Genomic DNA, 144,179 nt, shown 5'->3' on the forward strand with positions numbered 1-144,179 from the left:
GGTACGTTTAAGAATCGGAATGATCGGTGAATTACAGACATTGGAGTCGGTCTCTACGACCACTCCTTGGGCAATGAGCTCTTCAATGATTTTCAGTAAAGCCACTACAGCATCGGGTGGTAACTTGTATTGTCTGATTCTCGGTAAAACAACACCTGCCTTGAGTGTAACGCGGTATGGGGTGATATGCATGCAACCTACATCAGTTGGGCCTTTTGCCCACAAGTAATCTGGCACATTTTTCAATCTGACATCGAATTCTCGCAAAACATAATGACCCTTGAAATCCCGTAGAAAGAGTCTAACTCCCTCCGGGGAACAGCAGATTATAGCTCCTAGAGCCTTCAATGTTTTAATTCCTAACAGATTTTCCGGACATGATTTTGTAAGTAACAAGTCTGTAACACGTGATAATGGACCCACAGCCAGGGGGACTGGTTCTGATACCTCATTTACAATAGGCTGTCCTGAAAAACCAAGGGAAACATTCTGTGAGCCTGAGAGGGGTGCCCCTGGGACTTCATCATGGCTGATCGTAGTGCGACTTGCCCCTGTGTCAATTAAAAACTTTCTGTCTTTTCCCAATACGTGACTGTGTACATAAGGACCTTCTTGATCTACAGGAATTTCAATAAGAGGCAAGCCACCTTCCCTCTCTAGGCTGTTTCATGTATATCGGTGGTGATCTGGGTATGCGGACTGGGCATACTGGTACATCTGTTGCGAAACTTGCTGAGACGCGGCAATCGGCTGTAGCTGTGGTACCGCTACTGTCTGTGCTGGAGGTGAAGAAGCATGCATAGGCTGTGTATTCTGTGTATTCTGTGAAGACTGATGCTGGTTATGGTCTTGTCTAGGCGGATGCGGTCTTTCTTTAGTTTTACCTGTTGCTATATTATGTTTCAGGACTGGGCATTCATGTACGTAATGACCTGGCTGCTTACAGTAATTGCATGTCCCTTTAACGGGAGCTGTAGTGTGACTTGTCTGGGTCCCACCCTTTCTCTGACCGTCGGCTGGGACCGTCTGAGCTACTAACATTTTCATCTTCGTGTCTTTCATGCGTTTCTGTTCCTGATCTTGTTCTTCTCTAATTCTGTTTTGATGATATTGGAGCATCTGTAACATCTGGGATGGTGTATTTGCCTGCCAAGTACTTTCAACTTTGTACACTCGGTTTTTAACTAATGGTAGGGAATTCTCGACTAGTTTTGATACAAAAAGGTGCGGATATGACTCGCTACTTGGTTTGAGGCCACTATTGATAATGAAACATTTCTCGAATCTTGAATAGAAGTCACTAGTATCTTCATCATGTTTCTGTTTACAGGACGAGATCGCGTCCCAATCTTACTTTCTAGTTGTCAATAATCTTGGCAGTACCTGTACTATCAAACCGGGTAATGCTTTAGTCTTATCCCCAAGGCCTACCCCTGGGATACGTTTATTTTCTTCCTCTTCTATTTCTGCCCATGCAATCTTTGTGTCTCCCACCTCCCATTCCTTTTCCTTTAGTTTCTCGTAGATGCCCGTGGGCAACAGTACTTTTAACATTTTCATGATATCATCATATGTGTAATCCCCCATCAGTAACATGTCTTTAAGCTCTCTGTGAAAACCTGCGGGATCTTTATCATGACACGGTACTAGTTTCTTCATTTCTAACAGTTCTAACTTGGTCAGAGGCGTGTGTACATATACACGTTTCAAAAGGTGATCCGTACCCATAACAGGGTGTACTTCTCGTAAGGGGTTCTGACTTTCAATGCCACCCCCGCATTGCATGTGATACGTTTTTCTTTCTGGAGGCGGGGCGGGAACATATTCGGAGCTTATAAAAGTGTCATATCTACGGCGTTGTTCTAGAATTATTTGAATTAATTTGGTACTTAAGCCTCTCCATCTATCCATGAGTAGTGCTTCTAGTGTTTCGTGTAGGGGACCTGGATCAGAATGATGGTTTCTGTATTTGATGAGGAGGTGCTGAATCATGTATACACCTGCTAATTTCTGCTCGTCTGGGGGGAGGTTCAGAAATGTCTGTGCTACTGTGTCATCATTATATATGTCTGTATTTTCGGCCCATGATACGGCTGATCGGGCTAGTTCTTGTTCATCCATAGAATTGAGCACGTGGTAACCAACTCGATCTCGAAGCCTTTTATCAGTTTCCTGGAACTGATGTTCAGCAGAATTCGGGTTTGTCAAGGCAGAGAAAAAAACTCTCTTGCTTTCTGGACGGATGCCTTTCCTAAGGTAATTTCCCTTACCTACATATGCTATAATATCTGCAGCTCTTTCTGGTTCTTCAAGTTCTTCTTCCTCCTCGGAGGAAGCTTTTCCTTTCTCTTTTTGGTGTACTGCTAGCACTGCTTTCCTAATTTTCCTGTACATAGTGGCTATGCAAGTCCCCTTATCATGTTTTCCTTCAGCTATATTTTGACCCCACTTGTTCAATGCATCTAATTCACTCTGATCTGTTCCAGGCCTATCTCGTTCTCTTATTAGACAGTTTATGAAAAATCGTAGTATCTGTGCTTGAATGTCAACTTTCTGTTTCTCCATGGCCTCCTTAATACTGTCAGGGTCTTTCCCTGTCTGAACAAACTCATATATTCTATCCAGACGATCCTTCATTCCTACATAACATAGCAAGATATCAGTAGCAGATCTTAACCGTAGTGATGCCAATATCATTAGATCGTCTTTTCCGGGTACTGGATCGTATCTGCAAACTGAAAGGTTTTCTTTAAATGCGTCAAAGCGGGGTGACCTGAACGTGAGAGGACTCTGCATATCCCTGAAATTTAATCTGTGTGTCAATGGCGGGGTCCGAGGACCCGCGGTTGCACCTCCTGAAGCGGAGGCTTGTGCAGTATCTCCCTGTGGAGTCGGTATCTGAACTTGAATTTGTCGTTTAGTTAGATCAGGTAAACGTGGTTTCGGTAGGTCTATTTTGGGTGCGGGAAGTGGCGGGGCTGGCGGAACGGGGGAGGTCTGTTGCGGTACTGGCGGAACATGATCTGGGGGCGGGGTGCCCCCGTCCCCGTCAGTAGGCAAGGTGCGAACAGGCAGATTGGTGTAAGCCGGTGCTACATCCTCTAGATAAGAATTTAGGAATATATCTTTAGTAGTCTTATGCATTACTTTAGTTGGGATCAATGGTGGCGGTAAGTTTTTCGGTATTTCTGATAGGGCCTCAGGTGTACCCTCGGCCGCAAGATACATACCGTTTACAAGATTATGTCGTGCGCGGTCTATCTGTTCAGTTTTTACTCGGATCCCCTCGGTAACTAGTTCGTTTTCTTGGGCTTTCTCTGATTCTTTAAGTCTGTCTTCTCTACGGAGTGCTCTTTCAGCACGTTTATGTGATTCTTTACGCCAAAATTCTATGGCGTCTTTCTGAGATTGTCTGGCTTTCTTTTTCCATAGTGCTTCCTCTACCTTCATGATGCACTCGGCATCCCATGTTCCGTTAACGGGCCATCTGTGTCTTTCGTCTAGGTGTTTAGTATAGTCAGTCCATAAGTCTAGATACAATATGGCGTCTATGCCGTGCTTATGGTACATAAAGTTACCTGGAGTGTCCCTAGGGGGGGATAGGAATTTCTTCCTCTAGTATCCCTTTCCTAGTTCCTATCTGCTTTAACTTGTTGAAAAATGGCATTTTGCTTACTTAGTACTGAATGCTCAATCCTTAGTTTACTTAATACTGGGTACAGCTAATTGTACAAGAAACACAATAATTCACATTAAAAACGGTCACATTCACATTCATACCACGACATTAATCACATGAAAAGACATTTGAGACATAGATGACTACCCCCTATACTGGATGTACTGCTAAACAGTACAGATACACTGGTGTAACAGTGCAGAAATTCAGAAATTCAGAATACTAGATATACTGCTAAACAGTACAGATACACTGCCTAAAAACAGTGCAGACCGGACTTGTGTACCCAAACCCGTCTAGATACGTCCCAGCAATGGTACTCACCGGGAAGCACGGAAACAGAAGGCCTCGGAAAACTCGACTGGACTCGATTCGACACTTCGGAAAACTTCGGAAAACTTCGGAAAATTTCGGAAACCTGGTGGGCCTCTTGACACCTCGGACCTTGCTTCTTTCGGCTAGGCTCTGGTCGGGATCCTCCGCACTCCTCACCGCCTCGTCTGGGCACTGATCGCAGTCTTCGTCACCTCCGTGGGTCAGAGGGAGATGCAGGAAATCCTGCCGGTACGCGTAGTTTCCATCTAACTGATGGCAGGGGACATAGCTTGCAACGCACCAACCGGCGCGTGAGGTGGGGGAGGGGTCCCTGTTCGGGCGCCAAAATGACGTAAATAATTAATTTACTCTCTTAATTTCTATGCAGGTAAGTACTTAATCAATAATAACTCAATCGGAAAGAAAGAAAACAGAGTCCGTGGTGTTAGAGTTCTTAGGGGTTTTATTCCTCAAAAAGGAATGGTCTAGACCAGGATATCATGTTCTGACCACCACAGGGGTGTCAGAAGGGATAGAGCGCTCTTTTATTACATTACATAGCTTATATACTTAATTCATGTCATAGGAAACAGTTTTAATGGGCGTAACAGCTGAGAGAAGACAAGATAACAGTATACACGTGTTACAAGTACGTGATCAGAAGGCGTGAACTAGAGGTGTGTGCTAGAAACGTCACAGGTAGGTGTCACAAAGGGGTGGCACTAACAGAAATGTTGCAATGTCAGCAGAAATCGGAAGCTTGGATGCGCGCGCAGCTGCATGACGTGTGATTGACGTGAAGCTGGAGGGTGCAGGGGGCTTGACATTTGTACCGACGGAAAGAGACAGAAGTCTGGCATGTCAGATCAACTTGTGCTTCTATCATATCTGATATCTGGTGTTTAGGAACTAAGCTATCTGGGCGGAAAGGTCTCGAGGGCAGAAGCTATTCTATACTGACTGTGAGTGCGTGCATAAGCGCCTGAGTGTCTGTATGAGAAGCGTGGGGGCATGGGCCTTCCATGGGAGCATGGCAACAAGGGCTATGAATTACTTGAATTAGTTGCATAGAGACAGGTCGGCCCTTTGGCTCTGCAGCTGAGGGGAATGTTTACTGAAGCTAGCAGGCAGGAATGTATTTTCGGGGAGCGGAACAGATAACTCGAAGGTTATAGTCAATCTTGGCAGACAGCAGGCTGAGCTGAGCGCGAGGGGCCGCGCTGAAAGTAAGTCAGAGTTCACGGGTACAGAGGCAGCCTGGGCAGAGGCCCTTGGAGTCAGAAGCCAGAAAAGAGGCTCGGTGGCAGAAATTCAGGGCCTACTCAGCTAGAGCTGAAAAACGAAGAAGTATACTACAAAAAGACGTTGGCATAGCATACTTAGGAACGGGCTATCCAACCCATTCAGGGTGGGTCTGAAAGAGGACATGTTGACGTTGGACGCAAATGTATTTGCGTCTTCATAGCTGGTACAGGAGGGAAGTTACATGCACTTTGACTCGTACATGGTGACGGTGGGGTACGCGCTAGGGAACACAACTTGACCATAAAATTTACATTTCCTCACCTGGAGGTAAGGTCTCGGCATTTGCTGTTTTCGGCGGTGGCGAACAGATCTACGTCTGGAGTTCCCCACCTTGCGAAGACCTCTCTTAGTACTTCGTCGTTTATGACCCACTCGTGGTTTTCCTGGACCAGTCTGCTCAGTGAGTCTGCCTGAACATTCTGCACACCTGGCAGATGGGTAGCCGTTATCGTCAGTCCTCTGCCAGTGCCAGATCGTCTGCGCCTCCTGCGACAGAGTGCGTGATCTCGAGCCCCACTGCTTGTTGAGGTAATACATCGTGGTGGTATTGTCCGTCTGTACAAGCAGAGAGTTGGTCTGGAAGGACGGAAGAAAGGCCTTCAGTGCCAAGTGAACAGCTCTGAGTTCCAGGAAACTGATGTGATACGTGGCCTCCATCGGTGACCACGTTCCTTGAATCTGTAGGTTCCCGGAATGCGCTCCCCATCCCAGGAGAGAAGCATCCGTCACGACAGTCTGCGTGGGAATGTCCTTGTGGAAGGGGACCCCTCTGAGGAGATTCTCCGCTGAACACCACCACTTCAGAGACTGAAGAGCATGCAGAGACAGTCATATCTTGTCGTCCCAAGATCCTTTCCTCTAATCCCACTGGTCTTCCAAGCACTCCTGCAGCGGTCTCATGTGTAGCCGTGCGTGTGGTGTCAGGAAGATACAAAAGGCCATTGATCCCAGTAGAGAAGACACCGTACTCACTGTTGTAGATTGAGTTGTCATAAGAGCCTGAGCCTTCCGAAGGAGTGATAATCGTCGCTCTTCCGAAGGAGACACGCTTGCTGACAGCGTATTGATGGAGGCTCCCAAGTACAGTATGCATTGGACCGGAGTCGGGTCCGACTTGGACATGTTGATGTGCAACCCCAGCTTGTTCAAGAGAACGCACGTCTTCTGGAAGTGTGCTCGCGTTTCCGAGACGGAGGATGCCTTGATCAACCAACCGTCCAGGTACGGGTAGACAAACACCTTGTTCTTCTGTAGGTGTTGTGCTACCACCGCCATGCACTTCGAGAACGTTCTCGGCGCAGACTTTAGTCCGAATGGGAGTACTGTGTATTGATAATGATTGGCGCCGACTTGGAACCGCAGGAACTTCCTGTGTTTGTGTGCAATGGGCACATGGAAGTATGCATCCTGTAGGTCTATAGAACATAGCCAGTCTCCCTGTTGCAACTGAGGATAAATCTGATGCAACAACAGCATGCAAAACTTTCCCCTGCGAATCCATCTGTTCGCCTGTCGCAAGTCCAGAATGGGCCTGAACTCGTTCTTGCCCTTCTTGCGAACCAGGAAGAACCAGGAGTACAGATCTCTTCCTCTCTGAGACAGAGGTACGTCTTCTATCGCCCTTTTCCTTAACAGGATATCTGCCTCCGCCTGAAGCTCGTGCAGCAGAAACTGCGAGCGGACCGGTGGAATTGCTGGATGCGGGCTGGTGAACCAAAGACTGTATCCATTGCAAACAATATTCAGCACCCACTTGTCCTGAGTAATTTTTCTCCACTCTGCCAGAAAAAATGGAATGCTTCCCCCTACCGGAGTGTGTAACAGATCCGGGGGAAGTAAGTGCTCAGGGCCTAGACCCGGCCGGGCCTTTGGTCGCTGGAGCCGACTGTCCCGAAGGTTGGCCCCGTCCTCTGCCCTGCCCACCGAACCGCCGTTGGAATGGGCGGTACGATTTCTTCGCTTCTTTGGGCTTCTCCAGGCCCACAGCCGTGAGCGTTTCGGCCTCCGCCTTCATGCGGGCCATTTCGTCATCCGCATGCTTCCCAAAAAGGGTCTCGCCAGAGAAAGGAAGGTTGGCTACCCTTTGCTGAGTGTCCGGTTTTAATGACGTAAGGCGGAGCCAGGCGTGACGTCGCTGATTAACCCCATGGCAAAAACCATGTGCCGCTAATAGGGATGAGTCTGCTGCAGCGCTGATACTCTGATTCGCTACCAGCATCCCTTCATTCAGCACTTCCTGGAAGTCTTCATGCTTCTCGCGAGGCAAGTGTTCCTCAAACTGCTGGAGGGAGTCCCAGAGGGCGTGGTCGTAGCGTCCCAACAAAGCCGTGGCACTCGCAGCCTTCATAGAGGTCGCCCATGTTCCACATACTTTCCTTCCAGCTGAATCCATCCATCTAGAATCTTTATCCGGGGGAACCGTGGATGACGGGGCGGTGGCATGTTGTTTGCGGGCCGCCGTCACAATTACAGAATCCGGAGAAGGTTCCGCCCTTAGAAAGGCCGGGTCCGAATCGGGAGCACGGTATTTTTTCAGCAATCTCGATGGGGCCACCTTCGTCACTGCAGGGGTGAGGAAAAGGTCCATGGCCGGTTCCTCCAGGCCCGGCAGTGGACGAGACAGGTGTTTCTGGTGCAGTGTCTCGAAAATGACGGATGTCTTAGGCGTGGGCACAGTTAAAGATATGCCCAATTTTGCAGCGCCTCTCAAAAGAACATCATGGAACGCCACCAGGTCATCAATCGGAGACACCCTCGTGTCCGGTGATCCAGACAAGGTCGGAGAGTAGTCCCTGGTCCCTGAGGACCTCGTGCAAGAGCAAGATCTGTGCCTCCTATGGCGGTGTCTCGACCGCGTGGACGACCTTTGGCGCGAGCGCTCCCTCCTCCTGGAGCGAGTGCGTGATCTCCCTACCCGTGGACGTTCCACAGGTTTCCGTGGGGGCGTCTTCCTCGGTTCCTCCTGGGGTCGAGGTTTCGGAGTCCCCTTAGGAGGTGTCGGCAGAGGTGGTAATGACGTCGACCTCGGCGGAGGGACCGGAGGTATCACTGACCGAGGGGCAGGCCCATGCGGTGGAAGTGGTGGTAGTGGTCGGCCTGGCGGAAGTGGAGGGTTGGTCGGAGGGTCCTCCTTAGGTACAGGAGGTGGGGGCGACCTAGGCAGAGTTGGTGTGTACACCACCGAGTACACCGAGCCCGGTGACTCCTTCGGCGAAGGGGACTGTGACCCAGTCCCTTCAGCAGGCGATCGCTTCCTCTTGCGGCCTCCACTAGATCCAGCCTGACTTCTGGCGCCAGAACTCCTCTTGCGCAGCTTAGGAGAGGTGGAGCGACTCCTAGACGCCGACCTCTTCCTTCTCGACGTCGAGCGTCGCTTTTCCGGCGTCGAACGCCGCCTCCGCGACTCCGGTGTCGAACGCCGCCTCCGCGACGTTGATCTCTTCCTCCACGACGTCGAACGCAGCCTCCGCGATGTCGACCGTTCCATTCGACGGCGCGCGCAGATTCCTCCTTCTCGAGGTCCTCGACGTCGAGGAGCCCCTCGACGCCGACCGTTGTCTCGACGGCGATCGGCGGCGTCGCCTCAACGGCGAGCTCCGATCCTTGCCGCTCCGTCTTCGACGACGATAGGTCGACTCCGACGTTGACGATGACTATGAAGATGCCGTCGACGGTGGTTTCGACGGCAGCCTATCCAGGCCCTTCGACGTCGAATCTTCACGCCGTCTCGACCTGGAGCCCCGGGGAGATGGGGAACACACCGTTGTCATCCCTCTCGACGTCGTCGATGCAATCGACGCCGACGGAGACCGGGACCGTTTGCTGGCCTTCCTGCCTCTGGTGAGCCCCCAGAGGCAGAGGGAACCTTCCCAGCCTGCCCAGACCCACCTGCAGCCTGAAGTCGTCTTTCTTCAAGGCCTTGAAGCCTAATCTTCAGCCTGTCCCTCAGGGTCCTTGCTGAAAACTGCTGGCAGATGTCACAGTCTTCAGGGACATGTGTGTCAGGGAGACAGACGATGCAGACGTTGTGTGGATCACTCTTGGCCTTCCTTCCACATGCTGGGCATTTGTCGAAAAGACCAGGCATTTTAGAGCCCTAAGAAGCCTGAACCAACACACAGGAGAGAAGAGAAGCACCAAGAAAGATCTACTCAAACACTTTTATACAAAAAAGTGACAAAAATCCAATAAACCCTTGAAACCAGGGAGAGCTCAATGCGAGGGTCCTGTTAGCAGGAGCCGAAAAAAAGAACTGAAAGTAAGAGGGACCTGCTATGCATTCTGGGATACTGGGAGAAAGTTCTGGAAAGTTCTCTTAAAGGCACAGTATCCTATTTAAGCCACATAATGGCAGCCTATGGGGCTTGTCTGTCCATGCCTTCCTCTCTATCATTCCAGAGTCTTTTACTGGTGGAGGCAAGTTTCTCTATGGTAGAAACTGGGCAGGCTGTGTTGTGTGTGGTGTTGTTTGGTGGAATTTCTAGTTGAAGTACTGGACAGTGTAGCCTGTGGATATAGGCTGCATTATTTGTCTTTAAATTCTCTCAAGTGTCTTTGCAGTTCCTGCATGATTTGACAACTTAAGAGATTATTTTTGATTGCCTGGGTCCACGCACATGGGCGGGACTATTCACTAGATTATGACTATACACAGAGATCCCCTACTACTGAAGGTATTAGTATAAATGTATACGTCCCAAGGATCAGTACTATGGGTATCTGGAAGTTCGCCCTCTTTAAATTCCTCTTCAGAGGACGTAGTGTCTTGTCCTTGAAGAGGATCTGGAGGCTGAGGCGCTGAAGCAGGAACCTCAGGTTGAGGTAAGGGATCAGGAACCACTTCAGGTAGAGGAGGATTTGCTGGAACAACCTGTTGTGGGGGAAACCTCTGTCTGTAGTCCGCCAGCATGGCTTGCAGATCCTGTATGAGAGTAGGAGGTAGGTGGCTCATCTCACTCTGGCGAGACTCAATGATAAGCTCTATGGTGTGGAACCATAATGTCCTCCTGATAATATTGTTCCTGGTAACCATCATCATCATCATCTTGACACTTGACGTGGAGCTCAGAAGGATGGCGAGCTATCCCAAACGGTCCCTCATCCTCTTCGCCCTCATAATCATCATCATCCTGCACATTTGTTTCTATGAGATGTGAAGGAGTAAGCGGGGAAATCTTGCTATACTCCTGAATCTGAAAGGTTTTGAGCTGATAACACCTAGATGAAACATACATTGATGAGTAGGAGCGACTGTAAAAACTGGTGCCGTAGACTGAACAGGTAAGCACACCATCGACTGAGTAGGCGTCGACGGGCTCCTCGACGACGGGCTCTTCGTTGACTGAGCTGCAGGGGTCATCGTCGATGGGACGGTCGACGGTGACATCGTCGACAGGGCAGTAGCCAACTTAAGCTTAGTCAACGATTAATCCTTCGTCGACGGTGGAGGCTTCGTCGACGGTACCATTATGGACGTCGAGAGTGACTTAGTCGATGAGGTCTTCATAGACGATTCCTTAACGACTGTCTTCTTGGAAAGGATAGTAATTCTCGTAGACAGTATAGGAGAAGTTATAGACATCGTAAAGACTGTAGCCGTCGATGAAGAAGCCAAATTAACAGACTTTGAAAGGCACAGTTTTTGTAGACCCCTTCTTAGACTCCTTGAGACTTGAGAGCAGAGGATGGAGGAGACAGCGTTGACCCAGAGGAAATATATGGAGACCTCTGTGAAAGGTAAATGTATGTGTCTTGTAAAACGCACTGCTGCCCTGAGGCGTCGTGGCGCTGTAGACCGCTGGGGAACCCATCCTGGCTATCCCTGTGAGATGGTCCCTTCTGGGTATCTCCAAGGTGAAACCAGGCATCCCTGGCGAATGTGGGGGGCCGTTGTAGAGATGAGGCAAGCTAATGCCCAGAGTTGCCGAGTGTGATCCCTGGTTAGAGTAGGCACAGAGGCGAGAATTATCGAGTCCGCTGACCCTGGTCCACGACCCAGCCGCGTCTGGAATTGAACCCTGGTCCCGGGCGGTTCTCTGCTTCCAGGTCTGCCGCCTCTAACCAGTGAGCCACACCACTCCTCAGAAATAGAGTGGGAAGATTTATGGTGTTTTCTTCCCTCACTTGAAGAGCTGTCCTGGGTTCTAGCTCTCCTGCTGGAAGTTGAGGCTCTGTCATCCTCCTCAGCCGAAGAGGATTTGAGCCACAACAGCACTCTTGCTTCCCTATCCCTAAGAGTCTTAATAGGGAAGGTATGGCAGATTTTGCAATCCTATGCCTCATGTTTAGGATAGAGGCAGTAGATTCAGTCCTTATGCTGATCATCAACATGGACCCTCTTCTTCTCACAAGTTCTGCAGGGCTTGAATAAAGCTTTTTTGTCAGACATCATGGAGTTGAAGTGAAGAAAACTGAGTGGCGCTTAGGGAGTCTCCCTTCCACACGACGTGCGTTGAAAATTTGAGGAGAACTGGCTCTGGTGAGAGTGTTCTAGAGGGTGCTGATAGCGGATTGGTTGGAGCGGACTTTTGGTTCTTTTACCATAATGAGGTAGATCGGCAAATTAGATTTAGGCCTCAGACCTTTTTCTTTGGGTCTACTACTATTATTTACCTTTGGAAATACTTTTGTAATTTACAGTGGGACTCCCACCTTGGCGACGGGGAATGATTCAGGCATGTGAATCTATGAAAGATATCCCAATACTGGATAACTAATATTATTCACCAGTGTTAGACCAGGCATCTTTTTGCGCGAGTTCCCCTTTCTGCTTCTGACCATCTGTTTTTGTCTGTGTGTTGCATTTAGTTTTTGCTTGTTTTAGGAACTTTTCCAATGCTGACCAGTGCTAAAGTGCAAGTGCTCTCTGTATAATTTGTATTGGTGATTGGTTTATCCACAATTGGCATAATTGATTTACTAATAGGTCCCTAGTAAAGTGCACCAGATGTGCCCAGGGCGTGTACATCAAATGCTACTAGTTGGTCAGTAGCACTGATCGTGCCACCCACAAGAGTAGCCCTGCAAACATGTCTCAGACCTTGTTTGTCATTATCTCCTCCGTAGGGTAACATGGGGATTACCTTGAAATATATTTTAAGTGTAATTCCCCACTGGAAACAGATAGAGGTTTGGGGTCTCTAAACTCACAATTTAAAAATGCATCTTTTGGAGAAGCTGTTTTTTAAATTGTGTGTTTGAAAATGCTACTTTTAGAAAGTGTAAACACAATACAACATTAGTTGGCTGTGAGATTCAAAATCATCTTTACTTGTGCATGAGGTACATCTTACTCAATAAACAGGACCTCAAATTACTTTAGTAGTATTTGAAAAAACTTTTCAAACTTTCACAATTAGTGCAATGAAAGAAAAGAAAATCCACATTCAATTCAATGGATGTTCAGTGAACAATGTGTGAAAAATCATGAGCAATTTTAGCAAGCTTATGTATTTATTCTGTCTACACCAATCCTAAACTTGTAAAACAAGAGCAATACTTTCACAGAAAACGCTCTTGGTGCTCGGACATTAAGAGGGTCCAGATGCATCTATTCAGGGCTTGCAAATAATTGCTTTTGAACAAATACATTTTAAACAGCCATATTGATACTCATTGAACTGGGGTCCCTCATTGATCCTGGTCTACATGTTTCGAACTAAGATGTCTTTGCGTGTTCTCTTCAGGACAAAGGTTTGTTGAGTTCTATAAGGGTAAGGGGAAAGACTTTTAACCTAAGTGATCAGCACATTCCAGTTTCTTTACTATAGCAGGATCATAGATTTACCTATAGGGCACGAAAATTGCCAAGGACTCAAATTGAGGTCCATCTTAACTGTAGCTCATTGAATGAATGATCAATCAAATGCCTCGGGTTTGAAACGTTTGTACTGTAAGGGGACACATGGATAAACATCAATGCAATATCAAATAATTGAATAGGCTGCTTGTAGACTACTTATAGAAATGAATGTACCTTGGGTTATTGAGGTTTACACTCGTACACCAAATTAAGAGGGCAAGAGAAGCTTATAAGGATTTTTTGTAATTTTCAGAAAAGAAGGAAAGGAATAAACTTCAATACATTCGTTTTTTTGAGTGAGTTGGGAGTGAAACACAATGTTGGTGATGGTTTGCAATACTTCAGTTTCAAATTTATCTTTGAGTTTCTGGGATTTTTGTGTTTGGCATTAGATTCAGGAGCCCAGTCTGATTCCTTTCTGGAAAAAACAGAATGGACTTAATTTATTTGTTGCTTTTTCAAGCATGTTTTTAAAATCAATGAAAAAGTGAAAAATTTGGAAAAATGCTAGCATTCGGGGCTGGCTGTTTAGGCATGCTAATAATGTTTGATGCACCGTGTTGCCAAGAGACAGTGTAACACTGTCGTTCGTGCAGCTATTGCTATTTATTTGCATCCGCCTTTGACATATAATTCCATTATATATTTGACGTATACATTCCAAGTGTTACATTTTGTTTGACATGTTTCAAGAACGTGCATGAGCTTGACTAAACCTTGCTGATTTTTAAGAAAGGCGCATAGAAACATAACAATGAACTCATACTCCTAAAGCTCCAGGACGGCCAAGGATTAGTGCATTTTTTTCTAAAAATATTTTTTCAAACTAGACGTTTCTCTCAGTGGCTGGACTTGCCCAAGAATACTGGGAGAAGTAGTGTATTGTGACCAAAAACTTTCTTAGCATACAATTCATGATTCTTTTGACTTGGCAGAAGCTCAAGATGTTTGTTTTAACATGTTCTTTGTACAGTGAGGCATTGTTTTGAATTTTCAAAACTTTATAAACACAAAGTGTATTATGTAGTGTATAAAAACTTTATACACTCTGATAACCTGAAATTGACCACAGACCGGGAAGCAGTATAATTTTTCAAAAACTTGCAGAGGATGAAGCAATATATTTTAATAACTAATGACCTGGTATAGCCTCCACGGGATGGAATAGATTGGCGAGTAGCGCGCATACCCGTCAACGCCTTGCTACAGGAGAGCCTTGCTCCACCCCTCCCAGGTACGCACAACAACATAATTCTCCTACTTCCGGAGGTCCACAGATGAAGATGACCCCATTCACCTTGCCGCAATTACCCCAGTTTCCCACCCTAGTTTGTTACGCAAGCCAGTAGTTACCGAGACCAGACACTGAACAAGAAACAGGACTCCTATTACAGCCAAAGGAAGACACACCACGACATGGCACGGACACAACATGGAAACGAATAGCTAATCTCACTAAGAATGTACCCTCTCAAGCCCCTGATGGACTGGTTAAATTACAATGTAAATTTATCATAACCGTGCCAATGGACAATACTATGTCACTGTAAGCTATTTTGGAAAACTCAATAAAAATTGTGTAACAAAATAAATAAAATGAAGCAATGTCTTTTGAAGAACTTTAAAGGCACAAGAGAGCAAGTGTGAATTAAAAGGAGAACCTGGGCTTGGCAATCTGTTTGTTTCAGACATTTCAATTCAGACCTCTTGATACCGTATTCAAATACGCCTCTTTGCGCGTTAGCTTGTTGTCAATATCTCCATCTCTGGGATCTGCTTAAACAGCACTTACAACTGTCCAGGGAAATTTTGTTCGCTGGTTGATCATTGGTGCTGTTAGAATTCATGCATCAAAACAACTCTATGTCAGGACCGGAGGCTTCGGATTATGCCTTCTTCCTTAGCTTTATTTTTACCGCAGCAACTCAAAAAACATCACAAACCACATTTCCCATGAACACTTGGGAAATCAAAAAGCCTTAACAGGAATCCTTCTTCTCTGTTAGCACTCCGACCAGCCACCATAGTCCATCTACGCTATTTCCTCTTCCTGAGCTGCTCAGCAGCAAGTTAAGTCACTTTTTTCTTTATCTCCTGTGTTTTGGGGGTTTATGGTGTAATCCTAGTGTTTGCTGATAGCACTTATGTTTTCTATCTCCTTACAGATTGCCTGTTAATCGCTGAACGCTTAAAGCGTGCCTAATGCGATTTTTGCCCAGAGTCTGGTGCAGTGTGGTCCTCCCGCCGCAATGGGGCATACGTCCGTCTCTGTGGGCAGCGCGAGTTTCAAAACTCGGGTCACAGAGTTTTCTGATGAGCGCTGCCTTCAGGGAGTTACCTTGCTCTTGCCACCCGGTGTGACACCCTTAGGAGTCGGTTTTGCCAGACTTCATTCCTGAACGCCCTCTGTGGGTCTGCAGTAAGCGCTTATTCTGCCACCCTGCTGGGTCGGAATTCGCACCAGTTGGACACGGTCTTGGTGGCTTGACCTGTGACTAGAAAGGGCTGGAGTGTCCCCAGTGCTCTGCCCGTCTATCGTGCACCTTTGGTCACCTACATTCGCCTGGGCTACCTTCCAGCTCCATATTTGGTGCCTTTCAAGGCTTTTTATTAGTGCTACTGCATGCGCGCTGCCTGAGGCTTCTGGGTCCCTGCGGAACCCAATTTACCTCAGCAGGGGGAGCACGACCAGTACCAGGAGAAGGACCCTCTAAACTAAATCCACCTGGGATGATGATTTTTATAGGCAGTGGATGATTCGATCTATAAGGCTGTACATCAAGCCATGGTGCCCCTTGAGAAGCTCCTGTCAGCGCGTTTGGATAAAGCTTACGTTAAGTTGGCGGCCCTTATACCTGCCCTTGCTCCCACCCCTGTACCCCCTCCCTCTTCTCCACCTAGCAAGAAGCCCTGTACCGAAGGTTTTGATAAAGATGCATTTGTGCGCTTAAAGAGCACCTTTTTGGCACAGGAGGCCCCTCATCTGGCCCAGTTGCCACCTGCTGAGGGTATTCCACCTACCCCACAGACCACCTCTCCTGATCCTTGACAATGGGGACTCCCCTGACATGGATGAGGAGGCGTCTTCTTCTTGGTCCCAGCTGGGTCCTCTGACATGTTGGACCTGGATGATATTGTCCATTCAAGGTCTTCAGACTGGGTCCCTGGGGACAAGGTGGCCCACAATCGAGCGAGTCGTCTACGTAAGCCCATGGATAAAGATGCTTGCAGCCGCCTCCGGCTTGAATGTCCCTGCCCCACCTTGGAAGGGAAGATTGCGTTGACCCGGACATCGACCCGTAAATGGTGACTATTTTTGCGAAGGTTATTAGGGACCTCAAGATGGATATCGACCGTTCTTGGCACACCTGTCAAGATAAATTGCTAAATGCAGTAGGACCTGTCACCAAGATATTGGACATGGCTGAGGAGGCCAAGGTGTCAGGGGCCCCAATCTCCCTGGAGGTTCTCTTCAATTGGGCGCAGCGTGTGATAGTGTTCATTGGGAACGCAAACTGCGCGCTCTCCTCAGAGAGACGGAGGTCACTCCTTATTAAGATAGACCCCAAGTTGGGTGACCTCGCCTCCTCGGAGGCATGTGCTGTAGCCCAGGGGGACCTGTTTGGGGATCCCTTCGTCCAGGAGATTGGGAAGTTCGTGCAACTTTCACCTCCCTTGACCGGGGCGCAATCCAACATTAGAAAAGTGTTTACCCCTTGGGTTTTTGAGAGGGCCGAATGTGGCAGGGGCTCCGGTCGCGGGCAATTCCAGGATAAAACCTGCTTCAATAACTTCTATCAGATGAGGGGGCAGAAGTTCCGTGGTCGTGGAAGCCACAGAGGCCAGCAATAAGGTGCTGGACGAGGTGAGTGTGCTGCCATCAGCAAGCTTACATAAGGGGGGGGAATGATACAGTTCTTCCCAGCATGGGTTTCCCTCACAAGCGATGCTTGGGTGCTGCAGACGGTCCAGGGCTTCCAGTTGGAGTTTCATGGCCGTCCCTGTCAGCTATATCGCCCTGCCCCATTACTTTCTTGCAGGGCGATGCATGGTTGGTGCGCGACAAAGTTTTCGCCCTCCTCCAAAAAGGGGCGATTTGTTACTGGCTAGAGCATCCAGGTGGGTTTCTCCGCAATCTCTTTTTAGTCAACAAGGTCGAAGGAGGCCAACGTCCGGTCATCAATTTAAAAGACTTCCACGAGTGGCTGGTATACCCCCACTTCAAAATGGAGGGCATCCACCTCCTCCGAGACATTTTGCGTCCGCTCGATTGGAACGTCAGGCTCGACCCGAAGGACGCTTACCGGACGGTGCATATTTTCCCCCCTCATCAGCGTTTTCTGCAGTTCAGGTGGGAAGGGCAGATTTACGAGTTCACCACACTCCCTTTCGATTTATCCTCAGCTCTGTGGTGCTTCGGTAAGGTCCTCCGCCCGGTAGTGGAGTTCCTACGGGCGCAGGGAGTGCAGATGATAGTTTACTTGGACAACATGTTGGTTCTAGACCAGTGCCCCAAACGCCTGTCTACCCAATTGCAGACCGCGGTCAACCTCCTTCAAGGTTTGGCGTTTGTTATAAACGAGAAAAAGTCCCTGCTGGTTACTGTCCAATGCGCAACCTTTTTGGGTTTTAATATTGACTCTGTCTTCCACTCCGAGTCTTCTTGTCAGAAAGATGGCAAAGATCAGAAGCGAGCTACGTCTGACCTGGATGAAACCGCAGATTTCTTTACGACAGTTGGTGTGCTTGGTCGGCCTCATCGATTCAGGTCATATTCCTAGGGCCCTTGCATTATCGGGCCAAGCAGAGCCTGAAGGCGTTATCACCTCAGACAGGGCTTGACGTACTCACAGTTGATTCTGCTAACGGACGAAGTGAGGAACGAGATGCAATGGTGGCCTGGAACAGCCGTGCGATTTTCGGCTTAGCCCTAGATATAATTATCGAGTCAGGCGCCAGTTGATCTGGGTGGGGTGGCCAGGTGCAGAGAGTTTTCCACAGGTGGCGCCTGATCCACTCACGAACAGTCGCTGAACATCAACTGCTTGGAGTTACTACCAGGTTCCTTTGCAGTTCAATGCTGGACGAAGGACAGAGTGCAGTTGTGTGTCCTCCTCAGGATGGACAACGTCTCGGCGGTCCGGTACATCAACCACCTGGGGGGTACCAGGTCCAAGATGCTGACTGACCTAGCCAAGGATTTTGTGCACTTTTGCCTGGACAGCCATGTTTCGGTAACAGCGGAGTACCTGCTGGGGCGCGAGAATTAGGTGGTTAGTTGGCACACCAGTCACTTACTGGATGCCTGTGTTTGGAAACTGGATCCTCTGGTTTTTGCCCTACTGTTGGGGAAGTGGGGCCCCTTCTCAGCAACTCTGTGTCAGGTCTGGATCATCAGTCACCAAGGTTTTTCAGCTGGCGCCTGGATTCTCTGGCGGAAGCGACTGATGCTTTCCTCCAGGACTGGCAGGGCAATGCATTCGCTCCGTTCTCCATGATCACGCGAGTGTCAGCACTGCTGCAACGCCAGCAGACGGAGATGGTCTTGATCACGACATGGTGGAGATCTCAAGTTTGGTTTCCGGTTCTACTGGAACTTCCTTGGGATTTTCCAATCCTTCTCCCCACTCTCGTCACATTCTTCTCAATCCCGACCTTGTTCCCTATCGACTAGTCCTAGAAGAAACGCTGAGATTGATGGCCTGGAAGATCTCCGGCATCGCTGGACGCTCCCAGGCCTTTCGGGAAAAGCGGAAGACTTGATCTCCAAAGAGTGAGCAGATAGCACGACCAGGAGATCTAGATCAGCCTGGCAGCGATGGCGTCGTTGGTGTGTGCGACGGGGTGTTGATCCCGTGGGGGCAGATGTAGTCCATGTCCTTAATTTTTGGGCGAGTTTGGCAGAGGATGGTCTGGCCTATCGGTCAATTAACACCTTCCGTTTAGCGATCTCCGTCGGTCGCATGGTGGTACAGGGCTCCCCTGTCGGCAAACATCCCCTGGTGTGTCTGCTCCTTAGGGGGATTAGTCTTTCGCTTACCCCGGAACAGCTTTGAACCTTTTTCTGTCTTGGCAACCGAATAGGTTTCTCTCTCGTACAGACGTGACAGCCAAGTTGGCAATGTTATGTCTGGTTTCCCGTAAGAACCTTGGACATTTCTGCCAGAGTCTATTCACCGGAAGGGGTATCTTTCACAGTAAGTAGAAGAAGTAAGTCTAATACAAGAGTTATTTCATACCCGGCTTTTCCAGACTCCCCTAAACTGTGTGTTGTGCAGTGCCTCCGTGCCTATGAAGGGATAACTGATGAATCTCACCCTCCAGGCGAAAGACAACTGCTCATTTCGTCATGTAAGCAGTCTTATCCCCGACCATCGCCAGATGGGTGCATTGGGTAATGCAGGAGGCGGGGATCGATAATAAGCTGTTTGGTGCTCCTTAAGCAAGAGGTGCAATAGCCTTTAAAGCTTTTGCCCTAGGGGTGTGACTGGAAAATCGGATGCGTGCGGCAGACTGGTCCTCAGATTCCACCTTTAAGAGGTTTTATTTAAAACCTGTGCTTGAGGTAGCAAGGCTAGTTGTCGACAAGCTTTGAACTGGCATAATCCGAAGCCTCCTGTCCTGACATAGAATGAAAATTTGCCTAGCCTTCATGCTGCTAAGTTTCAATTCTATTAAGGACACGGAGGCGAGGATTATCACGCCCAATGACTTCAGAGAAGTGGACCCTCCCCATATGACTGTAAGTAATCTATTCATGGGCTTCTCTCAGTTTAGACATGAGTTGATGCTGTTACACAATAAACGTTTTCCATGTGATAGGTTACATTGAATTTCGGTTCCGCCTCTGACACTACCTCTTTTGTAGGAAATGACAGTAACAAACAGGATGTTTGAAATACGACAGGATGTGTTTCGCGCAAAAAAAGAGGAAGATGGACTATGGTGGCTGGTCGGAGTGCGGACAGAGAGGAAGGACTCGTGTTAATACTTTGATTTCCCTAGTGTTCAAGGGAAATGTCGTTTGTGATGTTTTTTGCTTTGCTGCTGTACAAATAAAGCGAAGGAAAAAGGCATAATCCTCGCCTCCATGTCCTGAATAGAACTGAAACCTACCAGCACCAAGGCTAGGCAAATTTTCATTATGCTGAATGAATTGTTGTCTCACTCCTTTATTAGTCTTGCCAATGTAGGCATTTTCCTTCTTAACCATTCTGTGTCTCTGCCTGTCTGTATAATACACGTCTTGGGTGGCTGGCAGTCGGGCTCTTCTGCATTCACTTTACACAGTCACACAAAGGGAGAGGAGGTGTGCTTTACATATCCTGATGGCCCATCACTAGGCTGATGAACCTTCCTGAGCTAGAGTGGTGGGAGGAGTTGTCACTGACACCCGAGTAGGGCTGTGTCTTTCCTCAAACAAAGCAGTCTCCACCACCTTGTAGCGTGTCTGGAGCCAGGTCAAGGAAAGGCAAGGTCTTGTGCACTTCAAAGACTATCCTTGGCTTTTTCAAGGGCAGAAAAGGGCATAAGTATTGGACCTCTGACACCCCAAAATCAGAAACCTTCCAGACTGAGGACATTCTGCCAGAAAGAAGATCTAGATGCTGTAGGAGGAACTGCCAGTCTGCCTATTGCTTTGCTGTGCTAGCCTGCTGCTTGCTGCATCTGTTCTGGGAGTGAAAGGACTGGATTTTGCTTTCTACATCTTGCTTCCAAGGACTTTGATAGGCTCTGCTGCTAAGAGTCCTGACTTGCCAAGCAATGCCAAATCCAGTTCCTGGCCCTTGGAAGTGTCACCAGGTGATCTAAAGAGAAAATCCACGCATCGACTCCCAGCACCTGTTTTCTCGACGTATCGCCGCTGCCGGCATCAAAGCGTGGTTCTCGATTGGCGCATTGAACATAGCTTACACCACGTGCCCCAGCTTGCTGTTGCAGCATGTCAGAAAATCCCCACAGCTGGAGTCCAGAGCACCAAATCACCGATGTCCGTTACACCCGCTCAGATTCCAAAGCAGAGCCTGGTCAGCAGCTGTGGAATCGATGCAGCACCTGCCACGCCGCTGTCACATCAAAGCAGTGCGTCTGGATAAAAAAAAATTAAAAATATATATACATAATCCTTGCAAGCAGCTTTGCTGTCCAATTGCAATGGTTGTCCCGACTGAGTCCCTCTGGACTGTTTCCGACTGAGGAGATGCTGGGATGGATTCATCGAAGAGCCAGGTCTTCAGATCCTTCCTGAATTCCTGCAGGGTGGGTGATGAGCAGAGGTGGAGCAAGTTCCAGGACTTGGTTGCCAGGTGACAGAAGGCGATGGATGAGGAACGAAGGTTGGTGGAAGTTCACCTTGTGGGTGAGATAGTCAGGGACTTTGTAGTGAAGGGATTTGTAGGTGTTGGTGATCAGTTTGAACTGGCATGGTTTGCAGATGGGGAGTCAGTGTAGAGCTTTGAGGTAGGTGTGGGTCTGCCTTTGGAGGTAGAGGAGACACCTGGTTACGGAGTTGTGGATGGTCTGGAGTCTGTTTAGTAGTTTACAAGTAATTTCCAAGTAGCAGGAGTTGCCCTTGTCCAAGCTGCTGGTGACAAGGGCCTGGGTGCGTGCGTCTGATGTAAAGGGTGAGCCATTTGAAGATTTTTATGAGCAGGGGGAGGGTAAGAAAGCAGGAGCATAAGACAGCATTGAACTGCTTCCTCATTGAGAGTTTACTTTTGAGCAGGATTCAGAAGTTTCCTGCATTGGCCACCAGGAGTTCCGTTGACCACAGGGAGTTGTTGCTCCTGAAGAAGAGTATTTCTGTTTTGTCTGTGTTGAGTTTGAGGCAGCTATTTTACATCTAGCTTGCAATGCTGGTCATGCACCTCTGGAAGTTGAGTCTAGTATCCGTCAGATCTGAGCAGGGTGAGAGGATGAGAAAAGTGTCATCCGTGTAGAAGCTTATGTTCAAGCCATGGGATTAGACCAGGGTTGCCAGAGGTGCCATGTAAGTGTTAAAAAGGGTTGAGCTTAGAGAGGATTCTTGTGGATAGCCACAGATGTTTTTTTGGTGCGGAGGGAAAAGATGAGAGGTAGACGTGAGGAGGATCAGGGCGGCGGTCTCTTCCCTGTCCCGGAAGGTCCTGATGTTGTCTGAGGCCGCAATTAGGGCGGTCTCTTGTCTTGTTCACCAACCTTTGATTTACAGAGTCTTCCTTCATCATGGAGTTGAACCTGATAATGACTTTCTGACCAGTCCAAAGTACAAAGTGCTCTTCGATTCTTTCTTTACCAGTGCAGAATCAAAGATGCGGACAAAAACATAAGAGGTCCTTGCAGATTGATTCTTAAGGATTTGTGAAGATAGCAGAAATGTTGTGAATGGCTACAACAAATCGCAAAACGAAAACCTGGATGCAGATCACTATCAAGGGAATAGAAGCAAATCAACACTCATAAGTTTGACCAATGTATTAGTAGAAACACAAAAATGTTCTGCCACTCTTTAGTTCTCACAAGACCTCGGTCAAGACACTCATTCATGAAAAGCCTATCCTCTGGAGTGGTGGACGTCAAGGGGTTCAGAAAAAAAGGACATAAATATGTCCTGTAAAGAACCAGAAATTCGATATTCATAGCAACAAATACTGTATTCAGCAGGCGGAGTGATAGATGACCCCTTTGGCCAGTAGAGCCTGCACCTCTTGCAGCAAGAAGGAAAGGTGCTCCTCTGGAAGCTACTCTGATGTGAGAGGTAGGTGTGGTTGATCTGATAGAAAAGAGAAGGCATCATCTTGCTGGACGATCTGGAGGCCACCCTAGGTGAAAACGTTTAATCCGGTCTCAAACAGTGGTGTGTATCAACAAGGGCAAACTGAAGCAGCTGGGAAGCTTGTGGTGCAGAGGTGATATGTATGCTGGCTCTGTGAACCCCATACCCGAAAGGAATGGAAAGATCTGCTGTGGTGGCACAGAGTTGCGGGGGGACTGGTGCTGCCTGTATGCGAAGGCGGTGGAGTAGATAATCCGGAAAGGGACAGAATTGCTGAGGTAACTGAGCGACAGGGGTTGAGAAGCCCAAAGAACGCCCTATGGCCTGCTCTCTTCGAAGAGTTCCAGGGCAGAATCAGCCTTCTCACCAAACAGGTAAGATTCACCGAAAGGCCCATCTATAAGGGATGCCAGCACATACCCAGAGAGCCTTCTAAATCTCATCCATGCATGTCAAAGGAGCACCACACTGTTGCAGGGATTCTCCTCAGGAACAGAACTATGCTTGGGACCACAGAACATGAGCCTGTAGGGACTGAGTCACATACCACGTCAGAATCTATGAGCCCAAGTCCGCCTAGCTATAGTGCCTAACCTTTCCATAGAGACAAGTGATTTGTCTCCTCTCAGGGAACAGTAACAGTAAGAGGTAACAGTAGACACCCTTTAACTCTCTCACTCATTCTTGTCCACAATAAGATAAAAAAAGACATGAAAAAAAATGTATAATATTTATTTAAACTATCGCGCTCTAAGATGCAATAATTGCACTACAATTAGAAAGCAAATACAGGTTGATGATATCAGCATGGTTAATGAAAAATATACCATAAGAAGCCCTGTCATGTTACCTGACAGATTTGCCTAACCCCTACCGTACTACTGAAGCTACGTGGTTATATATTAAAGACCTCTGGGTTTAGTGGCGGACCCCATACCTTAGCAAACATAGGTGGATGCTCTACATCTCAGCTGGTGCAGCACTCTTGTATCTGGACCTTCGCTTTGTGTGTTTTTCCAGAAAAATTTCCTCAGTTAAATGACAAGATATGTATTAAAAAACCAGCGGCTCCATTCCTTTAGTATGTCTAGGTTCTAGTGTCTGACAAGAGAGAACAACATGGGGTAATGTTGTTTGACCTCACCTAGGCTGTTGAGACTAAATCCCAGGAAAATAATGGAATCCAAAAGCGTGCTGGTTACGTGTGCAAATATTATGTGGCACGAAGGCAAGCGCGAATTTAGTACCATGCGCAAAACCAAAGCGGCATGATTAGGCTAGCATAGGGAAAACGACAATGGACCATATGAAAAACAAACAACACTCTTTGGTCAAGATAACAGCTTGAAAAGCACTAAATATAAATGGAGTAGAAAGATAAACTCAAAGCTTGATCCATACAATTATACTTAGAATATTTAAGAAAAAGTTGTTAATTTAGAAAATATAGTCAAATTATGATGCATCAGAGGAATCCATTGTGTGTCCCGCAAATTCAAAGGCCAGGGACTCCATAAAGGGATCAAACTCTGCAAAAGATGATTGGTTAACAGCCCAAGTCACAAGTTCCAAAGAACAGACATGATCCTCGGAACACTCGCCTTCGAGGAAATATGTGCATCGCCACATGGATCACGGAATACAGGCTCTACTAACATAGATGCAGCTTGTCCGGTGACTATCTAAGCACCTATAGCCACCGGGCAAGCTGCATCCGTGTTAGTAGAGCCTGTATTCCGTGATCCATGTGGCGATGCATTATATTCCTCAAAGGCAAGTGCTTCAAATCTTACATTGTGGAGAAGTTAAAAACCTAAGGGGCAGTCCTGAACAGGGGTCGCTAAGGGACGCTTTAGGAGTTCAATGGCCAAGGTAGCAGGTTTCAACTTAACCAGGCAACTATCCAGTTGCCATTCAAAGGTGCACCAGAGGCAGAGGAACATGGGCTGTATGCAGGTAAAGCAGGAAGGAATGTTAAGGCCCAATCAAGATCCAGCTATTGTAGTAAAAATATCCGAAAAATCTGAGGCATGTACTCTCGATAGTGTTGGAGCGGTTGTAGCTCCAGAGGGCTCACAAAAGTAACATCCATTGCGAAGAAGCAGAAATAGGAGGAGTATGCTGCAAATGAGGAATAACGGCAACAGAAATGCTTCGAATATACTAGATACAAATGGAATAAACGAAAGCCGGCATTATTCCAAAGACACTTTGGAAGGAACTGACAAGGCGGGAGTCGACAACTTTAAAAAAAAGTGTGTGAGCCCTGCAGTGCTAGAAACCTTAAAAATTTGGGACACTAATTCCCCAAAATGCAGGGGAGGATTGGTGTTTAACAATTATTATTTTACTAAAAGTTCCAGAAACCTGCAGTTCGAAGGTTTTGCAAGCAGATGTGGTTGCTACCTCTTTTTGAAAACAGTAGTGCTTTGAGTCTGTTTAGATTGTTGAAATCTGCCTTCAAAGTTGAAATTAAAGGCCACAATGAGCCATTTACAACCCCATGCATAGGAGGAGAATAGGATGTTATTGCAACAAGTGACGAGCTGGCAAAACGACAAAATGTAGGGAACTCCCGCTCACATACCGCAACAATCTTTAACACTACACAGTAAATAACTTCCATTTGAAATGACCGTAATAAGTGGAAGAATTGCGGGAACTGGTATTCCTTTGAAATAACAGTCCCAATATGGCACTGAGGCATTACATGGGCCGCAGATTTTAACATGTTTGTAAACGATTTAATGTCTGACAGAAGAGTAGCATTCCTCTCCAGTAAGTAAAACGTCCTTATTGGCACGTTCAAAACGACAGGAGAAGGGAACTGACCACAACACCTGAATGTAGCTGCTTCCGAGGGGTTCATATCTACCAACAGGAAAATGTTTCATGCAAGCTGCAAAAAGAAATGTCGAAGTAGGTAAGGACATAACGCTCTGTATTGACCACACAGCTAAAGTTGAATGGAAGTTGTTCTAACTTCACTAACAGCAGCACTGTGTAAGTTGCATCTTTCATTGCCATTAGTTGTTCTTTGCATGTTAGATTGGGAGGTAAAAATAAGCTACTGGAATTCAGATAGCGCCATGGTACACGCCCATTCTTAAGTGTTTGAAGTGTCCAGGTAAACTGCATAGATCTAAGCGGACTTTGCTGATACAATGTTGACAGATCACTTTGATGAATATCAATAACAGATGATACAATGCTATTCAAATTGTAAATATGAGAAGACAGTGTATTAATACAATTATCAACAACATTAACACTTAATTATAAGTATCTTGGCCAATTTGTCTTAAACGTGCGGCAGCTTCCATTTGGGACAGTTTCCAAATTTCATTATAGGTAGCATAAATACATCTTTTATAAAATAGAGATTTGGGACCGAAAAGATTATCTGACAAATCCATGTCTTTGGACAGAAGAAAAAGATGTTGTTCACAGCAGACAGTGTGGAATGTTCCAACCATTTCTGACATAATTATCCTACTGAATAGGTAGTAACAATATCAGAACGTTGTGACTGAGAGGATCAGTTCTGCTTGATTAGAACCCATGTGTGGAACTGAAAAAATAAGCATGGCAACCATTTGCGTCTTCTGGCCACAGTAACCACCCTTTAAGGCCTGAATGTGTGGAATTGAATGTACCATTCGGCACCATGCTATTGAGTTGTTCTTGGTTGTAGTTTGTCAAACTTTGACAATTGTCAAAGCGGTCAATGGAATAAATTGTTGGTGCATTCATTCCTTTGATGTTTGCCAATCCCAGACACGGATGTCAATCTAGAAAATAATTTGTGTGATAATTAGGCAGGATCGAAATAAGGTTTCCATTATCTTAAACTGCCAAGATTTAATTCCCCAAATTGATTTCAAATCCATTATATTTTTCTAGTAATCATAGCCTTTAAGGGCTAACTTGTTATCAATCAAAGCTATATGTATGAGCTTGGTCTGGATATGGTGATAAGAACTCTTTCGTCATATTTTTTTTCGTTTTTTTTCCTCTCCGGTTCATGGTGAAGTAATGGCGGTCTCAGTCCTATTGATCTGCAGTTACACACAAAAGTATGTTCTACTGGTATCATCTTAAGGGGCCTGCTTGGGGCGTTGCTGCCCCCCTAGGAGATCTCCAACCTTGTGAAATCTTAATTCTTCTTTTTTCTCGTTTGTATTGGGATTCACTGGATACAGATTGGGTGGTTATCCGATGTGGGCCGGGGGGTGGGGATGGGGGGGGGATGGGTACATGGGTTGTTTAAGTTTGCCCTAGTTTGTATTTTGCAGGACATTATTTTACACACTGGCGAGCTGCACAGAAAGATACACTGGGCCACATGCTACTGCGACCACTGGAGGGGGTGCGGGAGGGAGGTTGGGGCACTTGATCTCCGATGCATGACATGGAACGTAAGAGGCCTATCGAATCCCATCAAGGGACGCTAAATGTTGGCCTATTTGGCAAGGCACAAAATCGATTTCGCCCTACTGCAGGAGACCCACTATGCCCCCAAGTCGGATAACCGCTTCGCTGTTAGTTGGAGTAGTAACAGGTTCTTCGCTAGCTATAGCACCTATTCCAAGGGAGTATGTATATTAATTCATAAAGCACTCCCCTTTGCACCCCAGATGGTGATAGGTGATCCCGAAGGACGGTATTTGCTGGTGGCGTGGAGCTTTGAACCAATACGAATACTCATTAATGTCTATGCTCCAAATGTTGATGCCCGGGGTTTCTTCATCGGGATCTCCACACATCACTGGTGCGCCAATTGACTCTCATATTCGGGGGAAGGTGGGGAGATTTTAAACTCTTGCTACAGCCTGATGTTAACACCTCAGGGGTGGGCCACATCACAAAGCCTGCCTCCACAGCAGAACTGGGGTCTCTATTGCACACACACTTAATGATCAATGAAGGGCGACACTGGCAGCCAATGGACAGGGGTAGTTTTTTCTATTCTGCCCCTCACAGCACTTGGCCCCGCATAGACAGATGGCACACAACCCTGACCTCTTAGTTACACTACAAGAAGTGGACCACTTTCCCCAAAACTTGTCAGACCACTCACCAGTGCTGCTGGCATGAACCCTCCCTAATATTGCCCATCCCTCCAGATCTTGCCGCATCCCCACTAAAGCGCTACTGGATACAGTCTTTAAAAGCGAAATGCAGGAGGCAATCGTAGATTATTTCCAGACAAATACTGGTTCTGTCTCCCATTATGCCACCTTATGAGAGGCTTTCAAAGTCTAGATTAGGGGTTTTTGCATAGCTAAGCAGGCTGGCGTCTTACGTACGATTCGCCGAAACCTAGACACAACTAAGTGGGCATTGTGAGATGTGGATGTCCAGGTGCTGGCGGGGGAAACCTCCTCTACGTTGCATTAGCGTGCAAAGCTGCTGAGCAACTTTCAGGAACTTGCGCAAGACTGCATACCTGGGGAAATATGCACGTGCCCGCATACACGGGGAGGACGAGAGACCGGGACGTACCTTGGCCCGACTACTCCTAGGTAGCACAACACGTATATCACCCAACTTCAAATAGCGGACGGTGCACAGGTCACACAAGGTGTGGATATTCTTTCGACCTTTTTGACCTACTACACTCGGCTATACACTACATGCTCACCCCGACTGGCACCACCCTTTTTGATTAGTCGAATGAAATAGCGATGGTATGAATCGAGAGGGGCCAACAACAGTTCTTGGCCTCTCCTATCGGTGCCGATGAGACTGTAGAAGCAACATACGTCCTAGATGGCTACTGTGCGCCTGGCACGGACGGCCTCACTGGCATGTCCTACAAAACGTCGCTAGTCCCAAATCTACAGGAAGTATATGCAGAGGTGCTGGATTCGGGTGTACTGCCCCTTACCATGAGAGAGGAAATTGTAACACTGCTGCTCAAACCGGGCAGACCGCCCAATAGCTGTGCCTCATATAGGCCCTTTTCTCTTTTAAATCAAGATTATAAAAAATTGGCTAAAGTCCTCGCAACCGAGGATATTGCTCATTGCTCATTATTGGCCGGATCATCTCCCCCTTCAATTTGGGTTTGTTCCAAATCTCTGAACTTCGGTGAATCTGCGCACGCTATTGGCAGTTATTAATCAGATTAATCCTTCTCTCCCGGCCGTGTCAATACTGCTAGACGGCGAGAATGCGTTCAACTCCCTGGAGTGGGAATTCCTTCAGGCAGCGCTCAAACTTGGCTTCCTGCAAACCCTTTGTACGTCTTCTCTATACTAATCATGTTTCCCAGCTAAACATAAATGGGGTGTTCTCAGTGAAATTATTGCTATCATGCGGCACAAGGCAGGGGTGCCCACTTTCAACCCTGCCATTCAATATAAGGATGGACCTTTTGGTGCAACATCTTCTGGAGCGGCATCTTCATCAGGGGATCGGATTCCACCGGGGCCTTCTACTGGCCTCCTTATACGCAGATGATATTCTTCGATTCGTCTGGGAACCGGCTTCTAATCTCTCCCCGTTTATACAAGAGGCTGTTTGGTGTATTTTCCGGACTAGTAATCAATTGTACCAAGTCAGAGGTCTTCCCCTTAACAGACGCAACCCTCCTACTTGCGCTGGACTTCCCCGTACGCTGGTCCGAGGATTCCCCCCCCCCGATATCTCGGAGTGTTTTTGCACGTCACAGCCTCGGAGGTCATCCGTCTTAATGGTTACAGCTTAGACCATCTTGCGAGCTAGATAGATTGCTGGATTGCACTTACTCTATCAGGTGCTGGTCAAATTGCAATCATTAAGATGGTGGTTCTGCCCCGATTTTTATATCTGTTCTTAAACATTCCAGTCCCACATATGGTCACCTTTTTTAACACTCTTCGGGGCATGCTAACGTGGCTGGTCTAGGCGGGTGGTCGGGCACAAGTCGGATGGCAGACACTTACGCAGCCCTTTGCACGTGGGGTTTTCTGTGAACCAGACTTTTATTTATACTATTTGGGAGCGCAAACACACTACGCTTATTTTTGGTACTATCCGGATGCACGGCTGCAATTTCTGAGGCCTGAGCACACACAGGCCCGTCCTTATCCTCTGTCCGCTATTTTCCACTGTGGGTTTGCGAGGACCCAGACTGAGATCCATACCTTGCAGACAACATGCTGGGCCTGCGGACGCCTTCACAAATATTTGAAGTCTAACCACTTGCATTTTTCACACTTGTTACTGGAGGATAATCCGTGGATATCCCCTACCACTGAAACTTTAACAAAACAAGCGCTCTCCAGCTGTCTGCTCCAGACCATAGATGACATATTCAGGGGCGGACAAATGAGCTCGGTGGAGGTTCTGACAGAGGTATGTGACATATCCGTACTGGATCGCTTCCTGGTGCACAGGACGCGAGCTGCGATCCGCACTTTGGCTGTTCAACCTCCGAGTTCCTGCAGCTCACCACAATAGTCACATCACCTGACAGCACAAACCTTGTCTCCCGATTAAATCTCTGACAAAATATCAATTACTAAAATATCTACCTACAAAAATATCACAACAAAAATATCGACATGCTATCTCTAACAAGGTAAGTACAAAAATATCGAAAAAAATACATTGATGTCAAAAAGATCGTTATTAACAAATATCGTTTTCTAATTAAAAAAAGTAATATAAATAAAATACTTATAAATGTAATAAACCTAGTTAAAATATGTTATATTTAAAATTAATAAATAATATACATAATTTAATTAAAAAATTAAATATATATATAATACATTACATATAATTCCTTAATAATAACTTAAAAATATTTTAATAACTTATTAATAAATAAAAATATAAATTACAAATACATTTATACACATAAAAAATTATAAATAAAAATTCATAAAAATGTAAAACAAATTTTAAAAAGTAAGTAAATGTTGGATAGCGTAGGGGTAAAAATGACTATTCCCATTCCAGAGAGTGCAACAGTAGGGAAAGTGCTGGATAGCGTAGGGGTAAAAATTACTATTCCAACTCCAATGAGTGCAACAGTAGGGAAAGTGTTGGATAGCGGGAGGTTAAAAATTACTATTCCCACTCCAGAGAGTGCAACAGTAAGGAAAACGTTGGATAGCGGGAGGGTAAAAATTACTATTCCCACTCCAGAGAGTGCAACAGTAGGAAAAGCATTGGATAGCGTAGGGGTAGAAATTATTATTCCCACTCCAGAGAGTGCAACAGTAGGGAAGACGTTGGATAGTGGGAGTGTACAAATTACTATTCCCACTCCAGTGAGGGCACCAGTAGGGGAAGCGTTGGATAGCGTAGGGGTAGAAAGTACTATTCCAACTCTAGAGAGTGCAACAGTAGGGAAAGTGTTGGATAGCGTCAGGGTAAAAATTACTATTCTCACTCCAGAGAGTGCAACAGTAGGGAAAGTGTTGGATAGCGTAGGGGTAAAAATTACTATTCCGACTCCTGAGAGGGCAACAGTAGTGAAAGTGTTGGATAGCGTAGAAGTTAAAAATAACATACTTATAAATAAATTAATATTTTAAAATAATAAAAAAGGAATTATGAAATAAATATAAACTATTTACAAATACCAATACATAATTATTAAAAACATGATTAGCTATCAATATTTAAGTAAAAAATAAATTAAGAATACCAATTAATAATAATTACCAATTAATAATTAATTCATAATATAATTAACAAAACAATTAAAATAAATTACTTAATTACATTTAAATTACTTCCCACCCTATTCCCCTATAAACCTATAACCCACTACAGAACATAATTATCAATCAATTATACCAAGTTAATTACCAATTAATACAAATTAATTAAAATTAATTTATAATTGCTAAAAATGTATAATTAATTTAGTATAATTAAATTACTTCCCACCCTATTCCCCTATAAACCCACAACCCGCTACGGTACTAAAATACAAAATGTACTTAAAATTACATAAATAAAAATTAAATACATAATAGATAATGTACATAAACATCATATAAAAATCGATATTACCAACATCGATATTACTAACATCGATATTACTTACCTTCTATATTTTGTCCCTTCGATACATCGACATTATTGTATGTCGATATTTAAAAATCTATATTTTGTCTGCCTACCCTCCCGACTGCATCATCTTGCACAAACACTATGTCCAGTGGTGGATGGCGGGGGGTGCGGGTGGCTTGGGAGGGAGATCTGGCGCACCCTTTGACTGATAAAAGGTGGAACTATTACTGCGAGCAAACGCGCTATATATCCAATAATTACAAACATAAGCTCTTACATTTGAAAAACATACAAAGAGTATACATCACCCCTGTGCTGCTCGCAAAGATGGACCGCAGTAAGCCGGAAACTTGTCAGTGATGTGCAGCAGCCCATGCTAATTTTACCCATTTGGCATGGAATTGCCCAGGTGTGCTGCCATTTTGGGAGGCGATGTTTGGACATCCTGAACTTATGGTTGAATCGGAGCTTGTTACTCTGCCGCTGTTGGCCCTGCTGGGATATGTTCTCCCACTGGCGGGTTGGGATTAGACGCTTTACAGCATTTGCACTGTTACTGTCCAAGAGACAAGTATCTTTGCATTGGGGCGATACTGCAACCCCGTTGGTGAAAGCCTGGCTGAGGGACCAGATGTACTGCGACACCACCAGTGATATTTCTGCTTCCCTGTTGCCCCCCACCCTAAAAACATTTGGCAGCCCCTTCCCTGTATTTGCAGCTCTACTCTGAACTCACTGACTGATGTGTCCCCTATGGCAAGATATAACTACTGTGACAGTTAGCCATATGTATTACATCCAGCTGTCAAGATTTATTGTTGTATGTACATACAATGTTGTTTAATGTTGTCTTTATTTAATATCCCCCTTTTATTCAGTCACCACCAGTCTACATATGATATGCATGTCTCTAATTGCTAACAACATGCTTTAAATTATTCATGCTGTGGCTGCTGTACTCTTTTGAAAAAATATCAATAAAAACAGCTTATAAAAAAGAAAAGAATAACCAATGGGGCGAGGCCACTGTTTGCGTTCCTTTGTGCCTCCCCCCGATCTTCGTTTATCCCAAGGTAAAATATATGTAGTGCATTTCATGTAAAGGTGCAGTGCTGCCCTTCTCATGCAGAGTTTGCACACTTAGTTCTACGACCTGTGGGCCTCATTTAGGGTTTTGCGGATGGAGTAAAAACACAAAAGGGTGGTGGAGGACCTAAAGTCCATCATCCAGCCTTTACATGGACTTCTCTATATATGGTCATGGCGGTTTCAGTCAATGTAGGAAAAATCTGACAGACAACTGCGTTAAACAGTCTGCCATCAAACTTTTCAAAAGTTTTTATTTTCCCCCAAAACGAATTTAAAGTGTGAATTTGTTTTTGAAAAATAAAAAACCAATGACTCCCACACCATGCAAGCTTTATCCCATGGAATGGTGATCATTTTTCTTTTTTTTATTTAGTATACCTCACTACCAACAAACACTTGAAAGTGAGGGACAGTATAGTAAAAATAAAAAGCCATCAGACCACCCATTTTATATCTGGTGGATGGTCAAGATGGCTTACCTCCAACAGCCCCGACTAACTCTGGCTTTTTTAGGAAGGGTTTCACAGATGGAGTCAATTTTACCCTATTTACTTAAAGCAAACCTGGCAGTCAGCCCACTTCATAAATCGGGCAGGTGGACTGAGAATTTAGCAGAGAGGGTACTCCGTCGCTAACAGCATTGGAGTACCCTCCCTGCTAAACTGTAAATCAGTCAAGCCTTCATAAATGCAAGTCGTTCTTGCCGGCAACTGTCAGGACCACAGCATGCATCAGTTACCTCCACTCCCCTCTGAGAGGAAGACGAACCAGCTACAGGTGCGCGACACTAATGTCTCCAGTCTGTGGGCAACATAGATGGCTCGCAACAGGATCCCAAGTCACTGGAGGTCTACGATACTTCGCAGGCACTCTTTTGGGCACAGGTTGAGTCGGTGGGACTAGAAGTCAAAGGGCCACTGCAGACTTTTCTCAGGTGGTGGTTGTGCAGCTTTTAACACAAAATGTTGGGGCGAGCCCTGTTCAGAGTCTCAGTCCACTCAGGCATACTTCAGAACTGCCACGGCTAGTCACTTTGGTGAGAGAGACAATGCTCCTAACCGGAAGCACTTCAGTACTCCAGAGACTCTCATGGCTCTCTGTCAGGACTTCAGCTCTAGGGTCAGCTGTTCCGGTTCACCCGGGTAGTCAGCTCATCTTGCGGAATTGGCTCATTCCTTCCCTCTTCTCAGGAAGAAAGATTTTCAGGTGCTTCAGAAGGGAGGCAGCTCTTTTTTTAGGTCCGAATCCAGGTGTTGTCCTTTTATCTCTTGTAAGCAGGCTGGCAGCCGACTTTTATAAGGTACAGCAGAGAGGGCAAAAGTATGCTCTAACTGCACTTTCGGAACATGTTTGGGTTGTTCTTTTCAATGCTTTCTTCCAGACTGAGGTTTGTGTAGAGTGATTTTTAATGCAGGAGATTTAACCTACAGGTAAGAGCTCACGCAACAGAGGAATAAAGATGTGTGAGCATTTTGCATCTAATTATCTATAGCCACACTTACTAGCGCACAGGAAGAGATACGAAAGGCTGGCCTCAACTAAAGGACCCTTCACAGTATTAGGGAAAAGGTGTGGCGCAGCGGCCAGGGCAACTGACTCCAAAACCCGGGGGCTCATGGTTCCAAACCCGGTGCCGGTGGCAGATCAGCCCAGCACCATGTGACTCTGGGCAACAGTTTACTTAATCTTCCCAACGGCCCCCAGCGCCTTGACACCCTCAGTTTGCGCTATACAAATACTGTACATTTACTATGAACAGCACTGTAAACAGACTCTGCAGTCCCATCTTTCACTCCCACCTATACCCAATGGCAGTGGTGAGGAAGACTATCAGTACTCCATGCAGCAAAAAGATCTAATTGAATTTCTAAAGAAAGCCTGGACTCCTCTTCCACTATGCTAGTGACTGTTTCCTCCTACCAGCTGCCACTGGATGGGGAAAAACTCACCACCATCTTGTGCACATGAACAGGCCAGAGGCTTCCAAAATGGAACCTATAGACCTCCATTACTCTGGTTAACTCATACACGTTCAATTTGCTCCATGCAGGCCACACATCAATTCCATCATTTTTGGACCACCATGCCACTCTAGACATAGTCCAGCCTTATACAAATCAGAACTGAACTTTACCCGCAAGAGAAGGCTTCAGCCTGTAATGATAGGCAGGACTCCCTCCAGAAGGGTTCACAAGCAAACCCAGACTGGTTGTTGCCTATTTGGGCCTCACCTGTATGATGTTGCTTGAGTTCTATGACACAGTGGGCAAAGGATCCAAGTCTGTTCATACATGTCACACTAAGGGTGTTAATTGCAACAAAAAACAATTTAACAGATGAAGAAAATGTGCAAAAAGCCACGCACTCAAATGCCCAATAGTTGGATCCCCTCCATACCGATCAAGATAGATGATGAAGTACTGCTAACAAGATCATTTAAAAAGAGTACCTGATTCAGGTAGGACAGGGCAGTTAGTGAGGACTTCTCCTCCCTTAGAGAAGATCTCACCAAAAACAAACAAGAGGTCAAAAGTGTGCCCTGGCTGCCCTGTGACGCCAGGTGACAACACTGGAAAACACTTGTGGTCATGGGTGGGCAAGCAGAAATTCCTGAAACAAGAGCTGATAGTCGTCAAAGAACAAAATGTGGCTTTGAAGGTACATAGGAAAAAAAATCGATCTAGACACAATCATGGGCAGATTAGAAGAGTGCCCTGGGGAGCAGAGGGAGAAGGACATTGAGTAATATGTGCATTAGCTTCTCCACCAACTGCTTCCTGAAGAAGAGCACAAAGGTATATAGCACACATCACGCATCAGTAATAGCCACACAAGTGAGAAATGTGTGCATAACTTAGGCTGAATGAGAAGACAATTGGTGCTGCACATTAACAAGGTAATGTCTTTTTCAAGGGCAACAGGGTGTTAATGTTTCAACAACTCTGAGTGGTGATATATCAGAAAAACTTGCCTTCTGCTCACAAGCATGCTTTCACTGATCCAGAGAGATGGCATACAAATGGGGTCATTCATTTCATCTTAAAGGGAATGAACAAATACAGCAACATCTACTTCGCAGAACTGAAGTGTATCATGGGTTGAAGGAAGAGAGTCTAACGGGAGAACAGGTGCACTAGCTGCAGGGTGCTGTAGGGGTCTCAAGGTCTGAGAACCAGATTAAACTCACAGTCAGACACAGGGATCTGAGACATACAGCAGCAATCAGGAAACAAGAAAAGAAGGTACTCCGAGAGACTTAGAGGAAAATGACCACCTATAAAGAAGCTGGAGTTAACAGAGGGTGTCCTCGAACTTGATTAGATGCAGAGGGTGAGATAGGAAGGAGTTAGTATGGATAGGCATTAGTTCATGGGGAATACCTGAAGGGATGCGTGGGCAAAGGTGTTGGGAAAGACTTGATAATCTGATTTAGACACTGTCAAGAAGAGGTGAGGATATGAACTATAAGTGTTTGTTTGACTGCTAGTCATGGTTCAAAAGGTTTAATGTTTTAGAAGGGGTGCATAAAGAGGGTGAGAAGAAATTAAACTAAGTTGAGTGTGGTTAAATACTGGTTCATTGTTATTGTAAATTGGGAAGTCAGAGGTTGATCTGCCAGCACAGGGAGCAGTTTGAAGAAGAGATCAGCATTGTCAGGGAGGAACAGGGAATACTGGGTGGAAACAAAATACAAGAAAGACTATACTCTCAACCAACCGATACAACACAAGGGTCAAAACTGTCAGTTTTATTGCAAACAGCTTTAACATGCCCACCAAAAAAGATTGTGGATTCTTACTATGCTCCCTTGCCTACTCAAGAACGACTGGTACTGGAGGAGGAGCTACGCCGCGAACCAAGATGGCCGCATAAGCTCCCGGCTCCGCCAACCTCCGCCGGCGGCTCGTATATCCTGCCGATTATCCTTTCCTCTCACCGGACCCCCGTATGCATGAAGTTCTCCTGACTCTTGCAGTGTAATCCCGGTCTTCCCAGCTTACCAGGTGGCGAAGTTATATCGAGAACTATTCTTGGCCTACTCCAGGGCTGAAGCCGGGACCTCGATTTCTAGCCCAGCCGGGTTGGAATTAAACATCGGCTGTGGGGTCGGGGCTGCATCCGGTCTCCCGGACTTGGACCATTCTTGGAATTTCGAATGGCATCTCAGTGACCGATTTGAGCGGCGGATATGGTACAGTGCAATAATTGAAGAACGAGAGCCGTGACCGGGGGTCCGACTCCCGGAGACCTATCTGGGCCGGGGTCGACTGGCTTGGCCCCGCGGGCGGCAAAGGTGTCGATTCTGTCTGTTTGGCGAGCGCCCGCTGCTATCATTGGCTTTGTGCGTGCCTAGTGCCTCGGAGTTTGTGTTCGGTGATTGTGTCCTGCTTCGTCTCTATGGGAGAGGAGATGGAGGAGGCGGATGACACAATAACGCTGAGGTCCGTAATGGCCGCCATTGGGGCGCTCCGCTCTCACATTGCCGACATTTACGTTCGGATGTCTGTACCGCTGACCAAGACTTTTTCAGGACCGGTGCACGATGCCCCGACATGCTATCAGCAACCTGTTGTTCCTGTGGAGTCATTTATCTGTCGTTCCGAAAGCCCTGAGCGGAAGCCTGCTTTAGCCCACTTGGATGATCCTGGCTTGGTGGATGGCGCACTTGAGATCATTGCTGGCCTTCCCTTCTCAATCCTTGTTCGACGAAACATCGGTGCTAAAAGTGTTGATCGCCACGACCAGCTCTTCAGTGACTGTCGGAGAAGCTCGCCGTTTTTCCTCATCCTTCCCAGACGGAATTGTGGATGCCGCCATTTTGTATCCTGTTTTCGATTTGATTCCATTGTCTTGTACTGTGTTGAATGCTTCGATCTCCTCATGAAGACTCTGGACTGGGCGGCAAGGACTCTTGGACAAACACGTACTGGTCAGGGTTGAATTTGGTTCTGTCCTACTTTCGATCTGACCCCATTGTCTAGTACTGTATTGAACGCTTTGATTTCCTTATGTAGACTCTGGATCGGGCGGCAAGGACTATTGTAAAGAACGTACTGGGCAGGGTTGATTTTGGCTTCTGGGGTTTGCTGCGTCTTGTGCTCTAAGTCGGGATCGTACCTCATATTGCAACGGGGGTCGGGTGGTTTTGTTACTGTCCCCCCCAGGCTGGGGTGTAATACTTGCTTCGTGCAGTGGTTGGGATGTCCTGGGGGGGTCGCCACTGGCGGAGGGCAAGGGAGACCGGGAGTGTATATGTTCTTCCCCTCCTCCGCTTTTCTTTCCTTCCTTTAGGGTAGTTCCGGGGCGACAGGCACGCTGTTAGTGGGGTAGGCCGTAGCCATTACAGGGGTGCAGGGTGGCTGGTGTTAGGGGGGGTTTTGTTATTTTAGTTTGTTTTGTTCTATGGTCCTTTTCTTTTCTTTCTTCTTCCCAGTGGGTTGGCTGTTTCTCCTTCTGCCATTCCTTGATTCGTGGGGCGTCTACACCAGCCCCTATTTCATTGTTTCTTGAGGGTGGATGTCCGGGAGGGTGATCGCTTGCTAGTAAATATATTTTTTACTCCCAGTCTGTTGCGGGCTCAAGACTGTATTGGTTTGTTCCCTGTTTTCTGACTGCAGTGCGTAGTACACCCCCTCGTCTCTTACTGCGTTCAAGTATGGTGTGACGCCTTTCACAGTAATGCCACTACTGACTCTTCAAAAAAAAAATGAAACCTTTAATATGTTTATTATATTGGTGATGCATTTACTCGTCCGCTGCAAACTCTTCGTAGAGATCGCCAGGATTATTTACAAATGCATGTACTTTGAATTGCTTTGCCACTTTGCGGCCAGCCCCTGTGGTTGTAGGCCGGCGCTTGTACTACTTTGATTGCAAATAGAGGTTTTAAAAAAAAAAACGAACGACTGGTACTGGTTGAGATGGAAAGGTTGCCAAAGCTGTAGGTTTCCTAAGGCTTGCACAGACGTTGTCCAGAAAGTAGTAGCAGAAGAATCCGAGAGAACATTAGCTGTTCGAATCGGTCATGGTGACTACAGCTTGGCCCTAACACAGGATAGATGAAATGCCTAAAGAAAATAACTACAAATGACTGGTAGAAAGGTTTTTATTGGTGGCAACCTTAATGCTGTTATGGAAAATATTAAAGACAAGTTGGCACACAGAGTGGTCAGACAACAGCCTGGTCAGTAAAAACAAAAATTTGTAGCTTCGGCGCCCAGGCGTAAAAACCCCACACAACAGAATATACATTCTACTTTACCTAGCACTGCACATACGTAAGGCTGGACCAGTTATTAGTAATACAACTAATTTTTCCAAGAGTCCTATATTCTCAGAAAGGTCACTCAGCGCTCTCAGATCATTCCTAAACAGATCTATGAACCTGCTGAGAGAATGCCTTTGGTGAAGGAGAGCAGTTACAGAACAGAAGCACCAAAGAGGATATTCAGGACAGTATTTATCAGTATCTGAAGAAGAATGGTAGAGGATAGGTGGGCGAACATACCTTATGGACCAAACCTAAGGTTGTGGTTAGGGGGTACCTTGACATCTGCCTCAGCCAGGCTCATGACATAGAAAATGTGTTTTGGGACTACTATGTTGAATTATACAAAGCGGATGTAATCTTGCAACTTCAGATAATACGTTTTTTTTGTAGTTCTTTACCTGCTAGGTAGTTGTCCGAGTCGTGGTCTGCTCGAGAGCAGCCCCTCCAGCTAGTAGAGATGATCTCAATCACAGTTAACCTCAAACTAAACAAAGCACCACACAACATGACTTCACGCCTCATTTTACACAATATTTTGTCACAGACTAGTTTGTATAACTAATTTCCAAATTCGGGCTCCATGACGCTATCCATGTTAGACCTCTTCATATCAGTCATTCCGAAGGCAAGGACTATTCCTTGTGCACATCATATCAGCTTATATCCCTACTCAACGTAGATGCAAAGTCAATGATAGGCATCCTGGTAGAAATATTAAGGGCACTGTCTCCTGGCTTCAAAGGCCTGGAACATTCCATGTTTAGTCCCAGGATGAACAGTGGGGGGCAACACTAGGCAAGTCAAAAATACCACAGATAATATGGAGAGATCACGAAAGAATGCTCTGACGTTATCTCTGGACAAAGAATGCATTTGATTGCATAAATTGGAGATTCTGGAGTAAAACACTAGAGATGTTTGCTTTTGGCCCCAAGTTCTGCAGCTTAGTGGGTAAGTAAAACCTACAGCCTTAGTTGGGGTGAATGAGAGCTTGTCATTACCAATGCATACCCATAGAGGGGCAAGACCAGGGTAAACCCCCTCAATTTACCCTTATGTAGTAGGAGGTTCAAGATGTCATTAATACCAAAATTGTTTACACCTTTAAAAAACTCCCAATGCCAGCTCCATGTGCAATATTGAAGAATCTTCATATCTCTATCGAAATATTTGTTGGGGAGGAAAAGAAAATAAGGCTGGCTATACTAAATATTTGCAGATACTCAAGTTGAGGGGTCCATGAAGGGCACTGAAAAAAGCACCATGAGGGCTATATTTCTCATCAGTAACATGCACTACTCTGTATTAGAGAAGGTGGCAGAGTCATATCTTTCTTTATTTCTATCCGCAGTCACCCCAGTGCTAGGCAAGCTTGATTTTCTCCAGCAGTAAAACCAGGATAACTGGACGTTTGGAAAGCGAAGGGTTGTAAAAGAAATGAGTATTTTGACAGGGATGGCATTAAGTCATTTAACAATTCAAGAAAGGCAATGGACTCGCAAAGGAAGAATGCTACCACTATTTCCAGATTAAGCATTGGGTCCTACATAATTTCACAAAACCATATGGTAGCCAGCTCTGACAATTTGAAAAATGGATTGTTATTTAAGACGGAGATAGAAAACTTGTTTTAGAGATTTAGATTCCTTATGGGGGTGAGGGAAGGGGAGAAGACATTGGGACAGATAAGATAGAAGAATGAACTAGGCATAAAATGTACAAAGGAGGACAGGAAAACTTAACACAAGGCCTGCACTACACTACAGCTATGGACACATCAACCAAGGAAAGCATTGGTGAATGTTGCTACCTACTGCTATAACAACACAGTTAAATGCATGCTTGGGATTCGCAGAAATCAGGACCTTGCTGATGTAGACATGAGGAAGAAGGCATGTTAGTACAACTATAGTTGAACTGTCTAAAACCAAAGTCACATTGGGAAGCAGAGCTAGATGGGATTTTCGTCAATGAAATACTTAGATTAACCTCCTACGAAGTCCTGGGCTGTCAAATGCACATACACATGCTCTACTTTCTCACCGGGAAAACAACTATAAAAGCAAAGTATTAACCAGTGTGCACGGATATATAATTGCTGACCACACCACACTTCTGACCTGTGAAAATCAGGAAATCATGATATCAGCATTGTGTGGAAAGGCCAGGTTGTCCGATTAGAGACTTTGGCTATATAGGTTGCGAGACTTCGTGGGTATGGAGTAAAGTTCAATGTTGCAAGAGTAAAATAGAGAACTCTTCACAAAAACAAGGGTTACATTCTCAGGGAAGCAGAAAGTGAATAGCGACTCCTGAAGGAGAATTATTAGTAGACCCCTGCATTCAGTGACATGGCGTAGAGCAGTGATGGGAAATCACCCTGCCCATCTCCATGCTGTCCTCTACACCATTATTAGTTGCGACCTAAACAAGGGTAAGAGTGGGGGGCTGGAGTATTACAGTTGTGTTGCTTTCTGCAGTCCGTGAATATAGATAGCTATTGTTACTAAAATTACAATAAAAAGAGGTTATCCATAAAAGTTGATGTTCCCTTCTATTCCTTATATCTGGGCCTACAGAAAGCCAAAGGGCTTATTAATTTAATACCCCAAGAGTCGTCACAAAATACACACATTTAGGGTACTATTAGAGAAACCACACAGCCAAAATTAAATCATAGCCCTGCCTTCTAAAGATACAAGGACTACTCTGCACTACCACTTAAACATTATGCAGAAGGACCCATCCAACACTCATGGCACTGCTTAAATTACAGTAACGATTAAAGACATCTGAATTCCTACCATAAGGACAAGCATCACTTAGCTCTTTATCCCAGTCTTCCCTCTCATATTGAGTGTCATCTTCCAGTTTCACAACAGGTCTGGTTTCCCAGTCCGAGTCCAAAAGATCTTCTTCCGTATCATCATACCTAGAACTCAAAGATGTGCAAGAATGTGTATCTGAATCTGTCTGAAGGTTTCCATCAACACAGGAAGTATTTTCAATCTTTTGTCCCAGGGGAATCTGGCCATCAATGTAGTTGTGGTTTACCAAGTTCACAAACTCTACGAAAAAAAAATTACAATATTTTTGAAAGAAGACCCCACTGCAAACACTTGAATTACATGAACATTCTAAAAAGCAAAATATGCTTGCCTAAAATTAAATGTGATAAGTAGTATGCATCATGGATTAACATCAATGGCTCTCTGAACTAAACAGCACATTGGTCTTATAAGCTGTGTCACATGATAGTCGTCCGTCGACCAAACAGCAAAAAAAGCCAAAAGCCTACATTTATGTACCTGTATTCTCATAGAAGCAATTGTACAGTTGGCCCCAGCAGTAACTCATTTTCAGAACAAGGACCCCCCTCACGCTCATCATGAGAGGGGTTCCAGGTTCATCATACCACAAATGTGTTTTAACCCCTTCCATGCTCATGACGGAACGGTTCCATCATGAGCGTCGGTTGAGCTGTGCTCATGAGGGAACCGTTCCGTCATAAGCCGATAGGCTCATTAGAACCTTCAGCACAGCGCGAAAATTCGTGCAGCGCTGAAGGGGTTAATGAAACCCCAATCCCTTTCTCTGTAGAACCACTGCTTGATAAGGGGTGGACCTTGAAGTAAAAATGTTTGATTAACTGTCAGGATTCCCCAGATAGAGCAGCACTAATCTAACAGTCATCTCCTCCTGTGCATGAGAATACTAGAGGAAGGTCAGAATGAAAGATGCTGATGGATGAATGAAGTTGCAGGGATTCTGCACCTACACAGAACTATGCACAGGAAAACAGGACCTCAGTGTACAGGGGTGTACCAATCTATCACCTTAGTGCCCAAGATCCAAAAACCGACTAGCTATAGTGTCTCATTTGTTCTCCTTTAAAAATCAAGAAGCTTCAACTGATTAGACAACCCAGAACACAACACTGCCAACTCTCTCAGGAATCGGGGTAGCAAGACATACCCTTTCGCTTGCTCACTCGTACTTGTCCACAATAAGAATTGGCAGAGTCACTATAATAGTGTAAAATGTTTATTTTAACTATTGTGCTCTTTAATACAGTATACGATCCACTACCAGCAGCAAAATGCATAAACTTAAAAACAATTAGCATTGTTAAAATTCCATACAGTACAAAGGGGGAAGTCATTATATAAAGACACTGGGAAAAGGACTATAAGGCCTAACCACCCTCCACCGACTGGAAGAAGTTTATTATATAAAGGAAGATCTCTGGGCTTTGATAGCAGAGCGGATACCTTAAAGCCTGGATGTAAGGTTTATATCATAGAGACAGCATAGCTCTTCTCCATGGAAAGGGCTCTCTCCAAGTGTGTATTAAAACAACATGCATTCCTGTAATTTCGTAGCACGAGTATTCAGCATTGCAGCTGTGTGTACCATGCTTTGCCTAGGTGCTAGGACTGACCAGATCATAATAACATGGGGCATAGTTTGTGGACATTTCACATCGTGTTCAGACTAAACTCCAGGAACTTAGCAGAGAATGTGTAAGGCAGACAGTTTCCATGTGAAAGGCATAAATAGAGTCTTGCAAAAATAAAGTCATGAGTACATGCGAAACATCATGGCAGCAAAGCTCATGCTAACTTAGCAATGTCAACAATGACCCTAATTGCCATTTAAACCCTCCCCTTGCTAAGGTCATAGGACATAGACAAGGACAAAAACAGAGTTCAAAAGTCAAGCAGAATTAAAAGTGTTTGAAAAAAACAGATTGAAAAAAATCAATATAGTCTTTGTGAATATTGAAAAAGTGTTGCCTCTGGAGGAAAGTTATTATGAAGGAGGTGGTAAATCTATCAAAGTAAGTGAACTTAAGAATGCAATTTCCTCCAACAGATCATCCCTATCTTTTGTAGAAAAAAGGATGCCATCCAATCAAGTAGGTCGAAGGAACAAAATGTGCTCCTCGTAGTCTGATGCTTCCAAAAGCCTAATTGGGAAACATGTGTGATATTCGACGAAACTCTGATGTAGGAGATTCTGCGCAGCTGCACAGATATCCCATTCAGCCAATACTCCAAGTGCCGCTGCACGCACCATACGGCCATCCCTAGAACAAGCTTGGTCATGAGCCTCTTAGGAACCCATTAACTGGATAAAATCTGGGACTGGACATGACATATTGGAGAAGCATAAATCTATAGCCCAATAGAAGGGGCACTGCAGACAGTAGGCAAATAAAGTAGGCAAAGCGAAAAGTTAATCCATAACTCACGCCAAGCGTTGCTAATGGCAAGCATCCAAAAACCTGTTGCATTAGATCACGGTACAGTTGCAATTGGCCTGGTCTGTGCATTACCACAAGATGAACAGCCATTGCGCCGCAGGAACAGAAGCAGGATTTCACCAGCCAACAACAGTAATAAAGGGAATACGCCAAAGATGCTAGAAAAAATGGAATGAATAAAAGCCAGAATTACTCCAAATATCATCTGAAAAGAAGTCACAAGGCCAGGTCCCACCTATTTAAAAAAATGTGCAAGGCCTTTAGTGTCAGATGCATTGAATATGTGAAGTATTCAGAAGTGACAATCTCGCTAGATGTTCTACCCACCTGTAACTCTAAGGTCTGTCGAGCCGAAGTGAGAGCCACTTCTTGATGGAATAGCGCTTTGAGCCTGCTCAATTTGTTGAAATCTGTTTTCAAAGTCGGAATGGAACGCCAAATGGAACTATCTATACTCCCATGTGGGGGCGGAAAAAGAATATTGCTACAAGTAACAAGCTGTAAAACCGTTACTGAATACGGGATTCCTGCCAATAAACCACAGCCGTCTTGGTTGTTCATAATGCGATAACTGCCGTTAGAAAGCAAGGTAAAAGCGGGAATTATTGACGGGACTGGAGTTCGTTTAAAAAAACATGCAAGATTAGGCGCTGACACATTACAAGCGCCGTGCAACTTAACGTGTTTACAAACCAGGGAATGTCCTACTGTAGAATCGCAGTCCCCCTCTGTTAGGAAAACTCCCTTATCCTCCCGTTGACATCTGAATGTGAAAGGTAGGGACCATAATTCATGGAGAAATGCACTACCCAGGGGTTCAAAATGGCCAATTAGAAAAATGTTGCATGCATGACTTAAATTAAAACAGCAAAAATGTGTCAAAATTTTTTACAGTGGTCAGGCCGAAACAAGTGGTTTGGTACACTGTATCATTTAAAACCAAAATTTGAGTTAGGATCAGGGCGGCACGATGTAATGCTTCAGTTACATTAACCTGCCATTGTTTAGCACCACAAATTGATGTTAACTCAATGGTGTCTTTCCAGTGATCATAAAACTGCGTGGCCAATTGTTGGACAGGCCTCGTGGCAGGCCCGACCCCTCCCCGCATGGCGGGTCTCGGACTACTACTACCCCTGTTCCCCGGACAAGAACGACACCTGCAGCTCGCCGGGTCAACCCCCAGCTCTTCCCAGACGGAACCCAGGCTCGTAACCACAACATTCTCGGCTGAGCAATCTTGGGAGCGATATAACCCAATGAATTAACCAAACAGCGGAGTCCTTTTCCGCTACAGAAAAAGGCAAGGGTTCCATTTGTTCAATATGCAACAGTGTGTATGCAGCATCTTTCATGGACATAAATCTCTGTTTATCAGTCAGATTAAATGGTAAAAACAAAGCAGAATCATTCAAATAATCCCAAGGGACATTTCCCATTTTAAGGGTCTGTAGCATCCATGCAAAACTGCATAACTGATCGAAAGTGATTTTGACCATGGTACAACACAGATACATCACTCTGAACAATATTGATAAAAGAAGAAACAATATTATCGAATGTATAATGAGTGATGAAAGTATATTGATGTTATTGTCGACCACTGCAAAAACTTTCTCTTAATTGTCTTGATCAATTTGGCACAGACGAAGAGCTGCCTCAATTTGCAAAAGTTTCCAAATTTCATTGTAAGCGGCATAAATAAATCTCCTAGATGTAGATGTCCTAGGTCCTAATATAAAAGCAGCCAAATTGATGTTGTTCAACAAGAGCATGAGGTGTCGTTTTACTGATAAGGTAGAATGTTCCAAACATTGTTGGCATAATTTACGAGTATATGGTGACTGAATGTGTAAGGAGAGAACGAGGATCCAATCTAGTCTCTGTGAAACCAGGTGTTACGTATAAAAACACAATTGGCATGCATCTGAATTTGTTTGCCACACCAGCCACCTGGATGAGTCAAATTCAGAGACATTGAAAATCTCAATTCGAAGCAAAGCCTGCAAGGCATCAATAGTATAATTTGTCTGAGTACGCCAATTGTTGTATTCCGCTAAGGACGGAATGGAAGGGATGTTTAAATTTTTTACTGTGGTCAGGCCGAAACAAGTGGTTTGGTACACTGTATCATTTAAAACCAAAATTTGAGTTAGGATCAGGGCGGCACGATGTAATGCTTCAGTTACATTAACCTGCCATTGTTTAGCACCACAAATCGATGTTAACTCAATGGTGTCTTTCCAGTGATCATAAAACTGCGTGGCCAATTTTTGGACAGGCCTCGTGGCAGGCCCGACCCCTCCCTGCATGGCGGGTCTCGGACTACTACTACCCCTGTTCCCCGGACAAGAACGACACCTGCAGCTCGCCGGGTCAACCCCCAGCTCTTCCCAGACGGAACCCAGGCTCGTAACCACAACATTCTCGGCTGGCCCGGGTCCCTTCCCGAACCACCGTCCCCGGCCCAGCCGCCATCTTGAACCCTCCACGACCAGGCCTCGTGTCGACCTCAGCCTCAGGCTCAGGCCCAGCCAGGCCCCGACATCGAGGCACCACCATCCACCCAGGGGGTAACGAGACCACTTGGCGAGTCAATGGGAGAAGGAGTGTCGATGGCTCCCCTCCGCCCGGTTTCGATCGCCCCCGGCCTCCCTGGGCGCTGGCTCCACCCCCCTGCTGGGTGTCTGGACTCCCTCATCCCGGACCCCCGACCTCCAAGTGCGAGGGTCCGGACATCAAAGGGCGCCAGACCTATAACTGGGGTAGCTCCAGAGCAGGAAGGCAGTTGTATCCTGGAGTCGAGAGACACCGAGACAAACTCATCCTAGGAGGCCTGCTGGCGCTGCCGCGGCTCCTCTTCGTGAACCATCTTCGAAGGCCTGTTGGCACTACCGCGGCTCATCCTCGGGAACCATCTTTGAAGGCCTGCTGGCGCTGCCGCGGCTCATCCTCATGAACCATCTTTGAAGGCCTGCTGGCGCTGCCGCGGCTCATCCTCGTGAACCATCTTTGAAGGCCTGCTGGCGCTGCCGCGGCCCATCCTCGTGAACTATCTTTGTAGGCCTGCTGGCGCTGCCGTGGCTCCTCTTCGTCAACCATCCTTGAAGGCCTGCTGGCGCTGCCGCGGCCCCTACTTGCGAACCCTCCAGCTTGAGGATTGAGAGCTATACTCCAGCTACCCCTGTACCGGACCGGTACTGAGACTGTCCCGCTACCCCCTTTCCCCAGAGACTAGAATTGAAGGGATCATCGTATCCTGATCCTACTGTAACGTCACGTTTAACCTGCCTAAGAATACCGATAAAAGTGTACAGAACCTATCTTTGTGTGGGGTCCATCTGTGGGGGGGTGGTTACTTGTCCGTACGATCCAAGGAGAGGGCCCTCGCCAGGAGGCCTCTCCCCCTTGCTCGGCAGACCCTCCGGGTTCCCGTCTAACACCAATTTAGTCCTAAAAGAGTTGGAGTAAATCATCTTAGTGTGGGTCCAAAAAAAATTGGATTGAGATGAAAATTGTAGTTAAAAAAAATAGGATTCTGGATTAGACATATCATAATCTGTAAAATATGTGAACTTATCTCTAAGAGTTTTCGAACTCCCTTGTATGGGAGTAGGACAATGTTCCCAATGAGTGTAATTAAAAAACGGTCTTTAAGTGTTTGTTTTATGCAACAAATTATGCCCATAATGTTGATACCAGAAGAGATAAGCATAATTTGCAGAATTCCCCATTAAAAGCAGCATAATATTATAATTCGGAAAACAATGCATGTACTGCTTGCACATCCCAATCGTCAGAATGTATATCCCCATGTTACCACATCTCCTAATGAGACGCGAAACACACATAGCACCCTGAGCACCTCAGTCGGACCATGATTTTCACAAGCTACTTTATCCCAAACAATGTAAATGTAAATGTAAATGTGTGTGTTTTGTAACGCGCACTGCTACCAGGAGGCGTCCTGGTGCTATAGACTGCTGGGGAACCCGTCCTGGCTTTCCCTGTGAGATGTTTCCTCCTGGGTATCTCCAAGGTGAAACCAGGCATCCCCGGCGTTGGTGGGGGGCCGTTGTGGAGATGAGACAAGCTAATGCCCAGAGTTGCCGAGTGTGATCCCTGGTTAGAGTAGGCACAGAGGCGAGAATTATCGAGTATGCTGAACCTGGTTCACGACCCTGCCGCGTCGGGAATTGAACCTTGGTCCCGGGCCATCCTCTCCTTCCTGGTCTGGTGCCTCTAACCAGTGAGCCACACCACTCCACAAACAATGCCATCTGCAACCGGGAATGCTGAAATGTTCACTAGTGTCTGATCATGTTTCATGATATGGGAAGATGTGTGACGGGCCAGAATTCCATCAACCAAGTTTACATGAGTGCCTCTGGCAAATAATGACCATTGATGAGTAAGAAGAACACTGTCACAAATCCAATCGCCATGAAAAGGAAAATCAGGATAAGCACCAACCAAACGTAGGTCCATGGCGGTACCAGGTAAGTCTTTTTGAACCAAGAAAAAAACCCACTTAATTTAGTCGATGGGACTGCCAAACGGGAAGACGAGGAGGATGAGTCATAAGAGAAGCTAGCATGGTCCCCAAAATAACCACTTGCATCCCTCAATATTAAAGGTGGCTGGTGTTGTTAAGGATTGCTTGGCACTGCCCTCTGGGATTCATCTGTGGGATATGTATACTAGACAGCTGCAGAAAAAGAGGATGGAGGCAGAACAGGCAAAAAGGTCAACAGCAGTTTCTGTCTCACCATCACCGGTACGGGCTGTAGTTGTAGAGGCTGAGATTACCGGATTCAAAGAAATAGAATTGCAGGAAACTGCAGGTGTTACACTATTCAGAATCGGCCAGACGGCGTAACTTGACATAGTCCAGTGAAATGTATCTTTTGTCTCTGTGACCAGGTGAAGGTGGTAAAATTACTGTACGACTACCCTTCAATCCAAGTACTGGAACTGGGGCACGCTAAGAGGAACCAAATTCTTTTTTGTTCTCTAGCTTTTCTCGAACCAGATCTCCAATCTTAGGAAGCCAGGCAGCGACCAGGATCAGCAGTGCTGCATCATTGGAAGAGGATGAATGTTCAGTCGCATAGCTATCACTGGTCTTTTGTAGATCCTGTATCAGAGTAGAGTGATTATCTATGTCAAAGGTTGTGGCAGCCGCCACAACGTCTAGACAATCGATCTGGCACAAACCTTTTAATGCCAAAGAGCATTTTATATGGGATCCGCCCACCCAGCGATCTTCTAGGGAAATTATTGAGTGTATATTGATCATACAAGTGGGCCAGCCAAAGCCTGCCAGGACCTAAGACTCTAGCTGTCAAGGATTGCTTTAAGTCATGATTCATTCACTCCACAATTAAATGGCTCTTAGGCCCGTGTGGAGAAGAAAACTGCACCAGCACCCAGATGGACTTCATCGCGTCCTTGTACGCCTTGGAGGTGAACGCTGGACCTTGGTTAGAATGGAAGGTGCCACAGGCAAACATCCCGACAAAGACATGCAAATCCCAGATGACATTTTGAGCGTCAGAACTGCATTGTGGCCAAATACAAAGAAATCTAGTGCACAAATGAATTGCAACAAATATAAATTTATATGCAGTATAAGAAGATAATGGACAGCAGTGATCAAGATATACACAGCCAAACGGTTGATTAGAAATACATAGATGAGTTTGAGGTGGACTTGTGACCGTAGAGGGTTGAATTTGTTGACAAATGTCACAAGAAAGTACATAACTACGGGTTGGTTTTGTACAAACCATGCCACAATAACGTTGCTGTAGAATCGAGACTGATCAAATCCGCGACGAGGTCGTGGCTTCTGTGCATGTCGGGGTGTCTGTGAAAGCAATTCTGCGGTCCATGTTGCGAATCAGCCGAACCCCAACAGAAGGAATCTTAGCTGTTAGGGAGATATATAATAAGAGTATTTAGAAGGGAAACCCTGAGGATAAGCAGTTCCCTCCCAGAATATCATTATCTATTTTAGTCATTGACCTTGTAACTGCTGCTACAGTACACGTGGCTACTGCAGATTTGGCCGCTTCATCAGCAAAAGAAGTACCAGGAGCATGTGATCCCACACGATGATGGCCAAGAGTATGTATAACTTGCGAGAGGCAGACGTTGTTTAAGGTCTGCCACTCAAACCCAAAGCTTTTTATGCTTAATTGTGCTGCCTTTAGAGCCTTGATAGTTAATTTGAGACCAAAAGAATATGTTGGCATTAAAAGACTGGACACAGTAGTAAGAATCACATACAATAAGAGTATTCACATTAGGACCAGCAAACTCCAAAGCAAGAACAGGAGCATGCAGCTCCGCCAATTGTGCTTTACAGTCCCCAAGCGCTGTAGTATGCACTTTGGAAGACTTACCCATTGACAATGGAGCCAGCAACAATTGCGTAAGCCGCTGAATAAGCATGTTTGGAGCCAGTGGCCGGTAAAGCAGAGTCATCAATATAAATGATACATTCGTACTCACGTAAAAGAAGCAACGACAACGGAGGAGGGTGAACATGTTCATACTGTAAAACTCCTCTTGTCTGTAGGGCAGGGTCAAAGATAAATGTGACATTGGATGATGTCAAAAAAGTAGCCCACTGTATCCAACGGGGATGTAGTGCCTCGGAGTTGGGCACACTTCCCTTAGTCACGGCCTCCAAAGCAAGGAAGGGCGTGACCATAAGAATGCGTTCACCTTGAGCCAGAGAGCGCTCTTTCAGAACAGCTATCTGTACCGCTGTCAAGATTTTTTCAACATTCGAAAAACACATTTCAGTTGCAGTGTACAAATGTTATTTGTAATAGGTACTGTGTCTCCCTCATTAAACATCAAGTAAGTGAAACCCACTGCCCCTGGTACTATACGCATCAGCGGGTTTGTGGTGTTATCACACTGCAACAAGTAGTTAGTTGCAAGCATATCAGATTGCAAAGAAAGTAGGATAGAGGTATGTTATGGAAGTCAGCTGGCAGAAGAATATGTTGGTTGTATCAACACAAAGTGGTTTGAATAGCTGGGCATAATCGGGAATGTATGTCCTCCAGAAATTCAAATATCCCAGCAAAGATTCAAGTTTCTTCAGCGTGGAAGGAGGTTGCAACTGTGCACATTTCTCTAGGAAGTGAGGGGGCTAAACCCTTACCTTCATTATTGAGCTCATAGACCAAAAAGAGCACCGCAAAAGGAGCGATGTGAGATTTTGCAAAATTTAACTTCGCATCATTTTGACGTTTGCCGACTATGGATAGGTCGACTCGGGCAAGATGCGGCTAAAGCTTATCGTCCGTTAGATAAATATCATCAACAGACGAGAACGCCTCTGGATCAATGTCGTGTAACAACGACACAACATGTGCTGCAAATGCCTCGGGCGGTTTGTATACCCCATAGGCAAACACGTACATTTTTCTGATTTCCTACGGCGGTAAATGCGGTCAAGTCACAGAACTCAGGAGCAAGATTATGACTCTAGAAACTATCTGAAATGTTCAGTGTAGTTTTGTATTTTTTATGAGCAAGATTGTTTACCAGCACAGAGCTGTGTGTGTTCTGCACAGTAAAAGTACGGCAATGACTATTCAAATTTCGTTAATTCAATACAATGCAATATGAACCGTCAGGCTTTGATACAGTAAAAAGACAATTCTTCATCGTGATGTAACATGATACAATCACCCCTGGATACTCTAACTGTGTTAGAATGTCACAAACATGAGCTTTAGCTTCACGTCTGATTGGACATTGAAGCTGCGGCATAGATCGTAAAGGTATCTCATGAGCTTGTGAAACCATATCCCAGCCTGCCGGATTAAGGTACACTGCTGAGGCAAGGGCCAAAGCCCAATCAGCTGAGAAAGCCTTTGCTTGTTCCTCAGGGACGGAAAGTGAAAAAATAGGAAGCATCACGTCCTCTCCTCGAGAAGCGGCTAACACCAAGGGTGGAGGCCAATCTGCTGCCGCCAAAAAAATATTGTATGAGGTTAGATTTTTCCAGAAAACTGCTTTGATTGGACGCTGTACATCACCTTCAATTTGGAAAGTAATCTCATTGAGTCTAACCGGGAGGGCAACCCGGGTATCTGCCGACTCTACTGTAATGAATGTATCAGTTGCTGTCGCCTCCCGACAGGGACGCAGAGCCTCCCGCACTATGGTAACCTCCGCCACGCTGTTGAGCAGAGTCACTGCCCACGTCCAGTCAAGGATTTGCGTTCTTACCGTCTGAGGCATATCTTAATCTTAAAGCTGTAACTTTTTTCTTCTGATAAGGGGGTCGAAAACAAGGCAGTTCCTCTTGTTTGGCTTTAACGTCAAACTGTTGAGGTTGATCTAGCCCCTGTTGACTAGTCGGACCTTTGCCACGATCCTGGCACTCTCTTCCACCGACTTGAGTCCGATGTGACCTGTAAAGAACGAGGAGAGCGCTGATCAGGGACCTGAAATCTATCAGAAGTCTTAATTTTTCCCGCAAGTAATAAGTACGCTCAGAAGACTTGGGTGTCGGTGAGCCAGCACGCGACCCTTGCTTCTGTTATTGATGCCCCTATTTTTCAGTTCTTTTTAGGAAAGAACGGGCGTCCGTCTTGATCAGACTGGGCTTTTTGTTGTGTTTGAGATTGCATCCGAGTAAAAGGTTTAACTCCCAGGCTTTTGCGGCCTATGGTTTTTTTAGCCTTTGCAATAATATTGGGTAATTCGCACGGCTTGTCTGCGACAGACTCCAAGCGGTTTACCACTTGAAAGCTCACAGCATCACACTTTACATTAGCAAGGATCATGTCAGCTAACAGTCTCACCCCCAACTAGACAGCCGATTCGGTTCCTTGTTCATCTTGAACACGTTTTAGCACGGACTGGAGTACGGTCAAGGAGCGAGTACCGAATCAAACCGCTGCAAACACCTTGCCCCAGGGGTTCCAATCAGATAATTCGAGAATTAAGTCTGTAGGCAAACTTCTAGTCAAGTGGTATTAGGAAAAACAGCCTCTAGTGTTTTGCGGCCATTGGCCCATCACTGAATTAACCATAAGAGGACTGATGAGCACACCACTAGGTCCAGCGGGTTGTGGTACAATGCCAGGTGGTCCCACCTGAAAGTTCGCGACATGAATTGTATAACAGCCCTATACACATGCATCAGGGATGTATGCAATACGCAGAGCTCTGCAAGCGTTGCAGTAGTCAGAAAACGTGGGTGTGGGGTATGCCCAGCCTAAACTGTCCACGTGGCCCCATCTATCCATCTAAACAGACTGGTGTTATTGGGTGAGGAAGGGCGCCATTAAACCATATTTGGTGTTGACAAGCCGTTAGTGAACCTCAAGAGCCCTATAAGGCTGATAAACTTAAGGAAGGGCCATGGCAGTATATTCGTGAAACAAATTATCTATTCCATCCTTCGCCAGAAAGGTGACCCAAGAATAAAGTACCTCAGAGCGGTAAGCCACATCCACTTCTACAACAAAAATGAGCGCAACACCAGTATTAGGGACTCCATTTTGAGTCAAATAAACTGACTGCAGCCAGATTCAATATTAACCGCAATAATGAATGCCAAAGCACAACAACCTAAAACGTGACAGCGCAAGAACGGGTTAAAAAGAAAGAAGGAACCTTTTAAGATTTCAAGCTTAAAAGAAACTATAATAAACTTCAATATAGGAGGTTACACTGTCACAACTGACTTCGGAAACAGAAGTGAGGAGATTGTGGACAAGCGCAATCACTACTCAAGAGTCTGTCAGATAACCAGACCAAACGTTGGCGGCGCCATGTTGCAGGGATTCTGCACCTACACAGAACTAAGCGCAGGAAAACAGGACCTCAGTGTATTGGGGTGTACCAACCTATCACCTTAGAAATCCCAAAACCACCTAGCTATAGTCTCTCATTCGTTCTCCTCCAAAAATCATGACGCTACAAATGATTGAACAACCCAGAACACAACACTCCCTACTCGCTCAGGAATCGCGGTAGCAAGACATACCCTTTCGCTCGCTCACTCGAACTTGTCCACAAAAAGGATTTGCAGAGTCTCTATAATAGTTTAAAATGTTTATTTTAACTATCGTGCTCTAAAATACAGTATACAAGTCACTACCAGGAGCAAAATGCATAAACTTAAAAAAATTAGCATTGTTAAAATTCCACGTACGAAGGGGGAAGTCATTATATAAAGACAGTGGAAAAAGGACTATAAGGCCTAACCACCCTCCCCTTGACTGGAAGAAATGTATTATATAAAGGAAGCTCTCTGGCCTTTGATAGCAGATCCCAAACCTTAAAGCCTGGATACAAGGTTTACATCATAGAAACAACATAGCTCTTCTCCATGGAAAGGGCTCTCTCCAAGTGTGTGTTACAACAACATGCATTCCCGTAATATCAAAGCACGAGTCTTCAGCACTGCAGCTATGTGTAGAATGTTTGGTCTAGGTGCTAGGGTCTGACGAGAACAGAATAACAAGGGGCATTTTTTATCGACCTTGCACATCGTGATCTGACTAAACTGAATTTCTCATGTGAAAGGCATGAACAGAGTCTTGCAAAAATAAAGTCGCACAGTAACGTGCGCAAAAGCAGCATCATAGCAGCAAAGCTCATGCTAACTTAGCCATGTCAACAATGACCCTAATGGCCCTCAATTGCAGGCCTCTGGCCAACGAAGGGCTGTTAAACGCAGCAGGGAGCACAGACTCCATAGCGGTCATCGACTGGACGCCAGACTGAAAAGGTGGTAGCACCCACACTAGCTTGAGCTACATAACAGGGTCTGGGCACATTGAGACATCAGCACTTAGAGCGCACAAACTACACAAACTACCTGCAAAGCTTTCACAAGCAGAAATGGCCTGGGGCAAGGCTATAGGAAAAGCAGGTTTCTGCTCATCGTACTGGAGGCTTGGCCCTTAACTCAGAAACGCAAGGATCTCCCTCCTCAATTAAACTAGGCACCAAAGTGAGGAGAGTGTTCTCCTTACAATAGGAAAAACAAGAAGGTGCAGGGCACCTTCATGGGGCTTCCTGCCCTGGGACAGAAGCGCAAACAACTTACCTTCTGTAACAATCTTTGTGGTAAAGACTCTATCCAGCTGCAGATTCCTCGCCTTTCGAATATTCCCCAGACTGGATCTGGAAACTTTTCAGCAATGCTTCTGTGTATCGGAAGGTGGCAACTTGCAGCTCCATACGATTTCGATTTATAGTCATAAGCAATGAGTAGAGTAGCAAGCTTACCTCCCCTAAGGCGGTGGAGTAGACAGAAAAGTGCCGAATTTGAAATCCTGTTAAGAATAAACATTCCTGAGGGATGCTTGACCTACTTGTGCATCCGTTCTGCCATCTGTGTTAAAGCAGTAAATTAGTAATTGTATGGATAGACCTCTATGTCGCTGCCTTACAGATATCGCTAAAGGGATATTCTTCATAAGGGCAGCAGTAGCTGCCTCATCCCTGGTAGAGTGAGCTTTGGGCCTCCCAGAAAGGGATTTATGGGCTAGTTGATAGCAGCAGACAATGCAAGAGACAATCCACCTAGAGATTGATTGTTTAGAAGTCGCCAACCCTGTGCGGACTGGGCCATAATTGATGAACAATTGTTGAGCACTACGAATGGCTATAGTCTTGTCCAAATAGAATTTTAATACCCTTTTTACGTGCAGCGAATGGAGACCTCTCCGCTGGAAAAGAAGGGCTTGGAAAAAACATGGGCAAAGGAATGGGTTGACTCACGTTGAAATCTGAGACCACTTTAGGGAGAAACTTGGGATGTGTGCGTAACACTACCGTAGAGGAATGGAACAGTGTGTAAGGTTCACCAGTGCAGAGAGCCTGAATCTCACTAACTCCTTGCTGATGTAATGGCCACTAGGAAAGCAGCTTTCCCTGTGAGATACTGTAAAGAAGCTTTGTGGATGGGCTCAAAGGGAGGAAGCATTAGACGAGACAGTACTACGTTCAGCTCCCATGGAGAGGAAGGGTGTCTAAACGGGAGGGAAAACCATCTTTAACCCTCCTAGGAAGTCCTTAATGACTGGAATTGTAAAGAAATATTTGTGAAGAACATTTCCTATATGCTGTAAGAGCAGAAAGATGGAGTCTTATTGAAGAATATTGAAGGCCAATTTGGCGAGAGAAAATAAATAGGGAAGAATAGCTTCTTCCTGGCAGGAAGTGGAATCAAACTGGTTAGAAGAACACCAAATATAGAATTGCTTACCTTTAAAGGCATAAGCTGTTCGCGCAGGTGGTAGCTTGGCTTCCTTTAGGATGTCCCTACAATCCTGAGGCATACTGAATTATCTCAGGAGCCATATTGCCAAACTCAAGGAGGACAGGCTGGGATGTAGTAGCTGGCCTTTGAACTTCGTGAGGAGGTCCGGTCTACAAAGTAGCCTAAGATGTGGACAGATAGACCAATGAAGGAGGTCCGGGAACCACAGTTCTCTTGACAATTGTAGGGCAATGAGTATCATCTGGGCTGCTGTGGACGCCAGTCTTTGCAGGATTGTCGGTATTAACCGTATTGGAGGAAAAGCGTAAAGAAATTTGTTCGACCAGGCGATAGGGCAGAAATTGTGGATGGCAAAATCTGGAGGCGAAGTTGTGGAATGTTTTGTTTTCTTTTGTGGCGAACAGATCCATATAAGTTGTGCCCCACAGACTGAAAATACTTTCCATAACTTCTTCGTTCAGAACCCACTCGTGGTTATTGTGGAGAACCCTGCTGAGTGAGTCTACCTGGATTTTCTGGTCCTTTGAAGGTGAGCCGCCACCAGTGTTTGATTCTTGGCAAGGAGCCAATGCCAAATCGATTGGGCTTCTTGTGAGAGGTCTGGACCTTGTTCCACCCCGCTTGTCCAGGTAGTACATGGTGGCTATATTGTTTGTTTGAACAAGCAGGTGGTTGGTCGTGAATGATGGGTGAAAAGCCTTGAGAGCCAGGTCTACTGCTTGAAGCTCTAGAAGGTTGATGTAATACTCTTGTTCTCTGGGGGACCAAAGATCCTGTACTTGTAAGTGGTCCATATGTGTTCCCCAGCCGATCAGTGAAGCATCAGTGACTACTGTCTGTGTCGGCGGACGTTCATACCGCACAGTACATTCTTACGGGAGTACCGCCACTGAAGAGATTCCACTGCATGAGTTGATAGTCCTCCCAGTTCCCCGAGAATGGGTTCCACTGGTCCTCTAAACTGTCCTGAAGGAGGCATGTGGAGGCGAGCCTTGGGAGTCAAGAACATAAATGTGGGATTCTTGTAAAGCGCACTGTTGCTCTACCAGAGTGTCCTGGCGCTGTAGACCGCTGGGGAACCCGTCCTGGTTTTCCCTGTGAGATGGTCCCTTTCTGGGTATCTCCAGGGTGAAACCAGGCCTCCCCGGCATCTGTGGGGGGCCGTTGTAGAGATGAGGCAAGCTTAATGCCCAGAGTTACCGAGTGTGTTCCCTGGTTAGAGTAGGCACTGAGGCGAGAATTATCGAGTCGGTTGACCCCTGGTCCTGGACCCTGCCGCGTCGGGAATGGAACCCAGGTCCCGCGCCGTTCTCTGCTTACAGGTCTGCCGCCTCTAACCAGTGAGCTACACCTCTCAACATGCAGGAGGCCATTGAGCCGAGAAGAGAGGAGACTATGCATACTGATGGACGGGTTATCCGCTGAAGGTTGTGACATTTTTGGAGAATGGATAACCCTTGCTCCTCCAAAGGAAACACCTTTTTCTGTAGTGTGTCCATGGTAGTTCTTAAGTAATGTAGAGTCTAAACAGGCGTTGCCGTGGACATTTACATATTGATATGTAGACCCAAGCAGATCGCATGTCCTTAGGAAATGTTCTTGAGCTTCCGAGAATGTGGCTGCTTTCATGAGCTAGCTGTCGAGGTATCTTGTTTCCGAAGATGCGCTGCCACCACAGCCATGAATTTGGAAAATGTCCTGGGCGCGGACTTGAGGCCGAATGGGAGAACCGCATACTGGTAGTGATTGTGTTCCACAACAAACCTGAGGAACTTCTGATGAGACTTTGTTATTGGAATGTGAAAATAGGCGTCGTATTGGTCTATCGCAAAGAGCCAGTCTCCCTTTTGAAGTTGTGGATAAATGTGATGTAAGGCCAACATTCAGAATTTTTCCTTTTTGATCCACTTGTTTGCGATGTGAAGGTCGGGAATCGGCCTGAACTAGAGTCTGCCTTTTTTCTGCACTAGAAAGTATCGGGAGTCGATGGGGGGGCGGAGCTAGCCAGCGTCGATGGCGGACGCGTGAGCTTTCGGCTCCTCGCCTTAGTCCCGGAAAAATCCTGTTAACTTATCCTCAGAAGTGTCCAATCTGCTGTAGCTGGCTCTCCTGCACCCTCCGGCACCCCTAGATTCTGCTGGGTGACTTATAGACTTTGGCTGGCGAGCCCCACCGAGTAGATTGCAGCGAGGTTCCTCGGCGACCCGGCGGCGGCGGACTGGGCCTGACGCCACGGACTATCCTGGGGAGAAGGCCGTGCGACGTCACTTGACGTGCGGCCTCGGAATCTGACTAGGGCGGTGTGGTCTCCGGCCGGACTTACACTTGGCTTTTTCCTTCACCGGAGCGTCCCCCTCTTATATGCTGCTGCCTCATATCGGAACGATTTGCTCTCCCACGCAGTGGGTCCCCAGCGAAGCGGACACCGTGCACCTGATCTACGAGGCGGAACAGTCGCCACTTCGGAGCGATCACGGGGGCAGGTCTACCCTGAGATATCCTGCTGTCCCCGAGTTCCCACGCCGCACCTGAATAGCGGTGCCCGGTGCTGAGTCGTTTGAACTAATATTGCCCAGTGTCAAGTGAGTGAGGGTATTGCCAGAGCGATCGGAGACTGTTGGTCCTCCATAACGGACGCCATCTTGACTGCATCGTGCCTCCAACACAGACCCAGTATTTAGAGGCAGTGGATCGCCGGCTGGTGTGTCTCCCACGCTGCCCTTGCCGACTGGAGACAGCGAGGTACCTATTGGATTTGTGTTCCCCTGCGGCAGGAAAAGAACATGGGGAAAAACGACGCCACTCAGGCGAAGCTCTCCTTTGACCGGCGTCGAACGAAGGGACCCGATACGACAGCCCCGGAGGCGTCCCCGAAGGGGGCCACTGCGACTGCCCCAGCGCCTACAGAGCCCCAGGACATGTTGGCCGCCATGGAAAAGGGCATTCAGGACAGTATCGCGTCTGTGGGCTCTAAAATAGACGCTCTGTCGTACCGCATGGACCGCATGGCTGAGCGAGTAGACAAACATGCGGAGCGCCTGGATATGGCGGAACGTCGACTCACGGAAGCAGAGGAGGCGCAGAACGAATGGGACAAGGACAGGAAGCAATTTGGTAGACTTTTGCAGGTCATCCGTGATAAGACGGAGGATTTGGAGGCGCGCTCACGCAGGTCCAACATCCGTATAACGGGAGTGGCGGAAACGACTCAAACTGGGAAGATGGAGCTCTATGTTGAGAAATTGCTGAAACTACTACTCGGGGAGGAGGCTTTCTCCCCCATGTTCATCGTGGAACGGGCACATTGTACGTTGGGCCCACAACCGCAGCCGGGCGCGCCTCCTCGTCCCATCATCGCGAAGCTCCTCAATTACCGCGACAGGGACATTGCTTTGCGCTTAGCGAGGGACAAGGGTAAGCTCCAACATGAGGGCATGGACATTTCCCTCTACCCGGACTTTACGGCCAAGGTGCAGGAGGAGAGACGACAGTTTGCGCCGTATAAAAAACAACTGCGCACGCTGGGCCTCGACTACGCGATGCTGTACCCTGCCAAGCTTCGCATCAATACAGGTGGGCGATCATATTTCTTCACGGATCCCAAAGAACTTCAAAAATCCCTCAAGGTATGGACACGGGAGCGTAAGGAGGCTCGGCAGAGCCAGGAAGACGACACTGGTTCAGCCTCAAACCTGGAAGAGCAAGACTAGAGGGGCTCTGCTGGAACATTTGGATCTTCCTGCCAAGGGATGGACACGATCCCTCAAAATGGTAGAGCTGCGCCACCCCCCTGGGGGCGGTAAGTCTGGATTACATGGGGGCTGCCTGTACTGTTTGGAGGGGTAGCGACCACACTGCTCAGACCCGTGTTTTATAGGTTGCTGGTGAAAAGATCACTTAGCACTGCTGAGGAGTGAGATTTGGTCAATATAACATTGTTGGGGGTTGGGGGGGGCTGTTTGATGTGCTTTACGATGGACACTGGAACACAAGCGGGGCTGGGATGGAGTGCCGAACTGAACAAATACATTGGGACAGTTGGTGGTGTTTTACTATTCAGGCGCGCTTCTCCCCGGTGCCTTTGGTTGTGCGACTCTCCAGAGAGTTGAGTTTCGAACTGACTAACACTCTGCTACTTTTGGGTTGATGGGGGTAGTTTTTGGGACCTGTCTGCCCTGGTTGGGGGTGGTCGGCTGTGGGTGGGTGGGAGAGCGGGAGGCGGGATCTGGGGCCTGGGCTGTTGGGGGTTTTTGCTTTGGGGTGTTTGAGGGGTTCGTGCTTGATGTGTGTGGACTGCTTTATGGAACTGTACCTGTATGGAAATGCCGGCTGGCTACAATGGGGAAAAGTGTTCTGCTGTGTTATGTTCTCTCCATCCCTTGTGCTAATATGGTTCATAGGCCCTTGCAATGTCTAATGCTGCAATGACTGTTCCCACACGTGCCCCACACACGCTGAAACTGATGACCTGGAATGTTCGGGGCCTGAACGACTTCCGAAAGTTGCGGAAGGTCCTCGGCTACCTACACAGACACCATGTTGACTTGGCCGTGTTGCAGGAAACACACTTGCCTATCAACAGTCGGATGTTGCAATCCAGAGGGCTGGCGGGGAATATACTGGCAGCAGGCTTCACGACGCATGCCCGGGGGGTGTTAACCTGGGCCAATCCCTCTTCACGTTTGAAATTGATCCCGGTACATGCGGACACGGAGGGTAGATATGTCCTAGCTAGATGTGTGGGTAAGGGAATTGACCTGCTGGTAGTTAATGTTTATGGCCCCAATTATGATCACCCTGAATTCTATGCGACCCTGTCCGCCCACTGTAGGTCTCATGCTCAGCCTGGGATGTTGTGGGGGGGGATTTTAATTTTGTGTTTGACCCCTCCAGGGACCGCTCCGCGGGCCCTACTCGACGCCCGGTGGCCTCTGCCACTTATATGAGGGCCGAGTTGACTAAATTAGACCTAGTGGATGTCTGGAGGGACAAACACCCCACGAAAGGCGGCTTTACACACTACTCGGCCTTTCACAACGTGCACACTAGGATAGATTATTGGTTAGCATCTCCTCCGGTCCTTAGTGGTATTAGCGCGTGTGAGGTTCTCCCGCGCACACTCTCGGACCACTCCCCCATTCTGTTACACCTTTCCACAGCCAGGAACGGGATACCGGCCTTCACCTGGAGGTTCCCTCCTTTTGCTCTGCTGGATGATGCCTTTCGAGGTGAACTGGCGGAAGACATAGAACAATATTTCGCAACTAATCTAGACTCGGTTGAAGACTTTTTCACGGTCTGGGAGGCTTTCAAGGTGTTCATTAGAGGAATGGCTATGTCCAAGCACTCCAGTGTGCTACGCTCCATTAGGCGGGAACTTACCGCTTTAGAAACTAAGCTAGCGGAACTAGAGAACCGACAATTGTTGGCTCCTAGCACTGACGATGGCCCGGCGCTCACCCAGTTGATGTCGGAGTATCAAACACTGGCGGATAGAGATATTCTCTATATGGGCAAATACGCCACGGCCCGAGTGTATGGTGAGGGGGGATAGGCCGGGCGCCCTGTTGGCTCGCATGGTTCGGGGCTCTCGGAGGCCTCTGGTTGTTGAGGAACTGAGGACCCCGGAGGGTGATACGGTCGTGGAAGAGGAACAGATACTAGGGACCTTTAGACGCTATTATTCTGAACTTTACCAGTCCAAGACGCAGGGTGTGGAGAGCGAAATGGACGATTATTTGGATCACATTGCCATGCCATTCCTCAAGAATTCGGATAGGGAGTTTTTGATGGCCCCCTTCCATGAGGACGAAATCCTGGAGGCCCTTGCGAGCATGAAGTCAGGGAGTGCGCCGGGTTCCGACGGCCTCACGGTTGGCTTTTATAAAGCCTTCAAAGATATTTTGCTCCCGCACTTGGTCGCCCTCTTTGACACTATCTGCGAGGATGGTGAGATGTCACTCACCATGCGTGAGGCGTTGCTGGTCACTATACCAAAGCCAGGGAAACCTCCGGATCTTTGCAGTTCGTACAGGCCACTTAGTCTGCTGAACGTGGACGCAAAGAATTATGCCAAAGTCCTCGCCATCCGACTGGCTCTATTAGTGCCAGAGCTGGTAGCTCCGGAACAGTCGGGATTTGTCCCATGTAGAAATTTAACCTACAACATACGCACGGTGCTGGGCACGATGCAACATGTCAAGCAGGAGAACCGAGCGCTGGCAATATTCCTAGACATGGAAAAGGCGTTTGACTCGGTTGAGTGGCCTTTCTTGATCAGAGTACTACGGAAGCTGGGCTTGGGCGAACCGTTTCTGCAGAGAATCGGGGCGCTGTACCACCGACCATCGGCCAGACTGCGGTTGGGAGATAGAGTGTCGGAGCCGATCTACATTGGCAGGGGAACTCGACAGGGCTGCCCTCTGTCGCCGTTACTCTATGCCCTGGTGGCGGAACCCCTTGCTTGTGCTATACGAGAGTACCACAGTCTGGAGGGCATAAGCTTTCCCACCTACAAAATAGGGATCTCGACGTACGCTGATGACACTTTGCTGTACGTCCGGAACCCGGAGTCTAATCTGTCCGCGGTACTTAGGGAGGTGGTCCGCTTTGGATCACTCTCGGGTTTGAGGGTGAATTGGGACAAGTCCATCGCTTTCCCTCTCACCCCGGTGACACAACCCTTTGACATGGAGTACCCACTGCAGTGGTCCACCGACTCCGTCCGGTACTTGGGCATCCGCCTGCATACTGATCCCGAGGTCCTGGTTCGGGATAACTACGGCGTAGCATTCAATAAATTGGTAGATGATGTAGACGCCTGGATTAGACTACCGCTATCCCTCTTGGGCAGGATAGCTATAATGAAAATGATAGTGCTGCCCCGATCCCTGTTCCTTTTCCTTAACATACCAGTGGTTCTGTCGAAGTCGTTTTTTAGACAGCTCACACAAGTCATGATCCGACTGGCTTGGGGTGACAAGCAACCACTTGTACGATGGGCGACTCTGACTCTCCCCTGCGAGATGGGGGGTTTGGGAGCTCCGGATCTGGAGCGCTACTATCGAGTTGCGCAAGCTTCTCATCTACACTCATGGGTACACTGTGACGCACGCACGCCGCACCTCATTCTGGAGAGGCTGTTTGCAGACCCGCTCCCCCTGCCTGCCACGATCTGCCTCCCGGCAGATCGTTCAATCGGACGGATGGACTCTCTTAAGGCGACAAACCAAGCATGGCATGCCCTGGCGAGAGCTCGCGGCTGTGATCTCCTGTACTCCCCATTGATGCCCGTAGAATGGGCTCTCTGGCTGGACCCCTTGGGCGAGAAGGGAGTGGTCGAGGCTTACGTGCTCTCGGCATAGTGAAAATGGAGGATTTGTTCTCCGAGGGTACTCTGAAGACCTGGGATCAGCTCACCCCCACAGACTCGGGCCCCTCCTTGCTGCAGAAATTCCAATTTCACAGGCTCCGCTCTGCGTTTCGGGAGGTTCTGGGCTCTTCCATGGAGGAGCCTGAGGAGATCCCTGAACTGACTCGTATCATTAAATCCAAATCACCTGCAAAATTAATTTCACAAGTCAACAGGCTGGGGGTGACGTATCAGCGCTTACAACCCTCTAAAGCTAGAGAAGCCTGGCAGGACGATCTGCAAACCCCATAGATGACGTCATGTGGCGATATTGCTGTTTGAACGGTAGGCACAGGCGGGTGCATTTCAAATTCCTTCAGCGCGTGTACTACACCCCCGAACGATTGCATCGATATGGCATTCGCCCCTCTGCGGAGTGTGAGCGCTGCCGGACATTGGTAGCTGATTTCTTTCATATGGTGTGGCTCTGCCCCGGCGTACAAGCTTTCTGGGGGGAGGTGTTTACGGAACTTGACCAGATTTTGGGGGAGTCGCTGCCGCGTTCTCCGGCACTTGCGCTCCTTGGTTAAAAAAAAAAAAGTATCGGGAGTCGATACCTTGACCGCGTTGGTTCCGTGGGACAGGTTTGATTGCCTTTTTGCAGCACAGGATGTTGACTTCTTCCTGTAAGAGCTTCAGACGAGACACAGACGCCTTCGGAGGGATAGAATGAGGTGAGGCAGTGAACCCGGGACGATAGCCATGTTTGACAATATTCAAGATCCAGGCGTCTGTTGTGATGCTTTTCCACTCTGCCAGATAATTTACAATACTTTCACCTACCAGAGTGGGTAACAGAAGAGGGGCAAGCGAGGATTTATGGTTTTGGTGCAGCTGTTTGTCATCCTCCTTGTTTGTTGGGAGTTACAACCTCTCTGCGGTCTGCACTGTTGGTACGGCTGCTGGTATTGTTTGATTGCCATTGAGGGGTTTGAACCCTCCGAGCGGAGAAACGTTGGCGGTAGGGGAGAAAAAAAACGCTGCTGTTCATTTCATTTATCTAGCCCCACCGCTTACAAGGTATCCATCTTGGTTTTCATAAGTGACATCTCGTTGCCAGCGTGTGAACCGAAAAGACTGGAGCCAGAAAATGGTAATCTCTGCAGGCGTAATTGTGCGTATGGTTTCAGAGACGTTATGGGCAGCCATGCGTGCAGACGTAGGGATATTCCATGGCTGTAGCAATGAGCAGCCAGGAGCGAGGAGTTTGCAGCCGCGCTGATTATTTGTTTGGAGACCACTGCACCCTCTTGCACTATTTCTAGGAAATTTTGTCTATGTTCATTAGGGAGGTGGTCTACAAAGGGCAAGATGGAGTCCCACAAAGAGCGATCAATGTCCTAAGAAGACCATGGCACTAGCTGCTTTCATTGATGTAGCGGCAGTGTTGTGTTGTGGATTTTGCATCCTGAATAATCCATCTTTTTGCTTTCCTTATGGTGGTGGGGGGGGAAGAGATCTTGCCGATGGAGAAGTAGCATGAGACTTTCGTGCAGCCAGAATTTCCATGGAATGAGGAAGAGGAGACCTTAAGAACAGAGAACACTGTTCCGGTGGGCAGTACTTCTTGATGAGCCTTGATGTTTCAGATTTTGCCGCTGCCGGCGTAAGGAACAACTCCATGGCTGGATCAAGCAAGCCTGATACTAGAGGAAATAGCGGTCTAGACGCCGTGCGTTGAAGTGTTTCACAAAATACCAGGCATTGATGGAGTAGGAGTCTCCATAGGAATGTTCAGTTTAGTAGCACCACGAACTAGGACCTCTTGAAAGGTATTAGTGGCATCAATCAGAGAGAACTGAGGTTGGAGGCGAATCGGACAATGTAGGAGAGTAGTATCTAGTATAGGAGGATGTGTCTATGGTGGTGACGGCATTAACGTGATCTGGACCTGCGGTAAGAGTGGTGCCGTGAATGTTGTGATCTAGTGGAAGATCGTGAGTGCCCACAGAGATCGACGGTGCAATCTCGAACGTGATGTTCTAGGAGCCAGTGTGGTCCAAGATGTTGCAAGAAGAACCGCTGCTGGTATTATTGGTGTCACCGTAAGCGGAGGTACTGGAAGCTGAGGCGGAGGAGGAAAAGCCGGAATAGGAGGCCCTGAAAGAACAGGTGCAGGTGATGCAGGAGTGGAAGATCCAGGTATCTCCACCAATGAAGGAGATTTGAAGTGAAAGTCTGATGAGGAGTAGATTCTCCTTCTTTTAGAGGTCTTTCCTCACCTGGACGTCGATGATCACTTAAACGCCGACCACTCGTCGAAAAGCGAGTTCTCAAAGTCGACCAATCACGGCATCAACTTTTAGCTGTCGACGTCGATCTTATATCTCTCGGCGACGGAGAGTCCGTTTCCCTCGACGTCGACACTTGTCTCGACGGCGGTCGAGAGTGTGAAATGGCTCATCGTTCTTCTAGTGGACCTAGACGCTGAGCATCGGCGTATCTTCGAGGTCGAGCCAGTCAATGACTGCGCACATGTTGACACCGTACCTCCTTTCGACGTCAACCGCCTCGACTGCGACATCCTCGAAGGGCGACCTCCTTGACGTCTATCAGGACTGTAAGCATTTTCTGGGTGATAAACGCCTCTCAGCACTCCCACGTCCAAGAAGGGGGGGGTGTGGTAAGAGCACTGGAGGGAGATTTTCTTCCCTTTCGCTCAGAGGTCCCTCTCATTACATGCTGTTTTCTTCTCTCTTCTCTTCCCTGTAGGCGAATCTTTCCCTGCCACGCAGGGTACATCTGGAGAAGGTCTTGCAGATGTTAAGAATTTACAGAAGCTAGGAAGATGAGAGGAAGGCAAACCCAGAATACAGACTTCATGAGAATCTGTTTCTGCTACACCTAAGGCAGCTGTCGAAAAGAGATGGCAATATGAAAACGAAAAAGGCCTTTTTCCTCATAGAAAAACACTTTGCTTCACAGAGGAGGACAAAATACGTTGAGTGAAGCAAAAAGCAATGAAATTTGAAGAGTTAAATTGAAGAAAAAACCAAGGGTACTGTCAGAAGGAGCCGGAAAAAAGAACTGAGGTAACTGCCTCTATCTGTGCATGATGGGATATTGGTGGTCTCTCTGCTCTTAAGGGCACAGTTTTCTTTTTCTATACTTATAATAGCAGCCTATGGGCTACAGGGTCTGGCTCTTATTCATATCTTTCTATTCATAGAAAAAGGCTTTGTAAAGGTTCTTTTTCTGTACTATTACAAAAAAGATATTTTTGGGGGGCATATATTCTCACAGTCCCTTCTATTGCTGTTACAAGATGAAGAACTCTGACCTCTGTGGCCTTTTCCTAGGCTGCATTATGACATTAAGTGACTTTTTCAAGGGCTTCTCAAGAAAGACTAACTCCATGACATAAGAACATATTTGGAGGGGTGCGGCTTGAGGCATCTAGATGGCGGTCGCACTCTAAGAGTGCTCTGGTCCCCTCCGTCATCCGCCTCGAATTCGGTCATCTTCGGCGTACATCCAGACCCCCTACCTGATCGTGGCGCCATCCCCATCTGGTGGCACTCTTTGTTGGCTGTTTTGGTGCAGATCTGCAGTGCCTGTGCCCTCCTGTGGCCCGCGGTCTGTGCCGGCCTGTTGCGGCCTGTGATCGCAGTGGACGCCCACCACATCTGCTCTGCGTGAAGGCTGCAGATCCAAACCGAAACAGTCCAGCCGTGCCTCAACCCCCCCCCCGGCCTGGGATCGGCCGGCACCAAGAAGACAGAGGCAGTAGAGACGGCTTACTGCAGTGAGCGGGAGGCCCAGCTGTCACTCCCGACAGCGGCGAAAGTACGAGCCGCGGGTCCTCCCGCTCCCATCTCCAGCTCCGGTGGTGTGCAGCAGTCTGGGACCCGAGGCGCAGGTCCCCCCGCCCGTCTTTCAGCTTCTTTGGTCTGCGGCCGTCTGGGGCCCGAGCCACGGGTCCCCCCACCCCCGTTACAGGACCCTGTGGTGAGCGGCCATCTGGGGCTTGGCTGCGGCTGTTTGAGGCCGGGCCCCTCCCGTTGGCGGTTGGCGCTGCCAAGAATCGGCTAGGCGCAGTGGCTGGGGGGAGCGGCTCCGGCTGTCCTGGTTTGTGGGAGGAGTCGGCCTAGCAGTGTACAGGGCCTCTGGTGAGTAATCGGCCGGCACCTCCGCCAGCAGGGACACAAAGGAGGAGGAGCAGGCCGTTGAGGGACCCAGTGCGGGAGCCCAGTGAGGCCAGGCGGTGAGTGGGGGGACCGGCTGTCGGCCCGGGCAGAAGAGAGCGGGTGTTGAGGCTCGCCCCCCCCCCCTGTGTCCACTCAGTGTCCCTAACAGGCATGACTGCAGTGTCTGTGGTGTCCTGAGAGAAGGGGCCAGAGGCTAGTCCTGTGGGGGTGCGGGTCCCCCCTCATGGCCTGGGTGTTCCTGCGGCACGGTCTCCGGCTTCTGGGACCAGAGTGGCTACACTACCCAATAGTGCTTTCCCCCCTTTCACCTAATTTCTTCTGGGGGACAGGTAGAGGGCCCTCATGCCCCGGCCTTGTGGACCCTGCCTTCTTGGGGCTCGACAGCAATCAGTGGGTGAGGCCTGACCTCCCTTGGGCAAAGTCGCCCATCTTTTCGGGTGGAAGTCGGTGGGAACACCCCTAGCGCACCGGTCCTGGTCGGACCCCCTCCCAGTATTCACTCGGCACGCCCGGAGGGGCCTGCTGTCCATCAGCCTGACTAAAGGGCCCTACTGCTGTGGTTGTGGTGTCCTAGGAGAGGGGGACCGGGGCTGGCCCTGCGGGGGTGGGATTGCTGGCCCCCCCTCACGACTTGGGCGCACCAGCGGTGATATCTCCAGCTTCTGAGGACAATGTGGCGCAAGACCTAAGAGTGCTTCTCCCCCCTTCCGTCTCACTTTCTCTGGGGGACAGGTACGGGGTCCCCCTGCCCTGGCTGTGAAGAGCCCGTTTTACTTGGGGCCTGACAGCACTCGGTGGGGTGGGTGAGGTCCGACCTCCCTCTGGCACAGTCGGCCATCTTTTCGGGTGTCAGAGGAGGCACTTCCAACGTGCCAGCCCTGGTCAGACCGTCCTCCCCTGACTGGGCCTTTTGAGTGACGCAGACGGTCCAGCCCAAGTGGTACCCATCTAGTGCTTGTGTGTTTTTGTGGATCCGAGGACCCCGCACCGGCCTCCCGTTCCCCTGGGCTTCCTACAGCTGCAGTAACATCGAGACCTACCACAGTCCATGGGGAGAGATAGGGGCCTCAAGCCTGCACCGGCCTCCACGCAGACAAAGACTGACCGGTTTACTTTTTCCGAGCAGGAGCCCTCTGGGGGGCCGCCCCCACCCACCCCTCACCAAGACAGGGATCTTGATACTATCCTCCAGGCCATCAGAGCCTCGCAGACTTCAATTGAGGGGAAGATTGGAGAAATCAAGATTGACGTATCTCTCCTCAGGCAGGACCTTCGCAATGCTACCACGCGTCTCTCGGAGGCTGAAGCCCACCTATCCACGACGGAAGATATCAGACAACTCGAGGAAAAAGTGGCTCACCTTCGCTCACACACTAAGGAGCTCCAAAGGCGTGCTGAGGACGCCGAAAACCGGGCACGTCGCAACAACCTCCGCCTGGTAGGGTTCCCGGAAGGGGTGGAGGCGGGCCAGACCGCCACCTTCATTTAAGACTGGTTTAAGTCATGGGTGCCCGGCGATGCCCTGTCGACCTGGTTTGTGCTGGAGAGGGCCCACAGGTCTCTGGTTCCCAGGCCCCCTTCCGGTGCTGCACCCCGCCCCACCATTCTCAAAGTCCTCAACTTCAAAGACTGCGACGCCATTCTGCGAGCGGCCCGGGCGGCTGGTCCCCTCAAGTTTCCGAATCAGGTCATCATGATATTCCCGGACTACACCAGGGAAGTCCAGGACCTCCAGCGCTCCTATACAGAGGTTAAAAAGAAACTCAGCGCCCTGGGCCTACAGTATCAGCTCCAATTCCCGGCGAACCTTCGGGTCATTTTCCAAAATAAGATGCAATTCTTTGATTCGCCCCAGGCGGCATGGACATGGCTGACAGAGGAACGCCCCCTCCGCCAACTGCGCAAACATCCCCAGAACGCACGGAGTTGCAGCCTGAAGGACAGAGGTCGCCGGGGCACCGACGCCGCACGCAGTCACACAGGGAGCGTCAGCTGCAGGCACCAGCAATCCGATCCTCAAGTGTAGTAGCCCCAGATCCTCAGGACTCCTCCAGCCAGTCGGAATCTCCACCACGCCATAGGCACTGCTCTGCCGAGGGCTTGGCGGGCTCGTCCAGGCCATCGGCCCAGATGGGTTCGGACCTATCCCGCACCCCCACCCTTTAATGACAATGTAGCCCGAATCTGAAATATACCTACCACCAGGGGGGAGGGCGTCACCGGGGATGGGCGCCTGACTGGTGACAAGCCCATCATCCGTTCTTCTGGAGGGGTCCACCACGCAACAAACCTGAGCGTTTTAGTTAGGTTCAGTTCAATGGGGAGGGGGGGGGGGGGGGGGGGGGGGGGGGGGGTCGGTCGACAGATGCTTCCGTTCTTGAAGTATAGGGGAGGTTGGGTTTAGGACAGGGGGTTTTGTTCTTTATGGTTGTTAGGAGCCACGAATGTCTGCTCCCTAGGTTTCTCATTGTTCTGTATTGGTTTGATGCATCACCGTCCACACGGCACCCAGACCTACTTTGGTAGGGGTCAGACTCGCAGGGTCCTTCCCACCAGCGCACTGTCACTCCTGCTCCAGGCTTCACACTTGCAGTTGATTGATTCAGATGCTCCGTCCATCACCACCCCCTTTTGTACCGCTTTTAGCCACCATAAGTGTGGCAGGGTACGCTCAGACGTGAGTCCCTTGCTCAGTTTGCTACTGGATTCAAGCAAGCTGGGCTGAAGACGGCTGGAATGCCAGAAACCGGTCCTCGGAAGCTTGTTTCCGGTCCAGGGAAGACATGGCTTGGAAGTTCGGGCTGGACTGTTCCCATGATGCACAGGGTCAGACTGATTTGCATATAGCCATGTCTGAACTGGGGTGACAGAGTGGGCTAAAGAACGGTGATGGATTAAACCCAGATCTTTTGACGGAGTGCGAGTGTTTGATTGATTCAGATGCTCCGTCCATCACCACCCCCTTTTGTACCATTCACACTTGCTGTTGGCCCTCCGGGGCCTAGTGAGCTTTGATTAGGACTCCCAGCCACCATGACTGACACATCGGATCCGAGAGCTGCCCTCCAGGTCTTATCTTGGAAGGTTAATGGTCTACTGGACCGCCACAAACGGACGGCTGTTCTGCGCTATGCACAGCGTCCTAATGCAGAAGTGCTGCTGCTCCAGGAGACGCACCTGGTGGGTAACCTTTGTACCTTTCTTGCGCGTTATGGCTACGATAGGGTTTGGCACTCGGGCTTTGCTCGAGGATCCCGTGGTGTGGCTGTAATATTGAAACGCACCCTTCCCTTTGTGCTTACACAAGTTCTCCACGACCCACAGGGCACCTCCGTGATAGTTTGTGGTACTCATGGGGGCACTCCCCTTAACCTTGTATCTATGTACTCTCCCCCCTCGATGCTTGCCACAACTCTAAAGCAATCCACGGCTCTGCTCTCTGCCCTTCCTTTGGGGTCCACCATTTTCTGGGGCGATTTCAACGCGGTATCCACCCCGCTTCTCGATTCAACGGGTCCTCCTTCCACCTCCAGACTGGCGCAAGCAAAACAATTAACAAGCTGGCTGATACCCTTGGCCTCTGCGATACATGGCGAATCTGGCATCCTTACACTAAACAGTTCATGCACACCTCTGCCTCCCACCATACGTAGGCACGTATAGATACTATCTTCCTTCCCTCGATAGATTGCTCCGCAATCCAAGATGTCTGCATACCTCTGAGAGGTATCTCCGACCATTCCCCCGTGCTCCTTAGTATAGGGTCTCCCCCTACTAAAGCCCAATCTGGCGGATGAACGCCTCGATCATTCAAGACAAAGGTTTCAAGAAGGGGCAGGTGTTACAGCACAATTTTGTCCCTAAAGCGGGGTCGGTCCCTTTCCCCGGGTACCCTATGTGAGGCGGGTAAGGCCACGATCCGTGGATATGCCATAGGCCATGTCCAGCGACAACGGCAGGTCAATCTGCAGCAGATTACCTCACTAGAGGCACAGGCCCTACACCTCTAGCGTTCTCCATCCACAGATAATGCTGAGCATGAGCGGTGTCTGACGAATATCCGTGCTGAAATCATACACCTCTCCCTGGAGGCCACCAAACTCCTGTGGAGGTCGTCCGTGGCCAGAATTTATGATTGGGGGGATAAAAACGGCGTAATCCTTCACAGGCTAGCCACGTATCCCAGAGCGACCCTTATTATACCGGAAATTCTGGAACACGAAGGGTCGACACACCGATCACCAGTGGCTTTGGCCGGCACATTCGCCGCCTTCTACCGTAGGCTCTACGACAAACAGACCCCAACTCAGTCACTTCGAGAACTGCTGGATGCGGCGGGTACTCTCCTTCCTCAGCTGGACTCTAATGCCTTCGTTGATTTCATTATGTGAGATTTGGCGGTCAAGATCAGCTAAGCTATTGCTCGCACCGCCTCGGGTAAGACTCCTGGCCCGGACGGCCTCCCCCAAGAGTACTATGCAGCATACCGGGAGGTTCTCGTACCCCGCCTGTCAGATCTGTATGCTGAGGCCTTCGAGAATGGCTTCTTCCCACCGAGACTGACATGGCGACCATTGTGGTCCTTTTGAAGTCTCAACTGCCATCTCCCCACTGTGCTGACTAGCACCCCATTTCCCTTATTAATACCCAAGTTAAACTATTTCCTGCAATTCTAGCCCAATGACTGCAGCACTATCTTACCGCATTGGTCCATCCGGACCAATGCAGGATCATGCCCCAGCGAGGCACCAGACATTGCCTCCGGCGGGTACATCTGGCCCTGGCACACCGCCAGATGCTCTCCCTTTGTTTGGCACTCCTTCTCATCGATTTTGAGAAGGCGTTTGACTCCTTGGACTGGTCCCATTTAGAGGATGTACTGGTGGAAATGGGCTTCGGCCGTCAGTTCCGACAGATGGTCGGGATCTTTTACACCCGGGCCCGCATCCTGGTTAATGGGGCTCTATCTGGCGCCTTCCCCATAGAAAGAGGAACGAGACCAGGGCGCCCCCTGTGGACTCTTCTCTTCACCTTGGCAATGGAGCCCCTTGCATCTGTGATTCGGTCTGTGTGTCTCGTTCGGGGATGGGAGTGGCCCGGCTCCGAGGTGGACAAGATTGCCCTTTACGCGGACGATGTTCTGCTCTTCCTAACCGACCCCGCCCAGTCTGGCCCCCAATGTCTTCAGATCCTGAGCTCCTTCGGACAAACCTCTGGTCTCCAAATGAATCCTAACAAGTCGGTCCTGGTCCCGCTCCATCTATCCAAAGAATGCTATGACTGGCAGACCACTTCGACGTCAGTCCTTTAAGTATCTCGGGATCTGGGTCGCTCTTCTCCCCGAATTGGGGTGGTCCCTTAATATTGCCCCGCTCGTGAAGAAAGCCAAGGCGGATCTTCACAAACGGCAAACACTGCCCTTGAACCCCCTGGGGAGGGTCACCTTCTTCAAAATTATGATCCTTCCCAGATTCTTGTATGATCTCCAAAATACCCCCTTCTGTTTTTCACGGGCGTGGTTTCGAGAGCTAGACACTATGGCTGCTAAGTTCCTCTGGGGGGGAGGGAGGACCCGGTTGGCATTTAAGACCTGTCAGATCCCATCATTCGACGGGGGAATGGGGATGACACATTTATAGCTCTACTACTTAGCAACCCGTCTTTTAACTATACACGACTGGTTCAACGGGGGTTGGTCCGACCCAGCCTACAGGCTGGAACTTCATATGCTTGGCCTGTCAAAAATCTAATCTTTACTATACGGGGAACCCATCCCGTCCACTTTGCCCAATGTCTCCCGCTCCGTACTTCTAGCCTGGAGAGCAGCCCTAAGACACACCCAATGGACGCACAAACTCACTCAACTTACACCTCTATGGCACGGCACGTGGCTCCGGGAGGTCAGTGAGCTACATGGATTCCGAACGTGGGATTTTATTGAGATCTCTCAACTTGGGGATATGTGTGGGCTAGCGGCCACATGCGCTCCTTTAAGGACCTCCAGTCCAGATACTCCCTGCATCCGGCACAATTTCATAAATACTTACAATTGCGACACGCCCTCCACATACATATACCTGAGGATACAGGATTCCCGAGTACAGTCCCCCCCGAGGCACAGATCATGCTGGGTGACCTGGAGAGGGGGGGGGGCATCTCCCGCATCTACAAGACTCTGGTCAACAACACCCCGACCTCACTTGACCGACTTAGGGGCCAATGGGAGGAATGGGTGGGCCCTCAGGATGAAGAAGACTGGCATGATGCCCTCATGTCCCCCAAAATGGTTAACACATCAGCTAAACTCCGCTTGATCCAATTATACTATATTCACACGGCCTACTTGACCCCGCTACGCCAACACCGGGCTGGCTGCGTGCACTAGGTGCGGTCAGGACCCGGACGATTTCTATCACATGGCGTGGGTATGCCCTCGATTGGCACAGTTCTGGGGGATGAATCGAGGGTGAATTGTCCGTGGTCCTGGGGTGGGAAGTTCCCCACTTCTCAGGATTACTGACAGGCTAGACGGTTCGAGAAGTTATTTTACAATACTGCCATGGTTGTGGCCAAGAGGGGCATTGCCGCCTCCTGGAAACTTCACACACCACCAAGTTTGGAGACATGGCGAAGGGGGGTGGATTGGTGCGCAGCTCAAGAAACACCTATGTACGAGGTACGAGGATGCCCTAAGAAACATCGGAGGTTGTGGGGCAAATGGCTGGGGGCCATGGAATAACCTGTCCTCTAGACGAGAAGTGTGCGCCTGCAGCTGGGGGCAGGACGGTCATGTGATGTCTGTGTTTCTTTTACTGTACTATGTCAATATTGGTGCTTTCTACTGCTGTGCTGTTGGTGCTGCTCTTTCCAAAAAACAATAAAGTTGTTTATCAAAAAAAAACAAAAAAAAAAAGAACATATTTGGATAAAGTGCTCACACATGGGCGGGACTATTCATCGCTTATGACTATACATGGAAATCCCCTACGAGGGAACTTGTTGATTATGGTTGAATTAAGAGTAGTCCACAGGCGGGTGGGGCTGCTCATTACTCCAGACTCTGGGCGACATAAAAGGGGATAGGGGGAGGTTGAAGTGCCATAGCCTCATACGGTATACATTCTAGCTGCTGCTTCCAAGCTACTATTCTTGAAAGTTAGGGCTTAATCACCCCAACCAAGAAACAGAACATTTGGGGCTATTACATTCAATAAGACCCTGACAATTTCCCACGAATTCTATTCCAGACAACTATGAGTTTCTGCAAAACCCAAAACAGCGGAGGTAGCTATCTTTTTAAAATACTCAAATGGAAGGGGCTCTAGCACAGGTGAGAAAGGGCCTAGTGGGTGGGTTCATACGAGTGCAGTTCTGGGTAGGATCAATTAACTTTACCTTACTTAATGTCTATGCTCCCAAAACACATCAGGATGTTTTCCTTTCAGGGGTTTTGGAGCAGCATCTGGATGGTGCAGTAGGGACAACTTTGGGGAGGGGATTTCAACTTGGTTTAGGATACCCACCTAGACAGTTCCCGGTTAGCCCATTCCCAGCTCGTCATGAGCACACGAGCACCATGGCTCATGACGACCAGAGCTAGTCATGAGCATGGAAGGTGATAAAGGGCAGGATTGGAGTGTTCTCCAAGAAAGTGAAAGAATCTTGGGTGATTTGGGCCTGGATGACTCGTGGCAGGTAGCACATCCACACGATAAGGACTACACCATAAATGTGTACATAGACACAAAACATACATTCCCACTGATTATATGTCTGTCTGCCAAGGGAATTCCACCTACTAATGAATAGAGAGAATTCAGAGATCTCCATCTCTGATCGTGCACACACTCTCACAGAGTGGGAGGCAGATGTAGGGAAGCATGATAGAAGAAGCTGGCGGCTACAACCCACTACTCCGTGATCCAGCCAAAAGAGCTGAAACGGCAAAGTAATATAGGAGTACTTCACAAAAAAGCACACAATTGTTGTGCTACAAAATGCACCTTCTGCTTACTGCTTAGAGAAAATCCACCCCCCCCCCTGTAAAGTTATCTTTATACCCTATATTTTGACTAAGTCTGGGCGGAGAACTCCACTCGGCTTGCGGAGTTTGCGAAGCTTTCCGCACTACGTGTTAAGCGGAGCTCACGGAGTTATGAAAAACTACACTCCAGAGTTTTTTCCCTCGCTTGCGTTCGTCAACGTCAAGTTGTCCAGCGCAAGCGAGGAAAATCAACCGCCCGGCGAAATTTCTCAACGTGGACGGACAGATTCCCATTGCAAGTGGTCGTGTATGCTCATGACTGCTCGTTGAGAAACAGTCCGTTCGCGTTGAGAAAGCTGGCTTTGGAGTAAAAATCTACTCAAGCGTCAGAAAGGCAGCAGCGCCCGCTTGCACTGTGCATGGTGCCATTTGCGATGATTGCACAATGCAGACAAGCACTTGACACTGAAAATCATCACGAGTAGCATTTATCTAATGCACTCCGTCGCTGGCAGAGCTCAATGTAGATCGACTGAGTTTTTTTTGCACTTGGAAGTGAAACTCTGCGAACTCCGCCCAGGTTTAATTTTGACCAACATTACTAGACTAAAATAAAGAAAATACATCATTTTCCTCTAGGTTTGCCAAGTGTCACTTAAGTAAACCACAACCAACTTAATGTAAAGTGCTTTTTCAATCCTACCAAAGTTTGACCAATTCTGGTGGCAGAATGTGCTTGAAAAATACCATTTCCCACTATACTTTCCTAAAGTTTCCAGACACAGAACCCCCAAGCATGCTTGTAACAAGCATTTACAATGCCATAGGTCTCGCAATTACATTGTTTTGAGCTATTGGCATTGAGAATGTTATTGGTTTTTTTTCCCTTCTTAAAGCATTAATCAAGTAATGGTGTTGTAAATGACAATGTCATTGACCCCCTGTTAACCCCGCAAAGCTCCTCATCTTGTGTCCGTAAAGAGATATATAACTACCACATATTTTAATGGAACAATGTGGGTTCCTCCTATTAGGCAGGTGTACTTCACAAAACACAAACCATTTTTTATTTTAATGCACAGGGAAATAAGATTCTTAATGGTGAATAAAGGTACGAATGACTTTGAACTACTGTTACTTGAAGACATATTTTAAACTCAAAGTGATTCGTTTTTTCGGGGGCCATGTAGCAAATCGTGGAGGAGGACCTCACGTCACCCAAAATATACATTGCCAACTTTACTGCATAATTTAGCTTTTGTTTCCCAAAAAAATCTAACTATAGCGCTTCGAGACCAAAGTAATTGAAGAATACACGTTATGCGACTATAACTAAAATCATGTACAGTGCAAATACATTGGCAAACACAGCTATACCTCTTTCAGGCTGCAAAGATCCCTCTTGTGCGTCTCAGGTTTTGACATGTGTACTTGCACAGGACCGGAATGCGTCCGGGAGCCTCCCCAGGCTGGCGGCCCCAGCATGGACTTTCCGCCCCTCTGCCGAGAGGGGGAGAAGTTGTGACTGATATCAGCGAAAGTAGCCGCGGACAGTAAGTGCTTTTGATGCTTCAGTTGGTTGTTCGTCAGTCCGCCTGCGGCAGTGCAATGCGCAACCGCTGGTGGCACTAACCTAGCGCTACATGCCAGTTGAGACAGCTGCAGGGCAAGGGAAAAGCATGAATAATGTACCCACTGCGGCTCACAGTGACAGGACCAGCGCTTCAAAGCAAAGCCCCGCCGGCTCCCACCCCCGCCCCTCCAGGGAACAGGGCGATTCCCTTTGGGATTCCGCAGACTGCAACATGCTTAGATGCTGCGGCGTGGTGAGGGTCCCATGGACCATATGAAGGGAAGGGACGTGTACCCACCACTGTAGTCCGTAATAAAAGACAACCGTATTTGGTCTCCCCCAAAGACTTGTGCAATGCGTGTACGGGTGACAAATAAGGACACGTCAATTGTGAGATAAACACTGTTTTACCACATACCAAAAGACCAGCACAGCGCCTCGCAGCGTTTTTTTTTTTTTTTGGACCAGTTGTGAGCTTTGCTCTTGCCAGACGCGCCAGTGGAATACATCGAGGCGCTACAAGAAAGGGGAGTAACAGACCCCTGAGACGCGGGGGCTTCAAGAGGCACCCAACCCTCGGGTGGGGGGGGATGGGTCGGGGGGTGGTTACGTTCAGCCCAAAACCACTGGATATCTATGAAACTTGACAAATTATGAGGCCCCTGATCCCATTCTGCCAGGAGTGAGGGGGGTTGGGGGTCTGTCCAGGACTTTATTCTACTCGAGGTGTCGCCCTGCGGAACCGACCTGGGTTAGTGTGTGCAGGAGTATCAACAACAGCTTGATACTCTTCTAGTGATTTCACTCAAAGCCTTGCATGTTCATTCATTATCCAATCAAAATCGACCACTGATGTGCTAACTCCCCAGGCCACGTTAGTACCGCACTGGGCCCTCCTGCTCAGTAGAATGCAATCAGCCCTGTATTTGGGATATATGGGCACTTCCCCTGTTGGCCCGGGGTCCTTTTAAACTCTGGTATTATGTGCCCCAGGACCCAGCGGTCCGGCCGCTGTGTGCTTGCACGGCATGACCCGCATACACCATTAAGAAATTTGCGGTGCTGCTTAGTTTTTGAAAGCTGCAACATGAATCTTGTTCTCAGCATGCATAGCAACAACATTTTAGAAGAGTGAAAGGGAGTTTTTAATGATGATAAAAAAAAAAACAGCAACGAGGGCAGCGTCTGAGCGTGACGAGCTCCGAAGTTTGGCCAGACCGCCCTTTCCCCTTTTCTTAAAGCGATGGGTGGGGCGCGTTGTGCCTGCCTACAGCCCTGCCTCCTTTTGGGACGGCCCATCCGGACTGGATCACGGCTTGTTTAGATAACACACCTACTTGGATACGAAAGTGCTTCACGACAGCCGTGAAGCAAACAATTTAGTCCAGATGGGCCGTCCCAAAATGCGAAAGGGCAGCGGCTACAAAACCCCATTTCTAATGGGAGGCCACCGTTTAGCATAAAAGGTGACGCAAGCCTATGGAAATGAGGGGCGGGCTTCAAGCCCTGCCCTGAAATATGCTCACAAAATCTCTCGCCGAGCGAGCACCACTTTGCGCTGCAACGCCAGGCGAGACCTAAAAATGATATTCAGATCTAAGCAAGGAGATAAATATGCAGCAACTTGCACCATTTGTCACTTGTTTCCAAATATGTACGGAGAAAACATACCAACTCACTTGCAGAATGTTTAAAAAAAATCCTTTTAGGTTTTTTTCCAAGTCATGATTCAGAGAAAAAGCTCTATGAAGTCACAAATGTAATACACATTTTTTCTAGAAGTCACCGTGATCTCAATCCAATTTCCATCAATAATATGTTATGAGTTGCATCTATGGTTCAATATGATGTTTTCCCAACAAAAAAAAAAGGACACTTGCAACTCTCTTTTGGCAAGCTTTGTGACAATATACAATTATAAATCCATCCCATTTTGACAAGTTTGTGTTGTTAAATTCACAATTAGCCATTTTTCTTTAAAAGAAATACCAGCCGCACCCACCGTACCTTCGAAATTCTATCAAATTTTGGTCATGTATCTTGCCTCTACTGCCCTCTGAAACTGAAAATGTCTCTCTACTCTAAATGACTCTCCACATGAGTCTATGAGGGGAATAACTAAAGAGACCTTTAGGTCATAATTTGCAAGGTGAGACTAGAAGAGAGGGAATCAAGAGAATTAAGGAAAACTGCCATTATAGCTTGTTGTTCTCTTTTAATAGACTCTGGCCTTCAGGCCGATCTTAATATGGTACAGAATGCTCATCATAGTTTTCTGTTGTCTGGTTTCGGCTGAACACTATTCATATGCTTTTAATAATCAAAATTGCTCTTTTAGGCAGTTCTCGACCAGTCGGTGTGATAATTTTTCGGAAAAAACTACACTTCACTTAGTCCCTTTTTGTGGTTTTTATGCTGTGCCTAGGAATAGATATATTATACCTTTGTTAAAACCAAATTTTGGATAGACGCATCTCATACGTTGCGAAGAACAGATACGTGGTTGGTGGTGGGTGGATGGATTTTAGGCTGCATAGCATTATAAGCAGACAACATTCTTCTGTTCCTCAGCGACCCTCGTACTTCGGCACCTCGATGACTTGAGCTCCATTGTCATATATATCCTCTTTGGTGCATTATGGTCCTGGTAGTTTCAGAAATTAATTTCAGTCTTTCACTGGGCTTTACTCAATGTTCGTGTTACAAATATGCATTCATGAAGACCAGTCATCCAGTAAACAGCCTCAGATGAAAGGCTGAACAGGCCCTCCAAACTGAGAAATCTGCGATAGAGTGCATCGTCCTCTTTCAAATCTCACTTTTATTCATGCACCTTGGACAACGCAACACTGTTTTTTTGAGGTGTAGCAATCTCATGTGGCACCGGGCAGCCATTGATAATGAGCTGGATGTACCCGTGAGAAAGATCGAAGCACGTTGGGGAGGCGCACACTATTCTGTGTTGCTAAAACAGTGTTGCATTGTCCAAGGCGCGAATAAAAGTGCATATTCGAAACACGAATGTTGTGTAAAGCCCATTGAAGTGCTAATACTATGTTCTGATACTACCAGGACCATAATGCACCAACAGGTATATCTATCTACACACACACACACACACCACCCCCCCCTGGAGCTTCACCTACTGGGTTCTGAGAGACTACTAAGACTTCTTTATGGGACATGGTTGTCCTTGACATTGCCGTCATGCACAAGACTTTCGCTTCTCTGCTGGAAGGCAGACCTGAATCTTATTCGGTGCAACTGCTACCGGACATGGCTGACTCTTCTGTGGCAGGGTATATGGCTTCAACATCTTTCAACCCTTAAGTGTTTCACCCAATTGGACTGTATCGGCATTTCATATTTAGGGGACCTATATAAAGGAGAGCATTTGATGTTCTTTCAAGACCGAAAGGATCATTATGGACTAGCTAATTCACAGTTCTTCCGCTTTCTTCAACTGCAGCATGCTCTGTGATTACACATTCCCCTGAACACTCCACTTCCTGAATACAGTGTGCTCAAGGCCAAGATCTTCTAGGGCGGCTGGGGAAAGGAACCATTTCTATGATTTATTGACCCCAAATCATTCATGCCCTCAACTACTCTTCACAGACAGAAATGGGTAGATTGGGATGGTGATCTGGATGTGGACGACTGGAGGAGGCCTGCCTTGTGCCTTGTGAACTAGCAATCTCCTACCCCGGTATGCATATGATTCAAGTAAACTAACTATGCATCCGCTCTCTCCCCCCAACCACCTGCACCGAATATCACCCGATGTCCTGGCCGATTGTATGAGATGCAAGCTTCTCGCTGCCGATTTCTTCCATATGGTCTGGGACTGCCGGTGCTGCGTTCCTTTTGGGGCAGAGTATGTCAGGAGCTTTCAGCGGTTCTTGGGTGCTCCCTTGAATTGCCTCCACGTAATGTCTTGTTGGGGCTGGTGGAAGAACTGGGAGGGCCCTCGTGTCGAGCGAACTTTCATTGAGGTGGCCAAGAGAGATGTGGCCCAAGCATGGAAACAACCAATACCCCCTCGATTCCGTGCTGGTGCAGGGGGTTAGTTAGTGGAATATTCCTACATTAGACCCATGTAGCGAGGCAGCTTATTCTTTCCACTGTCCTAGAAAATAATGTTTCAGTGGTATCTTTTTCAACACATTTGCATGCACAACTATGTCGTATTAGTTTCCCTGAACTGCTTTGTTGATACATCCAGCTTCACAGAACACTGTAACAATGCCCTGAACAGCATGTACTAGCGGTACTAGCCCTCTACGCACTAGGTGCAAAATTAGTGTTATCTTTGTCCACGGGCGACAGCACCATCCACATATCCATAACATCACTAATCTACTGCGCACACGGAGAAGGCTAATTTTTATTATAAATATTAGGCATCCCAATAGATTGGTACAGGAGGCACTTCTGCTTCCAAGGTCCCTGCCGGCTGAGAAATCACCACGCAGGGGTCTGATATTCCACGAGAAGTGTCCAACTCTCTCCCATCAGGCAATGGGGTTGGATCGATTCTTGGCTCTACACTTACACACAATCTAGGTACACTTTGAGTAGGGTCCACATCATAGGATTACCATATTGCATATACGCCTGCATATATTCATTGCTTAAGCACCATGGTAGAAACAGATCTACTGTTTACTCTTTTGGTGCATGTAATCTCCTTCATTTGCTTCTGTCTCCTAATCATTGCAGCACGCGTCTTTTTTGCAAGAATAACGTTAGTTAAAAAAAAACATTATTGAAAACGTCCCATTGTGTGTTCTCCTTATATTTCTCTGACAACAAGTGAGCACAAGTGACTGAGCAAAAGGTTCTGTACTGTTTCCACAATTCCGGAGGAATCAGGGTTGTCATGTTCAGTGGTCGCCAGAAACTGTTTCCTACTTAGTAAGTTAGGGAGGCTTGCAGTGGCACTGGGAGCTAGCTGCTCTATAGGCCAACATATCCTGCGGCTGTGTCCGTAATCAGTCTAGGCACCTAGCCCCAAGTTTGTGCTTTCCAAACAATGCACAGATCCTATGGATTAGTAAGAACTACATGACAATAGATGTGCAGGTAAAACCTATTTATGCTGCACGTGGATGTCCTCATAAGCATGAAAGGGTGGTGAGAAATGAAGTTCCTTCTATGGTTTGTTGATGTAAAGTAATTGATTCTTCTTGCCGAGAATAAGACATGTTTAGGCATGTTTCTCAATGCACTGCTCCTATTTACGATGGTGAATGCACTTGCTGAAAAATCTTAATAAAGTTGGTTATTAAAAAAAAAGTTCAATGTACGCCGGCTATGGTATTTTTACATAAATTAATTCTGGTTAAAGTCACCCTTTTCTTAGAAAATTATTTCTGCAAGTAGATAATGCAACGAAACATTGCATTATAATGTAGGATGGGTATCTATTGCTTTTAATATTACTTTTAGCTTGGTCAAACTGATATTTATATGGGGAATATGGCAGGGAAGGAAATATTGGGGCCTTGCCTTGAATATGAACTTACCAATGTATTTTGCATTTCGTATTTGTTTACATATTGTTTTCATTGTATGAAGTGTGATATTGCTTATCTAGCCAAATACAGTTTTATTTGATTTGATTTATATGTATTAATTTTGTATACTATGTTCATTAGAGGACCGGTTCACCTATCAAACATTTTACAAAGACATCTATGTACAAATGTTCTGTTATTTTCTGGAGATTGCTCATCATTTTGACTAACACACAAATGTTACTCATTCCTTACAAGGAAAGGTATGAGGTAACAAAGAATGTTAGGGGTAGGTATGGTGGGTTTATTTTTCCAACCTTCCTGCAACCAAAGAAGGCAGTTTTTCTTTACCTTTAAAAAAACAACCTTACTAGCAGAATCCTTCATTACATGTGAGGATAACACGATATAAAGATCAATGGTTTCATCACAGGAAGATAACATTAATTGACAGTGACCAGATCAGAGAAAGCTAAGGAATGACTGTGATCTAAATGAAAAATATATACCATGATATAAATGAGTGATTCGGAGCTCTTTAGTTCACTGTAATCTCACTTAAAAAAAAAACATATCTGTTCAGTGATGTAAGCAGCCCAGTAGCTTGAAAGCAAAGAATGTTTTAAAAGTTTTTATGTGCATTTCAGGTGGTATTTTGTACATTCTATTCCTGCTCCAGTAGTTAGTAAAGAAAAAGGATAATTAACAGCTTTCTTTAAATAGTAGGGTATTGAAGAGGTAGGTCTTCTCTGAAGAAAGGAGGCTAAGAGACAAATTGACTTTCATAAAAAGAAGATTGCTTTATTAAATATTAGGAGCCCATGTCCTGACGATCCACTCTCCATTGGCAACCATGGAAAAGGAACATAGAACATGGATCTGTGCACAAAAATACAAACAGTGTGCAAGTTAGCTGACAGCCAGCATGCAAGTGCACAGAACAATTGATATGAAGGAAATACTAAACTTAGTCAGCCAGTACAGATATCCCTAAAAATACATAGTCTTCTGAAAAAGAAGTTATCAGCCTACCTCCTGTACCACAAAGTCCTGCAAACATGCGGGGATAAATGTTCTATGAACGATTAGTGAAAGAGAAACTATATGAGCGTCAGAGTTTATTTGCTGGCATTCGAGATGCAACAGCCATAGTGTGAGAAGCCTATTTCTAGGTTACTTCACTTGGTTCATTTAGTATGCAGGGTGATCAATGGTAATTGGTACCACCCTCTTGTGGGGGGTGTGGTTGAGCAAAATGGTAGTCGTTTTCTTTTGGGTTGGTGATCTCCCAGGATCATATGTGGCTGGGCATTCAGGGAGGAACCAGTTAATCAGTACTTTCTAGCAGGTTAGAAACCTTTTTTTTAACATGGTCTGGCTCTGGTAATCCCAAATTTCTACACTCTATATGTTCAACTTTTTTTGCACCTCACAATTTGTCTGGAAGCTTGCACGTGGCAATCCACAGCAGGGAGGGATGACGAACTACAGAATTTTGGTGCTTCTAGATGGTAGGATCCATTGCTCAGCAGGTTGTTCCTGCATGCCAGGTTTCGGAAGAGCAAGTAATATTAGTTAATAAATGTATTCAGTTTGCTCATGTCTTGAGGCTAACTGCACAAATGATATGGGGTGAATGCATCTGGCACCATAGACATTGCTTTTCATCTTATACTTCTCTCCACCAGTACACCCTTATGATCAGCAGATTGTAGCAAACAGAACACCTGCACCACACCAAGAGTTTTACCCTTTATACACAATTTTTCTAAAATCATCATGCACAAAAAATGCTTCAGGCTTTTCAGGTATTAAGCTTTTCCTACCTCAATAGCCCATTAGGATCAATCTATATTCAGACATTACACTAGGACAGCAGTCTGTATTAGCCAACCCAACATTTTATCATTTCAAATTATATTCACACATCTATATCCTGTCACCATTTGACATATCAGCCATCCTGAAGAAGGTAACAAACTTTCCACACCTAAGTAGACAATGAATGGCATCAACGCCATATTACTGTCTAAGATTGAACAACATCTGGAACCCAAATAATTGAAAAACGTTACACCATATTAGAACAAACCAAAATGGAAATGTTCTTCGGCACATACATCCAAGCAAATTATGTTCCATCAGATCCATAACAGTATATATATTCAATAAACCCATCATTTCTCTTCAAGCATGAATACTATCCAATAAGATTCACGTCTAAATAAAAAGAACAACCACCAAATACAATATCAACAGACCATTTTCACTATGAAAGAGCACCTGTGAGGACTTGTTCAAGCTGAGCCACTATTATGTCAACGGACATAATTTACCATTGAACCACAAAATGAAAGCCAAGCATGCCCTTTCAGCACTTTACTTTGAAGGTAGAGATGGCAGATCATTGCTAGGCTCGATTTGAGAGTGATGTGGGTTGACAGCCCATGGCAATACCACCGAGTAAATCATTGTCCAGTCAGTGCTTTTATTATTAAAAAGGAAAAATACTTTAATGCAAACACAGCTAAATGCTACAAACAAAATTATAAGCAGATACAAAATGTACTATTGACAAAACAGTATGCCAAATAGAGAATACGTTTTCAGTGCAAATACCAAATCGGAACCCCTCCTAGAGAGTGCTTTGCAGAAAAAACAGGCTACAAATCATAACATTTATCATAGAAGCAATTCATTTTATCAATCTAGTCTGCTGGCCTAAATACAACCCTCCTGGATATGGTGAATAGCGTACAGCTGTACAAACCCCCATAGGGGCTTACAGGGAAAGATTCAAATCAATGGATTTTAGGTCTGGTAGCTTCTATATATATTAAACAGAATTCATGAGTATTAAGAATATCAAGATCCACTGGATAGAATAGCGAAGGCGATCTGAAATACGGAGAGCCATATGCTATTCACCATATCCAGGACGGTTGTATTTATGTATGAAAGGATAACGCGGGGCCACTCAGCCGATTTAGACTGTGCATCTGTTTTCGAGCTCGTAATTGTTGCGAAGCGACGGGATTCCTGTGTAGGGGGGTGTGTTTGCATTCTTTTTTGCTCCAGCCCCTTGAAATGGCATTTTGTGTCCTAGTGATCCTTTGTTACAACTAAATAGCGGTGTCTGCTTCTAATAAATCTCAATTTCATTGTCTACTTGTTACTACGCCCCTGATGGTGTACATTCATCGACATGTACATGGCAAAGAGGACTTGTGGCCACTAATCTATGTTCTTTCCAGCAACCTGAAAAAGAAATTTTCAGTGTACACCATACTTTCCGAAACGCGCGTTAGCGCATTTCTGTCTTTTATGTAATGACTATTGATCATTGTGTTAATTATGTTATTGTGGCGCCTCGCGGCTGCCCTGAACGTTGAGCGTGGGTGTTGGTGGGGCTACAGTCCCTTCAAATAGATTGACAGACACCGGTAATCTGGGTAACGCAGGTTTTATTAGCTTAAAGGTTCGTTTTCGGTGTATGGTTTTCCTATAGTAAGGCAGTGCTGTCTCAGCCTCTTCAGAGAGTCTTTGATGGTGTTTCTCCGCTGCTGTTCTCCGCTTGTCCCGGTGGATTCTGGGACTGGTGGTCCTGGCCTTCTCCTCCACGGTGTCGCGACGTCTCCGCCGTGCAGGGAGGAAAGAGAACAGCGTTTTAGCTTACTGGTAGGACCAATAGCACGGGGAAGGGAGTGAGGGATCACACGTGCACAACTCTCCGTCTATGAACTACGGTGCTGGGTAGTGAGGGAGGGGTAGTGCATAGGGTGTGAGTGATGAACTACTTTGGTGGTTTAACCCACTTAAAGCCCGCCCAGCCCGAAAGCCGTGATCGTACCTCTGGTAGCCACACTTCCCTCGAAGTGTGGCTGGGCGAAGCGCCTTCCTGTTGGCCTCCGGGCTTGTCGGTTGCTCCCTTCAGCTTTCCGCTCTCTGTGCTCCTTTCTCTCTCCTCGTCGCTGACCGTCACTTCGGTTCCTCGCCGTCCTCTCTCTGCCGATCTCGTCTCTGCCTCCTGCCTCCGATGTTCCTCCGTCTCCCGACTCTGTTCCGCTCCTCCTTCTCCTTCTCTCCTCCGCTCCCGCTTCTCCTCCTCCGCTCGTCCTCCTCTTCTCCTCGCCAGCCGTCACTCTCTCCTCCGTCACCTCCGAGTGTAAAACACACCTGTGAGGGTTCCTGGGCGGCCTTTACCTGAGCCGAGGGGGCGTGTCCTGTGACGTTGTCTCTGTCCAACTCCGCCCAATTAAAGAAGCAGGACTCTCCAGCATCTTCCGGATCCATGTCGTCCGGTTCTTCCGTGTTTCTCCAGGCCCCTGTATGCTGGTCAAAGAGAGGTGAGACAGGTGAGACAGGTAAGCCTGGCGGACCCGAGTCCTCCCAGTCACAGTTATGTGCGTGTTCTTGATTGTCATGTTGTTGGTTTGTATTGCTTTTTCTTCCTCTGTTCTTTTTTGAATTGTTAATTGTTATTCATTAATTGTAAGAAGTGTGGGTCTTTGGTTATGTGAAAATATTTATCGTATGTATTGATTATATTCGAAGAGATTGAATTAAAATAATTTAAATGATTTTTTGGACAATACATTTTGATAATTAATTGGTCTTTTTATAATTTTGAATGAACTAACAAGTTATATTAGGGAGAAGTTTTTCGTGGTATTTATTGGGATTTCTGCTGGGAGCGGACCTGAATTTTGTCTTTGACAACACACTTGACAGGTCCACCCAGAGGCAGGGACAGTCGGGAGGACCCTCTCTAAGGAAGGACTTCAGACTTTGCGGAAAGTAGGCCTTTAAGACATTTGGAGAACCACGCATCCCACACTCAGGGAATATACCTTTTACTCCCACAAAACATAAGCGAGGCTAGATTACTTCTTAGGCGCACAGGATGTACAATCGAATACTCAGCAAATAGAGATCTCACCTCGTTCGCTCTCAGATCACTCAGCAGTACTCCTATCCCCCTCCATTCACAGCACCTCCCCACGCCACTGGCAGCTGAGGGGCACATTATTACATTGCCCTGAAGTGATCCAACATATCTGAAAGATTGTACAAGATTACCTGGAAACAAACAATTCACCAGAGATTCCAGTGGCTATTCTCTGGGATGCTATCAAGGCAGTTGTTAGGGGAGAATTTATCGCAATTACGGCTTCTGACAATAAGCCTAGTAGAGATAAGCGAGCCCTCCTGACGAAGCAGGTGCAAAAGCTAGAGCACATCCACCAAAGGACAGGTGGCCCACAAGTCTGGCGACAGCTAGATGCTGCCTGCACCCAGCTAAACGCCTTAGATATAGACAGGGCAGAGTACGCAGCGCTTATACTCAGTCACACCTTTTAAGATGGAGGAGATAGATGCAGGAAGCTGCTGGCCTATAGACTGCGGATGCAAAGGCAAGCACAGTGTTGCAAAGTCATCCTGTGTCCTGGGCACCCCCCAACTTTTTGTTGACTGACTCTGCCTAACCAGGCCCAGGGCCAGTGTTATGCTGAAAGAAACACATTAGAATACAGTTAAAACACCAACATACACTAGGGTACAGAATGGTAGGGTACCCCTGTCATTGGCATAACCTCCCCTATAGACCCCTAGTATATAATGAGGGAGGGGGTTTGAAACTACCTAGAAGTCCCCAGTACCTTGGGGCATGGCAGTTTAGAGGCCAGCAGCCTTTTTCTGTGTGTGTGCACTGCTGAAGCCTAAGGTCAGTTTAAAAGCAGCACTGGGTGCCAGGACTGCTTTTAAAAAGTAAATTGTGCCCAGATTCGACTGTGTTTGGGGCACTTAAAAATGGATAACCTACGATGTTTTGGCATATTAGTGACCCCCAGGGTCTCCCCTAGGTATCCCAGGGGTGGGGGGGTCAGGTATTTATAAGGTACACCCTTATACAATGAGTTTTTATATGCCTGGGTAAAGTGAAATTTCACATTTCACTCCCCACATTGTGGTAAAGTGCTGCTTAAATTAGACTTTGATGCTAGGAGCCCTGTAGAGGGAGAATCTGCAATATTTCTACAGATTCAGAACCCCTAAATTATCCCCTAGTTGCACATGGGGTGGGGTCCTGTAGATATAAGGCAAGTACTTATAAAATGTTTTTGTAAGTTTTGGTACTGGAAAAATGCCCCAAGTCATTTTTCCCATTGCAAATCCCCCGTTGCCAAGACTTCCCAGAATGGTATTAATAAATCCAACAATATCATTGTTGAATTTCTCCTAAAGTCTACATACAAGAAGTTATAAGACTCTTGTTTGTAGGTCCAAATTCAGCCTTCCAGTGGTCTGCCCTGATAGGTCAGATTAAGTGGATTAGACAGGCTGCCTGGAAGAGGTGATAGAGGCCCTGTGGTTAACCAGCTCTGCTGGCAGGGCAGTGTGCTGTTCCATAGGAATGCCAGGCCTGGGGGAGGGGTTGTAAACTATGCTCTTTAAAGGGGAGAGCAGGGACCATTGTCATTTACAGCTATGAACTTCCCACCTTAGGCAGATGGTAGAATTAAGGAAGGTATGAGCAGATGCAGGGGAAGAGTCTAATTAAATTTGCCATGTGCTTAGCCAGATCTTACCTCCTTGCTGGAAAACCAGCTATTATGTATTTGGAAGTCTTGATGCACTCCGGGACAAAATAATGCCACACTCTACAGGATGTGGTAATAACTTTGAGGAGTTACCCTGCTCCCATTGGTTAGAAGTGACCTCCTGCATGACCCAGAGAACTTGGAATAAGTATCTGAGAGGGGCAGAGCCCTCCAGATCTGCTGCTTGAAACTGAAGAGAATCAGAAGGGTCTGTGTTAGAACTGGGGGTCTCTAGTTGGCAGAGGTAGATACCACTGTCCAAATAGGGACCCTTGATTCTAGTCAGGGTAAGGAGGAAACCCTCAGAGATAACCCCTGCTCACCCTCTAGGTAGCTTGGCACGAGCAGTCAAGGCTATTCAGGAGGAAATGTGTAAAGTATTTGTACCAACACTCACAGTAACACAGTGAAAACACCACAAATTGACTTCACAACAGTTTAGAAAAATAAAAAGGTATTTATTTTAAACTACACAAGACCAAAACGACAAAAATCCAACATACACAGTTCAGGAATATGGTTTCAAAATAGTTCTTAAGATTGCAAGATAAGTTCTTTAGGTTGCGATGAAATAATCCACAGATGCGTGAAAAGTTCACAGTTGCGTCACGTTTACTCACAGTACCTTTTAGTTGTGACAAAGTTCCAAAAGCAGAAGCTGGTGCGGTGGAAAACAAGCGATGCGTTGCTCCTGAGACCCTGGGGAGGCGATGCGACAGCCCCGCTGCAGCAGCGGGCGTGTTGCGACGAATCCGGTCTGTATGGGGAGGAAGGCTACTTGTAATATTCCAGTGCGTAGGTTCCGTAGGAAGTTTGTTCTCGAAAAGGCACGATGCGACGATCTTTGGAGGTGCTGCGATCTCCGGGGCAACGATGCGCGGACCAGCGGTAATCTTCTCTCTCGCAGCTCCTCGATGCAATGATTTCTGCGACGACACTCGCAGCGACGTGATGCGGTCCTTAAGCAAGCAGTGCGGCGATCTCACCCAGCGACGACAGGCTCTGCGACAACACTCGCAGCAATGTTAGGCTTCCCGCACCGATCGGGTGCGTCCCGCAAACGAAGGATGTGACAGCGGCAACAGGCGCTGCGACGATCTCGACCTTTGTAGCGGCGGGAAACTTCTCGCACTGTCGGGGATGCGCTCCACAGCGAGCGATGCAATACTTTTCAATTGCAAAAAGTCTCTCAAGCTTAGTTTCAAGCTTCCCAGCACAGGTACAACTTCCAGAGGCCCCACAACTGGATCAAGCAGTCTAGGAAGGACAGAACTCTCTCAGCAGAGTTCAGGGAAGTTGGGGGTGAAGTCCTTTTGTTCCTGGAACTTCAGAACAGGGAGCCAGCTCTTCTCAGGCCCTTGGAGATTCCTTCAAGACAGGGGACACAGCACACAGCAAAGTCCTTCCCCTCTCCTTGGCAGCAAAGAAACAGGTCAGTCCAGCAGAGCAACAGCAGGACAGTCTTCCTTCTTCAGATTCAGCTTTCTCCTTGGCAGAGGTTCCTTCTTGTTTCCAGGATGATCTAATTTTCTGTTGTCAGGGGTCCTGTACTTATACCCCTAAAAGTCTGTGCATGTGGGCCCTGAGCCCGGTCTGAACCAGTTCTGGGTGTTTGAGTACTTTGTTTTCCTGGCTTCTCCTTTCCTTTCAGAGTGAGGGGCAGGGTCGTCAGCCGCCCAGCAGGAGGTGGAGCCAGCATTGTGGCAGGCAGGCACAGCCCTATTCAGGCCCAGGTGCTAACTCCTCCCACAACTCATGTTGCAAATGCAGTCATTCAGCCTAGGGCTGACTCAGCCAGCCTCCTGGGGAATCCCCAGCCCCTGTCACTCTCAAACCAGACAGTCAATACACAAACAGGCCAAGGAACACACAAGGGTCAGACAAGAGAACAGCAACTTTCTAAAAGTGCTGTTCTCAAACACAGTATTTAAAAACCACCGTTCCTAAAAGATGTGTTATTAAATTCTGAGTTCAGGGATACTAGACTCTTATGTCCTATCTTGTTCCTATGAGAAGAAATGCTGGTAGCCACTGTAGCCAGCATCCCCCATGTTAATCTATGGAGCAAGATAGCCTTACAATAGTGAAAAACGAAAATGGCTGTAATTCACTACCAGAGCATGTCACCTGCACTAGTACATGCTCTACCTTTCACATACACTGCACCCTGCCCAGGGGGGCACCTTGGGCTTTCCATAGGGGTGGCTAATGTACACAAAAAGGGATGGGTTAGGCCTGGTCAGTGGGGACACTGACCAGGAGGACATGGCAGTTGCTAGACTGCACACAGGCACTGCAGTGGCAGGCCCGAGACACCATTTTAGAGCTACTCATGTGGGTGGCACAATTAGTGCTGCAGGCCCACTAGTAGCATTTGTCATCACCAGCCCTGCCACACCCAGTGCACTTTACTAGGGACTTCATGGTGATACAAATATGCCAATCATGTATGTCCAATCATAATAACAATTTACACAGGGAGCATATGCACTTTAGCACTGATCAGCAGTGGTAAAGTGCCCAGAGTCCTATTGCCAACAGCCACAGGTCAGGAAAAATAAGGGAGGAAGAAGCAAAAAGTTTGGGTATGACCCTACAGGAAGGGCCAGTTCCAACAGTCTGTCTGCGCGTAAGATTTTGAAGAGCATTTCCAAAGGGCAGGACTCTGAGTTTGCGCCTTTTTGCACCATTGGAAACTACAACCCTGTGGATCAAAACTTCTTCCAAAGTACTAAAGAGTGGTTTACAGAGCTCACCTAGACATCCCCACAAAGAATTCCCAGCCTGGAGTACCAGTGGATTTGTAATGGTTTTGTTCAAGTGGATTGCGGAATTTAAGTTTTACACTTTCAAGGACCCTCTTCGAGATTCTAGAACCTTGGATTCTGTGTTCAATACTTTGGTACCCGCAAGCAGAACTTCAGGAAGGAGTTCTAACTGGACCCTGCCTGCTGGGGAAGGTGATACAACACAGTGTTGAGATTCTCCAGAACAATTTCTAAAGGTGTGTCCCAGTCAGAGAAAACAAAACAGCTAAAAGGGGCACTGTTGGTTTCTAAGCACTAGAAAGTGACTAATCTTTAAAAATTCATATCTCTGGTTCTCTGCAGAGGATTGTTTTTGTTTTGGTGTCATTTAAAAGATACAAATATTACTTATTTTTATAAATTGGTGTTGGATTTTTATTCTGTGTTGTGTCTTAATTATTTACTGAAATTGTGTTTTTAAATGCGTTACATACCTGTCTTTAAGGTTAAGGCTGTCTGCTCGCAGCCAAGCTACCAAAGGTTGAGCATAGGAATCATTTTCTAAGACCTATGGTGAGGCCTACCATGTGTTAGTGGCCTTATTGCCAGTGGCAGACCTACATTTGCCCATACCAATAACTCACGTTTCAACACACAGGGATTACCTCAATACTCACCCCAGTGGGAGAAAAGAAAGACACAGACCAGCAAATTGCTGAGATATTTCGTCAGTTCTACTCTGAATACTATACAGCACAATCTCTCCCCCCTGAAGTCCCTATTTAATACCTGTGAAATGTACCGACAGCCAAAATTACTTCTGATCAGGCCGAACCGCTCGATTCCCCTATTAGAATAGGGGTAGTAATAACTGCCATCTCAAAACAAAAGCTGCTTAAATCCCTGGGCCCAGATGGGTTCTCATCCCTTTTCTACAAGACCTTTTGTACCCTCCTGGCCCCCATACTCCCCCGATTGCACAACGCTATAGGAGCCACTTTATCACTACCCTCAACAATGCTAGAGGCATCAGTGGTTGATATACCCAAACCTGGGAAGGATAAGCGCCTGTGTGCTTCCTATAGGCCGATCGCACTTCTATATGTTGATTTTAAACTATTTACTGGGATTCTAGGAGCGCAATCATCTCCCTTCTCCCTGCCTGATCAATCGAGATCAGGCAGAATTTGTACCCAGCCGTCAGTGCACCAACAACACTAGAAGACTGCTCCACATTATCAATCAAATGCCCTGCTATGACACGGAACGCATGCTCCTCTCCACTGATGAAGAGAAAGCGTTCAACAGGGTGCACTGGCCCTACTTACAAGAAGTCTTACAACACTTTGGGCTCCCTGTCAGATTCATAAACTGGGTCTTAAGCAGCTACACAAAGCCAGTAGCATTGGTGCGAGTAAACAGTTGCATATCTACCTCTCTTCCCATTCAAAGAGGTTATGGACAGGGATTCCCTCTTGCTCCTTTATTCTTTGCTCTATATATGGAGGCAATGGCCCAGCCAGCCAGTGAGTATCCCCTCATCAAGGGTATACGCTTTGGAGGAGACGAGCACGCTCTTAGTCTATAGGCAGATGACGTTATAGCAACATTTGAGAATCCTCCAAGTTCCCTCCCAGCCCGCCTGTCCGAACTAGAGAAGTTTTCCCTAGCAGCGGGCTTTAGGATAAACATTCAGAAATTTTTCGCCCTCAACTGGACCTTCAAAGACCCTTTGTCAGAACTACAACAATCTCATCCCTTCCAATGAGCAGCAGAGGTCATCCCATATCTTGGGATAGAGCTTACTGCGTCCATTCAGAGAACTGAGACTACGTTGCTCAACCAAACACGGTTCGCCCTGCGCCGCTGGAGGTCATACACATTGTCCTGGCTAGGCCAGATAGAAGTAGTAAAGATGACAATTTTACCCAAAATACTATTTCCCTCCCAGACTCTCCCACTGGGGCCAACCTCGGAGCTTACTACAGAGAGGTGGAGCGATTTACATGGGCTGACAAGCGACCCCGATTACACAGGAACCTATGCTATAGATTCCCACAGAGGGAGGCCACAGGGTCCCTAACTTAAGAGAATACTACTGGTCGGCCCAGATCAAAATGTTTGTGGAATGGTCGCATTCAGAGTCAGAGAAGTACTGGCTTTTTGTGGACAGGCCAGTGGTATATTCCGTTCCTCCCCAAGAGGGCAAGACCCTTGAGGCGCTACCTCTCATGTGTCATGTGGGCCCCCTTAAGGGCATGGGACACAGTGGCAGAGAAGAGAGCGCAAACAACATTTCCAGCTCCACTAACACCTATAGCAGGCAACCTGGACTTCACCCTTGGCTTAAGTGAAGAGACCTTCACCAAGTGGAACAGGGAGGGCCGCTGATCCAACAGGCACTTCTTTGATGAGGTGGGCCCTCCAACTTTTGAGGACCTTCAACTACAGCAGGAGCTCCCAAAGTCCAAGCGAAATAGATACCAGCAAATCAGACACTGGGTGATGCACCGGAGGTTCGTCCCTGGGCACAACGACATCTAACTACATGAAAAAAGTGGCTTTTAACCAGAAACACAGACTCCCATCTTCTATAGAATTTACTGAAACCACCCCCATCGGTCACTAAATCCCCTGCTCAGAGGAGGTGAGAACTGGAATTGGCTCGCGAACTCACACAAAGGGAATGTGAAGACATCTACTATAGGGTCAGGCACATGGCACACAATGTAGCAGGCATAGAAACTGTTACTAAAATATCCACCTACTAGTACTTTATTACCCCCAGACTCCACAGGGGAAACCCTGCAAGAAATCCTCAGTGCTGGCGAGACTGTGGTTCTCCGGGCACCCTAACACACGTACTGTGAGACTGTCCCAAGCTTGCTAACTACTGAGCAGAAGTGCTATATGACAGATAAGAACTTTGATATACAGATCCCTAGAATCCGAGCTTACACACTTCTGGGCTTGCACATTCCCCTGACAAGTCCCCCAAAATCGCAAATGGGTGTCACACGCATGCTCGGCTCATCTGTGGCCACGCGGTGTGTCAGTCTCCTGCCGACACAACCCTTCCCAAGGCTATATGCAAAGCCTGGTCCTGGGTCGAGGGTTGGTGGGCCAACATCAGTAGAAAGAACGAGAGCTCCGGTGTTCAGATCGATGAGCGCGCAGCCTGAGGGAACAAACTACAGTTCCCATGAGGCAAAGCGGAAGTTCCGCAAATGCATCATGGGAAAGAACCCCGTGACCCGGAAGCAGGAGTAGTTCAAAAGAATCTCTGATGCCGTACACACAGCTGATTACTCTTCGTAAAACACAGCGCACTGCGCTGAAAGCCCCTGTTTGTTCTTCCTGGTACCGGTAAGGGTGCACATGCAACACTATATACGAGACTTTGAAAGTTAGCAGTAAATGCTGAACAAGCACATTTTGTTTTGGAAACTCATTTGGATAACTTTGGCCAGCCGTGGGCTTGGAGTGTATTTTAAACTCAACCTGTCGGTCCATACCAGAAACTATGTTACTGCTGAACTACAAGCACCAGTGGGTGCATTAGGCGTTTAGGAACTTTGTCCACAGGAAATAGACTATTGTGCACAATTCTTATGGCATAAAAAAATATACATATAAATTCCGGTGCAGCGAACCAAAAGAAGTATTTTGGGTGCTTGTGGTTTGTGTATCCTAACGGGGGGTTCAAGAGGCGGCCTTCTGCTCTTCCCCAGTGAAGCAAGCACTGTCAGGCCCGACGGTGTGTACAGTACTGCATATGTAATAATTGTTTATGAACTATCTAATGCTTCTTATGGCTGGAGTGATTACGGCGCCTTCGGTTTTATTACCCTTTTCCCTAGCGCAATTCCCCTTTTCCTGCAAGCCTAAAGATTAAGTTATTGATACAGTCCTTCCTTGGAATACGGACAGTTACTTGTTTTACAGGTACGCAAATCTCTATAAACAGAAAGAAGATTGCCTGCATTAATCTGTACTCACCCGTGTTTTGCTTTACAGATATCCCTCCCTGCAGTCCCCTTCCTTTCCTTCCCCCACTTGATCATGCCACTCATCTGTGCTACTATGGCATTCAGGGTTGAGACTGTCAAGAGGTGGACCCCTTTTTGGCATCAAACCGTTCCTGAGGAATCATCGAGCGGACAATGGGCCCATCAGATGATATTGGCCCTGGGGGCAGCTCTTCAAACCATTCTAGCGCACTGGGGATCCACTAGTCTTCCAAACACCTTGGGTGGCTGCATCATGTATGGAACATCCTGGACATGGAACGCATCTCTCTTATAACGAATAAAGGAGCCTTATTTTCCCACCTTTGAAAGTCATTCCTGTCGATGCTCTTACCGGAATTCAGAGAGCTGACATGCCCCAAATATCTGTGACTTTTAACACTCACGGACCCTCCCACCTGTGGCTATGTGAGAAAAATTGAAATGGTAAAATGAAAGTGAGCTTTCAACTGTTGCCCACTAGACTGTGGGAAAGGAAGCAATTCCTTTTGTTAATATAACCCTCACACACTCTAGTAGCGTCATGCTTCATCATCGGGTTCGTCCTGACTCCTAAAGGTCAGAGTGGGCTCGACCATGTTTCAAGGAGTACTTAGGGAGAAATGGCCAAGGGGTATAAAGATAAAAATACTCCTGCAGATACCGATATCCATTTATTATTACAGCCGCAGGGGATATTAAAATACAAAGAAGTGATGCGGGTCACATGGAGTATTATGGTCCTATGACCCTAGTGCCAACATGTTTCAGTCTGAATAGTTGGCCTTTAAAGGTCCAGAACTCTCTTCAGGGCAAAAAACGCCCTCCCTGGTTATTAAGAATAGAGGGTATATATATATATATATATATATATACACACACACACATACACATACTTTATATAAATACACTATTATATCTCTAAAAGAAGAAGCACCCACATTTGAAGGCCTCACACTGGCGTGACTTTTGTAACCTATTTATGCGCAGGCAGCACACCACCAAACTTCGTAGAGCACAGCTGAAAACTAACAGTTCATAGGACACTAAAGTGAGCACAGAGGTTAGAAGTTCACCACACAATGTTGCTAAACAGTTACTGTGCTTGAGTTTTAGAAGTTTTCCATAGGAACCGTTAGTCGTAGCTATAGACTGTGGTAAAGAGCTGGTAAAGAGTTAGCCTCAGTATTCTACTTCTAGATATAAATATCATTTCTATATGTTTTATAACTATATGATTATCACACTAAATAATAGTGAAATGTCAGAAAAAGAAGACATACTTTTTTTATTAACTTTTATTAAAACAACAATAAATAACTGGAAACGTAACAAAGATAATGTAATAAATAACTAGAAACAACTTTAAAAAAACAATTAAACAAAATGTGATATGGACTCAAATAGAAGTAGGGTAGGTAATCTGCAAAACAAAAATGAAAAAAGGTGTTCGAAATTAAATCGATGTGACTAAATGAGGTCAAACATTACAAGTTAAGGTAATACTTGGCGATATTTTTTTATTTGAACGTCTGCAGTGTGCCTGATACATTCCACCTCTCTTATAGGCTCGCGTTCAAGAGGTGTCTGTACGGAAGTGCCTACTGCGTCAGATATACAGTACGGATCAACAGGTCTTTAAAATGATTCAGAGAGGAGAAAGAATTCGGTGAGAGATCAAGTCATTATGCAGGACAAAATTCTTTGGGGCTTATTTACAAGTCCCTTGCGCCACTTTTGCTTTACTTTTCCCATGTTAAAAGTGACACAAAAGTGGCGCAAGGGGCTTGTAAATAAGCCCTTTTATTTCGAACGCATTTAATCGGAGGCATTGTATATTTAGGCCGCTCTGCCTACCTTGTGTAAACACTGTGACCAGAGTTCACAACTTGAACTCAGCTTTGGGTGTACACGGCAGGTGGGCAGCAGCATCCATAACTTTAAAAGAGAAACGATGTGAGAGAGTGAGAGAGAATGAGAAAAAACGACATTAAAACATGAGAGAGAAAGTTATAGCTGGAGCAGTTAATACTGGAGAAAATCTTAGTAGCTCACCTTTTGCCTTCGTTGTGTGTCCAAGCATGTGCTGGTTCATAGTGCACAATCCAGTTTAGTGATCTGAAAGATAGTATATAGAGTTAGTAATAGCATAATACATACAACTTCACAAGTATATTTTTGGTTTATTTATCTGTACACTCAGGATAATATATTTCATCAACTTCCACTGTAAGGAGCTGTTTTCTTCCAAAGTACTATATCCCATGCACTCCCACTGCATAGCGGGGAGTTCTCAATATTGCATACCTAGACTGTTGCACCCCATTCACTGACTCGCAGAGTCCGGAGGGGAGTGTTTTTTCTTGCGAACTCAGAGGCAGTTTTACAAGCTCCTTACACCACTTTTCCCATGTTAAAAGTGACGCAAGGGGCTTGTAAATCTGTCGCTCAGACTGTTGTAACCTATCTATTCTCACTACTCGGAGGTAATTGTAAATTTCTGCGCTGTGAAGCTGCTGCACACTACCCACTCTCTTCTTTCACAGATGACTTGTTTCGGAAAAAAGCTTCTTTGCCCACCTTGTGCCATTGGCATGATTCAAAGAGGGTGCACCACGTGTCGAAGCAGCTTTCTCAGACATTGTTACGATGGCCTCGCATCATCGATCATCGCAGAATCCACGAACAAAGAGCTTTGGAGGTGTTTTTGGGGGGGGGATGACACCAATTTGTGAAACATAACCTGTAAGATTAAAAAAGAAGATAAGATTGTGCGTCATTTGTTTATGAAAGGAGAGTGGAAGTGAGAGAGTGACTGAAAAGAATATTTGCAGCTCACCTTTCTGTCACTGGTGTGTTTTTCACCACGTGCCGGGACATAATACACCCTGAAGCTCTACATCTAAAAGATAGTAAAAGAAAGATGTTATGATTGGTATTGGTTACTATCTTAATGTGGAGTAGAATTACATTGCCCTTCCACACACCTTCCCTCCAGCATTTAAAAACAACTATTTGTACAGTTTATATACCGGACATTTGACAGATTATAAAAACATTCCTGCTATTGGAAAATAAATATAAAATGCAATAAGATACGGTATATAGGACTGTGTACGCCTAAATCGCTGCGTCACTTTTTTGTATCCAGTGAGCCAGTTGCTGCACCCAATCAACTCCCTCCGATGCGCACCCAGGCCTCACTGCTCACCTTTTTGTGGACAGGACACCTTCTACATCATGCAGTCCCGCTCTGCCACCAAGAACTCTGATATATGGTGCAGAGTCTTGATGTCAGTATGGCTAACTAAATACTTGTGCTCCCATCATCATCGCAGGCTCCTCACCCGGAGTCCTTCCGATACCACTAACTCCGTGACCAAAGAGGCCACTCACGTAGTGGTGGGCCCTTGTATTCGGTGGTTCGGGCCTACATGAGGCATACGAACCAATAGGACGGACCATCACAGCACGTGGGAGGGGAGCAACTCTAAAATGGCATAGAGCACGTGCGCTCAGTCTTTTTAATTTTTTTATTGGTAGGGTCACATGTGTAGTGACGCATGTGCTGCATGGGTGTGGTGTGGGTGTATACCAGCCATGAGGGAGTGCGTGTGTGTTTCGTTCTGACAACTAGACCTAGAATTACGAAATCAGTACAATGGAAATCTGGGCAATGTTTTGTTTTTTGTTTTTCCCTGGTAGTGTAAGTGAAGTGGGCTGGCCTGACGTTTGCCAGTGCTGTGCGAAGCTGTGAACCATGATTCCGGAGCTATGGGCGTGGTTCCATCATGAGCTATATGAGAAAGCAAGCGATTCGGGTGTCCGTTTTGTACTGCTGACGTCAACCGGGTCTTAAACGCAAATGTGTCATCTGTAAAGTTCCACAATATGGTCAACATGGAAGGTACGGGGTATCACTGACTCTATATTCATCCATAGTTGCACACATAAAAGATGGTGGACATGACGCATTTCTGCGATTATGAATGTTTGTTGTAGCGTAGCTGTAGTAATACAGGGCTGTGAAAGGTTTAAGTAGCAGTTTTTAGCACATGAAGGGCAGTTAACATATATATGTGGTTATTCAGGTATACTGTCGAACTTGGTGCTGTAAATCAGTGTTTGAGCCTCGGAGTTGCGTCCTCATCCTGTTATTGTAGAGAAATTACATAATCTACGTGTACTGTAAATATGGTGCTCATGTAAATTGCTGATATACTTTTGGGTTGATTTGCGCTATATAAATATGGTAACAAAATAAAAAATTTAAAGGAGGAATTGCCCACACTTACTGTCAGAGGTAAGATGGTTGTAAACGCCATTTATATCACAATATAATGTGGTAGGGCGCAGGAGCAGCATTTTACGAACATAAGAAATACACAGACAAAGATAGATAGTTGAAGTGTGTATGGGCATGTGTGCTCGATTCCATTTTATTACGTTGCTGTTAACAAGTAGAATAGTAATTATGATATCATACGTAGATATTCAATCGTAAATGGTTTATGATTTCTGCTGTATAAAGGTAAGAGCACTACATGTAAAAAAATACACAGAAGATTCTAATCGTAAAGTGTTCATGAGTTGTGGTGCACTGAAGTAGGGTCGGTTTGTGTGGAACCTGCCATGATGTGTGGTTCAGGCAGACTGCACTGCTAACAATGTCGTTTGCTACTGAATTTTGCTTTAATAAGGCCACGTGGTGGTTATTTATGGTGCACTGAGTTAGTGGTACGTCTGGTAGTCAGCGTGTTGCCTACTGGACTGCATAATCTAATCACGATTGAAATAAAAGATGAAACATGTATGGAATACATTGTCGAAATGTGTATGTTGCAGGGACATTATAGTTCAAGTTGTGACCTGTGCTGTTTGCAGTGTAGACTGCCATCGACTGCCTTTGCAATTGCAGCGTGAATTTTTTTTTTTCAACTAAACCTAGAGCTGATATAAAAGAAGGCTACTAAGGGGATATTGTATAGAGTTTGATATATGTTTTTTTTAGTTTGGTACTGCACTCTGCAAATAATGAATAAAGAGTCAGTTGAATTCTGCCTGAATACGGCCATGTGGCGATGAATTATGGTGCACTGAGTTAGTAGTACCTTTGGGACTGAGCGTGTACGTAACCTGCAATGATGCGTGGTCCGGACAGGCCGCACTGGCGGAAATGTTTTTTGACTACTGAATTTTGCCTTAATAAAGCATCGGGCGATTATTTATGGTGTACTGAGTTAGTGGTACATCTGGTGTTTAGCGTGTGCTCACCGTGCGATGATGCGTGGTCTGAACGGGCTGTACTTAAAGCACTGAACGTTGCATACTAGATTGCATGTACTTTGAGGGGGGCGGGCGGGGACTATCATCAATGGAAATCAATTGTTCTGCAAACTAGGTCTACTGATTTCTCCCCATAACAAATTAAACTATTGCACTTCACGCAGTGCATTGTAACTTTCTCAAAATGGGGATGTAGGTCTGGTGGCGATGTTGCAGATTGGGAGCATTTGGTTTTCCTAACTGATTATAGTCAAGTTGTAAACCCTGCTGAACGCAATGTAGATGTTAGGGTGGACTGCATCATCTGCAATCATGGTTGAAGTGGAAGATAGAACATATATAGAATACATTATTAAAATATGTATATTTCCGGGACATTTAAAAGGGACAGTATGCTCACCGTGATGTAAAACTCTTCACTCTTCTTTGCGATAATTTATGGTGCGCTGAGTTAGTATGATCTTTGGCGTTGAGCTTGTACGTATCCTGCGATAATGCGTAGTTCAGGGGGGCCGAACTGGGAGCAATGATTTTTTTGCCTAGTGAATTCTGCTTTAATAAGGCTACGGAGTGATGACTTGTGGTGCAGCGAGTTAGTGGTACCGAAAGAACTCCGCGTGTGCGTACTCTGCAATGATTCGTGGTTTGGGAGGGAGGGGGGAGGGGGGTTGCGGTAGTATAATAGCTCTTCTCTACTGGAATGCGTCATGTACAATCATCTTTCTACCTGAATGGTGAGGCCTCACAATGTAGATCTAAGGCAGTAGTTATCACTGACCTCAAGAAATTGTTTACGTCGTATCTTAACAAAATCTGAGGACATAAAGTACAATTAACTCTACCTTTAAACAAACCAGGCTAAATTTCATGCTGTTCGTAGTATAGATTGAAGGCAGAAGTATCGACAAAAGATTTTTGTCACTTATTTTAACAAAATCAGTACACATACAGTACAATTGTTTCTACATTAAAAAAGGGTTGAATTCCCTACTCTTGACTTCAAGTTGTAAACCCTGCTGTCAGCAGTATAAATTGAAGGCAGTAGTGGACACAAACATTGAGGAATATTTTTTTGTAACAGTTAACAAAATCTTACAATTGTTTCTTCCTTAAATAAATCGAGAATGATTTTAATGTCTGTAGTGCTTAAGCGCTTCTGGTATTAAGTAGTGAACTCTGTTGATCGCAGTGTACATTTGAAAACAGTACTCAGTACACTCATGGAGGAATGTTTTGTGGCATCCTTTAACAAAATTGTCTCTGCCTTACATAATTCAAGGATAACTTGAATGCTGTCCATAGTGTAGATGAAAAGCTGAATACAAGTTGTGAACCCTGCTGTTCGCAATGTACATCTTAGGTTGCACTGCATTATCTGTAATGTACTCCATACATTGACTGTTGCATACGGGACTCATGAACTGGTATCAAGTGGTGAACTCTGTTGATCGTAGTGTACATTTGAAGGTAGTATTCAGTACAGTCATTGAGGAATGTTTTTTGTCGCATCCTTTAACAAAATTGTCTCTGCCTTATATAAATCAAGGCTAACTTGAATGCTGTCCGTAGTGTAGATGGAAAGCTGAATTCAAGTTGTGGACCCTGTTGTACGCAGTGTAGATTGAAGGCAGTAGTTGACACAGACATTGAGGAATGCTTTTTGTCACTTATTTAAACAAAATCCGAAGACATAGTACAATTGTCTCTGCTTTAAATAAATCGAGACTGAATTCAATGTTTTCTGTAGTGCTGATGCGCAACTGGTATGAAGTTGTCAATTCTACTTGACCGCAGTGTAGATTGAAGGCCATACTCAGCATAGATACCGATGACAAATTTAGATCTAAAGCTGACCTCAAGTTGTGCACCCTGCTGTGCGCAGTGTAGATCAAAGACAGTAGTCGATACAGACATAAGTCCGCGGTGCTGTGGCGCGGAGTTCTCAATGAGCCTGTATCAAGGAGGCATGTGGTCATGGCGGCAGCCACGTGGCAGGGTGCGGATGTTCGCTGTGGGGCAGTCGAGTCTCTTTGCAGAAGTGAACCACGCCCAAGGCGTAGCCTAATTATTTATAGTCTTACTTTGACGTTGTAGACGATGGACCAGCCCACTCCGCTTCTGTTTCAAAGGTGGGGGGGGGGGTTAAACACAGTTACATGACGTAAATATTCACCAGTGTCTGAGATAATATGGTTGCGTCCACTATTCAATACACTATACGTATCAATGGTATATCTACACACAAACGTTTTGGTTCTTTCCTTTATACATACTTGGTTGCCACATCTCTGTACATTGAGCTAGTGTGCTGTTGAGGGGATATATTATTCTGGAAAGGTTCGTTGTCCTGTCTTGCGCTGCCTCTTAGGTAGTAGGTGGAAGAGGTCCTGGGGGGGGGGGGGGGGGGGGGGGGGGAAGAGGGGTGTCGCTGGGTATTGTGATTTTGTTGGGTGTCGGAAGTGTATAATTAGAGCCTCGATCACATATTGCTCTTTAAATATGGGTGTGAGTTGGATGTAATTCACGCAGTACATATTCAACGTTCTTCAAGTAGTTAAATGTTTATGTTAATTTGTTAGTGGTAAGTGGAACTATTGCCTCATTTTTTAGGTAGCATTGCAGATTTGGTTTCTTGTTGAAAATATGGGGAAGTGGTCAACATTATAAGTAGGAATGGTCATTTAAAAAACCTTTCAAAATCACAGAAAAAAAATCATAGGTTTCAGGCAGGTTATAGTTAGGAATTGTCATTTAAAAAACCTTAGATTCATTAAAAAAAACGTAGGTTTTAGGGGTGTTATAGTTAGCTGGGCATTTCACTCATACAAAACCCATTTAAATTCCTCAGTTATAGAATTCGATCTAAAGGACACGTACACCTTTGCTGACTCCTCTGTGACCTGGGCGAGCTGACTCGGGCAGTTCCTTTCCCAGTGGCCGAATGAGATTATTATCAAGGCACAACATGTCATAAACCGTTCATCGCATACAAGCTATGGCTAATCTCACATACACCTGTCCCTGTTTCTTCTTTATGATCTGTTTTACAAGGAGGAGGTGCCCGATTTTATTGGGGGTCCGTCGATATCTGATGAAAGTTCTGGGCCTTGCCGGGTAATCTATCACGAACTAGACAAACTGAAATGTGGGTTTGTCATCATGACTCTGCTTTTTCTTTGTAGTGAAAATATGTATATGGCCAAACTGTAAAACTAGGAATTCTTGCCTGAAGCCTAATATTCAGTATAAAGAGAAGAGGCTGGTTCTGTAAAAACAAGCAGTCTCCTGAGAACCTATATGCTTTCACGTGTCAGAGCGGCGGGAATCGGGGGCTCGGCCTTGGTCTGGCTATCGTCCTTCCTGAGGGACCGCACCCAGGCGGTCCGGTTGGGGGATTTCTCGGCCACCCCACTTAAGGTCACTTGTGGTGTTCCCCAGGGTTCTTCTCTCTCTCCTCTTTTGTTCAATCTTGATATCTATCCTCTAATCTTTGCGCTCCAGCAGCTGGAGGTCACCGTATATAGCTATGCGGATGACCTCCAGCTCATCTTCAACCTATCCTCTTCTCCCCATTCTATTTCCAACTTCCAGACTATTATGATTTTTATTAGGGACTGGATGAACCACAACCATCTGAAGTTGAACCCGGATAAAACCGAGTTGGTTCTCATGGGTGGTTCTTCCAGTCCCTGGAACTCTTTATTTTGGCCCTTTTCTTTTGGCCCCCCTCCCACTCCCTCTCCCTCAGTCAAGACCCTAGGCATCAAAATTAACAATCATCTTACCCTCCACTCACAAATTAGTTCTGTTGTTTCTTCTTGCTTTCTCACTCTTCGCACTATTCACGCTGTTTCTCGTTTCTTTTCTCCCCTGGCACTTAAACTGATCATGTCCGCCCTTGGTGATCTCCCGGCTGGATTACGCCAATGCCCTGCACAACGGCATTCCGGGGTACAGCCTACGGAAGCTCCAACTGGTCCAAAACCAGGCGGCCCGATTAGTGTACGGCCTTTCCCGCTCTCACCACTCAACTCCTTTATTGAAGGCGCCCCACTGGCTGCCTGTCAGGGAGCGATCCCTTTTCAAAACAGGTTGTATGGTCTTCCAGGCGCGCCAGTGCTCAGCTCCCGCCTTCATTGCTTCCTTGATAAGGGAGTATATCCCCGCTAGAGAGCTTCGTTCATCATCCCAATCACTTCTGCAGGTACCCCGCTACAAGCGCAAAAAGTGGGGAGGGGCCAACTTCTCATTCTTGGCACCTTCCTTTTGGAACTCCCTCCCCGACCACCTACGGCTGGCCAAGCACCACCCTCTTTTTCATAAAGACCTTAAAACTTTCTTATTCAATCAGGCCTTCCCTTTGTAAATTGTCCTTATACTTACCCTTTTCTTACCAGTATCTATTGCCTCTCCTCTGCTATTTTAGCCTCCACAGCGCCAAGAAACCGCATGGTGAATGTAGCGCTCTATAAGTATTTTGAATTCAAATTCAAATTCAGATTCTACATGCTGTTGTACTTCTAGGATATCCGTTACTGGTTGCAGCCAATAAATTCGATCCTTGACATCACCTAGAAGACTGTATTTCTGTGGTCCAAAACAGGAAGGACTCGAGGTCTTTGGGTGTTCTCCCTGGCACCGCCGGGTCCATAAAAACCCGGTACCTCACCACGAGAGACCCGCCCCACCTCAACATAACGTTGAAGTGAGCGCGATTCCCGCCATTTACTCTGCTCCATTTTCATTTTTTCTCTAGTATTTTAAATTCATATTGTGCCGAGTCTTTATTTGTAAACAAAACAGGTGATGGACCGAATGTGGATCAATGTCACACATTCACCCCAGTCCAAAGATCTGGGCCCAAATCCATCGTTTTTTTGCACTCCACACCACCCTGGGTTAGACAATGGCGATATGCAAATCAGCTCTGACCCTGTGCCCCATGGGAACAGTCCAGTCCGAACTACAAAAGCCATGTCCTTCCCAGAACGGAATCAAGCATCCGAGGACCGGACCGGTTTCGAGGTAACACCTCTCATCAGCCCGGCTGTACTGGGGTGAATGTAAGACATTGATCTACATTCTGTCCATCAAATTGTTTTTTGAGTCTTTATTTGTGGCAGTTGTCATTTCATTGCTTCAACCGCTGAGAATTGCAGAAGGGGTGTCGGAGAACATCTCCTTGGCTGCCTCCTCCCTCTCACGTAGCAGGTCCGAAGACATCATAGAGAATTATGTATAACTTTGGCTGGTCTCGGTTTGTGATTCTTCACTAATGTGGCCGTTCCGAGGACCAGAGCACGCTCCTCCACCCCAGAACACCCTCGCTGTCCTACCTGGTGCAGTCCGGTAGATATTCCTCGTCATCCGAATCGGGAAAACTCCGGTTGCGACCTATATATACACATATAAATACACACAGATGCACAGCATGTAATATGCTAATTAGGACTGTTGGGAGAAGAAAGCTGCAGAATGGTGCTTGGAACAGCCATGGCTGAAGTAGCTCTGTTCCATTTTTCATACAACTATAGCAGCCTCATATAATGTGTGATACTTTGAAACAAAAGGGCACTTTTTAACCAACAACAAACTTCATCCTCCCTGGGACATCTATTTTTGCTTTTATCATTTAAAGTATGGGCTTGAAAATACTGGCAAGCGTAGAGCTCTTAGCTAAAAAGACAAACACAACAAGATGATGGACAGAGTGCTGAAACATTTCAAACACTCACCCCCAGTCAAGAGATCTGGGTTTAATCCGTTGTTCTTTTGCTCACCATACCACATCAATTTGGAACCAGCAATATGCAAATCAGTCTAAACCTTGCTCCCAATGGGAACAGTCCAGCCCAAACTGCCAGGCCACGTACCTCCTTGGATCGGAAACAAGCAATCTGGGACCAGTTTTGGGATATCACCTCTCATCAGACAGGCTAGCTTGAATCCAGTGGCACAGCAAGCAAGGGACCCACGTCTGGGAATACCTTTGACCACTTAGGGTACACATAGCAAAAAAATAGATGACGGATGCAGTGCTGAGATTTTTCAAACACTCAACCCCAGTAAAGAAATCTGGGTTAAATCCATTATTCTTTTGCACAGCACAACACCCAGGGCACGAGTCGGGGTACCACTTATTTTACAAGGTGGACTTCGTCCACCCTGCTTAACAAAACGCCGTCCATCCTGCTCATCAAAAGCGTGATAATCAGCAGCTCATGACTGACCTTGCTAGGATTTATACATGAACATTACCGTTGGGGCTGATTGGTGCTGGGGAGAAGGAGCGGGTGAAGGCGTCAGTCGGTGCTTGCTTCCGAAAACAAAGGGGTAAAAGGGAGTTAACACTGGATTCCAGCCGCTATCCAATGCATGGATGGACCCCGGATTGCAGTAGCACCCACCATCCCACCCCCGCCTGCCCACTGGCGCTGCCTCATGCCTACCCCTAGTCTTCCGCTGAGAGGCGTTATATTCTGGTCTTCTCCTTCTCTGCTGCTCAGCCTGTGTGCGTGATGTCATTGGAACGTTCGTGTATGCATGGTTTGAATGTGTGATCAGTTTGAGTGAGTGGGGCTGAGCAGCTGGATGCTGCTCCCGGTGGGGCCTTCCTTACTACCAACTGTCTAATAAACCAACTTAAGAATACCTACTATTATTGGATTTACTTATTTTACAATGTACATTTAACATTGTAACAATGGCGACGAGGGAGAAAGAACTACGTGTGCAGGAACTACATTTGAAACATGGAACTACAAAAATGATTGCAAATTAACTGTGGAAAAAGCTTTAAGAAGACAAGCAACGCTTTTGATGCCCCACCGGTGTCATGTTACATCTGGCAGCCATCCATAAAGGTATGTTACAAGCGTTGGACTTTATATGGGTTTTAAAATATTAGATTTATTTTCTGGACCGTCGGACTTTGACATAAAAAAGGAGGAGTTTCAGCCTGAAGCTGTATTTCAAATTGTGGGGCTGGTATGCCTGGAAATCCATTGCCATTTGTAACGTTTGCCTACCGTCATTTCCAACTGTCTTTTTCTTCAGCTGAAGATCTGTTTCCTGGCCGGCTGAATGCTGAATGATGACGCAACAGAATACTGCCACAGTATTGGTGATTCTGTGGAACACGTTGTCATCTATGGACGCGCGTCAGCGTCATGAAGAGTCAAGTTCACGCAGTGTTTATGCGCACGTATGTGCATCATTGGCAACAACTGTCATGGCAGGGTGAAAGAGCGTTGAGATTACGGATGACTTACTGCCTAAGTTCTTTCATTGTGCTCCTGTCTCCTCAGTAACATTGAGCGGATTTTCAAAGTGTTCTTCATGAGAAAGGTACTGTGTTAATAGAAATCTTGACTGAGATTGATTTTGAAACTGCCACAGATTGCTCACCGGAGCGGTTTTCTTCGGAAACTTCCAACATTACGTACTGCATACATTAATTCTGTTCCATCTGCGCCATCTAGTGTCTATTTTTCATTATGGCACGACTACAGGAAAATATTATCCGTTCGATTTGGAGACCGTGGATTCAATTCTTCGAATGTCATTTACCTGCCTTGCTGAAGAAGTGGAGCTGTTTATCGTGACAACGGTGACTACTTTTATTGTTTTAGTTTCTTGTTTTGAATTATTTGCTAATCACATGTGTACTTGTGATATGTTTACGCTTGTTTACAGGTTATGTTCAGAGAGACTGATTTGATTTACTGTTACTACATGAACTGTTTATATGCTGAGATCTTTGTCAATGTGCTCCTTTAGTGTCATTTTAATAGATTAATTTACGTTTACTGAATTTAGCTACTTATGTACTGGAACTTTTTTTCAGGTGCTCATTTGTTTTCTTTAAGTGATGATTTTTAGTGGTCATGTTTTACTACGCAAAGTCGTGGAAGTTTTAGATTTTTCTTTTATAGTAATGAACCACATTTGTGCTCATTTTATTTGAGGAGTTCATTCTTTGTGGTATTGGCTTTAATTTGTTGAGCCATAGGAGTGCGCTATTTGAGTTGGGATGCTCAATTTAATTTATTTCCAGTGATTATTAGTAGGAACGTTTGATTCTGCTATATGTTTTGGAACTACTGTTGGTAGGTGTTGAGATTTATTTTGCTGTATGTTTTTGATGAACCACTTTTCTTAGTGCTCTATTCTAATAGAGGAGTTCACATTTTTACTGTGAGGAGTTGTGCAGGGGCTAAATTTTTTCTTCTAGTGCATTGAACCACTTTTAGTGCTCAAAATGTTTTGAGGTGTTCAATCCTAGTGTGAATTTTCTGAAGATTAGTTTTTCAAGTTTGGATTTTTAGTGTGTATCTTTTGCGGAGCCACATAGGTGCTCATTGTTTGAGGTGCTCCATCTGTTTCAGGTTAAATTATATGAGGCGAGTCCTCAGTTCTGTTCATTCATGATTTATTTTGTTGAACCACGCAAGTGCTCTATTCAGTTAGGAGGTGTTCAGTTTTACAGAGAGCCGCTGGGGAGTCATGTACCTCGTGCGGAATGTTGTAATTTAAGTACATTAACTTGGGGTGTCATGTACCCCATGCACTAGGAGTTATGCGCCTTGTGCTGTGTGTTTTATTTTAAGTGTGTTTCGGGTAGCGTGTGGGGACTTCTGTGTCTTATTTTTGTTATTCTATTGGGGCGCCTTTTTTTCTAGTTTGGTTCCCTGTCTATTGATTTTTGTGACAGTCTGGCCAACTGGCATGATTTGTGACATTTAGGGTTTTGGTTTGTGATGGGGGATGGTGGTTATGTGAGGTCTATTTTGTCAGATTGTTTTGTTACGTGATGTCTTTGCCATTTGTTTTATGCGAGGTGATTTTATGCCTCTTTTCATGATTTGTGCAAGAATTCCTATATTATGCTTTATTGCTATTTCAGAATTTGTATTTGTAGTCATTCATTCATTTGTGTTGACTGCTTATTTGATATCCTGACCTTGTCATCGTCAGGGCATACTGTATTTATTTCCTCTTGCTTTCTTTTCTTTTCTTTGTTTTAAAAGAGGGAGATTTGTTATATTCTGGTCTTCTCCTTCTCTGTTGCTCAGCCTGTGTGCGTGATGTCATTGGAACGTTCGTGTATGCATGGTTTGAATGTGTGATCAGTTTGAGTGAGTGGGGCTGAGCAGCTGGATGCTGCTCTCGGTGGGGCCTTCCTTACTACCAACTATGTCTAATAAACCAACTTAAGAATACCTACTATTATTGGATTTACTTATTTTACAATGTACATTTAACATTGTAACACGAGGCCTTACCTCAGTCTGCCCAATTGCACTGAGGCTGCAAATTGCTCCACAACTGCGACGTCTCCTGTGTTGAATTCACGCGCCACATGCGTAGCTTGCGGCGGATTTAAAAATAATGCAGCACAGGGAGAGGCAGAGGAGGCCCTCTCCAATTTAAAAGACAATTAGGAGAAGGCAAAGTTATCTGTAGTGATCAGTCTTTACACCTAGAAGAAAATAGAGGGCGAGAGAGGGGAGAGCAGGGCTTAGAGCCACAGGACGAGAACTGAAGGGGCATAAAAGAGAAATGGGACATACAGGAGCAAACATTTTGCCAATTGCAGTCGTCTCGTTTGAGAAATGGGCCAATAGGCAATTGTACTACAGAAATATGCAAGTCGGGCAGGAGCAGTGCAAGCTTGATCAACACAAAAGAGATAGGGTAGGTGACATGCGCAGCTGTGCAAGCCACACACACAATTACGGGACGTAATACACAGATAGCAGCTTTGCATCCTTTCTCGTAGACATACAGAAAAAGTGGCATTGCATCCGTCTCTTGCATACCAAGAAAACAGGCAGTAGTGCAAGCTGCTTTGCATCCTTCTCAAGCATTCCTAGAAGACAGGCAGTAGTGCAGTCAGGGGGAAAACAAATATTTTCAAACATTATCTAAAAGGCTGGGTTCATGAAGTGACTGTTGTAAGGAAAAAGAAAATCCTGGAGTCAAATAAATTGGGAAGGAGGCAGGTCATTGATTAAATCATGAAAGTTACAGGTCGCTTCTCTATGCTAAATACTCATTTTGAACTTCCAAAAATGTCAGGTTTGAAGAAAGACCTTCAGGGCATGGAGCTCATGTGAAGCGATGATGGCAACATGGACACGTGTTGCCAAGGAACTAGGGCCTGATCAGCCAATAGGTCTCGCTTTTTGGGCTACGGGTTTTGCCAATGCGGTTTCGGGGGTTAGGTGATTAGAGGAGGGAGGCACCTGAGGGAGAGACCAACACGGAGAAGGGGGGGTTGTTTTCCAGGTTTTGGGGGACCACAAAAAGAAGAGGGTGACAAGGAGGGCGGGGCTGGGGTTGTTTTCAGGGTGGAGAAGTACACAGAGGGGGTAGAGAGTAACACAAAGCATAAAGGGAGTTTGCAGAGGAAGTACACGAGGAAGAAAGCAACACAGAGCATACGGAGCATCTTCCTGGGGGAGAAGCACAGAACGGATAGGGAGGAACAGAGATTATGGGGCAAGGTAGGTGTGATGGGGAAAGAAGCGCACAAGAGGGAGAGAAATATAGTATAAGGGCAGGGGTGAAATGAGCAATACAGGGATTTGCAAAGGAAAGCACACAGGAGAGAGCGCAACACAGTGCAGGGGTGTTCAGGAGGTGAAGAAAGCACATGATGGAGAAAGCAACACAAATCTTTAGAGTAAGATGTGTGGTCAGTACTTGTGTCTCGACTTGACAATCTTGATCAACCCTCCCGTGAAGCATAGGTACTTTACCTTCGTACTACCTGCCGCGATGCCACTTCCTGTGACACCACCTAACTTGGAGAGTCTCTACCCCCCCCCCCACTTCTTTTTTTAGGACTTGAGCCCTGATGACACCCCAATTTGGACGCAGCCATTTCCAAATCAGTCTTTACCCTGCTCCCCATGGGAACAATTCAGCCTGAACTGCCGGGCTTGGCCCACCCTGGACCGAAACAAGCCACCTGGGACCTGTTGCAGGGTATAACACCTCATCAGCCAGGCTAGCTTGAATCCAGTGGCACAGCGAGCTAGGGACCCACGTCTGGCCATACCAATTAAATGAAGCAAATACAACAATACGAAGACAGCACTAGCTTAGAGGGTAACACATGTCATGTTGCCATTTGACAGCTATGTCCAACATCTTTGATTATTACTTCCACATTCTATGACTGCGCTAAAAGGGGCTGGAAAAGAACGCTGCCCCGGTGGGGTGACAGTAAAATTCAGTCTAAGACACACAGTTCATTGAACTTCACAAATACATCAAATATATATTATACAATAACTCCAAACAATTGCCCCTAACTTCACCTATTACTCCGCCCTGCTACTCCAGCCTACCCCCTGACCTTTTTTCGTTGGGTATACCTTGTATCTTGTTTGGAAATTTCAGTCTTGCTGCCACCCCACCTCTCCAACATTATTGTCTGAGATACGCCCTGTAAGTTTGTTCCAGTGCTCACCTAGGGCAAAGGGAACAGCTGAGGTTAGGCATTCACAAAAGGGAGGTGCCATGGGTGAGTTTCGTCCTAAGTAATGTGGAGAACTAAGTACACAAGATATTATTTTACCTGTCTTGTCAATAGATGGCAGGCTACCCAAAGATTATGAAAAAGATGCTCATTATACAATACCGGTTTATTCTGCTTATCATACGTCAGAGGGCAAAAAGGGAAGACTCATTACATTGTAAAGACACAAAGTTACCGAAAAAGCCACAAAACTTCACAACAAGAGTTCCAAGCTATATATAACATGTCCATACTAGTGTACATTTAATTCGTGTGTGAAGTGCGATAAACATAATTCTGTCAAAAATCAATAGAATTTAAACAAAGCCTAAGGACGGGAGCCGAAGAGACCCTGACAACCTGGTCCTCAAAGGACCTGGTGGATAGAATATACTCAATGAGTACAAGGTTCGGAGCCTGGGGAATTATGCTGAAGACTCATAAATGTCCAAAATACCCGCATCCCCTCCTTAAAAATCTAAAAGATGGGGACGCACCGGTGAAAAATAATAACACATGTGTGCGAGGTACACGTTCAATTTCCCCTGTCATGCCGTCTAATGAGTACAGGTCGAACATAACAGGAAGCATTAGAAACCCGGAGGGAACATCTCAGGAGATCAGGGATTGGTCCTGGGTGACAAAAACATTAAACAACAAGTATACCGAATGAAGAAAAGAAAAATGTAACAGGAGAAAGGAGGCCGGTCTCCAGCTCGGAAGAAGTCCGTTCAGTTAACATTGCGTTCTGTTCATGGAACGTCCATGGTTTTAAAGACATGGGGCAGGACCACGAAACATTAACTTTCCTCACTCATCAAGATATCATCCTGCTCCAGGAAACCTGGAACCTGTCTCCAATTTCCATCCCAGGATTCATAGAATTCCACATCCTGGCTGAAAGATTCTCAAGCTTTGGGCACCCAAGAGGGGGTCTTTAAACTTTCGTAACACAAAAACTGGACAACGGAAGAATTGGATACGGGGTCCACATGGGTCCAAGTGACTAAACTAAGTGGTAGACATTCGCCCGAAGAACGTAAGTGGCAACTTTTAGTAATTAACGTCTACATCCATCCCGAAAGGAAAAAGCAGAATGAAAAATATACAATACTTACGAATCTAATAAAAGCAATGCAGAAAAGCCATCAGCATTGCCAAATGGTTATTTCTGGTGACTTCAATTGCAATCTAATAGCCAGTACCCTGCATGAAAGAAAAAGGCAGGATAATCAGGGAGCTAGAATGCTAATGAAAGAACTAGAACCTCTCGGCCTGACAATCCTGAACGGGAAAATGCCGGGCGACATCCCTGCGGCAGTCACATTTCTGAGTGGAAAAGTTTCTTCAACTATTGATTTTGTTATCATTAGCAATAACTTGCTCTCACAAGTCGACACCTTCAAAGTTACATCAAGAGTCGAAAGTGATCATCTTCCTCTTACCGTAAGAATCATCTTCCTCTTACCGTAAGAATGAACATCAAAGTAAAGCTCGCCCAAAATATCAAGTCCATAGCGCAATACCCTGAAAAGTTCAATCTTCAAAAACTTAAATGGCTGGGAGTGGCCCCACAAATTATACAGGAGACAGCTAGGGAATTTCTGGGCACTCAGGTCACGCAAACAGAAGCTGACTGAGTCAAAACCAGGGAACAGCTGGTCGAGTTATTAGTCCAAAGATTCCCAGCCACAAGGGGCTGCACCTCAAGGACAGTTACCAAAAGAGAGCCTTGGTTCAACCACGAGCTAAGAACAAAAAAGAGGGCTTGCAATATGTGCGATCACAATTACGAGCAGTAAAAGCGGGTAGGAAAACAGAAACTGTGCCAACTGAGGAGCACTTACATCAGGAACCTGAGGAGCGCAAAATTAGCGCATAAGAGGGGCATCTGGTCACAATTATTGACAGCAAGCAAAAAGCCCAATAGCAGCGACTTCTGGGGCATTATAAATAAATTGTCATCTGGTCCAATATTACAGCAAGAAGCGGGAATCCGTCAAGAAACGTGGGTTCACCACGTGACAACCTTGTACAGCAACACAGTAACAGGCGCTGCAGACGGGCCTAGAGGGCAGCATCTTGAACAAGAGGTAAAACAAACGGCTCCCGACCCGGATCACGCGGAAGGCAGCGCAGTAAGTTCAAAGGTATTTAACCATGACCTAACCAACGCAAAGGAATTAAGAGGTTTGATTTCAAAACTCAAGACCGAGGGAGCGGCAGGTCCAAATGGCCTTCCAAACGCTATCTTTAAAAGCGATCCAGACTTTTGGTCCTCCCACCTTACCCCCGTCTTCAATGAGATCTATATACGATCCAACGTCCCGGTTTCCTGGAAAGGGAACATTATCCACCCCATATTTAAAAAGGGCGACCATCGCAAACCGGGCAACTACCGATTCATCTCATTGACGACGTGGAGGCCAAGCTTTATGCTTCTTGCCTGTTAGTCCAGCTCCAAGATTGGATGGAGGAGAAGAACAAAATCCCCAAGTTCCAGACGGGTTTCAGGCAAGGGATGGGCACCATAACCAACCTGGCCATTCTAGCACTTTTAATTGAAAAGGTGCAAAAAAATAAATTGCGATTATTCGCATGCTTTGTGGACATCAAATCCGCTTTCGATGGAGTAAACAGGGATCATCTTTGGAAGAAACTCAAGGCCTGGGGTTTGTAAAGTGCAATGCTGAACGCCATAACCACCTTACACTCGGATACCTGGGCCAGAGTTAAGCTGGGCAATGGATATAGCACAACCCCAAGTATCCACACGCAGCGAGGCCTGAAACAAGGATGCGTTCTAGCTCCTACCCTTTTTAACTTCTTTCTTTCAGACATCGCATCACACCTTGAAAAAGCCGATTGCCATCCACCGAACATGGCCAATGAGTCAGTCGCCATTTTACAATACGCAGACGATATTGTTTTGCTGAGCCAAACCCCAATCGGCTTACAGAGATCCATAAACAATCTAGTAACCTACTTGGATCAGGAACAACTTGAGTTAAATAAAGAAAAAACAAAAATAATTTGTTTAGTGGATCATAAAAAAACAAAAATTCAAATGGTCGGCAAACGGGGCAATAGTGGAAGAGCAGCGCTCATTTAAATATCTTGGCGTTATAATTGGGCAAAGTGCCTCTTATAAGGATCATAAACTGGCGCTAAAGCCCAATCATTAATTTACACGTACAGACTTCTACGTAAAAAAATTGACTGCCCGAACTATATTCATCTGCTAAAAATTATGGCCGCACAAATCCAGCCTAGCCCATTGTATGGTTTAGCCACCTGGTGCGGTAAGGAAGCGAACATACTAAAATGAGCTTCAGCCTCTCCCTCTCAGGTCCGTCTAGAATTCGGTCTTCAACACCAAAAATTCCGGGGAATGAGCGGCTTTGTCAAACTCGGTCATAAATTTCGTTCCTCTAACCCAGACACCATGAACAGATTATGCTGGGACGAAATCAGGGACCAGATGAACTCTGAAACACCGATCTCATGGGGCAGCTTCCTGAAAACCTCTTTGGACATGCTGGTACTACAAACTGCATGGGAAAATGGGGATGACAAAGAAAGTTTCAGCAAAGCGGCAAATGTTGCACCAAAAAGGAAATCTTTGCTGTCTGACAAAAAAGAATTCAGCAAGCGCTGGCACGGGTGGACTGTCATCAACTCGTATAAAACCCTAAGGCCGCAAGCTTATTTATCTGCTCATTTCAGCTTGCAGCTAAAAAAAGAGTTTTATAAACTTCAGAATGGGTGTGCACGACTAGAAGGACCTGTATCCAACCTGGAAAAAGCCTTTTCTATCTGAGAACTGTTGACTATGCAGTTATAAATTAGAATCCTTAATCCAATTACTTTGTGCCTGCCCAGCAGTTCTGGTCCAGAGAAGACAGCATTTAAAATTTATTTTTAATGCCCTGAACATTCGCTCAAGCAGGCAAGCGGCAATATGCTGGCTGGAGGGCGCGTCCATCATCTTGGCCTGCCGGGGGGTCAAATATATGACAATGGTCAGAAGACTCTTACACCAAGCTGACGGAGAGCAACTAAATTAAGTTGGAACAAAGTCACCTCCTTACGGTCAATCCATCACAATAATCAAGCAGACAGCATGCTAATCCACGTCCAGTTGCCGGCCGCAAACAGACAGCAAAGACCACCATAGTCTTAAACATTGGGGTAGCACCAATATATTTGTCTCTTTTGAGGCGTCCCTATACTTTTATTCATGCCATTTAATTTTAAACTGTACCCCCCATCGTAGTGTAATGCGCCGCTTATATAGGCAGCCCGTTTTTCCCGCTTTCTATCCAGAATTTTGGGAGCGTTTATACTAAATAAGTTAAAGAATCAACAGGGTTTTAAGCTAGGAGATTGTCTCTGTGAGTAGGAATTTCTGGAAATGAATTTTTAATGAAAAGCAACTGCACCTTTCTTATAATATCGGTATTGAGTGAAAACCAGGTGTATTTTATAAACGTAATGTAACGTAATGTAATTTCTATTATGATTTTTATGTATATTGGGGGGGGGGGGGGAAATTGTAATGATTTTAACTAATCAAACAATATTGTTAAAAAAAACATTTTAAATAGGAATTTCAGACAAAAATAAAATCACACAAATAAAGTATAGAGGATTTCGCAAATTTAAGGGGAACAGAGAACATGTATTCTGTTTCTAGTTAAGTCATTCTCTTTTTTTCTCCTTATCAACAAATGCTGCAAAGATTCCAATTTAAATCAAGCTATTATGAAACACAATTCTGGAAGCTAATATAAAGTCCAAATTGGTTTTCTTTTGAATGCTTTCACATTTTAACATTTATGCGAACCTACCTGGTGCGGGCTTCCACCCGTCAAAATTAGCTTTTTTAATTGGACCTTTTTCAATACCTAGACAGTTATGATCTGGTGCAGCAGTGCTCACCTGCAAAGTAGAAAATTAGTCTTAACAAATAAGCATTTAGGAGTACACCACAATTTTGGCATTAATGAGAGAATGCAATGTTTTACTTCATTCTTCCAAATGTAGACTTGTTTTAAAATTCACACCCATAGCAACCGTAAGTAAAGGACCCACAAGTAAACTCTAAAAACTTTTCAGATCAGTGTGCGACAGCAATGGCTAGTTGCCATGCACAAACCTTTCTAATCTTCCACAGCCAAAAGTGACAGAGGGGCTTCAACATACTTACTGTGTTCTTTAGTGAACACGCGACTTTGTATCTACAACATTGCCATATTTTCCCAAAAGTCTCAAACAAAAGATTCCCGGGTAATCCATCTTCGATAGTTCCTTGTATGTATCATGATAGTATTGAGTTCTCGCTTCTGCATATTTAGAGAACGTACCACCTTCTGCATACAACACCCACCAATCATAATTTAGCACTCTAATGTCGTATGACATTCTCTATAGAAATCCCAAAGCAAAGTTCATACATCTTCAGATCACATAACCACATCATCTTTCTTGAAATGATCTCAAAACATGTTTTCTTTCAGGAGACCAAAAACAACCTTGAAAAGGCATCATTCAAGAAAAGCAATTGGCAAAAAAATCTATTGATGAGATACCATCGAATCCTCTGGCAACCATACTCCGGATTTGGCAAATCCCTAAACCCAAAGCCCAGGTCCAGTCAACACGGGAGACAGGAGATTAAAAGAACGTGCCTTAATGCCAAATATTTATTTTTTGAGCGGCTCTTGTTTTTTTGAGGCAAGTAAAATCTATCAATTAAAATGATACCTGTATTGATAGCGGGCGTTCGTACATATTCACTTCTGCTGTCCTGCACACTTCCACCATGGGGAGCCGCCCGAATTCAACCAAAGGCCCGTTCTCAGCCATTCTCCAACGGCCGGAAATAAACCAATGTTCCGTGAAAATCAGGTGCGACGTGACATCACTAACGTGATGACGGCGCTCCTTCAATATGCCTGGACCAGGGTGGGACTTCCAAGGACGTACCAGGCAGCCACAGAAGGAGAGCAGCGCAGGAATTTATTTTTAATAATTACCGGGCCAGGACTCAGAGAAAAATCGTATAGACCCGGCCTGGTTAAATAAGTGCCGGTGCTATTAAGCACTTTATTTAAAAGCCAATCTCAAGAAAATGTTTCATACAGCAACAAATATATTTTAATGTTGTGAACTCTGACTAACAATAGTTTTCAAACTTTTACGTAAGATGCGCTCATCACAAACATGGTTGAAGCTTTTGGTGCCTCCTGTGTAATTCCGCATTTTTACACGCAAAAAGAAAAGATTTTATTCTTTTAAAGATAGAGGCAAACAGGTTTTCACTTACTGAATTAAATCCTTCACCTCAGTACGAACGTACCCATCTTTGAGTGATCACAATCTACTAAGGCCCCTCGTTCTTCCAATCAAACTATGTGAAGGATCTACACAGCTTATTTACTCAGAAAGGTCTGTCCTGTAAATTGACTCCAATACCTGTCATCTCTGTTAGCAGTAGTCAAAACTCTCTTTTACACTAGTATTGCAAATAAGCACTGTAAAAGATCATATTAGGCTTCTCTACAGATCAAAGAATATTTAAGAAACCATGTTCTCAAGGGATTTAAACCACACATACGTTGACACCAAAATAAATCACCAGTGTGGGATCTTTAGGACATTTTGCACTCTGACTTAGTCCTTCATATACAACACGCCTCTCTTGCTCACCTCCAGTACGAAGTAAGTCGACAAAATGTCTGGCATGTCACAATCTAGCAGTTGACTGTAGAGTACTGCTCAGCCTGTATGCATGGGTTTAGAATGTGGAATGCTTGAATGCTCGAATCTGGTGATGAATGTCAGTAGCTTAACGGGCTGAGCAGAGATCATACTGCTCCTGGTGGGGTTCTCTATTTGATCACTTAAACTGGAATAAAATACTATCTTTCAACCTTACAAACCACGGATACTTGATCTTCTGTATTTTACATCTGGCGACGATTTAGGAAACGGACCTCTGCGTCAATTTACAAGAGACTTTTAAAAAAAACGAAACGATTTAAAAGAACCTGTGCTGCAATCTTCAAGAAAATTAAAGAAAAGCAATTTAGCAACAAAGGAAACCTACTTAAAAGCAGCTCAAGCATACTGGCACCGAGAACCCCACTAGTGACCTCCCACCTGTCGCCCTCTACACCAGACGTGCCAGTCGCTGCTTGGTTTTCAACTCTACTGTCTGCTCGCATTGACTCCTGCCTGTCCTGCAGCCTTGTGAGTGTCCGGTTTAAACAAGCGTTTCATTACCTGACTGGTTTCGAGGACGAGATCCATTTGCAGAGCAGATTGCATAGACATCGGAGATCGGAGAAAGAAGATTTGAACAGGTGATTGGAGGAAGGAGAATCATAGAAAGGGATCGGAGAAAGAAAATTTGAACAGGTGACCTGTGACGGGAGTACAAGAGATTTTTTTCTGTTTTCTTTTCAATCTACACATCTATGTGCCCTTAGTGACTTTATTTGGAAGGAGATTTACAGTCACCTCATCAGCAGTGTATCAGACGTTGCACGTGAGCATTTTTGTTGTTAATTTTTCAACATACTTTAAACTTTATTAATATTAAAAAGTCTCGAGCATATAGATCCTGCTCGCGCTCTTACCGTTATAGATTTGAAGCTTTCAAATTCAGCGCGAGGCACCTTCAGGCATCTAGCTTTCTTTACTTGGCTTCCCACTGTGACGACGTTTTACAGCGTCACTACAGCTGTCCAGCGATTTGAGGAGCATCGTACAGCCATGAGCCACCCGGTTCAACGTAAAAGACGTACCGCCATTTTAAATGTGTGTTTATTCTTCATCCAATGGTAATTGCCTGCAAAATATGTTTCGTGCCAATCGCAATGTTTTTGGTTTTTGGAAAGATTTGTGAAGTCGGCTTTCACTCACTCATAGTTGTGGCTCCTTCCAATTCATCGACTCGTTTCAGGGACCTTGGAACGTTTTATTTTTACCATCCGCAGGTACTGTTTCTCTACGTCCTTTGTAACTGGCTGACATCATACACGGATTTCCTGTTAGGCCGTTTTCTGTGGGAACTTACATCATTGCTGTCTAACAGTGCCACCTAATGGTTATTTTCCATCATTTCAATAAGAAAATGTTATGTTCATGCAATTTGGAGACTGTTAATGCTGATTTTTCTACGATAATGCTTTTCTTCATCATTAGTACAACGATAGCCACGATATCTGCTGTGCCTTCTTTCTTCATTTATTTTTAGTCCAGAATATTAGATTGCGCAGGTACTGTTTCTTTTTATTTTAATCCTGCATATTTTCACACGGAGTTTGTAACAGACGTTATGCCGATTTGCTGTTTCTACTAGTGCTTCAATTCACTACAGTTTGGATTTATTTATTGTGCATATTGAATTTAAATGTTTTACACTGTGCTGTGTGGGTAGTTGCCACACCTATTTACAAATTATTTGCATTTTACATATATACATATTGTGCAGTGTGGGTATCTCCCACGCCTTTCTCTCCAACATGCTTTGAGGGAGATTGTTTAAAATTTCATGTAGGTTTGTTTTCATGTTGCTGCAGCTTTTTCAGTTTTAATTATATTTTACACATATATATATGTTGTGCTGTGTGGGTACCTCCCACGCCTTTCTCTCTAACTTGGTTGAGGGAGATTGTTTAAATTTTAATATGTGCTGTGTGGGTACCTCCCACGCCTTTCTCTTTAACTTGTGTTGAGGGAGATTGTTTAAAATTTCATATGTGCCGTGTGGGTACCTCCCACGCCTGTCTCTCCAACTTGCTTTGAGGGAGAATGCCAAAGTTTCTTGTGGTATCTCCACATATTGCGTGCATGTCTTTCTTGTTTTATGTGCTATGTCCACATTTTGCATGCATGTCTTACTCCTTTTATGTGGTATATCCACATTTTACGTGCATATCTTATTTTGTTTTATGTGGTATGTCCACATCTTATGTGCATGTCTTATTTTTTTATGTGGTTTGTCCACATCTCATGTGCATGTTTCACTTCTGCTTGTGGTACGTCCATATTTTTGCGCATGTTTCACTTTATGTTTTTATCTGTGCAGTTTTAAGCACAATACTAAGTGTCATTTCCTCTATCCTGCCCTTGTTATTCTTTTTCAATATTCAAACTACCTTCACTCTGGTCTGGCCAATCAGTGTTCCCTGGTGGTCTTTAATGTTTCAGCTCTTTGTCTGACATGTTTTCGCCTTATTTACAGATTTCACCCTTTATTTCTTCTATTTCTTTACTTATCTTCTGCGTCTTGCTCACTTAGCTCAACTATTGTCTCCGTAAAAGGGGGAAGAGGGGTTTGTGTGTTGGTTTTTCTTTGTGTTGCTCTGGTGTTTCTCTTTCTCAGTTCATGCTTTGCTTTCACGCTCCTGAGCAGAGATCATACTGCTCCTGGTTGGGTTCTCTATTTGATCACTTAAACTGGAATAAAATACTATCTTTCAACCTTACAAACCTCGGCTACCTGATCTTCCGTATTTTACATTGACCCATACTCGGACGAGAGGTTTAGGAGGAAAAAGTGATACTCTTAGTGAGGCATGTTTACCAGGGGAGTAAGTTCAAATATTAATTAAGAAGCTGCATGTAATATACCCAGAGAGGCCGAGGGGTGCCTGATACTTGCACATAGAGGTTCCTTCATGTTATAATACTAGCAAGAACTGGAAGAAACCACGGAAGCAAAACAGCAAAAACAAATGGTGGCCTCATTTAGGAAAGTCCACTGAGAAAAATAGACAAGGAGACATTAAGGTCTTCAAGCGAGCGAGCTGTGACTAAGCGTCCACCACACTCCCCAGACCGAGGATTCCAGAGGAACACTGGTTTCAATAATTCTATGCTTCATAGCAACCAGACAAAAAATACAGTTACGAAATACAGAACTTAAAGATTCACAGCACGCTTCATGAAAAAGAATGAGCAAGAAAAATTAAATGCAACGAGCAAGATAATATTCTATGTTAGGGCAGGAGGACAGGATTATGCTTCACTTTCTCCACTTTATTTTCTCCAGCTGCCAAAACATATGATACCAGAACTTCAACTAACTATCTTCCCTCATCAAAACTCAGGAAAGGAAACAAAGGTTCAATCCAAGCAACATGCCCATTATAGTCATGTCTCTCACTTTACGGCAGAGGCTGCTCCTACACTAAGGTGGAGGAGCGTCACCCCACTGCTTTTTGTAGTGTAAAAAAAGGAAAAATAAAACAATAATAACTGGACTTTATTATCATTTCATGAATTCCTGCTGAGATTACTTGGTAGGGCGGATCTGCTCTGCACTCAGAGCAGTGAGAGGCGTGGTGGGCACTATGTAAGTATGCATAACTGTTTAGCCGTCCCTCTATGGACGGTCAAACAGACATGCACACTTTGCATGTTCTCCACCCAGGCTGCATTACAGCCTGGGTGGAGAACATGCCCAGGCTCCCATAGATGTGCAGTACATCTAACCTGGGCTTCTATTGTAATTCTATAACACATATTAGCAAGCCCATTATCACTGTTTAGCTGCAGTTTCCTGCTGTTAATACGGCGATAATTTTAACGAGGTTCTTGCTAATATGCCCCACAGTCCAATACGTATTCAGACAGATACTGCCAGGTATTTGTATACAAATAGTCTAAGCCCCTTTATCACACTCGCCTTCTACATTGCCTCAAAGTAAAAGATAGACCACAGCAACTTCATTAAAATGTATTTCAAATCCAAGGATTCACTTTCCCAGGTTGTATAGATATTGATTATAAGTATGTTTTTGTTTATGTTAGTTATGCTTATTGATGTTGCATTCGGAGGAATTATTAGAAATGTGTAGCTACTGTCCAAATGACCAATGGACGAAATAATACTTGAAATTTGATGTGTCTGCTGTCTGTGGAACTGATATGACTAGTTAATATACATGTAAACTGAATAATTTTACAATTTACAAACAGAAATGCCAGAAAACAAATCACTTTTGTATTCAAGTGCTTTATGTGGGGTTTTAGGGTACCGAGTGAAGATATGAAAAATAGTTATTTTACAATCAGTTTGCTAATCCAGAAGTGTTGTTTCTGTATACAAAGTGATGATATTTTAAACATTTAAACATAAAAAAATCCATATACGAAATATTATAAAAAGTAAAAAGAAATAGCTCTGAATGATTGCTGCTCCCAACATAATTGCCATCAGAGTTTATATTGTCTTCATACTTTGCAAGTGTTTTCTCCACTTCTATTTTTTTCATGCAGAGTATCTTTGGTGTACATATACCTCCATTCATTTTGTGCATGTTCACTTCAAGCCACTCATTTGCTGATTTACATCATGAAACATTAATATTTTACTTCAGTGTCTTTTCATTGCGGATGCATTTTTAGGAACTATTTAATGCCAGTCCCTGCCTTGTAAATCCAATCACCAATCATCAAATTTAAGACCAAATGTAAACAGACCTTATCTCCACTATTGTTAGAAATGGTGGTCTCTAGTTGGCAATGGCAGGCGCCACTGTCCAAATGGCGATCCTTGTTCCTAAGTCAGGGCAAGTGGGCTACCCCCTTTGACAACCCCTGCACAACCCTGTGGTAACATAGCACGAGCAGTTAGGCCTATCTTCGAAGCAGTGTGTAAAGCATTTATGACCACGTACAATAAGGCAGCAATGACACCACAAAAGGACACAACTCAGGTGGGTATAGAAAAATAATATCTTTATCTAACAGTTTACCTCAAAACTCTCAAAGCGTTTCAACAACTACAATTCAACCTGTAGAGACTCAAAAAGTCAATAACGGATTCACCAAACCGTGACACTGGCTGAGTTCAAGGCCGGGGCCTACTCGACCCGTTGCGCACCAGATACCTGCCGTTGAATGGGGACACATCACTCCACTTCTCGAAGAAGTGTAGATGGTGACAGGTGGACTCCCAGTGACCCCAAGTCTTGGAGGCCGAGGCCCGCTGCCTGATTCAGGCACTCTGGAACAGGCGGGCGCTCAGCAGCAGCAACACGCGGCTGAGGCGGCCCCGGCTGGTGGTGGCGCTCATTCTCGTTGTGCAGCTCCGTGGTGGGCTCACAGCGGCAGCAGCTCTCTCGTAGCTGCGGCGGCCCACAGGATGATAGCGACAATCCTCAACAAGGGAGGACAAGGTGCGGGCACACAGCGGCAGCAGCTCTCTCTCAGCTGCGGCGGCCCACAGGACAAAGCCCAAGGATGCAAAGTTGCCAAAGGTGCAGTCGCTCAACGGCCACAGCTCTCTCTTAGCTGTGGCGGCCCACAGGACAAATCATGATGATGCAAAGTAGCAAAAGGTGTGGCCACTCAGCGGCTACAGATCTTTCTTGGCTCCAGCGGCCCGGGGGACAAACCACAATGATGCAAAGTAGCAAAGGGTGCGGGCACTCAGCGGCTACAGCTCTCTCTTGGCTGCAGCGGCCCACGGGACAAAGGATGGTCTCGGCCCGGCTGGCACAACGGTGGACGCTCAGCGGCTACAACTCTCTCTCATTTGCTGTGGTCCACACAGGTTCAGCGGAGGGCTCGAAGGTGCAGATTCCAGTGGGCTCTCAGCGGCGGCAGCTCTCTATCAGCGGCGGCGGCCCACACGGATCCAGTGCAAAGTAGCAAAGTGTGTGGGCACTCAGCGGCTATAGCTCTCTTCTTGGCTGCAGCGGCCCACAGACCAAATCACGACGATGCCAAGTAGCAAAGGGTGGGGGCACTCAGCGGCTACAGCTCTCTCTTGGCTGCAGCAGCCCACGGGACAAATCACACTGATGCCAAGTAGCAACGGGTGCGGGCACTCAGCGGCTACAGCTCTCTTCTTGGCTCCAGCGGCCCACAGAACAAATTACGATGATGCCAAGTAGCAAAGGGTGCGGTCACTCAGCGGCTACAGCTCTCTCTTGGCTGCAGCGGCCCATGGGACAAAGCATGGTCTCGGCCCGGCTGGCACAACGGTGGACGCTCAGCGGCTACAACTCTCTCCCAGTGGCTGTGGTCCACACAGGTTCAGCGAAGGGCTCGAAGGTGCAGATTCTGGTGGGCTCTCAGCGGCGGCAGCTCGCTATCAGCAGCGGTGGCCCACACGGATCCAGGTGAAGAGTTGAAGGTGCAGACTTAGGCGGGCTCTAAGCGGTGGCAGCTCTCTCTTAGCTGCAGTGGCCCGCTCGGGTTTAGCAAAAAATTCGAAGGTGCCCAGTCCGCAGTCCTCACAGTAGAATTAGAGGCTCCGGATTACTCGACGGAGGCCTCACCTGCAAGTAGGATTCCTCGCACAGGAATTCCGATGGCTGATGGGGTAAAGTATAATGTCCCTGAGACTTCTGCAGGAGGCACTCTCGATTTAGCCCCTTGGGTAGTTTCTTCGGCAAGTTTGGTGAAAGTTTCAAAGTCCTTTCCTCTGTCTGCTCGGACAGAGTTTCGTCTTGACCTCCAGGAGGAACACACTTGGACAAAGTTCCAGCACAGCATTTTATACCTAAAAAGTCTTTGTTCTCTAAGGTCGCAAATCACTGACTCCAGTCAGAACCAGTTCGGGGGGGTCGGGGAGCACTTGGTTTGCGAGGCAACATCCTGCCCTTTCAGAATGAGGGGGTCTGCTATCAGACACCCAGTGGGAGGTGGATCCATCACTCACATTGCCAGGCACAGCCCTGCTCGGATCAAAGAGTCATCCCTCCCCATGCTCTGAATACCGATTTCTCTCTACAGCCATGTCTGACCCAGCTGGCCCTGCTGCTAGCAAAGCTTAGGCAAGAAACTACGCATTTTCAGGAAAGGTATTTCAAAACATGTAATATATAAACGGTCCTTACTAAAAGGTGCCCCTCAATGTCCCGAGCATAAACATATCAAACTTGAGGTTCCTATCAAGTTCCTAGGGCCAGATAGGATGATAATAAGTAATTCTTAACTGGCCATCCTGGCCTATGAGAATAGATCGTTTCGCAGTAGCGACAGTTAAATGGAGGGTAACTCACTATTGACACAGGCTACACAGATGTAGGCATTATGGTTATCCTTTAAGATCATTTCTTATGCGGACAACACTCAGCTGGTGGTCTCATTGGCGCAGGAAGCCGGCACGCCAACATCAGGCGGACTCAGGGAATGCCTAGATGGATGTCTTCATCATCTCTAAAACTGAATGGAGACAAAACGGAGCTGATGCTCCTGGGACCCTCCAAACCCAATCTCTTCAATTCATTATGGCCCCCCTGTCTTAGCACCCCTCCAGCACCTAAGGATAACATCAAAAGCCTCGGGGTGTGGCTAGACAGTTCTCTCTCATTTAACACCCAGGCCACAAAACTCTCGGCCACCTGTTTTGGCCTCCTTAGAATGTTAAAAAACATCTTGCCAATTCTTCCTTTTCGAGGCCAAACAGGTGGGGGTGTTCAGGCCCTCATACAGTCGCTCCTGGATTTCAACAACGTCCTTTATCTCGGCGCTCCTGATTATACCCTACGCAGACTGCAGACAGTGCAGAATTGTGTGGCTCACACACTGCTCCAGCTTCCCCGCAGGCAATCAGTAAGATCTGGACTGAGTAGCCTGCACTGGCTACCAGTGCGTCAGCGAATCCTTTTTAAGGCGATGTGTATCGCCCATCAGGCCTTCTGGGACTCGGGTCCTATGATCACCCGCAACTTAATCACCCATTATCAGCCCAGCAGAAACCTCCGCTCAAGCCAGGCCTTTATGGCCTTGACCCCTAGAAAAAAAAAATCTAGGTCTGGTGGAAGGACGTTCGACTATAACGCCTCCAGGACTTGGGACACCCTCCCCCCTCATCTCAGAGCTGACCCCAACCTTTCATCATTTTGCAAGCAGTTAAAAACATTCCTATTTCACTCCCCTCAGTAATTTCCTTGTGGATCAGCCATCCTTTCAGGCTACCCTTGCCGGTTCCTGAGCGCTTGGACGCCCCGGGCAACAATTCGCGCTCTACAAATCTACCAAATACAAATACAATACAAATTATTCATACAGTCATTTATATACATGGAGCATTCGTGCTGTGGCACTGTGTAGCAGTGGCACGGCGCCCAGCACATCTAAATCTAGTCAATATAAAAGACAGGGAGAGTAGAGAGGAAGGGAGACCCACGCCAATGATGCCAGGTCTAACAGGAAAATAGATTACCGGTTCAAAGTGTGTATGTGTATGGGCCCAGGTGAGTATGGTGTTTTAGAAATATCCTGAACTGGTAATCTTGCGCCATCAGACCCACACTGATGATGCCATGTCCAACAACTATTAAGCAAGGAAATCACAGGATTTGTTGGATGAATTCCTGTATTTGGGACTTCTACTATGGAAAAATAGTTTTGTCATTTTTTTAATTGAGTTTGCTAACAGCTTCGGAACCTGTCTGAACTCCCCCTGTCAAACTTATTTACAGATATTTGCAGTCATAGGGACAACCTGGCAATATCAATTTTGACACTGATGGTGATCTGCACTAACTAAGATACTGGGTACTTGGTTTGTGATGTAAGTTCGAGACTGCCAAGCATCTTTGACTCTCCAGATAGCTTGGTTGAGCAGTCAATGCATAGCTTAAAGGAGGTGATATGAAGGTTGACATGAGGCAGAGGACAACACAGTGATTGTATCTGCAATAATAACATATAGCAGCGATTCATGCAACATCGTTTTTAAATATTCCCGTTTTGTATTGTATTTGAATTGATTTTTGCATTATACCTTGTTCTTAACTTGCGTCGTTCTCTCACTTGCACCATAATTGTATTTGCACCGCGTTCTGGCGGGTCCCCGGATTCCCCGGTTCCTTCCTTGACTTTGGCCGCCATATTGGGGGAAGTTTTCTCGGACGCCTGGCGGCGCCATTTGGGCTAGCAGACCAGCTGTCACAAGGACACGGTGGCCTGCATATAAGGAGGGCATTCTAGGTGGGCTCCCCTTCTACAACTACTTGTGTACCTGACCTGATACCATCAGCGCATTACAGGGCATAGCAGCGATTCACGCAACAGCGTTTTTAAATATTCCCGTTTTGTATTTTATTTTAATTGATTTTTGCATTATATCTTGTTCTTAACTTGCGTCGTCCTCTCACTTGCACCATAATTGTATTTGCACCTCGTTTTGGCGGGTCCCCGGATTACCCGGTTCCTTCCTTGACTTTGGCCGCCATATTGGGGGAAGTTTTCTCGGACGCCTGGCGGTGCCATTTGGGCTAGCAGACCAGCTGTCACAAGGACACGCTGGCCTGCATATAAAGCGACCTTTCTACGCGCAGCGTTCTCGCGCAGCGTTCTCGCCGTAGTCACGCCGGAGTCACGCCAGAGTCCAGCCCGTCTGTGCCCGTAAGCGTCCCGGAGGCGGACGGAGCGACGGTTTGGGCTGGGCTATCTTGATATCTTCTCCAGCTGATATCATGCTTCGGTATACAGTGGCGGAGCTTCTGTCCCTTCAAAAGGGAGCGTGCTCCTGTCACAAGGTCTTTCCTGGTCGGTATAAGGGTAAGAGGCAGTGTCCTGGCTGTGGGTGGTTGCCAGGCAATGCCCCGGCCACTATATCTGACAGTGGGGCAGACATGGTGAAGCATCTATGTCTGCTCCTGAATACAAGATCATTGAGCAGACATGCTCTGGATATTTATGATCTCCTGGTCACGGAAAAGCCTTTATGTCTGATGTTGACAGAGACGTGGTATGGGGAGTCTTCTAACCCGGATATTGCCACAGCTATTCCCCCTGACTATAATATCTACAGGCAGGATAGATTGAAGGGGAGGGGCGGCGGTGTGGCACTTGTGGTGAATAAACTGGTCGCATGCTCTACTATTCCTATGGATGTAATTACTGAATGTGAATCTTTGGCCTTCTCCATAGCATTATCGCCTCACCAATCTTTTAAAGGGCTCCTAGTCTACAGGCCCCCTGGTTCGGTGGGCTCTTTTTATGAAGAGCTCCAGTCGGTAGTCTCAGCATTGGTGTTGAGATCCGAGCATTGTGTATTGGCGGGGGACTTTAATTTCCATATGGATGATGGGCTGGATGCGGACACGATTAAAATGATTGATGTTACGGCTCCTTTAGGCCTCTCTCCTTATCTCTTTGGGCCGACGCATGAAAAAGGCCATACCCTGGATCAGGTCTTTTCTACTACCCCTGTTGAGATGTCGGCACCTTCGCCGGTGCTCTGGTCGGATCACCGGCTGGTCACATTTCATGTGCTGGGTGCAAAAAAACCTTCTAGTGCGGCTCTCCGGCAGCCGTGTCAAGCACCGAGGGCGTATCATCGGGTGACCCTGGAAATGCTGGCACAGGCATGTCTGGATCATCCCTGTCCTATGTCAGGCGACTTGGAAAGGGATTTAGAGTCTCTGCAAGCATGGCTGACGGATAGGCTGGACGACCTTGCCCCTGTGATGGCCCCCCGAAAAACAGCTAAACGGGTCTCTGCCCCTTGGTTCACTGAAGAACTGGCAGCATCGCGACGGCAGTGCAAGATGGCAGAGAGGGCCTGGCGCTCACAGTATGATTCCGCGGCCAAGCTTGCCTACAGGACGTCTGTCAAAGTTTACCATCTTGACATCCTCCTGGAAAAGAAAGGTTATTTCGCAAAGAGGATTGAGACTGCCGCCAACTCGTGTAAAGAGATTTTTACTATCGTGAGGGAATTTACGGCCCCACGTATGATTTCGTCCCAGGCAGCTCCTTCGGAGCCGTGGGTAAGTGCACTAGCTAACTTTTTCACCACCAAGATAAAATTGATCCAGGACTCTTTTCCCCTGTGCGCGGCTGGAGCATCTCCCAGCGCTGAGGGTGGGTCAGATTTAATAGCTAGTTCGGATCCGGTTTTGGCAGAATTTCCGCCACTTTCAGTCTCCACGTCCTTGGAACTTCTGGCCAAACGAAAATCCGGATCGCCTCTTGACCCATGCCCTGCCAAATTTCTGGCGAAAGTGGCGGAGGTCATTAATCCTTTGGTGAATCCCCTTTTGAATCTTTCCTTGGGTGAGAGGGTGGTCCCGCATGCTTGGAAGCAGGCGATGATCATTCCTCTACTCAAGGAGCCGGGCCTAGATCCTCAGGTTCTCGCCAACTACAGGCCCATCTCTCTCCTGCCTGCTTTTGTTAAGATCTTGGAGAAGCATGTGCACACTGTGCTCTCCAATTTTCTAGAATCCCACAATTTGCTTCATTCCACCCAATCCGGCTTCCGTACCAACTTAACACCTTGGCTGCTAGGGGGTTTTCCCGCTGTGCGCTGGAAATTGCCATTCTCCATTGTTCATGACAAGGTCAACTCGTCATAAGCACAGGGCAGGTAAAACCCATGACGAGTTGACCTTGTCATGAGCACTGAAGATGTTAAGCACCGAAACGGCGCTATTGGAAGTTTTGGGGGCAATTAAGGAGGTACTGGATTCAGGAGGCAAAGCTATGCTTGTGATGCTTGATCTGTCGGCGGCATTTGACACCGTCCCCCATGAGGGTCTCCTCGCCAGACTTTATGAGATCGGTCTGAGGGGGACGGTGCTCAGCTGGTTTAGATCTTTTTTGGCTGGCCGCCGACAAACGGTCTGGGCCCCCCCTTGCTCTGCCGTGGTGCCGCCACTGGAGGTCGGAGTCCCGCAGGGCTCAGTGTTGAGCCCGACTCTCTTCAACATCTTTATGACCCCTTTGGCGGCACTGGCGGAGTCTTTTGGGGCCCAGATCGTATCCTACGCCGATGATACCCAGCTCCTCTTTACGTGTGGGAAGGGAGCAGATTTTAAGGGCGAGAGTATCCGTGGGTGCCTTGGGGCTGTTTTTAATTGGTTCCAGCTTAACAGCCTCAAGTGCAACTCAGATAAATCTGAGGTACTCTTCTTCGGTTGTCGGTCTGATCCAGATTGGCAGGAATGGTGGCCTGTTAACATGTTCCCTTCTGCAGGTTCATCCCAGCTAGCCAAGAATCTGGGGGTGAAGATCGATAACGGCCTGACGTTGAGATCCCAGATTCTGGGCTTAACGGGTACATGCTTTGGCCTCCTCAGGATGCACCGTAGGTTTCTTCCTCTGCTCCCGGAAGATCACTGGAAGATTACGGTTCAGGCCTTAATTGGCTCGAGATTGGACTATTCCAATGTCCTTTATCTCGGCCTGCCGGAGTATCTTTTGCAACGGCTGCAGGTGGTCCGGAACTCGGCAGCACGGGCCATTTTTGGCCTCCACGGGCGAGCCAGTACCTCTGGCCTCCTGCAGTCACTCCATTGGCTACCTATCCGGAAGCGGATCGTTTTTAAGGCCTTGACCTTGGCTCATAAGGCTGTCTATGCTTCTGGAGTGAAATATCTTCAAAAGAGGCCAGCTTTCTACCATCCTGCCCGATCCCTGAGATCTGAATCTGTGTTGCTTGCCGTGGTCCCTCGGGTAAAAAGGGCACGCATTGGGGGCCGGTCTTTAAGGCTGTTGGCACCACAGCTATGGAACACTCTGCCCGTGTCACTGCGTAGCACTTCTAACCTTTTAGCTTTTAGGAAGGGCCTTAAAACTTGGCTTTTTGCTCTCTAGATTTGTTCTCTCTTTTTATTTCTGGTCTCTTTTTCATTTGCCCTGCTGTGTTCTCTGTTACAGGTTAAAAATAAAAGCGCCGGGACACTCCTTGGAGTAGCCGAGCGCTATAAAAGACACAGATAACATAACATAACATAACATAACAATAACGGAATATCAAGACAAATAGAGGTAAAATGGTGTTTTCTGGATGAAAAGGATATAAATATAATTAAACAACATAATACAATACAATTCGGTTGCAAAACTGTACAACTAACTTACACACTGAGGGCCTGATTCACAAAGGTAAATTTACATGGATGTGTAAGTTTACTCTTTTTTGGTATTCACAAGCAAAAAGTTGATATGAACATTACGACTGCTGACGCTCCACAATCTGGGCAGAGAACTCCGCACATAAAAAGATAGGACAGTCCTATCTTTTTAGGTGCTAAGGGCCATATGTATCCAGCCGTTTTTTGAATCACAAAGGCCGAAATTCGCAGAATTTCGGCCTTTGCGACTCGGAAACGGGCGTTTTGCACGTTTTGGAATGTATGAAACATTCCCAAAATAAGGAATTGCAAACTTATGCGATTCCTTATTTTTCCATAGCATTTAAGGAATCGCAAATTTGCGATTCCTTAAATGCTATGTATGTAGCAATTTTAGTTTGCGAATTTTGTTTAGGAATTCGCAAATTACCACCAACTTTCAGTTGATGGTAACTTGCGAATTCCTCCAGAAATGCACAAATTTGCATTTTTAAAGGTGGCATATGATGCACACACATGCCCATAGGGCATGGATGTGCGCCATATGCACACACATGTTCTTTTCAGGGGTGCAGCAGGGAGTCTTTGAGACACCCCTGCACCCTTGCAATAATTCTCAAATTGCGATTAGCAAGTTGCGAATTCGCAATTTGAGAAATATTTTGCACTCATTCCTATGGGCCTTCTGGCCCATAGGAATGCATTGGAAATGATTCCTTAATTGCGAATTCGCAAAATGCGAATTCGAAAATAAGGAAGCTTAAGGAATCGTAAATTAAATGCGATTTTGTTCATACATATCATTTTGCATTTCCTAAATAGCGATTCCTTAAAATTCGCTATTTAGGAAATGCAAAATATTCTGTCCAGAATGCTGAGTCTATTAAATTACAATTTTGTTAATATCAAAGAAGAGTAAACTACACAAAGGTGTAAGTTTACCTTTATGAATCAGGACCACTGTGATCTGTTTGCAATATATGAATCTGAATACTGCTTTGTTTTATTTATTTTTTTAATCTGTTTTTTAATATTTTACAAACAACGCATGGCAAGAATACATCAGTGGTTAGCATCTGTCCCGTACATCATATGAACATTCCTACCATCCCCACATTCTTCCTCAATGGACCCTTATTTCTTTACCGTTTTAATATAATAAACACTGGACTGCAGGCATCTCGATGTACTCATGCATATGTGATTAGGAACAAATTGGCAGCCACTTATTGCCTACGTTTGACAGTGCAAGTCATATAAATAACAATAAGCCATTGCAATCAAACTCCCTTCCCCTCCCTCTGCAGCCGGTGTGTCCAGGTCCCTAATCGCCTATTACAGTAGTATTAGCAGGTCCTTCATGTCTTGTTTCTGGATGTTTGGGGTACAATACCCACTATTTCTGGTGCATCTCAGAATACCCCAGTCATTCACCACATGGCTAGGCCTATAACTCCATCTCTGCTCTGGGAGCAATCAAGGGGAGCCCCTTTGTACCTCCCCAGCTGGGTCCCCCTTCGAGTCAGTCTCTGGCATCTGTAATGCTATTACTAGCGCTTCCTTCGCCCTTGCCGTGTCCATCGCCTTCTCATTATTAGAACGTATAGCCTGTGGCAATCTAACTGTGCTCTCACTCCTAGCCCATTTGAGTAGTGCCGATTTCCACTTCCCTATGTTAGGCCCTCGCCGTGACTTCCATTGGGCCGTGATCTCTCTCTTAGCTAGCAGTAGGCCTAGGTCCAGAAACTTGCTTGTGATTTTCGTTTTGGGAACATGCGGAAACCAATACAATATACAGGTGCCCATGTACATTTCTAGGCAGCACTCTTTAACTTCACAAAGCTGTTCGACTACCTTCTTCCAGTACGTTCCTAACTGTCCACAACTCCACAGCATATGATGCAGCTCCGCCCTTCCTCAGCTACAGCGTGGGCACTGGGCAGTATCTATCTGAAAATACCGATTAATCTTGGCCAGAGTCAAAGAAGCCCTATGCAATATAAAGAATTGTATTAATTGAAATTTGGCATTCCTAGTACCCTTCCAGGCCCTCCGAACCAATTGCACCCAAGTTGTTTCCGGTATTTCCTTCCCAAGACCCACCTCCCATTTTCTCTGTAATTCTTGCAGCGGCTGCAGGCCTTCTGTGACCAGTCGCCAGTAGACCCAAGTAACCGCCTTAAACGTCCCCGCCGCCATGACAACATATTGGCATGCCATAGAGGTCCGTAGTTCTGAATGCCCCTCCTTCCAGTGGCATTGTATTGCCAAGATCAGGGCTGCATTCAGCTAATTATCCCCTCACGGCAGATCATACCTGTCCTGCAGCGCTTGAAAAGGTAGTAATACCCCGTCTTCGTACAAGTCACCTATTACCTGGACACCCATCGTCTCCCAATCTGCCAGTGCCGATCAATCCCCCCATGAGGGAGGGCAGTACACATGCCCAAGGGAATCTCCGGGGCATATGGGCGGCTTATGCCAGCTCTGCGCTGGAACCGGTACCAACACTGTCTCAGCATCCGCTCCTCAGCGGTCAGTGACCCAAGGTGCAGACGTTGCTGTGATATTGTAAATAGATCACGTGACGCGGAAGCCACTGACCCTCTGGACCGTCTGGGCCCCGAAACTCTCAAGCCACCACCTGATTGAGCCACTGTAGCTGAGACGCCAAGTAATAAAGTTCGAAGTCTGGCACCCCTATGCCCCCATCCGCGTGCGGTCTTATCATTGTAGGCAAAGCCACCCGCCTTCTGCCATGTCCCCATAGGAAGCTGCTAACCATTGTTCTAAGCTGCCTGAAGATTGCCCCCGGTATCCAAAGTGGCAATGTCCTAAAATAATATAACAGGCGGGGTAGCGCCACCATCTTCAGGAGTGCCACCCTGCCAGCCACCGAAAGTGGAAGAGCACTCTAAAAAGCCAGGCATAGTCAGGCATAGCCAGTTCACGTATGCCCCTTCCCACATTCCCTTCCAGCAAATCAGCAGGTGCATGATATATATTGGTCCCAAGATAGGGTAAGCAGTTTAGCTCCCACCGAATTCCTGCTACCTGAGTAGGGCCTGACGCTGCTGGAGTCACCGGGAAGAGACAAGTCTTCCCCCAGTTAACCCCTATCCCCGAAATCCCTCTGAACTCCCACAACAGGCTTGTTGCCCCTTCAAGCACCTCTCCCGTTTTGGCCAGGAAGATAAGTATATCATTGGCGTATAGGGATATATACTGCTCGTCGCCCCGCAAGGCCAGGCCCTGGTAGTGCCGCCCCCTCCAAGCATGCACAGCCAGTGGTTCAATGGCTAACGAGAACAGCAGTGGTGACAGTGGACAGCCCTGTTGTGTTCCCCGACCTATTAAACAGGGGGAGGATGTTTTGCGAGGAGCCGTGCCAGCGACCAAGATGGCCGCTTGAGCCTCAGCTCCGCTGGCCGCCACATCCTGACCGACCATCCGGCACATTATCCTGAACCCCGTCCCTATCATCGGGTGGGAGACCAGCACCTGAGCCACTAGGTGAAATTCTGGCTCGATTGTGCGCTTCGGTGACAGATTATCGTCGTCTGAAGTTTTGGGGCCCGCGGGCAGAGACGCCGGGACCCCAAATGTGGCACTGTCCGCAGTGGAGTGCAACAACATCGGCCCCCGGGACCAGAAGTGACCGGTCGGAACTTGGTTTATCGTAGGAGGGCCGCGACTCGAATCCACCGGTCCGAGTCTGATATCGCATTTCTGAGGAGGCGGCCTGGACCCGACAGGTGGGGGCAATGGCGTCGAGAGGAGATCCTGCGAAGCCCCAGACGAAAACGACAAAGAATACTCGGCAGGTCCAGTCTAACAAAATGGACAAATATGCCATCTCCAAGGGGTCTACGGCTGATGCGAAACGTATCCCGACGGGGGGCAGGGATGGCGTTTCTGTCGTAGAGGATCCTACTATGAAAGACTTGATGACAGCGATCACTGGGGTCTAGTCTTCCTTGGGTAAGATGGACACCAAATTGGACTCTGTTTCGATCGAAGTGGGTCTCATAAGGGCTGACCTCACCTAAACGACAGAGAAAGTAAAGAACTCGGAAGTTAAGACTACGAGTCTTATTGAGGATGTGTCGGAGATTCAAGAGGAACTGCGAGATCTCAAGGCGGCCCGGACGCAATTTGATCGAAAGCTTGCTGAATATGAAGGACGGGTGCGCCGCAATAACGTCCGCATTCTGGGAGTACCGGAGAGATTGGAGGGGTTGACTCCGGATCTGTTTGTCGAGGAACTTGTTCTGCAACATCTCAAGCCCAAGGACCTCAGTAACTTTTTCACAGTGGAGAGGGCCCATAGGGTTCCCGGTGGTCATCCGAAGACGGGGGCGCCTCCTCGTCCCATAATTGCCCGGGTCCTTTCGAGACCGAGATGCTATCCTGCAAACGGCAAGATCCTCGGGCCCGCTGGCCTATGAGAATGCTTTGCTGTTATTCTTCCTGGACTTCACCCAGGTGGTACAGTAGCAGGGCAGGGCTGGCGGTTGAGGGACCGGATATGAAGTACTCGATGATGTTTCCGGCTTGTCTTCGGATTGAACAGGATGGGAAGACTTGGTTTTTCGATAATCCTATGGTCGCCGCGGACTGGCTGGATCGGGTCGAGGGTTCGGACCCCAGAGCTCAGGGCCGGAGAGACAATGAAGAACTGAGACTTGTTGTGGTCTGTGTCGAACTAACATTATTGGTGGCGTAATGGGACTGGCTGGGGTTGCTCTCCCCCCCCCCCGGGCCATTTTTATCCGTGACTCTTTTTGTATTTTACCGGGCGGGGGGGGGGCCATGGTTTGTCTTGGGTGGTGGGGGCGGGTGGCCTGTTGTAAGGTCCTCCTCCGTTTTTCTACTTTTAGATACTTGTAGTTAGTTGGGGGTGACAGACACACTGCGAGTTGGGGATTAGCGTACGCTACATGCAGGGGTGCAGGGAGGGGGGTTGGGGGAATGGGGGTGGGGGTTTTTTGTATGTTGGTTTGTTTGTCTTGTGTTACCAGAGTCCGCTATGGGTGCATATGGATATCCTGCTCTTTATCCTGTTCTCTTTTGGGGAAATGAATGGCTTCCGCTAGATTTGGTTTGGGGTTTTCTGTCCTCAGCTGGAACGTGAATGGCTTGGGTGATAAGATCAAGCGCACTATGGTGAGTCAACTGATTAGAAGGCACTCGCCCGACGTGGCGTTGTTGCAGGAAAATAATCTCATGGGTAAACGTTGTATGGCGCTTCACAGAGGGGGCTACAAATTAGTCGCTCATGCTGGCTTTACTTCTGGCTCCAGAGGAGTGGGGATCTTGGTGAAAAACTCCTTTCCTCTCACTATTCAGTCAACATGGTCTGACAACAGAGGCCGATATGTCGGAATATCGGGGCTCTGGGAGGGTAGGACTGTTACGTTTCTGTCTATCTATGTCCCCTCATCGTTACAGGTGGATACTTTCCGTGATTTGGGCCGGGTGTTTCTGACTCTGCCCATCGGAACAATGGTGCTGGGCGGGGACTTCAACGCAGTAATGGATGGTGAGCTAGACAGGCATCCCTCCCGCGTGCTTTTGCCTTCCCGTAGATGGCTGGCGGATTATGTTTCCGCGTCGGGTCTGGTGGATGGATGGCGACTATGTTTTATTACCAGCGCCCCAGGCGGCTTTTATTTAGGAGGTGACTCATTTGCCACGGGTTGTGTCTGATCATTCGCCAATTTGGCTTCGACTGCGGATGGGTCAGGGTGATGTTGGTAGGGTTGCACCGATTAATGAGTGGGGCCTGAAGGACCCTACTGTCAGGAAGGAACTTGTATGCGTCACGGATTGTTATTTTCGAGAGAACGAAGGGTCGGTTACGTCGAAGTGCTCCCTGTGAGAAGCGTATAAAACTGTTGCAAGGGGGGTGGTTCTCTCCCTAGTATCTGGGCAAAAGAAGAAGAGCAGAGCGGAAATAGATAGGGTGGAGGCAGAGCTATTGGTCTTGGAGGCTGCTGTCTCCTCGGGGAGCGACCCTGGGGCTGGGCACCGCCTCGGGTTGCTCCGGGATGAGTACAGGACCCTGACACGTGACAGAGCAAAGACACAGCACGCTACTACGCAGAGTAGAATATATGAACATGGCAACAAGGCTGGGAAGTTGATTGCTTGGCTGGAGAAGGGTGATTGGGGGTCTCAGCGGGTGCCGGAACTGAGTATTGTGGGTGCAGTGGCTTCGTCGGATCCTCAGTTGATTGTGGATGAATTTGCTCTGTATTTTGAGGAGGTCTATACCTCGGCCGGGGACTTCACGGAAGGAGAAAGTGCGGATATGATCCGGGACATCCCGATGCCGGTTCTCTCTGTCGAACACAGGGAATTCTGGACTCTGCCCTCACGAATGATGAGGTGGCGATGGCCGTTAGAGGGGTTCACTCCGGTAGGCTTCTGGCCCGAACGGTCTTCCCGTTGAATTGTTTAAGCAGCATGCCAACCACTTGGCCCCGTACCTGAAAGACATGTACCTCAAAAGTAGAGACCGAGGTGAGTTGCCTTACGATCAACGCCTTTCGAATATTGTGGTAATTTATAAGGATGGTAAACCGCGCCTGGAGTACTCGTCGTATCGTCCGATCTCCCTTTTGAATGTAGAGCCTATGGTGCTAGCCAAACTGCTTGCTACCCGTCTAGTGAAGGTTAACACAACGCTAGTGCATCGGGACCAGTCCGGTTTCATGCCGCGTCAGAACACTGCCCTTAATCTCCGTCGGCTCCACAGAGTGGTGGCGGGCGCGTCCCGCATACATGAACCGGCGGTGTTGTTGTCCCTGGATGCAACTATGGCTTTTGATCGAGTGGAGTGGCCGTACCTCTTTGCAGTCCTGGAGAAGTTGGGGTTTGGCCCCGAATTTATCGGTTGGATTCGCCTTCTATACTCCCCCCCTGTCTCGTGTGGTCGTAAATAATCATAGGTCCCGCGACTTTTCACTTGGGAGAGGCACTCGTCAGGGCTGCCTTCTCTCACCACTTTTGTTCGCCCTTGCCCTGGAGCCGCTTGCGGCCTGGGTACGATAAGATCGTTCGATTAGGGGACTGCGTTGGACACCGGAATGGGAGGATAAGATCTCGCTATATGCTGATGACATCCTGTGAACTGCCCGGTGAAACTGGAATTGGTCAGTTTTCGTTATTTGGGGGTCCAGATATCGAAGGACCCCAAGTCACGCTTCAATCTGAACTTGTTACCCCTGTTGGCCAGATTGCATGGAGATGTCGCACGGTGGAAAGCATTACTGCTCTCTCTGTTGGGCCGTGCGGTCCTTGTAAGATGATGGCCCTTCCGCGCTTTCTGTATGCTCTGCAGAATTCCTTCGACCCGGTGCCTCCGTCGTATTTTAAGCAGATTGAATCTTTGCAGCGTGGCCTTCTGTGGGATGGGAGGCCGCGTATTGCATTGTCAAAACTGATGTTGCCCTGGTACGACGGGGGTGTCGGTCTGCCTAATATCAGGAAATACTATTGGCATTCCAGTTGGCCCCCATTAATCATGCAATTTATGGCTCGTCGGTGGACCCGGGCTTTGCGATGGACCATGGCCAAGTGCCCGGGGGAGAGTATACTAGAGTGTTGTATGCGAAGAGTGGTCGTTTCCCTCTGGTGGGTCCTCCATCGATAGCGACAAGGGTATGGCATGAGGCTATCGGGGCCCTTAAATGGGCAGGGCGCATAACACTGGCTACGCCACTGTGGAGCTCGGAGATGTTGGGTACTCTGTGGAAGACGAAGGGGTTTGACCGTTGGGATTTGATTGGTATTACCCAGGTGCAAGATGTGTGGGGCAAAGATAGGGTGCTGACATTTGAGGAATTGCAGGCCAAGTACCAGCTGCATGACACTGAACGGTTTCGATACCTTCAAGTTAGTCATGCTCTAAGTGCTGTAATTCCCAGGGGCGAGACACCTCCGGAGGCCTCCCCGCTAGAGGACCGATTGTTGGACGGTTATTTGCCTACCAAAGCAATATCGTTGACCTACAGAAAACATATTAACCATACTGAGGATCCCCTGGTGCAGCTTAGGGAACAGTGGGTTGCAGACAGATTAGTACTGGATGAGGAAGGTTGGAGGGAGGCGGTGTCATCCCCCAGAATAGTGGCGGTCCAAAGGAGACTTTGGCTGATCCAACTCAGGATTCTGCACGGTTCTTACACCACAGGTCCTGGTTTATTGAGGATGGGGTTGACCGTAACTGTAGATTGTCGAAGAGGATGTGGAATGCCTGGAACGTTCCTTCATATTCAGTGGGAGTGTGAGAAGGTCCGTGAGTTTTGGACAAGGAAACATTTGAAGATGGATGAAGTTTGGGGTGTGCGGATTGAGTTGGAGGCTCGTCGATGTTTGCTGAATGTTTGGGAGCCTTCCGACCTATCGAGCAATGGCAAACTCTGGGTCACTATCGCTTGCGCGATAGCCAAACGTAACATCGCACAACTCTGGGGTGCTGTTAGGGCGCCTCGGTTGGGAAATGGATGGAGGACCTTGACTGGTGTATGTTCCGGGAGAGGTCTGTGTATGTGTCTAGGGGGCGACCCGCAAGTGGGGTAAGATATGGGGAGCTTGGAACGCTTATTGTGGGGGCATCTGTACTTCACCTGATGTGGATCCGCCCAGTGTGGAATTGGAAGACACCTAAGCCCACCCTTTTTTATATTTTGCTTTATTTGTCTAATATGGAGGTCTATGTTCCCTATGTGTATATTTGCAATCACTCAATGCGCTCTGGTCAGTTTTGAGTTGTGTATTGTTCTTTTTTGTTTAATAAAAAGATGTTTAAAAAAAAAACGGGGGGAGGATATGACCATCCCTGTCCACACCCTTGCCGTCGCAGCCCTGTATAGTAACCCCGTCCATCCCACAAATGCCTTCCCAAGGTCGAATGCACGCATAACTCGGTACAGATAAGGCCACTCCAGGGTATCAAATGCCTTCTCTATGTCCACCGATAGTACCGAAGCATTGGGGGTATCCCCGTGATCGGTATTCATCGGGATGCCGGTTCTTTCTGTCGAACACAGGGAATTTCTGGACTCTGTCCTCACGAATGATGAGGTGGCGATGGCCGTTAGAGGGGTTCATTCCGGTAGGGCTTCTGGCCCGAACGGTCTTCCCATTGAATTGTTTAAGCAGCATGCCAACCACTTGGCCCCGTACCTGAAAGACATGTACCTCGAGAGTAGAGACCGAGGTGAGTTGCCTTACGATCAACGCCTTTCGAATATTGTGCTAATTTATAAGGATGGTAAACCGCGCCTGGAGTACTCGTCAAATCGTCCGATCTCCCTTTTGAATGTAGAGCCTATGGTGCTAGCCAAACTGCTTGCTACCCGTCTAGTGAAGGTTATCACGATGCTAGTGCATCGGGACCAGTCCGGTTTCATGCCGCGTCAGAACACTGCCCTTAATCTCCGTCGGCTCCACAGAGTGGTGGCGGGCGCGTACCGCATACATGAACCGGCGGTGTTGTTGTCCCTGGATGCCACTATGGCTTTTGATCAAGTGGAGTGGCCGTACCTCTTTGCCGTCCTGGAGAAGTTGGGGTTTGGCCCCGAATTTATCGGTTGGATTCGCCTTCTATACTCCCCCCCCCTGTCTCGTGTGGTCGTAAATAATCATAGGTCCCGCGACTTTTCACTTGGGAGGGGCACTCGTCAGGGCTGCCTTCTCTCACCACTTTTGTTCGCCCTTGCCCTAGAGCCGCTTGCGGCCTGAGTACGATGGGATCGTTCGATTAGGGGACTGCGTTGGACACCGGAATGGGAGGATAAGATATCGCTATATGCTGATGACATCCTGTTATATTTGACATCCCCTCATAGTTCTCTGTCGGTCTTTATGGATATCCTCTCTATTTCCTGGAGGTATTCTGGCTTCGCTATCAACTGGGCGAAGTCTGTCCTCTTTGTGTTAAGTGGTGAACCACCCAGTCTGCCAGTGAACTGCCCGGTGAAACTGGAATTGGTCAGTTTTCGTTATTTGGGGATCCAGATATCGAAGGACCCCAAGTCACGCTTCAATCTGAACTTGTTACCCCCGTTGGCCAGATTGCATGGAGATGTCGCACGGTGGAAAGCATTACTGCTCTCTCTGTTGGGCCATGCGGTCCTTTTAAGATGATGGCCCTCCCGCGCTTTCTGTATGCTCTGCAGAATTACTTCGACCCGGTGCCTCAGTCGTATTTTAGAAAAGGGGGTGGTGATGAACAGAGTGTCTGAGTTAAACAGACCACTCTTACCCAGTCCAAAGATCAGGGCTTGATCCATCACCGTTATTTATCTCACTGCCTCATCCCAGCTCAGAACCTGGCTATATGCAAATCAGTCTGTCCCTGGCCCAGTGCATCATGGGAACAGGGCAGACTAAACTACCAAGCCAATTCTTCACCAGAAAGGAGACAAGCTACCGGGGACCGGTTTCTGGCATTTCAGCCTTCTTCGGCCCGGCTTGCTTGAATCCTGATGGAGCAGTGAGAAAGGGACTCATGTCTGAGTATACCCTGCCACACCTATAGTGGCCAAAAACGATTTAGAAAAGGGGGTGGTGATGAACAGAGTGTCTGAGTTAAACAGACCACTCTTACCCAGTCCAAAGATCAGGGCTTGATCCATCACCGTTATTTATCTCACTGCCCCATCCCAGCTCAGAACCTGGCTATATGCAAATCAGTCTGTCCCTGGCCCAGTGCATCATGGGAACAGGGCAGACTAAACTACCAAGCCAATTCTTCACCAGA

General features: G+C 46.7%; 1 protein-coding gene across 1 annotated transcript; it reads right to left on the reverse strand.

The window, feature by feature from the left end:
* Positions 1-10,266: 10,266 nt before the first annotated feature.
* On the reverse strand, positions 10,267-119,458 carry LOC147702234 (uncharacterized). The gene is made up of 5 exons (XM_086929408.1): positions 119,337-119,458; positions 118,421-118,511; positions 42,034-42,297; positions 35,930-35,996; positions 10,267-10,516 (listed from the first exon to the last, which is right to left on the reverse strand). The coding sequence occupies exons 1-5, from the start codon at positions 119,436-119,438 to the stop codon at positions 10,267-10,269; spliced, it is 774 nt and encodes a 257-aa protein (XP_086785534.1). The 5' UTR covers positions 119,439-119,458.
* Between the last annotated feature and the right edge of the window lie 24,721 nt (positions 119,459-144,179).

This window comes from Lissotriton vulgaris, chromosome 7 (assembly GCF_964263255.1).
Source record: "Lissotriton vulgaris chromosome 7, aLisVul1.2, whole genome shotgun sequence".
Taxonomy (NCBI): domain Eukaryota; kingdom Metazoa; phylum Chordata; class Amphibia; order Caudata; family Salamandridae; genus Lissotriton; species Lissotriton vulgaris.

Excerpts from the sequence above, each read along its gene's own strand:
- LOC147702234 (XM_086929408.1), bottom strand. The coding sequence starts at position 119,438 with ATGGCTGAGAACGGGCCTTTGGTTGAATTCGGGCGGCTCCCCATGGTG. Across the intron at positions 118,512-119,336 it reads AACGCCCGCTATCAATACAG|GTGAGCACTGCTGCACCAGA; the intron begins GTATCATTTTAA and ends TCTACTTTGCAG. Across the intron at positions 42,298-118,420 it reads CGGGTGGAAGCCCGCACCAG|AGTTTGTGAACTTGGTAAAC; the intron begins GTAGGTTCGCAT and ends TTTTTTTCGTAG.